This window comes from Mytilus californianus, unplaced genomic scaffold (assembly GCF_021869535.1).
Source record: "Mytilus californianus isolate M0D057914Y unplaced genomic scaffold, xbMytCali1.0.p SCAF_6, whole genome shotgun sequence".
In the NCBI taxonomy this organism is placed as follows: Eukaryota; Metazoa; Mollusca; class Bivalvia; order Mytilida; family Mytilidae; genus Mytilus; species Mytilus californianus.
The window spans coordinates 45,492,010-45,636,188 of record NW_026262712.1 but is presented as its reverse complement, the minus strand read 5'-3'; the positions used below and the strand labels follow the sequence as shown (position 1 = coordinate 45,636,188).

Sequence of the window (144,179 nt, the reverse complement as noted above, 5' to 3'; positions counted from 1 at the left end):
TCAATCAACTCAGGCATAGCGACCACACAACTTTCGGGATGATTTCTTTAATCTGGCAGTAACATGCATGTGCGCATAATCAAATAGTTGTTGTGTCGGCAGCAATCCTCTATGCAGAAAATTACGATACTGGATGCAAGCTCTATCGTAACATTACATCAATAATATGGGAATTTAAAAAAACTGAACAGTATATTTAAACATTATATCTTTTATGGCAATATTCTATACAAAGCACAAACATGTCGTCATTCACCTCAAAAGCTAACCAAACCTTTAAACAGACTTATTCACTAGGGATATAGTTACGATACTGTATTCAGGTCAGTAAAGATGGCATATTTTGGATATAAAATTGATTCACTCATAGGGTCGTTGCATCGGAAATAAACACATTTATTCTTAAACCAGTTGTTGGCATGATACGGGTTATGTTCATCTCATATATTTTATGATGGTATGATACTAAACCCCCTAACGGGAAGGATTGTGCTTGATTTTCATATGATTAAGACAATCTTTCAATCAGTTTAATTGAGGTCTGGAGCTGGCATGTCTGTAACTGCGAGTAGTCCTTTGTTAATTTATGTACCATTGTCATTTTGCTTAGTTTCTTCTGTTACCTATGATGACATCGGACTCGGACTTCTTTTTAACTGAATTTCACTGTGCGTATTGATGTGTGTTTGTTTATTCTATATTGGCTAGAGGTATAATGGGAGGGTTGAGATCTCACAAAACATGTTTAACTCCGCCGCATTTTTGCGCCTGTTCTAAGTCAGGAGCCTCTGGCCTTTATTAGTCTTGTATGTTTTTTAAATTTTAGTTCATTTATATGTTTTGGAGTTTAGTGTGATGTCCATTTGTACTGAACTAGTACATATTTTTGTTTAGGGGCCAGCTGAAGCCCGCCTCCGGTTGCGGGATTTTCTTGCTGTATTGAAGACCCATTGGTGGTCTTGGGCTGTTTTCTGCTCTTTGGTCGGGTTGTTGTCTCTTTGACACATTCCCCTTTTCCATTCTCAATTTTATTAGTAATATGGGAATTTTAAGATTGATCAATGTTTTAAAAAAACAATAAAAAGAAACCTATGGCAGTGTCAAAAATAAGACAAGTAAAAAAATAATCTTGATATATTTATACATGAGCTAAAACAAAGTATGAAAGATACGTTTGTTACTGTTAATGCGTATTTTAACAATCCATCTAAATGTATACTTTAAAGATATATAGATATATATATGCAAGTCTAAATTGAAAACAACGTTCAAACCTATGATTTCAAAACCGCAATTTTTATACGTGTGCATGCAAAACAAATTTCTTGGTAGAGGGGTCTAAATACAGCACAAACAACATTTTCTAAAGACCAAAAAAGTGAAAAAGTATATTTTAACAAAACGCATTTGATATTTATATATATATGAAACAGATATATTGCAATTTTATTTAGATAAACCTGTTTATCAAATATATACAACTTATGTATGCAAATACCGTATTTCTGTCCATAGTTTCAATATAGAGACAGGCAGATATTACAAAATGTAGATAGAGAAAATAGGTTATATACTATGTGCAATAACCCTATTATTGAAGATAACTACCATTTTTTTAGTTTTTAGACTGTTATAGATATAGTGATCTAAGAAAACAATATATTAAAAAAAATTATTGGCCAAAACCATCAACTTTTAAACTTATAGAGTTGTTTTCAGTCCATAACATGAAAGAAGTTAATAAGTCAGGTACATGCTTGTTCACAATTGTAATATGAATGAAAAAATCCGTAATATATAGTTGTATTCCTTATTTAGCATTTGGTTATAACCATTCTCCGTCATATATGCTTATGGTATAATGATTGTAACTAATATTGCACTGATGCATTGAATATTTAAAATTTAGAAATGGATATTTTATAAGCTAAATTGCTTTTGAATAAAGTATTATTATATAAAAGGAATAGTCAATACCTTGCATGCAATCTGATGTGTGTCAAAAATGCATGCAATTTATTATAGTACAGAACAACGGTACGTTATGACCACTACCTTCAAAGAATAAAAAAGAGGGATAAGGACAAAACAGAAATTGCAACAAACACAATGAAAACTAGAAAGGTAAGACAATAAGATTCCCACTAAAAACAGGGATAAACTCATGTGCTTCAGGAAGATAAGCAATTATTGTTTCTTGAAGGACACCGTCGTGTTGTCCACTGTCAGGTCAGTTAAGAACTCTCACATCAGAGAAGAGAACGGGATTTAGTTACGACCAGGAGCTAGGTAGGTTCTTGACGGAAGCTCTATCGTAACATTTTATCAGTAATATGGGAATTTAAAAATTGAACAGTATATTTAAACATTACATCAGTAATATGGGAATTTTAAGATTGATCAATATTTTTAAAAAGAATAAAAAGAAACATATGACAGTGTCAATAATAAGACAAGTAAAAAAATAAGACAACATCTTGGCCAAAAAAAAAAAAAAAAGAGACAAAGACAAACAATAAATTACAACAAACATTGACAACTAAAAAGGTCAGACAATAAGAATCCCACTAAAACCACGGGTAAACTCAGGTAGGTGATCCGGGAAGATAAGCAGTTCTAGATTCTTGAAAGACACCGTCGTGTTGTCCACTGTCAAATCAGGTAAGAAGTCTCACATCAGAGAAGAGAACGGGATATAGTTGAATAATATATTTAGACAGTAAATCAGTAATATGGGAATTTTAAAATTGAACAATATATAAACATTATATCATAATATGGGAATGTTAAAATAGAATAATAGGTACCAACATTGGTATTTACTGTAACAAAATTAAGAAATAATCCATGCAAGCCATATGATTGTTGGAAATTTTTATAGCAAGGACAGGCATTATATCGGTGTTTTTTTTTTTATCCAGTGTAAAATATACGAATCCCATGTTAGCTGCATTGGGCCTCGATTCTTCGAGTCTCAGGGCCAATACAGGTATTCACAATTATTTAACCGGGCCAATACAGAAATAGCCAGTAAATAACACTATAGTATTGATCACTTGAGGAGTATATACAAGGGGGGTAAATACCGGTAAATACCACAGGTAAATACCATATGCGGTTTTTGCCGCCAAACATTGCAATTTACAGTCCATAAATTGTCAAAAATATCATATATAGGGAACATATATCTAAAACTTCCTCTAATGATATCGTGACTATTGCTGATAAAAGACAACACCATCATGGGTCTCATGGCAATGGCATCAACCGCAATCAACGAAATATAGATCGTTCAAATTTTACACTTGATGATCTTTTATCTATATTTAAAAACAATCGGATACATCAATCATAATGCAAACTGGGTCAAATGCCAATTAGAAAAAAAGAGTGTGATACAATATCGTTTTTCAGTTTAAAATATGAGTGTACACGTATTACTACAGCTGTTTGTCACCATAGACTGTTCAATCGAATTGACAAACATGAAGATCATAAAAAGTATTTTCTCAAAATAACATACATTAATAGAGGTATTGATTTTTATTAATTTGTCTAGCAATTTTAATGACTTTACTGTTCAAAACTTTATACTACCATATTTTGATAGCATGGAGCCACCTATAAACCAGTAGAAGTTTAATTTTAAATTATACGTCACTAACATCAGACGTCAGTATAGAAATAATGCTCCTTCAACATGATACTGTGAAATATCGTTCAACATTCTGAAAGAAGCACTACAATATCGTCCACCGTCGAAAATAAATTGGAAAGAGTGTCGTCAGGTCAAAATGATGCTCTTTCATCGTATTGTAATAATTGGTGTAAACTGGAGAAATCTGAATATTGTTGATATTCGCATATCTCATTTCTAGGATTAAAAACAAAATTCAAGTCCTTGCAAAGCGTTTTGTGTTTGTACCTGCCACAAAAAAAAAACAGCCAACAATGTTTCAGTGGTGGTGTGACGTAAATACTACACAGATTCGAAGTCCTAAAGAATGCAATTATACATTTAACTACATGCAAAGCTGTAAGTTCCACAGAGAGCCAAATAGTAAATAATCATGTCACTACAATAGCTCAGATTAAGGCCTCCTCTCAACATTTGAAGGTCCCCACTATGTATTGGTTACCTAAACTACACAAAACACGTAAAATATCGTTTCATCTCGACCTCTAGTAAGTGTTCTACTGCTAATTTTTCAGTGCTTTTAACTATTTAACTACTATCAAAGAACTTATCATTAACTTTTGTAATAAAACATATGAAAACAGTTGAATAAACTATTTTTAGAGTTAAAAAAATCTTTGGATGTTTTAGATAAATTACGTGCTTTTGATAGTCCTTTTGATTCGGTTGACAGATTGATTTTTCCCTCTTTATACCACACTTCCACACAATCTTATCAAACAAAATTTTCCCTATTAAATGAAATGGTCGGTTGATAAATTTGATTGCATTTTTTTTTGCTGCAACTCATATAAAACCTTTTTCTCTTATGAGAAAGATTAATATGCTGGATATACTTACTAGGGATGCGATGAGACGATTAATGCTGTAAATTTTCTCTTTGACAACATTTATGTACGTTTCGATAATAAAGTTTATCGACAGGTTGTAGGTATTCCCATGGGTACCAAATATTCCCCTTTGATAGCAGACATGTTCCTGTATTGTTATGGATCACAGCTTATGTGAAGACAGTAAAGACCCGTCTTAATTCAATTTAATTGATGAATCCAACAACACTTACCGTTATCTTGATGATATTGTTTAGTTAAATAATCATGTTTCTCTATTATATACTGCCGAATTTTACCCAAAGGAACTTACTTTAAATAAATCAAATATCAACAGCAATAACTGTCCTTTCCTAGATTTAGATATTTCAGTTTTACACGAGAAAATCTACACAAAACTGTATAACAAAAGTGACGATTTTTCTTTCCCTATTGTTAATTTTCCTTTTTTGGACGGTGATGTTCCTTTGACACCGTCTTACGGTGTTTATATATCCCAATTCGTTCGCTATGCCCGTGTCTGTAGTGACGTTTTCGATTTCAATGAGCGTAATCTATGTATTACTGATAAATCATTAAGTCGGGGATTTCGTTATCACAAATAACTTAAAACATTTACTAAATTCGTCCATAGATACAAAGATTTGGTTTGAACGTTTGGCTGTACCTGTAGAAAACGTATTTCAAACGGAATAGTACATCCTAATTTCGACGTTGATTTGTTAACCGAGCTTGGCAATTTAGATACGATCTGGGTAAAGTAATCAATCCTTTAAATAAACTTATTCTAAAAGGTTACAATTTCAACACTGTAATTAGATCTTTGAATTTGCTTTATTGGTATAATTAATGATTTTGTAATCAATAAATCAAAACAATACTAAATATTATTGCTATACACATATAAACATTCACAATGCTACAATTTTTCGATACCTATTTTTTTGGCATTGCTCAAGGTCATGTTTTTTCTCTGACTTAACCCATTGGATGTTGGATGTGTACTGATTGATATTTTAGTCTTAGATACGTGATTCTTTTATTAGTTGTTATTGGCTTTGAACGAGCTGTCAGTAACTGTGAGTACTCTCAGATCTGTACTTTATGTCTTTTTTCGTTTTTTAGGGATATCTAAATGAACTTCCATGTCCGGTCTGTGTTTTTGTTAGATGTTTTTCTGCTTAGTATCGATCTGATGAGTTAAGCCATTTTCAACTGATTTTTAAAGTTTGTTATTATGCTGTACTGTTACACCACTGTCCCAGGTTAGGGAAGGGTTGGCGCCTTCAAATATGTTTAACACTGCCACATAACTTATATGTGCCTATCCCAAGTCAGGAGCCTGTAGCTCAGTGGTTGTCATTGGTTCATGTCTGTCATATTTTTTTTCATTAATTGTTTTGTTTTAAATTAGCTAGGCAGTTAGTTTTCTAAATTGAATTGTTTCATATTTTTCATGTCGGAGCCTTTTAAAGTCGACTTTACGGTATGAGTTTTTCTCACTTTTTGATGACGCCTATAATTGCTTACATCCACTTCATTTGAACTTTGGTGAATTATTGTCTCGTTGGCAGTCATACCACATCTCCTTATTTTTATATTGTATATAAAAATTTTCGGCGATGAAATATTTCATACAATTGTTCTTTAGCATCTTTACAAACAGGTATACGGAGGATAAAATACATTAAACCATTGTGGTGACGTCAGCCTATTCATTTACCGTGGATTCTTTTTCTAGAATCAACGCTTCCTAAATCTGCCGCTGAAATTGACTCACCAAACTATATTCAATTGTTTCCTTTGTGTGACTAATTTCATAAAGTTTGAATTGGCTAATCTACTGATTTCTGTTCACTAATGGAATTAATTTAAAAACTTACCTTTAATTTTTGTAATTTTTATATGCCTTCACTGGGAATCGAACCCTTCCTTGAAATATGTTATGTGTGACTGACATCAACACATCGACGAAACCTCTCGGCTACCAATGGGTTACACTATAGATGTCTATTTTATATATTTAAATGAACATCTGATATACATCGGTTCATCGGACACACAGGGCTTGTACCTTTATATAGACACAATAGGCAGTCGTAAAGTATGAGTTGGTAGCCGCGAGGTTAGCATGGTTAAAATCAATGAGTTAAAGATAGGGATTTGTAAGTTTAGGTTCGAATCCCTGTATTCTCTCTGTTGTTCCAATTCTGAAGTTATCCTGGTTTTATTCTAATTTTGCATGTTACAGTGGATATTTTTATAATAATAGCGAGTTTTACCGGGTTTGTTTTTATTATTATTGGCTATTTCACATGTTTGAAACAAAAATGATTACATTCTATTTGTCAATTTTTCTTTAATAAATATAGTATGAATTCATCTGTTTTACTACATAATTTTACAAAGGTTTGTTCGCAAATTCCTATGCGAGAAAATCGTGATGTGCCTAGAGTGCTAGAAAAATTTCGATAACATACATTATTATATATACTTTATATATGCTTTTTTGTCGGGTTGTTGTCTCTTTGACACGTTCCCCATTTCCATTTTCAATTTTATTAGAAATAATTTCGAATATGTCTTATTTTGTATAATCAGATAATATTCATATGCCTGGTAATATAAAGATCTTTAAAGGTAGAAGTGTTATATTGGTATTTTGTTAACCAATTAATTGTGATCTGAAATTTATCAATGCATCGTTGGACACGATAACATGGTTATTTAAACTCACTTACAATACCTTCTAATTAAGAAAAGGCTTTAATTTTGAAAAGAAATTAACACAATAGTTTAAGTTATAGATACAATGGATAAGCGTAGATTCATGAAAAACAAACCATTCGCCCTCCGGGTATGAGTCACAGGCAACATATTGGGTGCTGACGCAAAAGATTTGTCATAGCATTAAAGACAAAGAATAGTTAAATATACAGCTTGCTAATAGCATATCAAATGAAAGAAAAGAAAATGGAAATTCCATTTATCCCCTGTTTGATGGAATAAGCAAAATACACAGGTAAGATTTCAAATGAAAGTGTTGACAAAAATTGATTAACACTTACAACTAAATGTTCTGCAATATTCCTAAATTGATTCCAGCTTCAATCTTGCTTATGGCAAAAAACAAAAACGATCCTGCTACAACCTTAATTTTTGTTCGGTGTTCAGTATTCAACATTTACATTCAAATCTATTTGAAATCCAGAGTATTCAACTTATATATTAAGCATTTTCACAGCAGAATTATCTGTTAGGAGCACATTTTTTTTTTAAATGAAATGATATACGTGGCACACGAAACATTTTCGCTATAGAATGTCCTGTGCAGCACACAACGCTTTCCATTATAAAAATTGATCTTTGTTTTATTTTCTTCGATGATGTTCTGTTCGGCGTACAACACTATCTATTATAAAAATGATCATTGTTTAGCACTGCATTTTTGCAATAAAATGTTCTGTGCGCTGCACAACACTCTGTATAATAGAACAAGATTTTTTTTCAATTTCTGTTGGACTCATAACACATTCTATATTGTAGAAAATGATCTTTGTTTTGCATACCATTTTTTCAATAGAATGATCGTACTGTGCACAACACCTTCCATTACAAAATGATTTGTGCGTCTTTTTTAATTGAATATTCTGTGCAGCACAATAGAATTTTGTACACAATACTTTCCATATTAGGAAATGATCTCTGTTGGAAATAGCATTTGTGTTTTGTTTACGCATTGTTGTCAATATAATGGAATTTTATGCGACTTTCATACAAGTGAAAGGTTTAGCTAGCTATAAAACCAGATTTAATCCACAATTTTCTACATAAGGAAATGCCTGTCCCAAGTCAGAGATATGACAGTTGTTTTCCATTCGTTTGATGTGTTTGAGGTTTTGATTTTGCCATTCGATAAGGGACTTTTCTATTTGAATTTTCTTTGAAGTTCGCTATTTTTTTTTTATTTTACTTTTTTCATTAGCATGATCTGTGCGACACTCATCACTTTCCATAATGATTTTATCTCATTTGTTTTTTTATACTGGCTACGATTACGTTGAAAACGCAACATAACGAAATTTTAAAAAGTAGAATGTTCTATGCCACGCACAACCTTTCCCTAATTAAAGATAATCTTTGTGGTGCACAGCATTTTTTTAATAGAATGTTCTGAACTTTCACATTCGAATGATCTGTGCTGTGCAAATCAAATAAAAACCAAAAATAACAAAAACACTTGAAGAGTGTACACGCTAAAATGTCTCGCCTGTTCCATTTATCATTGAATTTATGTTGAGAGTCTGTAATATGAAGATTTAACTATAAGTATCACATAAACTAAACATTATCATATATATATATATATATATATATATAAATTCTATAAATATGAGTTCACGGTCAAATGAACCATGCCAGACAGACATGTACATCTTATAATAATTCCATACACCAAATATAGTGGTCCTATCGCTAATAGTACCCGAGAAACAGATCAAGCCACAAAATCTTAACACTGACAAAGAACATCGAAAATGAGGTCAATGTCATATGCGCTCTGCCAGACAGACATGTACACCTTACAATCATTACATATTTTAAATAAGTTGAACTATTGATAAACTGACAAAATTATGAAAACTTATCAATGACCAATGAACAATGAAAATAAGGTCACGGTCAGATGAAACCTGTACACCTAACAATCATTCCGTACACCAAATAAAGTGGCCTCATTGCTTATAGTATCTGAGAAATAGACCAAACCACAAAACCATAATATTGTCCAATGAACCATAAAATTGAGGTCAAGGTCAGATGAAACCTGTCAGTCGGACATGTACACCTTACAATTATCGCACACACAAAATATAGATGACCTAATGCTTATAGGTTCTGATATACGGACTTGACCACGTAACTTTAACATTAATCACTGATCTATGAAATTAGATCGAGGTCAGGTGAACCCTACTTGACGGACATGTAGACTTTGCAATGAACCCATATACCAAATAAAGTTATCCTATTACTCATAATAAGTGAATATTTCACTTGACAAAAAAACTGTAATTTTTTTAAGCAGTCACTGAACCATGAAAGTGAGGTCAAGAACAATGGACATATGACAGACGGAAACTTCGTAACATAAGGTATCTGTATACAAGGTATGGAGAATCCAGGTTTTCTTCATTCTGAAATATAAGGCTTTAAACAAATAGTTTACGCCGCCACCGCCAAAGCCGTCGCCGCCGGATAGTTATGCCTATGTCTCGTATTGTACGACTTTCGTCGCAGGCGAAACAAAAACTAATAACTTTTACAAACTCGAGTTTGTAAAAGTTATTAATTTTTGTTTCGCCTGCGACGAAAGTCGATAGATAAACATATGAAAAAATGAGACAACAATGATGGTACAGCAGGAACAGACTTGATGTATACTTTTTATTAAAAATGGCAAGCACATGTAATTATGAGAAATACCATAATTAAAAAAAATTCAATTTTAAATAATAACCTGTTTATCAAAGAAACAGAACAGTTGAAGGTAGAAAGAACAATAATAAATATTCTATAAAAAAACAACAAATCAAGTAGGCAGCACGTACTCACTATACGGAAGATCACAATGAAAACAATGATTACAGCTTAGCAAAACATTTTTAGGATATTAGGCTATAAGATGGTATGAGCATTAGTAAGAATGCATCAACATTCTTTGAAGATTCTACATCACTTAATTGTTTAAAGGGAATGTTTAAAATTAATCTCAATTACAGTCAACTGTCGAAGTTCCTGGCTAAATCCTTCAAACATTATGGATCAATTCAAAGAAAGATTTATAAAGACAAAATAATTAGAAAGAAAGCAATTAATTATTACACTACAGAACTATCTCGAACTACAGCAATATTATAATATTCTGAAACTAATTTCTGGATACATTACTCCTTTGGTGGAATAACTGTACTTTACAACTTTACAGTACTATTAAAGTACTATCAGAAGTTAAGAATTATGCTTATTGTAAAGCACTGACTAAAAGTAGTGACCTCCTTATTTCTAATCAAACTTCAAATATGAAGATTCTGAAAGAAATAAGAAACAAGTCCTCCCTTCCCCGAAAGTGATCTACCGAATTAGACTTATCACCGGGTTAGTACTTACATGAGCAACACGACGGGTGCCACATATGGAGCAGGATATGCTTACCGTTCCGGGGCACCTGAGATCACACCCAAATGTTGGTTGGGTTCGTGATGCTCAGTCTTTAGTTTTCTATGTTATGTTTTGTGTAACTGTTGTTTGTCTTTTTCTTTTTTAGCCATGGCGTTGTCATTTTATTTTCGACTTTGAAAGTCACTTTGATATCTTTCGCCTCTCTTTAACAACTTTGAAATATAATTTTAAACCATACATTTCTTTTCCAATTCATAGCAATAAAGACAACACACTTATAGTAGGAGCCGCAAAGAAGTTAACAATAAACTATTCCTTACCAGGTGGGTGTGTTGTCATGGTGATGGATATGGAGGGAAACTGCAAGCCCTGTATGAATTTGACAAAAATAATGAATCATTATTAATATATCCAATAATTATTACAACTACAAGCAATGGGAAAATTTTCATAATTGACAAGATTACAGAAGACTATATACCAAGAGTTATTGTCCAGGAGAAAGGAATTGTCAGTTACATTTATAGTGGCCACACTCACATTAATTCTCAGAATCATTCATTTGAACCCAGTAATATAGTGGTATCACGAAAGGATAATGTTAGTGTATCAGAGTGGACTAACAACACCTTACATATTGTGGTCGTCTTTTATACTACTGCAATTCAATGGATAGTAATGAGGTCATAATATGCCCCCCAAAAATGCTCTGGTCTGAAATTTACTTGATATTACTCGACTGTAGTCTGAATCATACTTAACAGTCTGAACTTGTACTCGACATTTACTCGACCAGTACTTAACCATTTTCCATACTCGACATAGTCTTAACCATTCTCGACCAAGTCTGAACCATGCTCGGCCTAGTCTGAACCATACTCGACCAAGTCTTAACCAACCTAGACCTATTTTTTGTATCTATCTATTGTATTTCATCAATTTAGGAACTGTTATATATATATATATAGTTATCAAAGGTACCAGGATTATGATTTAATACGCCAGACGCGCGTTTCATCTACATAAGACTCATCAGTGACGCTCAGATCAAAATAGTTATAAAGCCAAACAAGTACAAAGTTGAAGAGCATTGAGGACCCAAAATTCCAAAAAGTTGTGCCAAATACGGCTACGGTAATCTATTCCTCGGATAAGAAAATCCTTAGTTTTTCGAAATATTCAAAGTTTTGTAACAGGAAATTTATAAAAATGACCAAATAATTGATATTCATGTCAACACCGAAGTGCTGACTACTGGGCTGGTGATACCCTCGGGGACGAAACGTCCACCAGCAGTGGCATCGACCCAGTGGTGTAAATAGTTATCAAAGGTACCAGGATTATAATTTAATACGCCAGACGCGCGTTTCGTCTACATAAGACTCATCAGTGACGCTCAGATCAAAATAGTTATAAAGCCAAACAAGTACAAAGTTGAAGAGCATTGAGGACCCAAAATTCCAAAAAGTTGTGCCAAATACGGCTACGGTAATCTATTCCTCGGATAAGAAAATCCTTAGTTTTTCGAAATATTCAAAGTTTTGTAACAGGAAATTTATAAAAATGACCATATAATTGATATTCATGTCAAAACCGAAGTGCTGACTACTGGGCTGGTGATACCCTCGGGGACGAAACGTCCACCAGCAGTGGCATCGACCCAGTGGTATATATATACATATACAATGTATATCACATTTAAAATTGAAATAAAACAAGGTAATCAAATTTCTGTTTGAATTAAAAAAATATCATGTAATAAATTAAGTTTTCGTTAAATGTTTTTTTATATACATGATATCATGTTCACATTGCTTTATGTACATCAAAAATACTTGAACTTTCAACCATTATTCAAATATCTTAAATGTTATTCAAGTTTTTATTTATCAAAATATATATAAAATAGTAATAAATGTTAAAATTGACACCTTTGTTCTGTAAAACCAAGAATTTAATATAATAATAATAATAATATAACTTTCATAGCAATCCTTGATAACCTTTTAAGAAAGGAAATGCATTCTAAAGTTTTGGTAGAAATTTATTTTAATTAAATTCAAATACGTTTTGTCAAATTTAAAGACATGGCATACAAGAAGCACTTTAATAAGGTTTAATTACCTTAGAACAGGTGTGTTTTACAGGTAAAAATAAACCCCTATTTTTCTGAAACTCGTGTATTTCTTATTTAGTGAATTCAAAAGGCCTTGTTATTTTAGTTTTACGGGATGTTGTAATTTTCAATGGATGATATTTAAAATTTATTACTCTCTGGCCAGGTGTGATCTTTTTAATCAGTGTGCCCCGAGCAGGATGTATTACTTTATAATTTACCCCTCTTTAATTCTTTAAACCTGAGCAGTTTTTATTAAGAAATTTAGGAAAATCAAGTTTTGTTTAAAAAAAAACAACACCAAACAAAAAGAACCTTAATAAGGTTTTATTACCTGCAGTAAAGGTGTGGTTTTCAGGTAAAAGAAAGTCTTTTTATTTAGCAAAACTCAGACTTTAAAATGTAGATGATTTAACTATCTCGATTTTATAAATATAAGAGAATCATGTAAGGATGTAAAAATCTGTTTTTATATATATCTTTATTTTATTGTGGCTGTTGTCATGTCAGTTAAAAAAGTTATTTTAACAATCAAAATTATAAAAAGTAGAGGTTGTTTGGTCAAGTATGGTTCAGACTGGTCGAGTATTGTTCAGACCTTTGGTCGAGTACGGTTCAGACTGAAAAAATAGGTCAAGAGCTGGTCAAGTATTGGTCGAGTACAGGTCGAGAACGGGTTAAGACTGTTTCAGACTGGTCGAATAATAGTTGAGACTATTTTCAATAGCAAAGATAAGGGTCAAGTACAAATCAGTACAGTCGAGTATGGTTAAGACTGGGTCGAGTAATATGAAGAAAAATTCAGACCAATTCAGACTGTTCGAGTAAAAATCAGTACAGTCGAGTACAGATATAGGCCATTTCAGACTTTTACTTGTTTGTAGTGTGTATACACCTTTCCACTGACCTATCAATCATCAGTAGATTGACCAATCACATGTGGTAAATTTACCAAATGTGTAAACATTTGATAGCAGCACGTGTTGTCGGCCATAACCTCGGTCGAACATTCTTATATAAACAGTTAATTTGATCTAACATTTCTTAAAATTTTCACAATTAAATCGTTCAGAATTTTGTTTTTTGGAAAGCAATCATTGTAAGAGGGTAGGGGAAGGTCAAGTTGTCAACTTGAATAAAAAAAGATTTTTAATGAATGACAGTTATTAATAAATCAATTAAAAGGAAATATGATGGCAGTGCTAATTGTTTTAAAATATTGTTTACACGCTATTTTGTAAAATGAAAAAAAGATATATTCTAAAACACGAGATTTGAATTGGTGTACAAATTGAGTTGAAAACGAGATTTTTTTCATTTTAAAAAAGATTAATACTATAAAACATGCAAGTAAGTTTGTATAATTTCTGGAAATTACATTATATATCATATAGTAAAGATTCAGCAACAAAAATAATTGACACCTTTCCCATTTTAATTACTAAAAGTTATCTATAACTTATTCAAATGTTAAAATATTTGTACTTGGGAACAGTTTAAATTGAAAACTTCAGGATCTCATCTTTTGGATGGACAAATTTACAAAATAGTATTTCCATTTTTTTGTATAATATTTGTACAAGAACTATTCAATGTTCTTTGACAATCAAATTGTTTTAGAGGTAGTGTAAGTCTTCCCACCTTAAAATCAATCTGGACGACAAAATATACAACTTCATTGGAATGAGATGGAAATCAAAATTACTGATCTGAAAGTCTGCATGGAATGAAATGATGTAGTGAATTAAATATTTGTAGTCCTTTTGTGTACAAAATATATAAAAATGAAAGTATTTGTTTGTACTGCCATCATCGCTAGCATTTCGTTAAAAGACCGAGGGGAAACTCAAATAATAATAAAAAAGTATGTTTCAATAAATGCTTCATAAAAAGTAAGACAATGTTTAATTTTGATATGACTTTGGTCTACTTTGGGAATATTTGCTGATTGTACTTGACCTTTTTTCAAATTGTATGTATAAATTACAAAAAAGGAAAAGGAGTGAGAACTATTGGATACATTTTATTTTCTTAATTTGAAAAAAGAGTCAGTACGACGTGCAAAGATTTCTGTCAAGGACAAGAGTTGTATATAAATTTAAAAACAAAGACGAAGTACAATGGCCAAATATTCCTGCATGCAAATAAACAATTAATTTTCTTTATTCTTTATATTTTACTTAGTGATAGGAATTTTAATTATCATCAACATGATTAAGTTATCTATGGATATAAAAACAGAAAACCGGTTAAATGATATATGAATAGGCTAAAGTGGCAAAACAGGGAAGATAACATAATATTTATCGGGGGTTCCTATTTCTAAAAGTCCAAGGGAAATTCATTCAGGTCAGAAATAATAATCGTTTATTATTTTGAAATTTTAACAACCCCCTGTTTGTTTATGAATAAAGTTATAAAATAATTTCACAGAAATTGTACTTTCAGAAAAAGACAATCTGATGGACAACAACTTTGCTAATTAATTCAAGGTGACTGGACCGTGACCGATCGGATAGGGCCTCGAAATAGTCATCAAACTGATATGTTCTGATAGTAATGCAAATCTAAAGAAAATCTATCACAAGTAGTTCCTATCAAATTGATTTATGCAGAAAACATAACATTAAAAATTCATAATTAATTCGAAGTCACAATAAACTTACTTACGTACTCTATATATATAATTCTGCATCCCTTTAGTAAGAACAAACCACTTTTATCAGCAACATTATAATAATAACATTTGAAAAGTTGCTAATTTATTAGAAGTCGCTGGACCATGACCTACAGGGTAGGGCCTTGAAATGGTCGACAAACTGGGATGTACTGATAGTAATATGCAACTTTATAGACAATATCATTGTCTATCATAAGTAGTTCCTATCAAACTAACATAAGCAGAAAACTTTACATTGAAAATTGCTTATTTAATTCCAAGTCAATGGACCAGGGCCTCGAAATGGTCGTCAAACTGATATCTACTGATAGTAATGCAACTTTATAGAAAATATCATTGATCTGTCACAAGTAGTTCCTATCAAAACTGACTTTTGAAAGCAAATAACTTAACAATTGTTGACGCTGCCGAGGCCGGAAAAGCAACATCTATATCTCGAAAAATACGAGAGAAAAAAACGACTTTAAAGACACTAGTAGTCTCAACTTATATTCAATGATATATTCATACAATAAAAATCATAATTAGGTGTGATATAAATGCAATTTTTAATCTTAGATACTATTAGTGTCATGAAATGTTACATGCAAAGAAAAAGAATGAAAACAGAGAAAAATAGCCACTTACCAATCCTAGTTAGTAATAACTTGATAAATATAAATTCTACCATACCACCCCATTGATAATGACTTTTATCAACTCTAGATGGTTAAAATTTGAAAAATTAACTATCCTGAGTGGATAAATATTGTATTCAACATGATAAAGTGGAAGAATCTGTTTTTCTAATGATTTAATAGAAAACGCTGAGTGCAATACTATACATGGATATGGCGGAATATGACATGAGACAAAGAAGGAGGTATGATAAGGCCAACCTTGAATTTCGAAAATCAAAAAGTTTCAGAATCTATCAAATAACATCCATCAAATGTTAACAGGACATTAGTCTGTCAGATATCAATCTTCATATTTTTGAATTTGCCTTTCATATTTGCATTAAGGCATCAAACTTGTTGCTTTAAGCCAAAATTGCCAAAATAGACTAATTTTTGAACTTGTCATTATTTGAGCTGCGTCGGATAGAAATCGACCTTATGCAAATGAATATTAATACATCTATTGAAGCTATTTTTTGTTGAAAACATCTCTATGCAAAATCTTTAACTGTTTGAAAACTGATTTGATATAAGAACCCTACAAAACAGACCAACATTCATCTTTTATTTCGTATTTGATTATTCAAAAATCAATCAAAGTCTATACATGTATATATATACGTGCACTTTCATAAGGTCAATTTCTATCCGACGCAGCTCATTTCTTGATATGAGCCAAGGCCTTACCAAAAATAGATATTTTGCTACATGGTGTATCCTACAACGACGTGAATGTGGAATGATGGTGAGAAACACAAACAGACATAATTGGTAAACATGACAATAATTGAGATCCAGGAGCCAAAAGTGTGTTAACATAAATCACAGACATGCAACACAATTGACTTATACTAAAATATATCGAATTTATGTGAATCACACAATCATTGGGTGGATAAGCTGTCTGATGTGATTGTACATAAGTTCATTATATATTTACTTGATTTATTTATTTTTCATGAATGTATCTGAAACATTAACAAGATGTCTAACATTGGCGGATCATTTAAGAAGGTGTGCCCATTTATTATTGCACCATATGTCCATGAAAACTATAACGCTCCATCACTTGGTGAATTTAAGATTCTTGAGACCATAAATTCTACAGTAAGACCATCTGGAGTCTCATACTGAGTGGACTGTTGTCAAATTAAAGCTCTAGATTTAAACTGACGAAAAAAAATTCTATGAAACAGATTTATAAAGTTTTATTTTATGTTTGTCTTTGATGGCTTAATTAAACTTTAGTTGGTTTTGTGTTGTTAATAGTCACTATGCCTTTACTTAAGGTATGCATGCCTTACTTCATAATGCTTTACTGGAAATAGAAAATAATAAACATATTAAATTTTAACTCATACCAGTAGAAAATTTAGAGTCTATAGTTAAAAATAATCCTTGTATCAACAGATGGAACACACTATATTGGGTTTTTGTCTTGCCTTGACGGAGACAAAAAATGAGACTAAGGTATGCTGTTTCTGGCGGCGTTAAAAATTTGTTAAGATTGTGATTAAGTCAGTTTAAGGGGAACCACTTATGGTAACTCATTGATATTTGGTATGCAGTTGTATAAGCTCTGACACATCTCATGTCCATGGATATTAATTGGCCCCACCCCCTTATTCATGGTCTTACTACCTTGAAACTTTTGCATAGTTTACATGTTTAAGATTTTGATTATGTCACATTATGGGGAACCACTTATGATAAGTTGATTATATTTGGTATGCATTTGTGTAAGCATTGGCACATCTCATTTCCATGGAGATCATTTGGCAGAGTCCACCAGTCATGGTATAAAGACTTTGAAACTTTTGAATTGATTACATGTTAAAGTGATTTGTTCAATTCAATGATATGTTAGTGATATTTTGTTTGCAGTTGTATTAGCATTGGCATACAGAGTTTTCAAAATCTTTTTTTCCCTGCAGACATTGGATGATTGAAATATGTAATTGTTATCGACCGTAATTGATTACAATTTCTCATGTAATTAAATGTAATGCGAAATGGGCATTTTTTTCAATTACAAGTAATTGAAAATAATGAATTACATATCCAAATTTGACTGTAATTGACTATTACAACTCAATTACATTTGAAATTTTGGATCAGAGAGATTGAATCTTGTGTTTTCTCAAAAAATTATGAAAAGCCATGACCGTAGTAAATGTAGTTAGCTGACAAAGCAAAGCCTACACAGTAAACTTTCTGTAATAACCCAACCATGGGGGATTCTTTATTTTGTACTGAGTGAACAAAAAAGAAAAAAGAAGAAAAAAAAAGATTGTAGAAACAGTCATTCAAAATCATGCATTCGTTCATCTTATGTTTAAAAGAAACCAATAGTAAGTCACTGTCTTATACCTTAATTAGCTTGTTACCTGCATGTATATTCAGATAAATATTGTTTATACGTTGATTTAACTTAATCAACTTTAAAGGACATAGTCAATTAGTAAATATAATCTCTGGCTATTTGTTTTATTATAAACTATATAATGACTATTTTTTCAACAGTTATGTTTGCATGTTCAACAGGTGTTAAGCCAATTAGAAAGAAATAAATACTTGTAACTCCTGATAGAAATATACATACTTTGTAACACATATGAAGGTAATACTATATAAGAATCTACAAGTTAATAAATTCATAATGTATCTTTCCATTTTGTGTATAGTTAATATCTTAGATTTAAATTTGGAAAGAATTTTTTTAAATCAATAAATTGTGATTAAAACTAAAATATATTTTAAAAAAGTCAGGCTTTCTAAATCATTCCTTGTGATCAAAATAAAATATCGTTTCAAAATATTAGAATAAGGACTCTCTTTTTGTATTTTTTTCAATGAAATACATTAAAATATAAAATTTCAATAGGCTGAATAGGTAATTAAAAAACAATTTAATATTTTCAAAATATTGAATAAGGGTTTTTTTCATTTTCAAAGAAAACACATGGATGTTTACATCCTGCATTAATTCTGAGAAAAAAGAAAATCAACCAACTTTTAAAGAATGCTTGAAAAAAATGTAAAATATTCACCGTCTGATCCAAAACAGTTAGAAATGACAAATGCTCTGATAATGTTCATAACTGGGGATCTTTTACCTATTTCTATAGTGGAAAGTGAAGAGTTCAAAAATTTGATAAAAAATTACTTTCGAAAGTATTTGAAATAATTTATTACATTTGCCAAGTGATTGGAAAGTAATTAATAATATTGGTAATAAAAAGTCAAATGAAATGTGTAATTTAATTGAAGACTTTGTAATTGTAATTGAATGTAATTGATTACTTTCAAAAGTAATTGACCCCATGTCTGTTTCCCTGGTGGTCCTTGAAGAAAATCTGCTAGTCCTCACTTTTATTTTTATTGCAAAATTTTGGTGGTCAGGACCATAGGACCGCCACTTTTCGAGACCTCTGCGACATGAATTATATCTTCGTAATTATTTGGCCCTGTTCCTTCAGTCATGGTTCATTGAATTTGAGTATTTTGTTTAATTTTTATGTAACATTATTGCTATTTTTATTTCAACATTTGCATTTTACTATCAAATTATATACAGGAGAGACATATGTCTGTGTTAACAGTTTATTTTGTGTCATGTTGTTTTATTAATATATATACCTTTTTTATATCATTGTAATAATAGTAATTGCATTCTTGATTTTATACTAGGTTTTAGAAGTAATAGAGCCAAAAGCACTATTCAAGAACTGGAAATTCACAGGGCACAACAGAACTTACCAGAACACTTATTACATAAGAAATAAAAACAAAAACAAAACAGTGAAAATATGAAAATAACTCAAATTTTATACTTTGAATGCCCCCAAAAATCATATACAAATTACGAAATGTTCTAAACTTTGCACTAAATGTTTCTCTTCCTTTGATATCCTTAACGAGGGATGTTGTTTAAAAGAAGAACTCTCAATGGTTGATCAGTTATTGATTCAAACAAAAAGACCATGATAGAACAGCAGAATAAATCTTCACAATATTGAGGGACCATAACATGCTCAAATATCACAATGTCAACCACTTAAATGAGGTTGAGGGAGTGAAAAATTTGTTTGGGATATAAATTTATTGTTATGTGTACATTCATGTGCCACAATATTCATCTGATTTTTATCTGATTTTTTTTTAATTGAGCTAAGTAATGGTTAATTATATTTGCTTTATAGAACTGTACTGTTCTGGATCAACTGACCTAGACATCACTTTTTTCAATGATTGAATCATGTTTTTTTTTAATGAGCCAGTTTCTCAATTACTAGTTGTACATGTATGTTTATTAGTGTTATAAGTGTTTATGTTAGTCAGTGTCCTTGGCCTAATTTCCATAGTTCGTGTTTTTCTTGAACTCTTTTTTTATTAAAATTTATTACAGGGTCCTTGTATAATTTACAAATAAAGATTCAACCAATACCCTTTTTTGATAAAGAACGTTTAATGAAAGACCAAACAATTATTTCTGTCTGAAGTTATATGAGGCCCAACTAATCCTATATGTTTGTACCTCTACAAGGTACTTTAATACAGCAAATGGATCAGTTCTTTATCATTTTATGAATTGGCTGGTTCCAATTGTTAGGAGCCAGGTCAACATACAGTCTTCAACTATAGACAAATATCAATACCACATGATAAACTCTTAAGGTGGTACCCAACACCTTGACTAATATTAATTTGGCTCGTTTAATTTTCATAAAATTTTGACAAAATGTTAACTTTGACCCTTTGACAAAAATATAAAAATTTCAAAAAATTTGAACCAACCACTTTATCAGAAAAATTTCATTGGTTATATAGCAGTTTGACAAACACTAATTTTGATCATTGAGAAGCTTAATATTTCCTTAACAATACAACGTAATTAAAACGTTTAGCTGATTTTTACAGAGTTATCTCCCTGTAGTGTTAGGTACCACCTTAATCCCTTAGACATAACATTTTCAGAAAAACTAATTACACTGTAACATGTTCATATTCCTGTCACAAGTCAGGAACCTCTTCAGTCATGGTCTTTCGTTGTATTACGTTTTATTACCTATATGAAATGTGTTGATAGCAGATCTTTGATAGTCTCTGTGGATTTGTTCACTACATTTTAAGACTATTTTCATGTAACCGACTTTTGACTCTGCTGTATATAATTTTTCAACAGGATAACTACTCTGTTGTAGGATATTCTGATACTTGGTAAAGTAATAAATAAATAAAATCAAGCTTACAATCGTTGCAATTCGGGGAAACAATAAACTGTTTTCTGATGATTTTGTCATTTATAAAAAACATGAAACGGTTATTTTTTTTCCAAAATTGCAATGATTACAAGCTCGGTTTTACGTCTTTTGCTTGCTCTTACATGACAGAGTACCAGAATGTCCTATCACAGAGTAGGTACCATGTCAAAAACTTATATATGTTACAGTGAATTTGTATAATCAGGGATTATGTAGAATCCCTGATTTTTCAGGGATTATGTAGAATCACTAAAATCCACTGAACATTTTAATAATTATTCTACAAATTCCCTGAAATGATTTTAGGTATTATCAATAATTCAAGGATCCTTTGTTTGATTAAAATTAAATATAGACAAATTATCATTTGTTTTTTCTTATTCTTTGAAAGTTTAAGTGAACAGTAAGTCATGATTTAAATTGTTATAAAAAGGCTCCTGCCGTCTCTTATATTTCATACAGATTACACTCTTTACATTGTTATACATTAACATAGGATAGGGGCTGTAGGGCATGGATCTTGAAAAATAATAAATCTTAAATATCTGACTAAAAAATAAATTTTGTGAATAGCAAAAGTAATAAAATCTAGATATACAGAAATAAAAGTACTATTCATCATATGCACATTTCTGCGATTAGCGTCTCATTAGTATTTGTTTTGATCAGGTTTGGGACTTGATGTTAAACCTATTGTTAGCAAATAATTTAATTCACGTAGACAATTTCTTTTTGTTGATATGCAATCTACTTAATTTTAAGTCCATCTTAGTTTACCAAGATCATATGACAAAAAACTTTTGAGTGTAAATCCACAGTCCATGTTATACGTGGTCGAATAAATGGTGAAGAAGGTTATTGAACATCTGTTTTGTGTATTTTGTGTTCAAATGAACAAGAAATTCAAACTGAGAGAACTGACGCAACTAAATGTATAGAAAAACAGGCAGAAAGAATGATTGGCAGTATTTGTTATGATTTTAATCTATTTTAACATGATTTCCAAAACCAAAGTAGAATCAGGTGAGCGACACATGTACAGGCTCTTGAGAGCCTCTAGTTTTGGTACCTCAGATGTTTGTACTGGGAACTTTATTTCTCTTAGACGTGTAGTAAAATCTGATTCGATATGTGAAGGACAAGGTTTTTTAAAATGTGGATGTTGCGGTAAAAACAGATGTGAATCAAATAGATGTGCCTGTAGAAAACCAGGGCAAATGTGCAATAGTCGATGTCATCCAAATTTAGTTTGTAGAAATAGATGATTGTTTTTGAAATATTGTTCTTAACATTTTAATATATTGTGCTTAATATTTAAGTATATTGTTCCTAACATTTTAATATGGTGTGCATAACATTTTAATGTATTGAGGTTATCATTTTAATATATTGTGCTTAACATTTTACAATTTATGCTTATAATATTGTTTTAATATGATTATTTTAGAATGAATTATTTAACTTTTATTCATTTTCTATATAAATAAAACTAATTCATCATTTCAGTTATTATGTATAATCCCTGACATTTTTTCTAGTGATTATACATAATCCCTGTAAAAATTAGTGATTATATATAATACCTAAACTGACCAGTGATTCTACATGATCCCTGAAAATTTTAGGGATTCTACATAATCACTGATTATACAAATTCAGTGTAACATATATACCTGGAAGTCAAAAGCTGGTAATATGAATAGTCTATTGAAATGTCCAATCTTTGTAAAAATTGTTATTTTATGATAAATGAAAGGAAATATTGGGTATACACCAGTTTGAGAAGATATGGTTGATTTTAAAAGGAGAAATATCAGAACTTACCAATCAAATCAATCACTCTGACAATATGAAAATAAGAAGATGTTGTATGATTGCCAATGAGACAACTCTCCACCAGAGACCAAATGAAATAGAAGTTAACAACTATAGGTCACTGTACGGCCTTCAACAATGAGCAAAACCCATACCACATAGTATACTATTAAAGGACCAGAAATGACAAATGTAAGACGATTCAAGCGAGAAAACTATCAGCCTGATTTATGCCTGGGACAAGAGTCTCAGTATGCGTGACAAGGATTACTATTCACTGGCGGCAGCGGCGTAAACTTTTTTTATAAAGCTTTATATTTAAGAAGGTATAATACCTTAATTGATGCTTCATGCCTTGTGTTACAAAGTTTCCGTGTCATATGTCCATTGTCCTTAACATCATTTTCATGGTTCAGCGACTGCTTGAATAAAAAAATTATAGTATTTTGTCATGTGAATTTCACACTTAGTCTATTATAAGTAATAGGATAACTATATTTGGTATATGGGTTCCTTTCAACATCTACATGTCAGTCAGACAGAGTTCACCTGACCTCGACCTCATTTCATGGATTTCTCAAATACTATAAGCAGTAGGTGAATTATATGTGGTGTATGGAATGACTGTAAGGGGTACAGGACAGTCTGGCAGGTTTCGTTTGACATTGACCTCATTTTCATAGTTCATTGGTCAATGTTAAGTTTTTATGTTTTGGCCTGTTTTTCAAGTGCTATAAGTAATAGGTAAAACTTTATTTGGTATATGGAATGATGTAAGGTGCACATGTTTGTCTCATCTGACCTTGACGTCATTTTCATGGTTCATTGATCAATGTTAGTTTATGTGTTTTGGTGTGTTTTTCCAATACTAATAGCAATAGGTCATCTATATTTGGTGTACCCAATAATTGTAAGGTGTACATGTCTGTCTGACAGGATTTATCTGAACGTGACCTCATTTTCATGGATCTTTAAAAATGTTGAGTTAATGTGATTCTTGTAGTAAAACCTTTATCTTTAAGACTTTCAACATAAAATCAATGGTCAGTAAAGCAGGCGAGACATTTCAGCATGTATCTGTATGATCATAATTTTTTCAAAGTCTCCTTATCATTTCTGTAAGTTCTGCTTCAGATTGTCTTTAAGACATCAGCATAAGAGAAAATATTCTATAGTAACATTATACCAATTTTACCAGATGTGAATTTCGACAAACAAATGTCTTTTCATTGGTGCTTGAGGCTAAAAATATTTGAAAATCCAAAACTGGTTTTAAATTTGAAGAGCTGAGTTAACCCAAAAAGACAATAAACTGTTAACACAGAGATATGTCTTGCCTATTTGCTATTTTGATAATGCAAATGTTGAAATTAAAATAGCAATACTTTAACATGTAAGTTATGCAAATATTCAAAGTCAATGAACCATGACTGAACGTACAGGGCTAAACAATCTCCATGGAAATGAGATGTGCTAATGCTAATACAACTGCAAACCAAATACCATTGACTTTTCCCTTTAAACAAACCTAAACACAAACATTAACTTGTAAACTATGTAAAAGTTTCAAAGTCAAGGAACCATAATTAGGGGGTGGGGTTATATAATCTCCATGGAAATGAAACTTGCAAATGCCAATACATTTGCATACTGAATATCATTGACTTTACATTAGTGGTTCATCTTAAACTGACCTAATCACAAACTAATAAATGTAAACTAAGCAAAAGTTTCAAAGTCAATAGACCATGACTGAGGGGTAAGGACCAAATATTCTCCATGGAAATGAGATGTGCTAAGGCTTATACAACTGCATACCAATTATCATTGACCTACAACCAACAGTTCCCCTTAAACTGACCCAATCACAAAATAATACATGAAAACTAAGCAAAAGGTTCAAAGTCAATAGACCATGAATGAGGGGGCGGGGCCAAATAATCTCCATGGAAATGAGATATGCCAATGCTTATACAACTGCATACCAAATATCATTGACCTACCACTAGTGGTTGCCCATAAACTGACTTAATCACAAACTTATACATGTAAACTAAGCAAAGTTTCAAAGTCAATAGACCTTGACTGAGGGGGCGGGGCCAAATAATCTCTATGGTAATGAGATGTGCCAATGCTAATACAACTGCATACCAAATATCATTGACCTACCACTAGTGGTACACCATGAACTAGACCTAATCACAAACTAATACATTGTTGACGCCGACGCAGCCTCCGTTGCCGCCAGAAACAGCAAACCTATGTCTCGCTTTTTGACTCCGTCAAGGCGAGACAAAAAGTGTAGCCAAAGCTGGGCAAGAAATCAGAGCTCTAGTTACAACATTGAATGATTACATCAGATGCCAAGGGCTACTACCTTTTCAAGGTTTGTATAGAAAAGAAAAATGTTTTAATTTATTTATTACATTATTACAAAAAATATAAATAAACAATCAATTCTGAAAATAAATTAAAAACAAACAAAAATCATAGTCTTATTGCAAAAAATAAGAGTATCAAAAATATATGTCACAGTTTTTATAAAAAGACTGATTATCCAAACAAATCCTTGGAACATAAAATGCAACTTTTACTGGTTTATCTCCTTAGTTTCTATATGATGGTCTTGGTCCTTTTTTAACCAAAGACATAGCTGTTTGCTTTCATATAAAGTGCCCAATTCCAACTGGTTTATGCCTAATTTTTTTTTAATTTAAACATAATTAGGACACATGATTTAGACAAAATTGACCATTCAGTGTCAATATTTACATACAACTTTTAAACTGCCAATTCAAAACAAAGATTTTTTTCAAACTTTTTTAAGCTGGGTCATACATGAGTCTCGACATTTAATAATAACTGAATGGTTTTGTTTATATCACATAAAAGGAAAAAAGATTTTCTGTAAATAAAAAAATTGAAAACCTATCTGTACTATTCTAGAAGTCTGATTAAGGATATTTTTTTCTATTTGTCTGGCAAATATTACCAAATTTGGACCTGTTTTAATTGGCCATTAGGAGAAACAAAATATACAACAGTGAAAGATAATGAAATACTGTTAGAAGTTAATACTAGAATTTAACAAAGGGTTATCATCTTCCTGTTTCTAAAGGTCCAAGGGAAATTTATCCAAGTCAGCAATAATAATCCTTTATTATTTTGACATTTTAGTCTCTAAAGGATTCATCCCCTGAGTGTTTGTAAATAAAGAAATAAAATAGGAACTGTACTTGAACAATTGAAAAATAACACAAAATGATCTTCAATAAACATTATAAAATGCATAACAAAGCAGATCTAATTAATGAAAAATCTGCACTAACAAATAACCATAGAGGTAACAAAACTTCATTTTCCTTTCTGAGATTTTAAAGGATGGTCAAGTATCTGATTGTGCATACATGAATAGTAAAAATAACTTCACTGAATTCATAGGGTATCTAAAAGCCTATTGGCATGAAGTCTATTGGCATGAAGTGGCAAAAAACATAAATATTATGTTTATTGCTATTTTCTAAGGCAACGTCAATAACGTATAGCTTATGAAGTCATCTCTTTCTTTTTCTATATGACTGAGAAAAAAAAAACAATCTCACTTAACTAGCATGAGATGGAAGATTATCTTACAGAGAGATCACAGGACAATTTTAGTAAAGGGAGATAATTGGAATATATTTTTACATTTTGCAATAGATTCTGCAAGGAAATATGGGAGTATAAACTATCGCTCAACATAGATGCCTCAAAGTATCACAGTCAGGTATTTGTTAGAGATCATTTAGAAATTAGGATAATACAAACATAACACAACAAAATATTATAACAGTTTACAGATCAAGTAAACGGTAAAATTCCGCATGCTAAAAATGGTTATTGCAATGTGTTAAATACTTCATGTAAGGAAAAGATGAAGAAAAAAAATAAAAACATTTTTCCATATGAACCAATTTAGCTCTTGAAATAGTGTCATGGAATTAACATCTGCATAAGAATTAAACAATTCAAAATGTAAAATGTATACATGAATATTGCCTGCCAAATAAAATAACATTGCCACTTGTTTTATCATGCAAGTCTATAAATTAGTTATATACATCCATATTAAATAGAAATACATTTTTTAAACATACAATACTACTATTTAAACTGGAATACTATGGTAAAATGCTCTAACAACAACATCCATTTGCAATCAATGAATTTTTTGTTCTCTAAAATATACACTTCAAAATTTAAAGTGTACATACTTAACAAGCTTTTTTTCAAACAATCATACATTATTATCTTTCATTAGGCATTCAATTTACAATTACCAACTATTTATTAAATTTATTTACTTTTTCAAGGACATTATGCACTAATGTTTATAATGAGATCTTATTCTGGACTAATGGGGAAAATATAAACAATTCTCAGAAAATAATAGTAAATGCAATAAAAAAATATGTTTAAAGACACTAATTTGTAGTCATTACTTTTATTCACCCAGTTCACTGATATCTATAACATTTATACAATAAAAACAAAGATCATTAATATGGGGTGTGATATAAATGCAAGTGACTGTATAAAACTTAGATTATAAGTCTAATGAAATGTTACATGCAAAATGGTAAAACAAAGAAAAATAATTTAAACAAATATTTTACAAATAATAAAATAGCAACTTACAAATCACACTAAGTAATAACATGATAAATATAAATTCTACTACACCACCACATTGATAATGATACTTATCCATGCTTGATGGTTAAAATATAAATTCTACTACACCACCACATTGATAATGATACTTATCCATGCTTGATGGTTAAAATATAAATTCTACTACACCACCACATTGATAATGATACTTATCCATGCTTGATGGTTAAAATATATTTGTCATGAGTGAATAAATATTAAAGTCAACAAGGTTAAGTGGTAGAATCTGTTTCTCTAATGATTTAATTGAAAATATGGAGTGCAATGTTAAGAATTGATATGGCAGGTTATTACACAAGACAAAGGAGGGGGTTGATCAAGCCACTTTTTGGCCCCTTGAATAAAAAATAATAATTCTGATAAACATATCAATATAATTTAATTTTGGATGTAACACGTCTTCTGATTGGCTGAAAGTGTTTTGTCTATCAGCTCATAGACATAATTTTGTCATGTGACCGTGACGTCATCAACGTTTTTTTCAAAATTTACTCCTTAAAAATGGAATTTAGAATTAAATTATAAGGAATGACTGTAATATTTTTTCTGTCTTTTCGAAATAACCTAAAAAATGTGGTGCACACTTTTAAATAACCCGCTACGTGGGTTATTCAGTGTGCACCACATTTTTTGATGTTAATTCTTCATAGACAGAAAAAATATTACAGTCATTCCTTAAATAAATCCGTCAGATGTTTACAAGACTTAAGTCTGACAGATTTTATATATTTACATTATTGAATTCGCCAAAAATATTTGCATTAGGGCAGCAATTTTGTTGCTTTTTGCCCAAAAACTGCCGAAAAAGTCTCATTAGAGCTTGTTATTTTTTTTGGTTATGATCCTATTAAAATATGAATAATAATCAAAAAGAATGTTAATATTAAACTAGTGACCAAATAATAACACATTAATTCCTTCATATCTATTTAAGGAATGACTGAAATATTTAGAAGAAATAACATCAAAAATGTGGTTCATACTGAATAACCCGCCTAGCACCAAATGTCTGATGATATTACAAATAGACAAAAATATATTAGTCATTCCTTATAATTTAATTCTAAAATCCATTTTTAAGGAGTAAATCATGAAAAAAACGTTGATGAAGTCACGAACACATGACAAAATTATGTCTATGAGCTGATAGTCAAAAACCTTTCACCCAATCAGAAGACGTGTTACCTCCAAAATTAAATTATTAGCATTTATGTAAATTTCGAATTATGTAAATAAAATCTCATGTGATACAATTTATTACTTGTATACTTCTAATAAAGGAGTAGGTTCGATAAGGCCCAAATGAGGCCCCTATTTTTAGCTTAGATTTCAAATAAGGATTTATTGACCATTATCATAATAAATCGTACCTAAAACAAAAGCTAGATAGGGAATAGGTCTTTTTCAAAATTTACGAATCAACTAGTTTTTTCAGCACAATATTTCAGATTTTCAAGACATTCAATGAAAACAACAAGTCGATTTCCATTGTTTTTTTCTGACTGGAAACATAGAGCACATATGTCAACAAAAATGATATTTTAAAAATAAGTTAATATATTCAAGTACAACTCTGATTTGAATATTTTATGTGTCAATTGCTGTACTCTATGTATCCTAGACTGAATTTTGGTTAAAATCCAGCCAATGTTGTCAACTTTCAAAAAATCTCTACTTTTGGTCTACTTGGAATATACATTTCAATACTTTATGCATAAAGTTTGACCAAAAATAGTTCTATTTAACATTTTTATGTCTTTTCCTCAACTTGAAGTATTTTTTATTTTGTAAAAATGGACTTAATATTTGGATCCAAATAAGGCCCTTACAGACCATACTCCTTTGTGATCTTTTCATGTCAAACTTTTCATTTACTCTTTAGTTCATTTTATTGCCTTTGATCTCCTCCACTTTGGCTAGCATCTGTTGTTCTAATTTAAGTCTTCTTTCCTTCTTAGTGTAGGTCTGGTAATAAAAGTTTGTAAACAGTACGATATGGGATAAATCGTACACCACCAAGGCCCAATTGAATTTGTTTGGAAAGCCACAGCTCAGATTAATAGCATAGACTGTATGGAACATTATCCACCAGAATTGTACCTGAAATGTTTGATAATAAATACATTTTATTAAGGCAGCAATTTAAAATATCATTTAAAGCTGATATTGCGGATGAAAAAAATCAAATAAAAGAAAGAAAATTCGTTGGCTCTACATGTGAAACACAGGCCCCTAGCTTGTGATAATCTGTTCAGACAGGAAACTTGTTCTACAATAATGGGATTAAAGAGTTCAGACCAATAGCTCCAGAAATCTTATTTCAAAGATTTCTTTCACAAGAACAAGCAAATGAATTGAAAATCAGGTTATTCAATATTTTAAATAACTACTAAAAATCATTAAACAATTCTAATTTTATCTCCTGTTGTCGAGCCTGCGACTTTTGTCGCAGAAAGCTCGACATAGGGATAGTGATCCGGCGGCGGAGTTAGCTAACTTCTTAAAAGCTTTATATTTTAGAAGGTGGAAGACCTGGATGCTTCATACTTTGTATATAGATGCCTCATGTTACGAAGTTTCCGTCAGTCACATGTCCAATGTCCTTGACCTCATTTTCATGGTTCAGTGACTACTTGAAAAAAAAGTTCAGATTTTTTGGAATGTTAAATTCTCTCTTATTATAAGTGACAGGATAACTATATTTGGTATGTGCGTACCTTGCAAGGTCCTCATGTCCGTCAGATAGTTTTCACTTGACCTCGACCTCATTTCATGGATCAGTGAGCAAGGTTAAGTTTTCGTGGTCAAGACCATATCTGAGATACTATAAGCAATAGGTCTACTATATTTGGTGTATGTATTGATAGTAAGGGGTACATGTCAAACTGGCAGGTGTCATCTGACCTTGACCTCATTTTCATGGTTCAGTGGTCATAGTTTAGTTTTTGTGTTTTGGTCTGTTTTTCTAATACTGTTTGCAATAGGTCAACTGTATTTGGTGTATGGAAATATTGTACGATGTTCCTGTCTGTCTGGCAAGTTTTATTTGACCTTGACCTCATTTTCACAGTTCATTGCTCAGTGTTAAGTTTTTGTGTTTTGGTCTGTTTTTCTTAAACTATAAGCAATAGGTCAACTATATTTGTTGTATGGAAGAATTGTTAGCTGTACATGCCTGCCGTGCATGGTTCATCTGACCTTGACCTCATTTTCATGGTTCATTGGTCAATGTTTAGTTTTCTTGGTTAATGTTAAGTTTATGTGACAGTTGTAAGAAAGCTTTATATTTAGGACTATCAACATAATATCAATGATTAGTAAAGAAGGCGAGACATTTCAGCGTGTGCACTCTTGTTTTCTTTAATGTACAATATCATGTTTTATGCATAACTAGAATCAATGGTGGTTTTTTCTAAATTTAGATTTAATCAGTTAAATAAACATCTCAATAATAAATACTTAAAAATTAAGAAAGAGATGTCTCAATCTTATTTTTTGGTGACTGCAATGACGTACCAGTTGAAGTGTAGTCATGTATTTCTTCCACCAGAGATATTTCTGCATGTGTGGTCCTAGGGATGACAGGAAATAGTAACTGTACATCAGAATGTGGATAAAACTGTTGATACTGGCACACAGGTAAGCTAAAATAATCAAAATGGATGTGTAAGCATGCAGATGTTTAATAACAGTTTTATACACAGTCACACTGAGATATATGTTGAACACAAAAAATATTATTTTTTATATATTTGTCATGATGTCTTCCCCTAGTGAAATATCAATTAGTTAAAAAAATTCAAACACTCTTATCCTCAATTCTATTGTAATTCTGTGCACATCGTTTATGTGATAAAATTCAGGTTTTTTTTTTTTTTTAAACTTACGACAAAAATCGATTGTAAGTTACGATGAAATGTTCATGACTTTCAAGTATTTTTTCTTGTAAGTTTTTTTGTGAAATGAGTTGCAGTATTCTTCTATCTATTTTTCATAAAGTAGCAACTAGATTTCAGTGCATCTGTACCAAAATTGTAGACTATATACAGAAGCGAGTAATATCCTTTGTTTTTCTATTATTAGATATCATAAAACATATTCTTATTATTGGCATTTATTGCTAGACTCATCTAGTCCTATTATTGGCATTAATAAAAACATCTCGATAATTTCTGAACATTCAGTATTTGCATGAGGAAATTTCCAGTGATTACATATTTCTTTGATGCAGAAACCGCATAATATATATGTTGACTTTTAAATACTGTAAATTCAGAAATTATTGTATGGATTTATTATTGCTGTGTTTGAAGACTGAACAAAATTACGAGATTTGATAAGGCGATTTCAGAAAAAGCTTCTTACATATATATATATATGCATCATATGTGTTTTTTTTGCTGTGCATGTACCCCCCCCCCCCCCGGTACTGATTTTTTGTCATGGATGGATACCCAATATCCTTTGTTTTTCTATTAATGTATGGAACAGCTGTGGCAAATGTCTTCCTTGAAATAATTTACATCTGAGCTATCTTGTTCAATTATTCATGTATAACCTTCGACATACCTTCACCACCAGGTGCAAAGAAAACACCAATCCACCATATAGCTGGCATGGTAGAGTGATGATAAACATGGAGGAAGGTAACCTGTGTATTCTTCTTTCTCAATATGAAGAAAACCTACAATGGAATTGAATTTGGTCAAAGTGAAATTAAGAATAAAAATTTCAATAACCAAATTAATATTTGATACCGTTAATTCACAAACATTATTCAATCTTGGCATTGCACTGCAGTAAAATATACATCGTTGAAACTAAATTCATGTTAAGACTTTACAGTAACACCAACTATATCCAAAAGTTTAATTAATAAAGCACTTTACAAGCTTTTACTATCATTGCATGAGTAATTTAAGCATGATGAAAAATTTCGAAAATCAAAACAAAATGATGCAAAACAAGCATTTAGGGGGAGGGTTGGGTGCCCGCTAACATGTGTAACCCGCCACATTGTGTATGTGCCTGTCCCAAGTTGGGAGCCAGTAATTCAGTGGTTGTCGTTTGTTGCTGTATATCATATTTGTTTTTTTGTTCATTATTTTGTACATAAATCAAGCTGTTAGTTTTCTTGTTTGAATTGTTTTACATTTGTCATTTCAGGGCCTTTCAGAGCTGACTATGCGGTATGGGTTTTATTCATTGTTGAAGGCTGTACAGTGACCTATAGTTATTAATTTCTGTGTCATTTAGTCTCTTGTGGAGAGTTGTCTCATTGGCAATCATACCACATCTTATTTTTATATTTAGCCTTTGAAAGTCGAAACCCTATTTAATATTTTTCTGACTATAAAAACAATAATGAGTGCAACCAATTGATTAAACTTTAAAAGGTGAAATGATCCAGTAATTTTTTGGAGATATTTTCTAGATATCATAAAAATCAGAGTTAATATGAACAAATAATTCCTATCTTATTCTATCTTTATCAATAAATATACTCACAGTATCCATTAACTCAATGATCTTTGAGAAGTAAAACCACCATACTGCATTGGCCAACTAAAAGAAAGATTAAATATTGTGTCCAATAACTCTATCAATGTTTAAAGAACTATTTATAGAAAATGTTTATTTAGAAATGCAACTTTTAATCTAATAAATTTCATTGCACAGTCTCTGCAACCTTGATGATTCATAGATTTTGCTTGAGATTGTCTCCCCTTATTACTTTTTTTCAAAATTTTAAGAGGCATTTTTATAAATTCACATTAGGCAAAAAACATTACTTTTTCTATTAGCACTTCATTTTAGAAGTCATATCTATGTGAATGAAAAAAAAAAGGATAACTACATCACATTTATATGGAATCATGGATAGGATTACAGATATCTGGCCGAAAAATGAACTAGTGTAATATTATAAATTCTTAGGTTACTAGATGAAACATGTACAGTGGAAATTATAATTTGAAATCCAAGATTCTTAATACCATACTTAAATAAAACAACAGTTTTTTTTCCTTAGATGTTTATGCATAGGAAATAATCTGTAATATTTTTACATAAAGATCTGAAACAATTATAAGATGAAATGCATATAATATTGAATTTGTTTATTTCTATAGACGTAAAAAAAAAATGGACAGTAAGAATGTAGATAATTTTGTCAATTGACCTTACTAATGACTACAGTACTGTGAATAACTTACCCTGAGAGAGAGAGGATCATCAGACTTGTCAACAGGTGCACAAAATTTATCTACTTTGGGATTCGTCCATGCTGATACAAAAAACTGAAAATTAAAACACAAATATATATACAACCGGAATTCATCATTTCAATTTTTAATCCCTTGCACAAATTCAGTAAAGATTGGTTTGACCTTAAATTTACTGCCATGGTCATTATTTAAGAAAAAAATTAAAGTCTTAGATAAACTTAAGTGCAAATCATATCTTTAAGAACCTGTTGACATATAACCATTTTACTTTTTTGGCTAGTGCTCATAGGATTTTAAATACTGACTCAACAGGACCAATATCGTGTCTGTGTTACAGTGATGTCTTGGGGAATTTTGGTCTCTGGTGGATAGTTCTCATTGGTTCTACCACATCTCAGGTTATAAGACCGGCTCTTGTCTCTGACAATGTAGGTAAAAAAGTTCAAGTGTATACAAAATCAATCCCTGTTTTGAGAAGCAACTTCAGTTCACTGAAATAAATAGTGTTCAATTTAGAATTGATCTGACTTTTTCCATATTATAACCAAGTTATACTTGGTTTGTAAATATTCATACTCATCATTCAACTGTGAACAAAGATGAAAACAGTTGTATATTGTGAAGTTCAAAAGTCACTTTTCAATAGAACATATGTCTATCAACTTACCTCATAAAATATATAGGCATTCACCAATATTAAGCAAAAATTATAAACTTGTAGAATTCTTTTTAAATCATAAGCCTCTCGTTTTTTCATCCATCGAAGTCCTTTATGTACAAATGCCAGATAACCCATGATGATAAAAATGGTAGGTATGGGTGATGTCATCATGAACCAATCTTGGGTTCTTATGTCTGAAAAAAAAACAAACAATGATATATTAACTGATATGGTCAAACATTCTGACATTACATTTACAATTATAATATATTTTGAAAATACTGAATTTAAATTTTTAATGAAGTATTTATCAATTTTAAACTTCATGTATTGACCTACTGTCTCATTGATGAATGCTGTGGATTCATTTATTTTTCGTGGATTGTAGAAAACTTATATTTTCGTGGATATTTGATTTCATGGTTTTGCAAAAGTCTGCATACAAGCCTATAGAAAATTTATAATTTGCTGAAGATTCAAATTTGTGGCATGACCACGGAATGCATGAAAATTGGTATCCAACGAATAATAACTAATCCACAGTACAATGAATACACACTACTTATCATATTCATCTTCAATACCATGTGATTTAATGATTTATTATTATGTGTTGTAATATTTCCTCGTTTCAACTTTAAATTATAATGTGCTTCTATGAAATAAAATTTGAAATAAAATGTTTAAATATATTTTACACTTGTGTGTGCCATAAACAATAGAGCAGCAACCCTATTCTTTGTTTACCATTCTATTATGAAATGTAATCACTAGAAACATACAACGTTCATTTTCACTGAACTAGTACACATTTCTATTTAGGGGCCAGCTGAGGACCACCTCCGGGTGCGGGATTTTCTCGCTGAGTTAAAGACCCATTTGTGGCCTTCGGCTCTTATCTGCTCTTTGGCCTGGGTTGTTGTCTCTTTGACATATTCCCCATTTCCATTCTCAGTTTTAATTTCCTCGTTTTCCTTAAAATTGACCTCTCAATTATCCCTGTTAAAACACTAATATAAAAATGTGATATTTTTTCTCTAGTTTTTTTCTTGTATTAGTAAAATTGTATTACTGTGTGAAGTTCAATATAATTTCTGTGTGCTCATGTTATGCAGTTTTGGATTATTCTTGTCTTGTTCATTAATTGTACTGTAAGAATAAAACTCGCATACACACATACCTCCCATTTTAATCTTCCAAACTTCATCATAATCATCAATGAATGATGAGAGTCCCATATTCAGCACTGGTGATTGATCTAAAATTGAAAAATATAAATTATCTAAACAATATTTTTTACAATAACTAATTATAACTGAATAACAACAGTGAACTATAAAACTAGCTATACAACCAAACTCTTTTGATTCAAATTTCAACTGAAACTATTATTGACAGGTGATTACATGTATAACCAATAACACAATACTTGGTGTGAATTTTTTTCTTACCATATTTACAGTTACATGTATATGTAATTGATCAACTTATATTTTTTTCATTTATCATAGGCATTGATTCATATGGTTTTGCCATAATAACTTACATGTCACAGAATTTTTTTTATGCTTCATCATATTTATATATACCCACATTGACCTACCGGTACCAACTTAAGAAGCGCACTGTCTCCACCCGTATGAAATTATAAGGCGTATTACGCCTGGAAATAAGGCGTAAACCAGGCGTAAGTGGTAGTAACGTGTCTAGATCCAGGCGTAAGGGAGCAGGAAACGTAAATTTGTAGTCCTTACAGGCGTAGAAAAAAGTGGTAAACCTGGCATAAATTGAAATAAGCAAGGCGTAAATTTTCTTACGGGCGTAAAACTGTTGGTATGGCGTAAATCATAATACCCATAATGCTTTGTTTAAAGGATCATGGGAATTTTTTTCAAAATTTGGCTCTTTGGTTTTAGTTTGCAAGAGTTGGACTTATATGGCAGCTTCATATGTTCAGGGATAATTAGCTTGTTTTGTGCTTTTTGGAAGAATTTGAAATTGGAAATATGGAATCAAATTGATTAATAAAAATTGTGAAAAAATGGAAAGTAAAACATGGTAAATAATAATTATGTGAGTATATTACCTAAGTTATTAAGTTTTAAGTTCTAACAGTAATTTTCAAATCACAAAACCTTTATCCTTGGATAATAACATTAAAATCTTTTACATGAAGTTAAATTGCAGTATTATCATTTATATTTTAAAGGACATTAATTTATAAAAAACTTAGTTAATTAAAATGCTTAAGTTTTATTTCAAGAAAAATTAATTGTCATAATTCTTATTTAAACTTTAAACTTATTTGAGCCAGTGTCTGTCTAAAATGTATTTATTAATATATAAGCTTCTTCAATTGTTAATATTTCCAGTTTTATGTCAAACAATGAGAAATTAAAGCAACAGTACAGAAGTTTGTATTAAATACACAAAAGTACACAGCTTAGGGTAATACACTGATTTGAAATAAGTGTAGTATTATGTAAGGATATTACGCCTGGTTTATTTATTGACCAGGCGTACTCATTTGCATATTACGCCTGGTTTTCTCTGGACCAGGCGTACTCATTTAAATATTACGCCTAATTTTACGCCTGGTTTCCGCCTCAGTTACGCTTGGTTTCCGCCTGGTTTCCGCCTGGTTTCCGCCTGGACATGCATTCCTTAAACACTGCAATGACGCCCGGAAAAAGTATGATTTTGACGCCTGGTTTCCGTGTCATATACGGGCGTCACAGTTCGTACAGGAATTATTGCTTTGGAGTAAAAATTTCTATAGCATATATAACTTATATACATGCACTTATTAAAAAAAAGTGATTGAAATGAGTCAAAATTTTGACACAAAGTTTTTGAAGCAATAACATTAAAATCTATGAAAATTAAGAGTTTTTTTTATAAATTTTTATTTGCTATCGCTCAATAAACATATTTTTATAAACCAAAAAAAAAAAAAAATAAAGTTGTGTGTATCTTTTCAACACAAAACAAAGAAAAATGACTTTGATTTTCAGATTCCTCATCAAATTCTGTTCTAATGACCTGTTTGAAATTGTCTTATCTTAGACTTGATTTTTGAGATTAATTTCTTTTGTGGTAAAATTAAACTATTAAATCAAATCTACATATAACACGAAAATGTCTCTGTAAAATCAGCATTAATTTCAAGGTTATGCTTATAATAAATATACATGTATTAGATTTCTCAATATTTGTAGCAGAAACAAGAAATTGTGAAACTACTACCTACATACATGTATATATGGTACCATGTGGTGTGTTATTTGCATTGTTATAACATTAAAGGTACCAATTTTGCTGTACCATGATGTGCATTTTGACAATTAATATTTGAAATTCCAAAACTTATTAAAAAAATATAGAGCTTAATAAGCAATAACGACAAAAAGTATAGTTAAGTAAATTAACAGTAGGTGTTCAGTTCATACAAATTTTTATCTTTTATTGGCTGAAAAACAAATCATTTGATTCAGTCATACCTTTCATTTGTATATGAAACAACAACCCAAATGCATGCCATATGAATGCAAACCAAAGGTCGTGGAATGATATGATTTCTGCTGAAGGTTTGTGTTTAAATTTTCACTTTCAGATTCAAAATATGAATAAATATATTTATTTTGCTTTGAAATTCTGTAAATATTAGTATTGAATGCTGTGTTACACATGTGCCTAAATGAAAGCAAGTGACCATATGCATGCATCACAATTTGCATATGTAACCTATTAGGAAGCAATTTTTGCTAAAATCTGAATGGTTACTTGCTTTCATTTTGTATAAATTGAAAAAACACAGCATTCACTTTTGTAATAACAAATAAAGGTACACTAGTTCCAAATACAACTGGATTAAAAAAGATCATTCACTTATCCTGCAAGTGTGTCAGTGTCACATGGTAATTTTTCATGTTGGCTGATTTTTAGTTGTCTTGTGTGTCTGGTGCAATTGAAAAACACAAATGAGTGAAAAAGTGCACATGTCAATATTTCATGAGAAATATTAATATAGTTTTGGTAGTTTATAAAGACGACTTACAAATTCTTGCATTTTCCCGTACATTTTCAAAGTCACATTGCTTAAGATACTACATCTCAAAATAAGAGATAATTGTTCCATGACATTCTTTACACCGATTTACTTCAGGTCAACTGGCATAACTCATTCTTGAAAAAAACCTGGAAGGATCCCACTTAATGACTTATTAATTTGTTTTGTCACTTATCCCACTTATCATTGTAATAATAATGCAATTTCACGTGTCCCGCCTGACTTAGTTTCCCATTTTCACGCTTAATAATTTGACTTTCACGTGTCACAATATAAAAAATCATCCAATCCTGCGTCACGCTTAGACCCAAATGAGACTAACTAATAATTTTAATCTGCTCCTGATCTACATGATCTACCACAATTAAATTGTGAAAATACCGTATGTGACGATATATGAATATGTGTGAATATTTTTATTTTGTTTTGTTTTCAGTATGATAAACCAGTAATTTTTCTGACTATGACAATGAATATATTGGACTGTTTGATGAGTGCTTCATGCAATCATGCCATACATGAGGGTCGTAATGGGGGTACCTTCATGACGAATAATGGTAAAAATTCTTGCCAAATGACGTTAACAGTAATTTTTGGTACATGACGATGTAATGTACACTTTCTTTTAGACGATAAAAAATCGACTGATTTTGATGAATCACATTAAATTTTTTTCCAAAAATAACAGTAGCGATAATTATTTGAGACCTCTGACGAATCACGATAAGGATATTTTGGCGAATCACGGCAAAATTTTAACTAAATTGACGCTAACGGTAGCCGAAAATGACCGTTTGACGCCTAACAGTAAAGGGCATTCCTACCCTCATACGGTATCGGGTCCGTTCGCGCCCAATACACGTTCGCACCCTACACGTTCGCACCCCACACGTTCGCCCCCTAGGTCCGTTCGCACCCTACACGTTCGCACCCTTTTTTTAATTCAAAAACCTGATAAATTTTTAGATGTTTTGTAAAATATTTTTATTTTCATAAATAAAAATTCGGGAATTTTTAAATGAAATATTGTTTTAAATTGATTTGATGATTTATTATTAAATGTTAATTATGTATGATTACTGCTAATTGGTATTTATACACAGCCTAATATGATGTTATTGTTGAGTGTTTAAAAATCATGATTGTTGTCATGGTTGTTTTAACTTGCTTTAAATGTAAATACTGCATGTATTTAGCTTGGTATGAGTAAAACTTTGAAGATTTTAAATAAAAAACATGAAAGATAGCTTGGCTCCTTTGATCTCATGTGTGTCAGAATCTCACTTTATTCATAAACAATGAAAAAAAAATATTTATAGCAATACACTATCCAAAACATGATTACGAATTATTCAACACATAAAAAAAAAAAGTTGTCAGAATCCCATTTCCTTTTGAAACAATAAAAAATAAATATTTATAGCAATACACTAACCAAAACATGATTAAGATTTTATCAACACCTAAAAAAAACGTTGTCAGAATCTCACTTTATTTAGAAACAATGAAAAAAATTATTTATATATATATATAGATATAGAGATATAGATATATAGAGAGCAATACACTTACCTAAACATGATTAAAAATTATTCAACACAAAAATAAAATACTGGTCGTCAGAATCTCACTTTATTAAAAAACAATGAAAAAAAAATGTTTATAGCAATACATTTACCATGACACAAAAAAAACCTTGTCAGAATCTCACTTTATTTAGAAACAATGAAAAAATATATATTTATAGCAATACACTTACCAAAACTCGTTTTTAAATTATTAAACACAAAACCAATAAGAATTGGGCGCGAACGTGTAGGGTGCGAACGGACTTTGGGTGCGAACGTGTAGGGTGCGAAAGTGAAAGGGGGCGAACGTGCATGGGGGCGAACGTGATTGGGCGCGAACGGACCCGGATTCCCCTCATACATTACATGGCTTAGGCTTAGCAAAAGTGTGGAGACAAACAAACAATGCGTGTAGAAATACTTAATTATTTATGAATAATAAGTGTGAAGATTGTTCATAGCAATGTCTTTAGAATGCACAAAATTATATGAATGGCACATACCTTTCTTACCAGAAAGTGAATAAATCGGTTTCTTTAGCAACTGGTAAACTCTGCATAAGATTTATTCCGGAGATCCTCAACAAATCTAAATTTACTTTCATTGATATTGACCAATCAGAAACGTTGACTTTCGAGATCTTTTTGCGATAATTAAGCAAACCGTGATTTCATTGGCTAGCAGGTGCTTTCACCGGTATATTTGTTTCTAGTTGTTTATAGCAACACATGCTGTGGTCCATGCACGTTACCCGGTTTCCTGACATTTGTTTACAACATAGAAGGTACATTTTATATTATTTTACATATTTTTTAGATTCTATACTAATTCGTAAAGTATTTTTATAAGCTCTGACCATCCCCGTGGTAGACAACACCCGGAAAACTGGCGTCTGCACGTTTGATCATTTCAGTGACTTGTAATCATAATTAACGTTGCTCAGACGCATGATTGCTGATTAGGCAAATTGAATTTGCTTTATTATGTGTCAGTAATAAATATTTATAATTGACAGCAGATATAATGTTTTGTTTACTTAAGGGATGAACTTTGTACTGGTTTGGGTGCAAGGTGAAAAAGTAACCTATTTATAAGTCCCTTAACTTGTAAAACCTTCTGATCTGCAGGTATTGTTAAGATCACTGCATAAAGCTATCAAGGGTAACCCCAATTATGAATATGTGATGCCATCTTCTCTGATAGTTGTGAGTTTATTATAAAGAGATAAATGTTTGGCTAAACCTAATCCAAATAATTTTGATGCCTTGAACCAGGAAGAATAATATATACTGTGACAGTGCTTTTTGCACAGGGAAAATGCTTTGACTGTAAAAAATTTGGCTTTATACTGTCACTGACTGTGTTTTCGTAGAGCTTTATCTGTGTCGTCATGAAAGGTCCAAGATTTTTTTATGTTGTCCACTCCATTTATAATTGTTGATTTTACCATATTTCATTTGGAACTGTAGAATTGCATTATAAAGAGAACAACCATGCATTGTCTCAAAACCAAAAAAATACTTATATATATATAGATCTGTTGTAGAGTTGTCGCTGGTTCAGATGTACTTATATATATGTCTTTTGGAAAATGTTGTATGTGCTGTATTTAGACCCCTCTACAATCATAGGTTTGAACGTTGTTTTCAATTTAGACTTGTTTATATTTTTCGCTTGGGCTTGTATTATATTTGCCTTCAGGTTTATATGATTCGTTCATCCTATTTCGACTCTTCAAAATTCAAGAGTCTATCCTAAATTGAGGTAAATTATATGGCCTTCCAAATACCGTTTCGATTCCTAACATCACTGAAGAGACATTATTTGTTCGAAATCCGGATATATATGGTGTACTAGTTTTTGCACCTTTTGTTTGCGGTATATCATCTTTTCCGCAAGTTTATTGTTTTCTGTTTGGTATTAAATCAATAGTTAAGATCCATTTTGTTATATCTGGTGATCCGTTTTTTTGGCAATCGCCAATGGCAGTCAGCAGGGTTTATGAACATCCGTTGTTTTCGTCCTGCTAGTCAAATGCGTTTTGTTAAAATATACTTTTTCACTTTTTTGGTCTTTTGGAAAATGTTGTTTGTGCTGTATTTAGACCCTCTACTAAGAAATTTGTTTTGCATGCACACGTATAAATATTGTGGTTTTTAACCAACACAATCATCATAAGGTTTGAATGTTGTTTTCAATTTAGACTTGTTTATATATATATATATAATGTACATTATGTAAACATGTTGGTCTTGTCTGTCCTCTAACCACAAAAATATGGGCAAATTTTGCAATAGAAATGATAAGCGATGATCATCAATTTTCTTAAAGGACCATCAACATGATCAAAGCTATATGTAATTTTGTAAACTGTTGGCAATGGGAAGTTGGTCTGACATAGCCATGATGATGACTGACTTGAAAAATCCATATCAATGAGCATCAAGCTGGGGTAGACATGACACTAGGATATGTCTAATTATATATACAATGTATCATGTTGACCTACAGTGTTTGGAAATGTTTTACTTCCTATTAAGGTTCTGTTTGACCATATGTCTCATAAAACCATTTCAAGTGTTAAGAGGTATGATATTGGTCAGTGTGAAGACTAGTTAGGACTAGTATTACATTTTTGAAATTAGCAATATAATTAGAGGAATGATATTATGTCTGTCATTGGGCTAATCATTAATCATGGATAGCATCAAAGATTCATACAAAAAATTGTTGGATTTATTTTATCAGTGTGACATTGGTTTTTACTGGCTATACAACAATCTCCTAAAACACTTTGGATTAATATTCCCCCTGCCTTTCTATAAGATATTTTGTATCCAATCAGAATAAAATGTTATAATTTTTGCAACTTTATTAGACCTTTATATGTGTACTGGGAGAAAGGGACCATTTGGTAATTTTTAAATGTACATCATGTTAGGACAGGGTAAAGATTGATATATAGGTATATATGTACATGTATACCACACATACATTGATATTCAAACAGTCCCACATGATAGGAGTTATTTATTTATGACACTCAAGTGCCACTTTATCGATAATGACAGAATGAACTGAATTTATTTGTCAAGTGTTTTGGCTAAAAGAGTATGTTAAAATTTTCTTTTGTCACTCATAATCCAACAGGCTTATGCCAATTCTACACATTTAAAGAAACATATCACCAGCAGACTTCTGTGTTGGCATGATCGAATTATCATTGATTTGGTCATAATTATAAATTAACTCACAATTTACAAAACTTTGAATTTTTCTAAATGCTTTAAGATTTTCTATCCCAGGAATAGATTACCTTAGCTGTATTTAGAAAAACCTTTAGGAATTTTTCAACTTCATACATTATTTGGCCCTTTATGAATGTTATTGATTCGAGCATCACTGGTGAGTCTTTTGTAGACGATACACGTGTCTGGCATACAAAATTTTAGTCCTGGTATCTATATTGAGTTTATATACCGTACATGCTGTCATGCAGACTTAGACAATAACAAAAACACATCAATTTGTTGTCCCTTTGTTCCAAATTTTCTTTGTACAGTACAGGACAATGCTTTGTAGCATTATCAAGATATACATATTTTGTACCTGAAAAAATGATAATAGGTAAAGTTAATCAATAGTTTGTAATGGCTTGGGATTTTAATTTATACAAGGTTGAACAAGGACATTTTATCAGTTGTGGTTCAGTAACTGGCATGTTCTTGATATGGTATATTGATGTCAATTTTTTTTTAGTTTCTTTTATTTATTTTTTTAAATCTATACATGCTACATAGCTTTAAATTGATGAATAAACATTTTAAAAGGAGGTGTTGAGTATACATAAAAAAAAAATGTGAAGTTATGTTTTTACCGTGATGAACTACATGTACCTGTATACAATCATCCAATAATCTGTAAAATTACATAATTCAATTAATTAGATTAAAAGAAACAGGTAAGCAAATTTAAGTATATAAAAAAGATGAAATGTACAATCTTGCAAATTTTATTTAATTTTTAAACTATAGCTATTACATAATTAACAAGGTATTAAATTTCATTAATGAAAAGGTAAAGATCAGTATGGTCTACATATATAATGGTCTATTAGATAGTTAAAGGTCAATCCCTTCTGAGTTAAGAACCTCATTGTATTGGGATTTAAATAACCCAAACAAACTAATTGCTAAATCAAGACAATTCTAGCTGTTGCTACAACACATCAAAACAAGGTTTCGCTTGTGTCAACTCGTTCTACAGTCTTAAAACTGTGATTGATTTTTTATTTTTTTTAAAGTAATAAAAGATCAACTACATATATTGACTTAATTAACCTAGATGCACAGAACTGGAAAGACCTATATTTGAGTGAAGGTAATTTAAACTGAATTTATTTACTCATGCCATGGCAATCAATAAAGGGTAGTAATAAGTGGGAATCCATTCATATATATAATTTATTATTTTGATGTAGTATTAGTATACTATTTCAAAGAGCTGTCAGATTCTAGGGCAAGTAGAAAACTTTGCATTGTATTTATGAATGCATTTTTATATTGATTTTTCTTTATTTAAAAGCTGTATATTTCAACAAAAACTGTTTTGTGCATTGTGATGTGCTCAGTCAGATTGAATATAATGATTTACGGTTAAAATAAATGAACAATTGTGCTATGATAGTTGCATGTAAAGTAAGATAGATTGTTGTTTGCTTATGTTCAGAGGCAGATATTTCACATAGTACAGTTAGATATATTTTAATATTTGGCCTCTAGCTTCACTAGTGAGACATTAATTATATATTTATAGAAATTGGGTGATGTATATTTCTTGTTATTCAACTTTCTCAAGATTGAACTATTACTGGTGTTTTTTTTTATGGCAATGTATAAATGATTTGTTTTTATTTCAGAGGTTAAATAAAGAAACATGGATATAATAAAGGATAAATATTATGAAGTATCAGAATTTTATGACTGGGCTCTGTCAATATCAGGTAAGTTTTGATTTTAATGCAACAACATATGTTTTAGATTTTGTGCTGATACATGTACAAGTGACGGAAACTGAAACTCAGTCTGTAATTGACTGTTCATTCTACAATGATATCAGAGAACATTTTTTGTGTGTGAAATTTTAACATGTTTAATAAAGTATTCAATCTCATCTCATAATGAACATGATGAATAATTTATTTTCATAAATGCTTCTATCATTCATTCATAAATTAATTAAAATTGATTTGTACCAGATGGCTATTGAATATATATATAAACATAATTTGTTTCATATTTCTAAGCTGTTTTTAAATTTGAGTAATAAGAGAGAAAATTGTCTTCTAGCTAGAAAATTAAACCATAGCATTATTTTAAAATAAGGTCATAATTGACATAAACAGAGTGTAGTATTTCATTTTTTCTCTATTTCAGTATTTGCATAACGAAAATTGCAAATACCCTTTTATCTAAAATGTAAATTATATACATTGTCAAACACGTCAGTCATAGTATACATGTGTATATCATGTGAATCAAAGTTTAAACTCAACAATATGTGTAGTATTTTAATTGTACTTGGTTATTTACAAGGATACTACTGATAACGAGAGGAAATAGAATACCCAAAACTTATGTCTATGTCTTCCTCTTAACATTTTGTAATATTTAATTTATTTCCTGGCTTTACATACAAGGCCAAATAAACTAAACAAATTTTAGGTTCAAATTTTCCTTGTTTAAAATTTACTGTAAAGAAATGTTTGAATAGTTTTGTGTGAACTAAAGAAATTCTATAACTAGCTTCATAAAGTAAAAGGCTTTTAACTTTCATTTGACTTTGGACATACATAAAAAAAACTTTTTTGTATGGCCTTTTTATCTTTACACAAATTTAAGTTATGTTAAGCTAAATAAGACAGTGTGATTATTTGTGATTGTAATTTGATCAGTTTGAAAGCTGAAGCTAAAATTTAAGATTAATGTGATTAAAAAATAGGATATGTTTACACATATGACATGTATGAGACAGCAATCATACAACAAGAATAACCAACAGACAACTAACATACAGTTTTTAACTTTTAAAGAAGTAGCAGGAATCTTAGATTCCATGATCATTCAAGGCAGATTCCTACTATAATCTAGTAGGAATCCTACTACATATTTTGTACGGGATTAGACAGGATAGTTGACTATATACAATATGCTTAGTCTCAAAATTGTCTAATGTTTAAGTTTGTCTTCCATTGCATAGATGATTAAAAAAAATCCTCCAATATTAATGAATTGAATATTGGTATTTGAATTGCTCAATGATATACCCTGAAGGCTTGATAACATTTGAAAGTCAAACCAACAATAATATCGTGACAAATAAATTATTCATAAAAAATATCAGTAATTAGTCTAGCTTGCCTTACAATTATTTTTTTTTAAATTAAAAGATAAACAATAAAAAAGACACCAATTGTTTGTTTAGCCATTTGATTTGCCCAATATTTAAGCATGTATATTAAAGGTCGGCTGTAGATATTCATATTTATAATTGTCGTGCACATTGATATATCTGTATAAATGTATTCATATTCTGTTCCTTTGGTCCTTTGGTCCTTTGTTGTAGTTGACTCATATTCAATCACACCACATTTTTTAAATGTTACTATGTTTGTAATATTGTTTAATAAAATGATCATAGAAATTCAAATCTTGTAGATTTTTAAATTAATACTGCTCATTTTCTTAGCCACTATTTACAATATGCACATTAACCCGCCCCCTTCCCCCCAAAAAGGTAGGGTTTTATCTGCAGCTCTGATGGTTTTAGTCTATGTTAATTTGGATTTTTGAAGTTCTAATTAAGTTTTTGTAACAATAAATAACACTGAATTAATTTTTTTGTTTTCTTTCTATTGCAGATCCCAGAGTAAAAGACTGGTTCCTGATGCAAAGTATTGTTCCTACATTAGTAACAACAATAGCATACATAGTAATAGTTTTAGCTGGAATGAAATTTATGGAAAAACGAGAACCAGTCAAATTAGGAAATTATTTATTTTACTACAACATAGCTCTTGTGATATTAAATTTACATATATTTACTCAGGTAAGTCATTTCAAAAATATAGAGATGGTAATTGTGAGCTTAATAAATAAAAAAAGAATAACATAAATATCTCAAATCAATGTTGTAACCAATCAAAACTCATTTTTTTCATTTTTTTCTCATGGTAAACCAATTCAATAGCACTGAAGGTTGGTAGGAGGGTTTTCTTATCCCAAAATCACATGTACAATAACACTAACTTGTAAGTGTACAGTTCTGGTATAACAAAGTTTAGTTTTTTTCAATTCCTGACAAATAATTAGAGCTTAGGACCTAGCCTGCATATATATCTTAGCTAAGCAAGAGAAAGTTTAGAATGGTTTCTAAAAACTATTGTTTACTGTATTAAATGTTTTTGTTTCTTTTTAAAGATTATAACATACTTGTAATTGGGTTTTCTAATGACAAACTTTGCTAATAACTATAAGCATTTTTATGCCCCCCCTCAACGAAGGGGGCATTACAATTTACCCTTGTCCGTCCATACGTTCCTAAATTGGTTTCCATTCTCTAATTTTAGTTTGCCTCAAACCAAAAGTTATGAAAATTACACATAATGCTTATTTCCACAAAACTCAGATCAAGTTCGAGTTTGGGTGGTGTCACTTTTACCATTTTGGAGTTATGTCCCTTTATAAAGTTACTGTAAACCAACTTATTTTCGCGGATACTTTATTTCGCCTTTAACACTTTCTAGTCCACTTCGCGGCAATTTAATTTCGTGATTTTCTAATTTACTTGATGTAGTTTAATAAGGAAAGATCCAAGTTTTACATATTTGCGACGATTTTTGCGTTATTTTTCTACTCGCGAAAGTCGCAAAAATAAATCACTCGCGAAAATTAGTTGGTTTACAGTATATGCAAGCGGATGGCATCATCTGTGTCCCATGGACACATTCTCCATTTATTTGTATAATTGAATTGGCTCTAATGTTAAAGTTTTTTAATTTTACTTTTGACAGGTTTCTTATTACACAACAAAAGCAGGGTATAACTATTCATGTCAAAAAGTTGTTTACACAGACGATGAAAATGAATTACAAGTAAGTTTTTAAGCATTTAATTTAATATAAGAAAAAGTAGTACTGTAAATGACCAACTGAGTAAAAATTACACTGACTTTAGTCATAATAGTATATGTTTTTTTAATTATTTGTATTTACATACATACCCCCTCACAAATGAGCTTTATCAAGTGCTGTCTCCCCACCTATCACACAGTCTCCTTGTATTTACATGCATACCCCTCACAAATGTGCTTTATAAAGTGCTGTCTCGTCACCCTATCACAAAGTCTCCTTGAGTATCACTGATGTTTGTTTTTTCTGATGTGTCAATCATTTATTACGACAAAGAAAATATAAATGGAACATGTATTATGTTATATAGCACTCTAGAAATTGGAGCTATCCATTTACCTTGTCCATCTGTTTTTAAGTTTGTCCAACAAATATTTCTGTCACATTTTTCTCAGGAACCACTAAACAGAATTATTCCATATTTTGTCAGCAGTTTGACAGTGATGAGTTGTATCATGTGAGAACTTTTCGGATCTGATGTACACCTACTTCCTGTTAGTCAATACTTTGAAATTTTCAATATATGCTGTATGAACATAAAATTTGTAGTCGCTCTTAGTAAAAGGTTTTTGCTAGAAGTGCTAGATACTTTTGTTCACTGTTATAACTCTCCAAAAAAATTGGTACTGAACGAGTGCATAATGTTAAAAAAGTAATTATTATAACCATGAAATTTATAAGATGCATATGTAACATTGATATTTTAAACTAACATCATTTGATGTGTCTTTTTAACGTCTTTAGATTTAGGTAAACAACACAATAATTTTAGCACTAACTATGTTTTTGGTAACAGCCAAACCAGAAGTAAAATTTTAATGTCTATTTTTCATTTCAGATAGCCAAGGCATTATGGTGGTTTTATTTCTCAAAGTGTTTAGAAATGCTAGATACTATATTTTTTGTATTACGTAAGAAAAATAACCAAGTTAGTTTCTTACATGTATATCATCACGCTTCAATGTTTCCCCTATGGTGGATTGGAGTTAAATGGGTAGCTGGTGGACAATGTGAGTATTTCATGTGTTTTAAGATATTCATATATTTTTAGTTTTATAATAAAAAAAATATATACAATACCTCAATAGAAAATAATTTTATGATAGATAATAGCAAGTTTTGATAGGTGTTGGCGGCTTTCAGTCTACTGCAAATTTCTCACCCTGTAAAATCTTATTTTCATGCCCCCACCGCTAGATTTCTGTTATCTAACTTAAGTTTGCCTCAACCAAATGTTATGAAACTTATACACAATGCTTGTTACCACAAAACTCAGATCAAGTTTGAATTTGGGTGGGGTCACTTTTACAGTTTTCCAGTTATGTCCTTTTATAATGTTATATGCAAGGGGGCATCATCTGTTTCCCATAAACACATTCTCCATTTATTTATCTTTAACATTGAAATTGAAATTGTGCAAAATGATGGTTTAAAGTTGATAATATTTTATCTGCTTTTGTGGAAAGCCATGTCTAACACTCTAACACTATTCTATTTTACAACCTCATTAAAACACAAACGTTTGCAGAGAACCCTTCCATAAAATGCAATAAATATTTCATCGAAAGGTATTCATTGATTTAATTTCAAGACTTCCATCTTTCCATTAAAAGAACACCTTTTTCAAGTATTTCACTTTGTTTTTTTTTCAGCTTTCTTTGGTGCAATGATCAACTCTTTCATACATGTTGTTATGTATGGTTATTATGGATTATCTGCCCTTGGACCACACATGCAGAAATATTTATGGTGGAAAAGATATTTAACAATGATGCAATTGGTATGTATCTGAAAGTTGTGCTCTTTGTAACTGCTTTTCCCACTTACAGTAGAAACGGATTTTCGATGACAAAATATATATTTTTGTACTTATTAAAACGTTAAAATTCAAAAAGATTCACCTTAACTATTTTAAGAATAAAAACAAAAATCTTTTTTAGTGACATCATTTTACTTTGTGATGCCATATCATTTGCGGCTTTTGACACAATGAATTACACAATATGAATTTAAAGAATTGCAAACCGTTTATATATGTACTTTCAAGGTGCATGTATTTTTACTAAATATTACCGGAATTTTTTGTTTTCATGTTGCACAGAAATATACACAAAAGAGACTTTAGTACAGAAATATATATTCATAAAAAAACCTGTCCAACAGAGATTGTTTAAAACACTGTAGTTTGATTTATTCAAGTGATTTCATTAAAAATCAAATATAAAAACCTTTTGACCTAAATTATTGTTGTTATTGATAAAATCTTTATAAATAATGATTAACTTGTTAACTTTGCTTGTGGTTAGTGTATTTTTCATTAAAATCTGAATTCACATGGTCCTTTAACCATATTCAGATTCAGAAGAGAATGTAAAAGAATTAATTTGCTGGAATGATTTTAAAAGTAATTTAATTATACAGTTTTTCTCCTTGCCTTGCAAACTAATATTAGTAAGACAAAATGGTAACTGAAAGTCATGGTACAGTGTTTTGTAATGCTTAGCATAAATTATAGTTCTTATGAATAGTAAAACTGATTTATTCTTTTTGTTTTTTTATATGTGACAAAAAGAGACTGTTTTTGATTTGTTTAAACTATAAGAAAACTATCTTTAGACTTTTTTAGTTTACTCAGTTTCATAACCTTTTGGAAAACTTAACAAATCACTTGAAGTCCTTATGTTATATATTCTCTGACTTGTCTGAATTTAGCATCCATCTATAGAACTTTTTCTATTTGTGAAAACTTGGTATATGCAGAAATGTAATACTACCTTGTTAGACTTAAGAAGATTAAAATGTCTTTATTATCTTATAATCTTTGTACAGTTAGATTGATCGCCATCTTCCTTTACCAACAACTTTCACAAATACAATATAGCAAAAAATTGACATGATAACTTTTGTAGATGTTGCACTATGATCAAAATTAGTTTCATTCTTAGAACACTAGCAGACATTGGCTGTATATGGGCTAAAGTGATTATTAAAAGTTCAGATGAAGAATGAGAATTAAGACCTGTTTTAAAACTGACAATTTATTAGACTTTTCAGTTAGTTTTCATTTAGATTTAAATTTATAGCAGATTTTTAAGGTCAACTTACATTACTACAATAAAAGAAAATGCTGTTTAATTTTAAGTTCTCATTTCGAGAAATTTTTGATTCACATAGCTCTCTAAATTTGTTGAAGAGTGTAAAAAATTTTCCCTGTATATGAAAGTTTAATTATATTAATTTGTGAAGAAAGTCAATACACATAGATTGAACAGTTACTGTCAGTATACAATTATGATCACATACTTTGATTTCCAATTCTCATGTACTCTTACTCTACTTCCCAATCTTTTCACACATGATATACATTGAGACAGCACATTTAACAGTTTTCATTGGCTAACACATCATTTTGTGATATGAAATAAAAAGAAATTGCAAGATTGTATAGAACTTTTTTAATCAAAAAATATTTTATCATAGAAAAGCTTTTTAAATAATTAAACTTTGAAATTTTTTTAAAAAATTTGAAAACAGAATCTTTAATTTAATTAAACTAAAACTATTGAAGCTTTTACTTTCAACATGTTTTGCATATAGTTTCAAAATCAGTTGCACCTTCCTAAATTTTTATATTAAGCATGGCAATTCTATAATATTTTGCATGAAGCAGGAAAAAATGTTCAAATTGTAAGTGTACATTTTATTATATTTCTCTTTCTAGACCCAATTCTATGTAGGCATGATTTACACCCTTCAAAGTCTTTACTTCGATTGTGACTTCCCAAAATGGATGCAGTATGCAGGCTTTTGTTACGGTGCAACTATAATAGCACTGTTCCTCAACTTTTATATCCAGACCTATATAAAGAGGCCAGCAAGGTCAAAGGTAATAATATTATTTGTATTTATAATTGTTTTCTTTAATTTAGATCCAATTTGTGGTAGGAATTACACATGCTGCCCAGTCACTCTTCATGCAATGTGAATTTCCAATGTGGATGCAGTGGGCTCTAGTTTTCTATGCGTTCACCATTCTGTGCCTGTTTCTCAACTTTTATTTCCATGCATATATCAAATCAGTAAGAAGAAAGGTAAAGTTTTTGTTTGTTTTTGTCTTCGATCTTTTTCTTACAAGGGGTTAGAATTCCAGATTATATTTCCTTTAATTTTTGTATTTTATAAAAGTATTGAAACTAATAAATAGAATGGATATATATCGGAATCGGTATTGAAATAAATAGATGTTTAATACAAGGAAAGAAATGTTATATCAAACATTTGTCAAAGCTATATCAATTTTTTGTTTTTACTGAGAGTACAACAAAAAAAGTTCAACAAATAACAGTAATATTAACTATCATGATTATGATAAGAACACAACTTATAAGATATGCTGACGTAAAAAAAAATGTGAATACTAGATATCTATTCAGAGAAATAAATTAATCGCTTCAGAATCAATGCATTCTGGGTAATATTTTCATAGGGTATATGAAAAAGTGATTGGTTTACAGCATCCTATTAAAACAATGGAAATTCACCAATTACATTACATTATTTTCAATGAAAATAGAAATAACAGACAGTCCTTTATATTCTAAAAGGGCAATTTCAACATGTAAAAATATTTTGCTCATCTTGTTTAGTATTGTATCCTATCTCCAAATCAACATGATTCCTACATAATTATATACCAGAAGTGTTATTGCATGCGATCTGAATGAATTCTAAAACTTGATGGAAGTAAATTAGAATAAACACTAAAATGTTGTTTATTTTTTTATTTTCATCTTCACATTTCAATTTAATATTGTCTTAAACTTTTTTGTAAAAAAAAACCTTGTATTTTATTTTTAGGCTTCCAAGAAAGAATCAAATGGAACAGTTAAATCTTCAGAGGCCAATGGTCATATATCTAATGACAAACCAGCCACCAATGGACATGTTGAAACAAAGAAACATAAATAAGTGTATTTTGGAACAGTATTTATATGGCTAATTTGATCTTAACTCTGTTAGCTGCATGTTTTGTGTTCAATAGCATGACAATTGTGGTCAAATCTGGTAGTTGTTGAATCGGAAGGAAATTTGGCAATCATCTTTTATAAATATGAGCCAATAAGTCGAGACGTCAACTTTTATTTGTCTGCAGTATATAGTATACTTAAACAGAACCATAAGTTAGCAATAATGTAATTTTGAAAGGGTAAAATTTAGTCATATTTAATATAAACATGGCAATACTGTCGACCTGTATCATTGGAGTCAATACCTGATAGACATGGTCTAAATTGTTTACCAATAATATGACAAATGACAAATCCTCAGCAATTATATTTACTGTATATTAAAAGTTTCTCAATCATGTTTTCCAACCAAATGTTTGCCTGGTATTGACTTGAATGTTACAGGTTAGTCGTATGCGATAAAGTTTGGTAGAAATTCAATGAAAAAAAAGAGATAGAAAATATGTCTAATTGCAAATAAATTTTTATCAGATCTCAAGATTAAATTTATAGTATTGGTTGTCCAGTTAAAAGTGCATATAGAGGTTTAGGTACAATTGAGAAACAAATTGACAATAAATTCAAACATAGTCAAAATGTCTAACATTTTTACTGGTCACATTAGTCCTAAAATGTGGGGTCTCCTTTCACTGTATTTATATTAGAAATTGATTCAGTTTATATTTTATAACACAGACAGTTTGAATACAATTATAAATGGTCATAAAATCACTGTTTTTTTCACAACATGCCTAGCATGATTTTCTGCTTATAAAGATAAAATTCCATTTTTTTTCCTTAAGAAGTAAGATCTTCTGATTGATTACACCTTACTGAATATTTCTGTTATATTGTTTCAATGGGGTAAAGTTTGATGATGCTTTCTGACAAATATCTTTTGAAATATTTTATTATTTTGATTCATTTTTCCCATATCAGATATAAATCATCTTTGAGTCAGACAAGTTTTAAGATCTGTCATATAAAGTTTTAATCACTCTCTGCCAGTTTCAAAAAAGCAAAAGGCCGATAAAATTAGCCATCAATTTTTTTCTATCAACCAAATTAGGATTTTTATTAAGACGTATACTTTAGTTATGATCTATTACTAATGAGTCTCATTTTTTCAACTTTATATCATCAACCATTTTATTTTTGGGCATTAGGTCTTAAACTATCACTTCTTCAATTTTAAGCACTTGTACTTCAAGCAGGTCTTGAAATGAAATATTTTTATGAGAGCATTTACTTAGACATTAAATACATGTATCATACAGTAATTCATATGCATACCCATTTAGTGATTACACTCTGTTCGTAAAACAAAATGAAAGTATTTTTATGTTAGTGGTAAAAAACCAGTCATTTGAGGTTTCTTAGCTAGTCACTATACGTTTAAGGTGGTACCAAACACCTTGACTAAAATTAATTTGGCTCGTTTAATTTTCATAAAATTTTGACAAAAAATTTACTTTAACCCTTTGACAAAAATATAAAAAATTCAAAGAACTTGAACTACACACTTTACCAGAAAAATTTCGTTGGATGTATAGCAGTTTGACAAACACTGATGTTGATCATTGAGAAGCTTAATATTTCCTTAACAATAGAAAATGATTAAAACATTCAGCTGATTTTTACACTTATCTCCCTGTAGTGTTATGTACCACCTTAATGTTCTTTATTAAGTTTTACTCAGATCCTTTTATTAGTTGATGGACAAATTGGAACCAAAGACAATCTCTCATTATGTAAAATCATTTTTGTATTAAAGTCTTACAAAACCATATTCATTTCATTAAAATGACTTTACTAAAATTAATAGATAAACTTATGATGGGAGGATTAAGTTTTTCCAGCTGAATATAAGCATAAACAGAAAAACAAAGGATATGAGGTATCCACCCATGACACAAAATCAGTAAAGTTCATTATTTTAATTTCTTCATATTCATTCTTCAAACATTAATTAGATACAGTCCTTAAGGTATGTGTAAAATAAAGCTGATATTCTTATATAATTAAAAAAAACTGAAAGAATCTGATATTTTTGTTAACTTTATTTTAATTCTTTCTATGTTTTCTGTGTAATATATTTTTGAAAATAGTTTTTATTTACTGGTAATTTTCTTACTTAGGTCTGCAATATTTCTGTCTGTGAAAGCTGGGGTTATCTCCCATTAAAAATATGCATAATGTGTTTCTGTGTTTGTGTGCTCAGTCTTCCCATAGTCAAGGAAAGATGATAAAATGTACAAAAAGATGAAAAAAGTCGACTTTTTTTAGTTGCATAAACAACAATTATATGGAAATGCAATAAAATATTTTTATAAAAAAATTGTTTACTCCGATCATGAAATCCATATCTTGTTATTAGTATTTAATCATGTTTATCTTTTTCTTGTTTCTAAACTGTTTAACCATATATAGATTTTGTTAAATTAGTGTTTGTTCAAATTCTACTTGTTAATGAATTCCTTTTTGTTACTGCTGCTCAAGTTTGTTGGGTTTTTTGTTGTGTTTTTTTTTAAGAAGTAAATATCAGTGTACCTTTCTTCCAATGTAATCTTACCTAATACAAGAATTGATATCTAACCAGTACAACTGTTATGAAATGCCATTGTCTCAAAAACAGTATATTGTGGCAAGAGTATTGCCAATATAATCTCCCATAACCAAAGTTGCCTCCCTTACAAAATTTATAAACAGGGGAAGTAACTTGATCTTTTGCACAAAACAGTTTACTGCTAATTAAAATATAATGTGATATGTATTTTACAATTTGCCTTACTTCTACAGGCTTTAAATTTATTAATTATCTTTCCAGATGATGGATTGTGTGAAATTTTCTTTGTTAGGATACCATTAGCAGGCAGTCTGTCTAATCTTTTTAGTTACTTCCTCTGCTCAATTAATTACGATAGCATGAAAATTGTCTTTTGAACCGTTAATTTTATAACTTTTTCATCTGATAACTCTAAATAAAGGTCCAGATTTTTCAAAAAAATTGGGGATATCTATTTGTTAAGTTACTATTTCTTATCCTTCAGGGTAAAACACTGACATGTTATTTCTTCAGTAGATCTAACATGTACCCTTTTATAATCCAAAATTATTTACATATTCCCTGATTAAGTAACAGTTCTAAAAAATTTCAGAATGCAATTACTTTCATTCCAAAAATTTTGAATTGAAATCATATTTTATGATTCAGTCTGATTTACTCCCTTTTCAAACATTACAACCTTCGATACCAATGTTTGTTTTTCTGTAGCCATGTTTTTTTGTCTTCAGATCTTGACATTACTTTTTCTAAATCATTGATTTGACAGTGGAATAAGACAAGGGGGACATTAGGGGGTAGCGGATGAATCAAGAATGATCTTATAGTAAACTGTTTAACACCAGAAACCATGATAAAAGACAATGTGATTTTACAAATCTTGAATGTGTTTTTAAGATTTTACAATTCAACAAATGTTATTTAAGAATTTTTTTTATACAAAATGTCTTCACATTTGATATTTATTTTGTGCATATTTATATAAATAATATAAAATATTGAAAACATTGAAATTGTAGTTTATTTTTACTGTCAAGGTGGACAACTGTGGATGCATTTATTTTTGTCGGTACCAATTTTAGTGGATTGAGAAAAACTAGTACATGTATTTTCGAGAATATTTGATTTTGTGGTTTGCCAAAGTCTGCATACAATAGATATTTATGCTTCATTAAGCATTTAAATTTGGCGGTTACCTTTACCAAAGAAATCCAGGAAAAGTGGTACAAGTGGTCCTACAAACAATAATGATTCAACAGTATATCACAAGAGTGAACAAGGTCAAATTCAAGGTCAGAGTGACCTGAATTTGGTATATGACACCCTGTGGTATGATGTATCAGCATACAAGTTTGGTCAACCTAAGCTCTGTGGTACAAACATTATAAGCTGTACACAAATCAGTCAAGGTTACCTATAATAGGGGTCAGAGTGACCTGAATTTGGTAAATAACAGAACCCAAGCCCATGATGCAACTGCATATAAAGTTTGGTTACCGGTATCCTCAAGTTTTACAATACAAAAGATATGAGCCGGACATGAATTGGATAAGGATTTACTATCATAGGGGTCAAAGGTCAAGTTCAGAGTGATATGACTGGTGTATGACACACCCAAAGCCCATGATGCAACTGCATACCAAATTTGGTTAACCTAAGTTTTACAGTACAAAAGATATGAATTGGATAAGGGTTTACAATCATAGGGGTCAGAGTGACCTGACTTTAGTATGTGACATATCCCCATCTCATGATGCAACTGCATACCAAGTTTGGTTAACCTAAGTTTTATGGAACAAAAGTAATGCACCGGACACAAATTGGACAAGGTATTATTATCATAGGGGTCAAAGTCAAGGTCAGAGTGACCTAACTTGGTATATGACACACCCCAGCCCATGATGAAACTGCGTACCAAGTTTGGTAATCCTAAGTTTTACGTTACAAAAGTTATCCACCGAACAAGAATTAGACAAGGTTTTACTATCAGGGTTCAAAGTCAAGGTCAGAGTGACCAAACTTTGGTATACGACACACCCCAGCCCATGATACATTTGCCTACCAAGTTTGGTTAACGTAAGTTTTACGGAACAAAAGTAATGCACCGGACATGAAGCGGGTTTAAAGATTGAACATTGACCAATGAACCATAAAAATAAGGTCAGAGAACCCTGCCAGACAACATGTACATCACACAATCATTCCATAAACCTAATATAGTTGAGCTATTGCTTATAGTATCTGATAACAGACAAAATCAAGGAAACTTAACATTGACTAATGTCTCAACCATGAAAATGGGGTCAAGTTCAGAGGAAACCAGCCAGACAGGCATGTACACCTTCCAATCATTCCATTCCCCAAATATAGTTGACCTATTGCTTATAGTATCTGATAAAATGACACACGCGGAAATGTGTAGCCTACTATACTGACCATTGATTTTATGTTGATAGTCCTAAATATAAAGTTTAACTACAAGTATCACATTAACATATATGATCCAAGAAAATGAGGTCAAGGTCAGATAAACCAAGCCGGAAATACATGTACACCTTTAATAAAATCATTCCATACACAGAATATAGATGACCTATTGCTTATAGTATAAAAGAAACAGACCCAACCATGGAAATTTTTTATTGACCAATGAACAATGAAAATGAGGTCAAGGTCAGATGAACCCTGCCAGACAGACATGTACACCTTAAAATCATTCCATGCATCAAATATAGTTGACCTATTGCTTATACATGTAGTATCTAAGAAACAAAGTTAACCAGGAAAACTGAACATTGACCAATGAACCATGAAAATAGGGTGATGGTCAGATGATACCTGCCAGACAGACATATACACCTTACAATCATTCAATACACCAAATATAGTTGACCAATTGCTTAAAAACAGACCAAAACACAAAAAATTAACATTGAGCAATGAACCATGAAAATGAGGTCAAGGTCAAATAAAACCTGCCAGAATGACATGTACTTTGTAAAATATTTCCATACACTAAATAGAGTTGACCTATTGCATACAGTATTAGAAAAACAGACCAAAACACAAAAACTTAACATTTGAGCAATGAACCATGAAAATGAGGTCAATGTCAAATAAAACCTGCTAAACTGACATGTACATCGTAAAATAGTTCCATACACCAAATATAGTTGACCTATTGCAAACAGTATTAGAAAAACAGATCAAAACAAAAACTTAACTTTTACCACTGGACCATGAAAATGAGGTCAAAATTAGATGACACTTACCAGTTGGACATGTACACCTTACAATCATTACACACACCAAATATAGTAGACCTATTGGTTATAGTATCTGATGAGTTATGGACTTGACCATGAAAACTTGTTCACTGATCCATGAAATGAGGTTGAGGTCAAGTGAAAACTGTCTATCAGACATGAGGACCTTGCAAGGTAGGCACATACCAAATATAGTTATCCTATTACTCATAATAAGAGAGAAATTTACATTACAAAAAATTTTAACTTTTTTTTCAAGTAGTCACTGAACCATGAAAATGAGGTCAAGGACAATGGACATATGACAGTAGGAAACTTCATATCATAAGGCATCTATATACAAAGTTAGTATGAAGCATCCAGGTCTTCTACCTTCTGAAATATTAAGCTTTTAAAAAGTTAGTTAATGCCGCCGCCACCGGATCACTATCCTTATGTCGAGCTTTCTGCGACTGAACTCCCAGGCTCTACAAAAACCATGAAAACTTATTATTGACCAAAAAGCTATAAAAATGAGGTCGGTCTTTAATTTGATCAATCCTGACACCCCTCGGTGTTATACGACAAGAAAAACCTTAAAATATGCATTATCTATAACATAATGTTTCTATTTTTGTTTTGCTTTTTTTCTAAAAATGAATTGTTACTATTCATACATGTATATTTGGCCATTTCTGTTAAACTCTTTCTCTGCTGTCATTTTTAAGGATTTTAAAGTGTTTATTGTAAGATAACAGTTTCTTTTTTTGTTTGTTTTATACATGTTTATGGTTAGTATTGGGCTCTTACAACATGCTGATTTAAAACTTATCCTACATATTGAATCCTAAGAAACTTAGATTAAATGTTTTCCAGAGTTTTAATATGTGACCTGTGATGTTAATCCTTTAAAAATATGAATGTCAATCAGTTCAACATGCATATGACAATAGGGCAATTTCAATCCCTGCAAAAGTATTCTGAATTATCATTTATTTCTTAAATCAGGTTGTTAGTTTTCTCTCATAAATTGTGTTACATTTTGTTTTCCTTTTATATACCTAACCTTGTAAATCTTGCTGTTCTGGTGGGGTTTTGCTCAATGATGAGGGCCATATGTTGACCTGTGAGGGGTGATCGGAGGGGTCCTGATCCCGAAATCCCGGGCTTAAAAACATGAAATCCTGAGGTCCCGAATTTAAAGAAATCTAAATCCTGACATCCCGAAATTTGAAAAAAGAATTCCCGGATCATAAAGGATCAATCCCGAAATCCCAAGCTTTAAAACACCTGATCCCGGAGTCCCGATAAAGGTCCCACCCCCCCCCCCCCCCCCCCTCATCTGTTGTTGTTTACCTCCTTGTCCATACTGGTATTTAGTGGACAGTTTCGAGAGGGCACCATATGCAATCATACAATACTAGTATTTTCAAAGATGTGATGTGTGGATTACATTTTAGGAGGGAGACTTCTTTCCTTCTTTTTTTTAAATAAAAATTTCAAATTGTACCTTAAAAAGAAATTAGAAAATTTCATGAATTAATGCATAACCTTTAATTCAAGAATATTGCCACTTTCAAAATAGATTCAAATCATTTTGAATCTGTCTTATATTTCATAAGTTATTTTCAGAAAAGTGTACTTAAGTAAAATCCAACTTTTCATATTCCCTGTAAAATGCAAAAAAAAAAAAAAAAAAATTAAGCATGCATAACTAAAGACTCCAGGAAACTAATTTGAGGAATCACATTAAAGAGAACAAATAAGGCCTGAGAAAGAAATTATTTATTTTGGGTTGAATATCATTCCTGGATTAGAAGGAAAAGCTCCTATTGTTTCTGAATCTGCTGGTTTGAATCTTGGTAGTAAATCTGTACTATTTCTTGTAGAACCTGCAAAAGGTAACAAAGGGACTGTAAAATTCACTAAAAGAAATGGATTTCTATTCACGAAGAAAATGGATTATCAAGATAAAAGACAACCTATGATAATTTACTGTAAAATCATGATTTATCTCCCTTGTAACAATCTCTGTAGGTGTACTTGGTACATGTACCTGTACAGTCAAACCTTCTATAAAGGTAACCTCTATTTTGCAAAGACCTGTATTGTCAGGCCAATGTTCTTATTTCAGCTGCAGTAATCCTTATGCATTTAGAACCTCAGAGGTCACCCTTTTTTTAAGGTTATTTTTCTCTGGTCCCAAGGGTGACCTTTATATTCAGGTTTGACTGTATTTATTTTATGATTATGGTCAACCATAAGCTACTGTTGAGAAAAGTATAACTAATAATTTTAACAATTGTCTCCTGTCATGTTTCAGATAGAATTTAATACTAATTCTTTGTATATTTCAATCAATTCATGGAACATATATAATATCTTTAGTTTTTAGTATAATAATTCTATAAATTAATTGCTTGTTTTTATGTGATTTTTACTAACATCACATAATTTAATAAACAATCATTCATTCTAATCAACCTCTCTAATGTCATTTCAACAGATATTCTAATAAATGAAGAAAAATGTAGCAAAACTACTGCTAAGTCATTCATTTTATTGTTTGTTTCAATATCCACAAGATATACACTTTAATTCAAGGGTTTTCCATAACAAGTAAATACTGTGAATTCATTATTATTTGTTGGATACCAATTTTCGTGTATTTCGCGGTCAGAGAGGAAACACGAATTTAAATGTTCAACAAATTACTAATTTTCTATAGGAATGTATGCAGACTTTTGCAAACCACAAAATTTATTATATAAAATATCCACGAAAATGCAAAAGTTTTCTACAATCCACAGAAATTGTTACCCACGAAAATAAATGAATCCACAGTACTGATTATTTAATGTATTGATGCCAACTTAAAGCTGGCAATATTTGTGTATCATTAAACTGTGAAATGGAATGTTAACATAATCAGAATTTGAAAAATTATCTAAAATTGGTCTTTTTATATCTTAATTTACCTGAACAATTATTGTGTATCTTTTCTGCTAAAGCCAAGCCACTAACAGCAGCTCCCTGTATGCTGGGACTAACTAACCAGTCACCACATATCCCTATGTTATGTTGTCCATCAAACACACATTCATCCTTGTTCTGTAGAACATTCAGGGGAACAGCTGCACCCCATAACTGTACCCGTGTAAAACAAGGGGGAGGTAATTGCTTGTGCATCCGTGTGACTCTACCAAAAGCAGAGAGAAGAGTGTTTGTTATATCTTTAGCTTTTGCTGGTGGTATATGTTCTTGTGGAACTTTGTTGGCAGATGCAAAAGATTTGGTACTAAAAATTGTCCAACATTCAATGGATTTACTTAAAGTTGCCCTGGCATCCATTTTGGATGTGTTGTTTGCTATCCAGGAAATCTGATTGTCTTCAACATGAGCAGCAGCATATGGCAGTTTGAGTGAGGAAGGAAATGCAACAAGTAGTGCCCATATTGAACAAAGTTGCATTTTGTTATCTCTCATATTCAAAGTATCACTAAATCTAACTTGTAACAGTCGATGAATGTTTGGTACACCTGCATTTGACATTAAATTATCTGCACATTTCCCATTATGAGCAATCACCAAATAATTAAAGAAGCCATATTTGTCAACCTTCCATTTTCCAAGTGATGAATCCCATTCAACGTTTGCCACCCATGATGGTCCTTTTATTTGAACTAGACTTGCTAGACATTTTGGAATGGACACCATTCCGTCAGAGCCTATAAAAGCTTGAGTCAACTGGTCATCCTGAGTAAACTTCCCTTCTTTTAAGTGTCCAATTTTACCATTCCATATTTTCACAGCCCCTTGTTTATGAAGAAATGAGACAATTTTGGCAAATCGTTGATCTGAGACTGTAAAATACTGAGCAGAATGGTCAAATGTATGCAAGTTTCCATCTACATTGACTGTACGACTGGAACATCTTCCTCCAGGTCCGTGTTTACCTAGGTAGGATAAAAAAATACAAATTTTGTAACAATTTTAAAGTAAAATATAATAAAATATCTTACATGTCTTAGTATCTCATCCATTTTTATTCTCAAGGACATGAAGGAGTTTGGCAAATTTTCTATCATTTTTCAATATGCATTATTCATGTTATTCCACTGCATGTAAATATTGATAGATAAATTAATATTTGATTGGTGGAGAGCATCCAATGTGCCATTGGACAAAACTTCATATTCTCTTCTGAGCATCATATTCCCCTTAAAATATTGTGTCTTCCTTAATTTTGACTTTTAAGATTTAGTAAAATAGTACATGTTTAAGCAGAAGAATAAATTTTCATTTCTCTTGCGGGTGCCTTGCCATAGGAAGATATGAAAGTTTGTGTACCCATTAGAAGTTCTATTAATACATGAATTTTCTTATGGTGAACAATATAAATAAGAAGATGTGGTATGAGTGCCAATGATACAACCCTCCATCCAAGTCGCAATGTATAAAAAGTTAACAATTATAGGTCAAAGTACAGCCTTCAACACGGAGTCTTGGCTCACACCGAACAGCAAGCTATAAAGGGCTATAAATCTTCTTATTCCACTGTTTGTAAATAATGATAGCAAAATCAACTTTTGATTAGTTGAGACTCTCCCACGTGATGTTGAACAATACTTCATATTCCCCTCTGAGTATCATATTCTTTTCTGAACATTGAGACTTCCTTGTGCAACTAATCACGTGGTTAATATATATAACGTTTTGAACATTTTTTTAATAGCGTAGTAGTTATTTTCGTGTTCATAATTATTTTAGTCCTAAAAACAACAACAAAAAGAACAAATAATTAACTTTTGGTCGTTGCTGTTTATCATTGTGTATGTCATGTTTAGTTATAAATATAAACAAGCGGATAAGAAAAAAATGTATGTAAATTAATATTTTATGTTTAGGAAGTAAAAAAAGTATAGGCAGTGGAATAAAACATTCATTTCCCTTGGCTTAGGGAGATATGAAGATTTGTACACCCTCGAAAATTTTTACTTCCCTCTTGCGATGCCCTCTTGAAATATGAATTTTCTTGGGTGGATAAATCTTCATATCTCCCTCAGGCATGGGAAATAAATGCCTAATATCTCCCTAAGGCTAGGAAAATTAAATGTATAATATCAACTTCTTTTTAAAGAAAAATGAAGTTGTATCTTTAAAGTTCAATTTACTCCATTTTCATTTGGTATTCATTTCTTTGGGTATCAATATCTTATTTTAAACAGTATAGTTTAAAAAATCATTTAGGTGTTTTGTTTAGTATAAATTTCAAGAAAATCTCCATGGAAAATTTTTTTTCAAGTAAAAGAGGTCATTTTTTTAGTTTGAAGGAATTATTATATAGTTTTAAAATATAAACATTTGTAAATATCACACAGCAATCATGTTACATTTTTTTCAAGGGAGATAACCTTTTATTTTTAGACATTTTTAATATTAGTTTTTATTTAATTTCTATGAATAAAATTGAGAATGGAAATGGGGAATGTGTCAAAGAGAAAACAACCCGACCATAGAACAGACAACAGCAGAAGGTCACCAACAGGTCTTCAATGCAGCGAGAAATTCCCGCACCCGGAGGCGTCCTTCAGCTGGCCCCTAAACAAATATATATACTAGTTCAGTGATAATGAACGCCATACTAAACTCCAAATTGTACACAAGAAACTAAAATTAAAAATAATACAAGACTAACAAAGGCTAGAGGCTCCTGACTTGGGACAGGCGCAAAAATGCGGCGGGGTTAAACATGTTTATGAGATCTCAACCCTCCCCCTATACCTCTAGCCAATGTAGAAAAGTAAACGCATAACAATACGCACATTAAAATTCAGTTCAAGAGAAGTCCAAGTCTGATGTCAGAAGATGTAACCAAAGAAAATTTTATTTTATAAAAATACCTGTATCAAAAACTGTAACATTGTTCATATTAAGTTGCTTAAGTCTGGCAGCACAAACCAGACCAGAAATACCACCACCAATTATTGCTACAGATCTCTCCATGTTGACTTCAAATTGGTTTCTTTTGTTTTCTTCATTAATGCATATGTATATATATCCTTTATCAGCTGTCTTTAAACTGGAAAATACATTTCTGGTATATCAAAGTGTTTCTATTGTTTTAATTTTAAAAGCAGACTCAAAACTTTATCATTGAAAATATTTTAAAAGTCTAAAAGACTAATTCCTATGACTGTATCACAACTTGGACTAGGTCCCAGATGAAACTTCTCATTCATTGGCACTATCTAGTATCAGGGTATATTTGTGATGTGTAAAATGTTTATGACCTGGCCTCACTACCTCTTGCCTGACTTTTCAACAACTTCATAATATAAATAAGAAGATGTGGTATGAGTGCCAATGTGAGAACTCTCCATCCAAGTCAAAATGTATAAATAGTTAACAATTATAGGTCAAAGTACGGCCTTCAACAAGGAGCCTTGGCTCACATCGAACAGCAAGCTATAAAGGGCCCCAAAATGACTAGTGTAAAACAATTCAAACGGGAAAAACAGTGGCATAGCAAGGCAATTTAAAACTGATTATAAACCAAAAATTATAACCACAACTCCGTCCTCTTTTCCTCGAATTTGATCTTCCAAAATAGACTTATCATCGAATTTTTACTTACATGAGCAACACGACGGGTGCCACATGTGGAACAGGATATTCTTACCCTTCTGGAGCACCTGAGTTCACACCCAGTTTTAGGTGGTGTTTGTATTGCCTAGTCTTTAGTTTTCTATGTTGTCTTTTATGTACTGTTTGTCTTTTCGAAGTTTTTCCTCCTTTGAAATGGCATTTGTTTTCAACTGATGAGTATCTTTTACCTCTCTTTTAAAGTTTGATTTTGGTTTTTTTTTTCATGTTGATTTCATTGTCAGGGTGGAATTGGAATCTAATGGTCCATTGTTTTAGAGAAAAATGTCCAAACCAGTTACTTTAGAATATGTTTAAAAGGAGACGTGGGGTAAAACAATCAATCGACAAACAAATAAAAAATTTATAAAAATAGTAATAAAATGCTTCGCTGAGCGCAGCCTCATACGACCGCAGTGGTCGAACCCTGAACAGTTTGGGCAAATTTGGACACAATATTCAAGCTTGATACTATCTGAATTTGGACTGTGATCAAATTTTTGACATAATATAGGTTTCTGACACAAAATAAATGTGGTCAAAGATCTTACAAATCTAATGCGCAATACTGTGCAATCGAAGATTTCTTCTTGAAACTTTTCAAAAATTTGTTTTAATTTTTGAAAATTTTGCGGTCGTATATTGGTATCACGTCGTCGTCGTTTCGTCGTTGTTGTCCGAAGACACATTGGTTTCTGGACAAAATTTTTGCGGCCGTATAAAAAAGCAAGTTCTATTAATTTTTGAACTTTATATAATTTTCACACCTTTTTACGGGAACATTTTTTTGCACACTTTCAATAAGTGAACATCACTCTGGAAGCTTTATAATCAATGTCCACATCAATTTGAATGAAAACGTTCAGTTTCTGACAAAAAAATTTAATTTTATTTGCTGGCTAAAATCTAAAATCTCATTATATGATCTGCCACAAGAAAGAAGCTTAAGGTTCAAAAGGGATAATAAAAATATTTATCTAGTGTTACAGGATACATTAGTAAACCAAGACAAAGAGTTAATTTTTTCTTTTTTGATTATTTTCTGCAATTGAATCCTTTTTAGTTCATTAATCATTTAAGCATAATATACATAAGTCTATGTGCTTGATGTATTAATTTAATTGATTTGTACAAGATAATTGTAATTATTAAATGTAATTCTTTCAGACAGGCAAATGGTTAATATTTATTCTATTGGGAAAGGTTATTTGTAGGTTGATTATAACTTTTTAAATTGTCAATAAAATATTTTAAGCAAATTAATCAAATTCTAAATGCATGCAGCAAAGCTTAGAAGGAAGGCGTTAAGGCAAAAAAATAAAATAGCCTTTCAAGATGTCATAATTATTTGGACTAACCAAGGATTTCTTACTATACAAATCTTTGACCAAACCCATGGTCCATCATCGTGGCCGATTAAATTCGTTTTGTAAGTGTTATGTGTAAAATTGATTGATAATGGTCCAGCGACAGTTGCAGAGTAATATAAGCTGACTCCTTCGTCAGTCCTGTATGTGCTACTTGTATACTATAAATATGAGGTAGAATGGAAATCAACCATTAGAGTAAGTTTTTAAGCGGTTTGTTTTCATTACAACGATGTGTATCTGACGGAATGCTGTTTTGTCTTATCATATATTTATGATCAACCGTTTGGAGCACACATTCAGAACAATTTGACTACTGCACTAATAAAGTGGTCAAATTGTCCTAAATATAGAATATTATGTTGTTTTGATGTGATATTATTCTACAGAGTTGATGAAATTTCGACTCACCAGTTGCATAAGTATTGATCGAATTAAAAATGAAATTTATAAACAAAACGAAACAATATGTTTAGTGGATAAGAGTTGTAAAGGATAAGATGATCTTTATTTCAAACATGAAAGACTCGCATATATATATAAGAATAGGAATAAGAATAAGAGCTTTATTTGTCAATCTCAATGCCCATGAAAAGCAGAATAATTATAATACAAATTATGATATATATATAATACATATGATTAATATTGATTTTATTCATTACAATGATGAAAAAAAAAAAAAAAAAACATTTATCATAGTCTATAAAAGACTTGTAATCATTTATACCATGTCAATAAGCAGTGTCAGTGACCCAATTCTTTGGTACGTATGCACAACCCAGTCTTTTTTGTTATTATATACTTTATAATTTTAACATTGTTTAATATTTTTATAACATCTAATAAAAACATACTTTATAATGATTTTAAGGTATTTGACAACTAACTACAACCAGATAGGTCTCACAAAACATGTTTAACCCTCCGCATTTTTGTGACTGTCCCAAGTTTACTAAGGAGCCTGTGGCCTTTGTTAGTCATGTATGTTTTTGTCGAGCCTTCGACTTTAGTCGAAAAAGCGAGACATAGCGATCCTACATTCCGTCGGCGTCGTCGGCGGCGTCCACAAATATTCACTCTGTGGTTAAAGTTTTTGAAATTTTAATAACTTTCTTAAACTATCCTGGATTTCTACCAAACTTGGACAGAAGCTTGTTTATGATCATAAGATAGTATCCAGAAGTAAATTTTGTAAAAATAAAATTCCTTTTTTTCCGTATTTTACTTATAAATGGACTTAGTTTTTCTGCCGGGAAATATTACATTCACTCTGTGGTTAAAGTTTTTAAAATTTTAATAACTTTCTTAAACTATCCTGGGTTTGTACCAAACTTGGACAGAAGCTTGTTTATGATCATAAGATAGTATCTAGAAGTAAATTTTGTAAAAAAATAAATCCATTTTTTCCTTATTTTACTTTTAAATGGACTTAGATTTTCTGCCAGGAAACAACATATTTACTCTGTGGTTAAAGTTTTTAAAATTTTAATAACTTTCTTATACTATTTTGGATTTGTACCAAACTTGGACAGAAGCTTGCTTATGATCAAAAGCTAGTATCTAGAAGGAAATTTTGTAAAAAAATAAATCCATTTTTTCCGTATTTTACTTTTAAATGGACTTAGATTTTCTGCCAGGAAACAACATATTAACTCTGTGGTTAAAGTTTTTAAAATTTTAATAACTTTCTTATACTATTTTGGATTTGAACCAAACTTGGACAGAAGCTTGTTTATGATCAAATGCTAGTATCTAGAAGGAAATTTTGTTTTCTTCCAGTTAACATTACATTCAGTCTGCAGTTAAAGTTTTTAAACATTTATTAGATTCATAAACTCTCCTGTATTTTTACCAAAATTGGACAGAAGCTTCTTACAATCAGAAGATAGTATCAAGAGGAATATTTTTATTGATTTACTACCTCATTTTTGTTGAGCCTGCGATTAACAGAAAAGAAGGCGAGACACTGGGTTCCGCGGAACCCTTACAAATTTTTTAATTTTAGTTCATTTATATGTTTCTGAGGTAAGTGTGACATCCATTTTCACTGAACTAGTACACATTTTTGTTTAGGGGCCTGCTGAAGCCCGCCTCAGGGTGAGGATTTTCTCACTGTGTTGAAGACCCATTGGTGGCCTTGAGCTGTTTTCTGCTCTTTGGTCGGGTTGTTGTCTCTTTGACATGTTTGACATTTAGTCATTCTCTGTTTCCATTCTCAATTTTATGTCTGATTTGCAAACTATATCTTCGTAAAGTTTAGTATGCATATAGACAATAATAATATCAATAGAACTTGTATACATTTTTAACAAAACAAAGGATATATACTGCCCCTTTGAAACATGTAACATACATATATGTTTATATTTCAGTTTCTCAGTTATGGGATTTTTAAGTCAACAATAACAAATGTATATTATTTTTCTCTAATAACATAAAATTATACCCTTGACTGCTAATGAGAAGTGATTAAAGTGAAACCACAGCTGCATCATACATTAAATGTAAGGTCATTCAGATTGTCTGCAACCTGGGACTAACACATTTATCTATTAGTCCCAGCTAATTTTGTTCATCAAAACAATTAACCTAGTTGTACTCAACAACAACAACCACCTTCTCAATTTACAATGGTCAATAAAAAACTGAGTACATATCAGATAAAACTTACTTGAACATGTTGAAGGAATCTTAGTAATCTGTATGAATTTCATCCACATAAAGCTTTGTATGCAGATTGAAATTTTGGCCCACTGGCCAAAATCATCTTTTTTTATTTTTATGCCCCTCGCCATAGTGGAGGGGGCATTAAGTTTTACCCTTGTCCATCCGTACTTACATCCGTACGTCCCTAAATTGGTTTCCGTTCTCAAACTTCAGTTTACCTCAACCAAATGTTATGAAACTTTTACACAATGCTTATTACCATAAAACTCCAATCAAGATTGAATTTTGGTGGTGTTACTTTTACCTTTCTAGAGTAATGCCCCTTTACAAACAGAAAAATTGCTGAATTTTTCGTTTCTGTTCTCTTACTTAAGTTTGTATCAACCAAACGTTATGAATCTTTATACACAATGATTATTACCACAAAACACAGGTCAAGTTAGAATTTTGGTGGCATCATTTTTAGCGTTCTAGAGTTATCTCCCTTTACAAATGAATTTTTCGCTTTCGTTTTTCTAACTTAAGTTTGCCTAAATCAAATGTTATAAAACTTATACACAATGCTTATTATCACAAAGCTCAGATCAAGTTCGAATTTGGGTAGCTGCATCACTTTTACCGTTCTTAAGGTATGTCCCTTTATAACGTTATATGCATGCTGGGGCATCATCTGTGTCCCATGGGCACATTCCCCATTTATTTTAAACAAGCTTCCACTACTTTTGGTAATTCACAGTTATCTTTCTTTGATTATTTTCATGAATTAATTAATAAATGCTGGAATAACTTTTGTTTGCTTAATATATTCTGATGAAACTAGTTTCTTGTAATTATCATGTCATGTAAAGGAAATTATTGAACCAAATCATGCATATATACATAACTACCAAATCCTCTGTGCACTTTTTGCATGTGTCACAGTAGTCTCATCAAGTTATTATATTTTCGTTTATATTTGATTTCGTGTTTTTGACAAAGTATCTATACAAGACTAAAGAAAATGTGTACTTAGTTAAACATTTAAATTCATGGTTAATACTCATTCCCACGAAGTCCATGAAAAGTGGTATTTCATGAATAATTATACCCCACGCAAGTTTTGCTTTGGGTATAAACGTTTTTGACCTGTCTGTCTGTCTGTCCGTCAGTTTGTCATCGCAACTCCTCTGAAACCACATAACAGAATTTCATGAAACTTTATAGATAATAAGGACATACTATGTAGATGTGCATAACAACAGGAAATTAGGATTCAAATTTTTTTCTAGGAGTTATGTTCATTTGCACTTATGTGGGGATGTGGGGTATGTGAGCGTGCTCACAAAGGTTCTTTAATTATGTATAAGGTTCTTTAATTATGTATCTATGATACATGTAATAAATTCTGATCTACTGCTGTATAGCTTTCCAGTCTGAATAGCATAGCATGAAGAACAATTATTTATAACAGAGATCCTTTTTTAGCTCACCTGACCCAAAGGGTTAAGTGAGCTTTTCTCATCACTTGGCGTCCGTCGTCCGTCCTCGTCCGTGAACTTTTACAAAAATCTTCTCTGAAACTACTAGGCCAAATTAAAACAAACATGGCCTAAATCATCCTTAGGGTATCTTGTTTAAAAAATGAATCCGAAGACCCCGCCCACCAACCAAGATGGCCGCCATGGCTAAAAATGTAGATTTTACTTATATCTCTGAAATCAAAGCATATAAAGCAAATCTGACGTTAAATTGTTCATCAGGTCAAGATCTATCTGCCCTGAAATTTTCAGTCAAATCAGACAACCCATTGTTGGGTTGGTGCCCCTGAATTGGTAATTTTAAGGAAATTTTGCAGTTTTTGGTTATTATCTTGAATATTATCATTGATTATAATTATAATAGATAGAGATAAACTGTAAACAGCAAGAATCTTCAGTAAAGTAAGTTCTACAAACAAGTCACATCACCAAAATTGTCAGTTGACCTCTTACAGGGTTATTGCCCTTTAAAGTCATTTTTTTTTACACTGGGCCAAATTAAACCAAACGGCCTCAATCATTATTAGGGTATCTATTATGATTTTAACCGTATTTTATATGATTTCCAAAACCACAGTAGATACAGGTGAGCGACACAGGCTCTTGTGAGCCTCTAGTTATCTTAAAACATTTATAACCATGTTCAAGCCATCATTTATTCAATCCTGGCCAGATCAAACCAAAAGTATCAAATAGTTGTTTTCTGCTTCTTTGCAAAGCATGCAGCATTCAAAGGTTACCTGTGTATTTGTAATGACTAGTCATCTTGGATTCATGATGATTTATCTAGGTACTAGCAAATAGCTTCCAATGGATTATTTATACAAATGTTTAAAATTGAGAATGGAAATGGGGAATATGTCAAAGAGACAACAACCCAGCCAAAGAGCGGAAAACAGCTGAAGGCCACCAATGGGTCTTCAATACAGCAAGAAAATCCCGCACCTGGAGGCGGGCTTCAGCTGGCCCCTAAACAAAAATGTGTTCTAGTTCAGTGAAAACGGACGTCACACTAAACTCCAAAACATATAAATGAACTTAACTTAAAAAAAATACAAAACCGAAAAATGACCAGATGCTCCTAAAATTGTGACAGGCGCAAAAATGCTGCGGGGTTAAACATGTTTTGTGAGATCTCAACCCTACCCCTTATACCTCTAGCTAATGTAGAATAAACAAACACACAGCAATACGCAGTGTAAAACTCAGTATAAAAGAAGTCTGAGTCTGATGTCAGAATATGCATGGATATAAATATGTCTTCAACCTGAATTAATTACTGAACAGAAGCAGGTGAGGATCTGAGGAAGGGAAGGAGGGTGTTAATGTCCAAAATGGTAAAAAATGTCACTATACATTAGGCATGTTAGGAGTCCAAATGTTTTTTTATGATTTGAAGCAAAATAATTATATTTTTGTTATCCTATGATGCCCCCTGAATCCACAACTGAGTAGGCAATTCATTTGTCATATAACATCATTTTGTTACAGATAACATACTATGGTGAAATTTCTTTTCAACATGTTTCTGATTCAACAAAATTAATTTTGATTCAAGTTTAACCTTTCCTTAAAGGTACAGAGTGCATCTCGGTATCATAAATTTCGTCAGCATGATGCAATAATTATTGATCAGGTTTTGATTACCCATATTTCAATTTTATTCTTTATCCTCCATATTTGAATAACTTATCTCATTTTAGCCAATGAAATGGTGAAAATATCAAATGAAACTAAGATAGCTTTGCACAGTGATGTGAAGCAAAATGTCAATAAATAAATGTTACCCAACCTTATCAATTATTAAGTGTCCTAATTAGAAGAAATTGGATTTACACTCTCATTTACATATACCGCTTATATACCAATGTACTACAATCATTGACAATGTATTATTTAGAGTAAAATATATATAAATTGTGAAAATTTATAAGTATTACATTTCTAACACAGCTCAGGTTAAACATGTTAAAAGCGAGAAATATAATATATTATTAATCGAATAGTTTTAAGGATTTGTAATTTGTTAAAACTGGATCACATTTACATTTTTATTTACTCAGTAGTTTGCACACTAATACTGTTGTGTTCAGCTTTTTGTAGGTCAAAAACAGCATATTGCACATGTTGCACAGGGCATACAGCATGTTACTTAAAATACATTCTAGAAATCCCCAATTTTACATTGTTCATGCAATAGTTGTTGATTAATAATATAACAATGTTAGCCTGTGGTTGAGGTCAATACGATATGTTATATCAACTTAGAGAAGCATATCGACCTTGGACTTTGTCCTAAATCTATATGCTTCTCTTAGGTCAATATAACCTCGTATCGACCTCATACAAAGGCTATAATTGTATAATATTTTTTCTTTAGCTTATTGGTTCATAATTTATTAAAAAATTATTGTTTTCTGAAGTCCATTTATAATAGTATTACATTTCTTAAATATCACAAGGTCAAAAGTCACAGTGAAATAGAATATTTTAATTTCAGATTACTGGTGAATAATTAAGTGCTGTTTTCTGTATTTTGTTTATAATTTAATGTATAATGTATATCACAGAATATGGTGTCTAAAACCAGTTATTTGAATTGACCCTCTCTTTTTCTCATTTAAATCATATAGGCTTTCAGGATCAGTGGTTACAACATAAAATAGTACTATTGATAACTGTGTATGATTATGTCATTCTCTCCGTCACTATTTAAATATATTTACACACATTTCAGAAGTTTAAGTGGAGGGCAATTGTTAATTATTCAGGGACATGACTAACTATCCCCATCACATGGAGAGTTTAGGACAGCACATGGAAAAGAATACATTGCATGCATTTATTTCATCAGATTGATATGTGGAAATGGTTACCTGTATAACAATTTGCAATTAAATCAAGGTAATGTTTATTTTCGTTTTACAGGTTTTTCAGTTTTTTTGTGTGTATAATTTAAAAAAAAAAAGTTTGAAAACATTTTACCTTGTAAGTTAATTATTATGAATACTGTAAATTGAGAAATTATTGCGTGCATTTATTATTGCAAATTTTGATAAATGAAAAAAATGCGAGAATAATTATTGTGATTTTAGGAAAATCTATATACACATATGTATTTGATATAAGAATGCGAGTTCTTATTATTGTGATACTCAAGAAGTCACATTATTCGCATATATAAAAACCTCACAATAATTTCTGAATTTACAGTATAATATTGTAAATTTAATCTTACTTCATCCCTTTTCAAGTTCAAAGATCATTTATAACTAAAAATGGACTTTTCTGGCGCTCACAGTAAATTATATATTTGAGATATTTAATTTCTGTTATAAATTTAAACCTCTTATAGGGAAGAGATCTTTTAAAAACGTAAATATAGTTATAATATATTTGGCATAATATCTTCATATTCATAATCAGAACTTATCGAAAAACCATTTGCAAATTATCATCAAATATGTTGAAAATCTAATCTTTTTAAAGGATTAAATACTTAAAGCAACATGTGATGTTTTGTAAACAGAAGCTGTTTATATTTAAAGGATTTTTTAATTTAGAATAATCTAAAATAAAATTTCCATTATAGTTTTAATTAAATATATGTATTATAACCCTTTCCCTTCAGAGTTTTTAAGCATCTTTATGAGAAAGAAAGTCATGTTAACATTTAAACTGGAACATTTGCACCAAAGGCAATTTAAAGTTCATACATGCACAAACTTGGTCTTATATAAAAGACTGTGTTTCGACCTGGATTTGAGATTTTGTACAAGCCTAAGGATAATTATACTTTTGTTGTCTTTTTGAGTTCTCTCAAAAGCTTAAACATTCCAGTTGCTGATAAAAAAAAGAGAAATTATAAAATCATTGTTGAAAAATAGTGTAGGTATTTAAACAGTATCATTTTCACACTTATAAGCAAAGATCAAGATCTATTTGAAGTAGTTATAAAAAAAACAATTAATGGTTCATTAGAGCTAAAAAAGACACATCCCTAGCTTGAAAAGAAATATTGATGCCTGAACTCTGGGACAGTTATCCTCTTACAACCTGTACTATCATGACTATATTCTAAAAAGTTAATATATTTTTTTTGTTTTTTGTTCAATGACCCACACCAGTATATTTTTTAGGGAAAACATTTTTTGTCGTAATTTATTATTGTTACAAATTTGAAATAAAATCTTTGTTTTTCATAGTTCAAGGACCAGTCAAAACATTATTGGGTTTCATTTTAAAATGTTTACGAGCTTTGGACTATAGGATTACTTAATAATGTTTGTAGCACTATAATTTGACTCTTCACTTTAGTTGACGGTGATTGAACTTTGACAGAGACGTAACCTATATAAGGGCGGACATCTGTTTTAGCTTGCTATATTATATTGTTTGTAAAGAAAGAGCATACATATTAGCAAATGAGTTTTTAAACTTTATCCAAGGTTGTCTACTGAAAAACAGGAGACTATGAATATGAATTAGAAGTTATTTGAGAAAGTGTTATGTTAAGTTTATTTGACTTTTCGTCAGCAATTAAGTTGACATCAAACCCTAGATTGTTTAAACATTGTTTCTTAAAAGATTAGGATCAATTCGAATCATTGAGATTATTTTTGATGTTGTTTCCTTTTACTTATTGTCAGATTTAGAGTGACACTAGCAAAATTTTAAGAACATACATTTAGGAAATATTAGATATTTAACACTGAAAGAATATACTCTCAAATATAGGTAGGTGTGATAAATAGTTCATAGAGGACAAATAAAAAATGCTGATTGTCACAGTTTTAAAAGTGTCAATCACCTGTATTAAAGATACAATGAAAATAGTATGACCATGAAGAAAATACAACCTTATAAACAAGTTCTGTAAAAGTAGCTTTATTAAAAGTTCTCATATTTTTTATTATTTATCAAGTTCAAAATGTTTTAAGTACAACTTTGTCTCAACTGCCCATTTTTTGTTGATATGTATTGTGCAAATTATTATTGGAGCAGGATCTGCTAACCCTTCCTCAGCACCTGATATCACCCCCAGGTATATGGTGGAGTTCATGTCACTCAGTCTTTAGTCTCCTAAGTTGTGTTTTGTGTACTGTAGTTTTCTTCTTTTGTCATGTGGTTTTTCCTTTGGTATCTTTTAAAATTGGCTTCTTTTTAAAAAAAACAAAAACCCAGACCAGTTCAAATTGGTTATGCAATTGTAACAATTTTTAAGAACCAGTATCTGCAAGTTTGAAGTGAGCCTCTCCTAATTTTATACTATACTTATAGTGGTTATTTGAAAAAAAACATATATATGGAGTATGATATGGACACAGAAAAAGGTTGTGTCAATATAAAGGAAAAGAGAGGTGAAGGTTAACTATTCTTTATTCCAGATCAAGTATATATAGTTACATGTTCATAACAGGACTTTCGATCTCCCCCATCTCCCAAATAGAAAATTATCTTTTTTTAAAATCCTGGTATATAATGCCTGAGAAATGCATTTATCAAAATAAATATTAAACATGTTAAATGTCAACCATTAATTTTGAAAAGTTGAAAGTATGCTGGACTGTCAAATTTACTTATACTTACCAGTTAGAAATTCTTACTGTTTGTACATGTATTTTTGAAAAAAATTGTTCTTATAATTTAACATTTATAGAGTACCCTTCGCAGTTCACTTTTGATCAAATTGAATGTAAATATTAAATCCCATCACATGCACACTGTCACAAAGTGACAGTAAGAAATTAAGGAGATGTGGAATGATTACCAATGAGACAACATTTCTGTTAAAAACCATAGGACAAAGATGTGAATGATTACATGTGACCAAACAACCTTTGACAATGAGCAAACACATTTCTGGATAGTAAGATGATTTCACATTAATGTATAATAACATTTTCATAATTTTAAACTTCTTAGGAAGCAGCTGAATTTAATACTCAAAGTAAACCAAAGAAAACAGGTTTTTCCTCAACAAAAATTGTAATTTAATTACCATAGACATAATTGATATGTTAAGTTGACTTTATAAATACCATGTAAACATACATGTAATATGGACAACATTTACATTTAAGCTTCTGTTTGCACTTTTGATGGTTTTAACCAATGGACAGCGTTTACATAAAAGATACTTAAGCTGTGTTTGTTTAATGTCTGCTGTGCATTCTTGAGCCTATTTTGTGCTGCATGAAATTGTCAAGTTTAGGGTGTTAGGAATATTAGATAATTCTAATTATTATCTTAATGTTTGATTTTTGTCTGGAAACCTTAAGTAAGTGATTCAGATGAGCTGGTACAGATCTATTACAAGCAACAGCAAGTATCTTACAATTTTAGAACATGTTCTAAAAGATTTCAGTTTAGCTATTACAGTAAATTGAGTAAGAAGGCAATGTAATTATGTACATGTATTCTTATCAGGTATTTTCTGACCAGGTCATGAATGAGGGTTTGGATGGGAGGTTCCTTTATTTCTGTATTCTTTAATTTTTTAAGCCATTTTTCTCTATTCTTTATATCTTAGCACCCGTTATTCTCTATTTTTTATTTTTTTGGTCCATTTTTCTCTATTCTTTATATTTTTTGCCCATTATTCTCTATTCTCTGTTTTTGGTCCGCTTTTCTCTCTATTCTTTATATATTTTGCCAATTATTCTCTATTCTGTAAACTCCCATCCACACCCTCATGAATGATTCAAATTTTCATTTAGAAAGTTTTATTGTTCTTCTAAATGTTACATATTTGCATTGTAGGTCACATTTTGTTAAAAAAGACAAACAAATTAAAATGGTTGAAGAGAAATTAGATCTAACCAATATGGAGAATGATTTTGTCTCTTCATCAAAAAATGGTCAAGAAATGGAGCTGATATTTAACCATGTAAATGTGACCATCAACAAAAGGCAGATTCTGAAAGATGTATCTGGTATTGCTAAAGCTGGTTGTTTAACTGCTATAATGGGACCAAGTGGTAAGATTTAGTTTGTTTATTTTTGTAACATGTACAAAATGTTATGTAGAACTTATTATGGGGATCTTACAGGACAATAAAGGATGTATTTATATTTAATTTTCTTCTGACATCGGGCTTCTTTAAATATTGCCATGGGCCGTCATGGCCAAATAATTAAATCATATGATTGACTGGTGATGGGAATCAGAGCCTCAGAAAACCTTTTTTTTTAATTAAATCTTCTTGTTTCTACCACAAAATGGACAACATCTACTTAATTATGCCTATCATCATGATGTTTTGACTCTCAATAGATTTATCCACAAATAAAATGACCAAATATATACTCTGTTTAGTATTATAAAAGAAGGTCAGTAAAAACTTGTTTTCCCATATCATTCACAGTTTTCTTGTTCAAGAGATAAAACTATATTATTTACATTTGATAAACCAAAGTGTGACTGTTTTTATAGATTTTAGCCAAAAGATTCCATACTAGTTGCCAAAAGTATAACAAAATATACAGGGTATGCTTTGTTCTTTAACATTGTAGTCTGTTGGGGATAAAAATGCTGGTATTTTTTTTGGATTTGTTTTGTATCAAAATATAACATTTACACAAATTTATGGAGAACCTAATTACAGGACAATAAAGAAAGTGTTTTACGTTCAATTTACTCCTGACAGCATTCATCTTTAAATATTGCCATGGGGCATCATGACTGAATTATTAAATTATATAATCATAGAATAGGGAATCATTTTAATTTTATCTAAATATATATGATCTACCGCCATGTGAACAAAATGTACTAATGCCATTCATCATGGTGTTCTGACTCTCAATAGATTTATCTCAATAGAATGACAAAGTAAATTCTGTCTACTATTATAAGGTGGTATTGATTTTCCTCTAAAAATTGTGCAGAATTTATCTTTGTTTTAAATAAAGAAATACTTGGCATGAGTAAAGTTTTATCCTGTCCAGTACTATAGACAAAATTTCACATAATATTTCATTGCATATAAGAAAATAACCATCACTGGAAGTTAAACAATCAAATGTTCACCCCTTTTTTCCTGTGTACAAGCTTTAGTAACCATGTAACCTCAAGTTTTCAAAATATTCTATAGAAACACCAAATAAAAAAATAATGGAGCTTTAAACACCCAAGATATATGTTAATGACTCAGAATTTTTTTACTGCAATGAAATATAGGATTAATTTCCTGCAACTGTCAAATTCAAGGGAATATTTTTTCCAACCCTTTTTCGTATGCAACTGGATGTGACGTACTACGATTTGGTGGTATTACACCTATAAAAAGAAAGTCAGTTGTAAATTGTTTTCAACATTATTCACAGTTTTCTTGTTCAAGAGATTGTAAAACTATTAGTAAAAAGTGCTTGCCATTTACACTTGACAAACTTAAACCATCACCATTCGTTTAAATTTAGAAGATTCTAATCTGGTTGCCAAAAGTTCCAAAGAATATGTGCTTTGTTTTATGCATTGTAGTCTTGTGTTTTTAAAAATGCTGGTTTTTTCTATTTTTTGTTGTTTGTTTTTTTTTGTATCAAAATAAAACAGTTCAGAGATGTTTTAAATAATGAATTTTATAACGTTTAGTCAAGTGAAGTCAACTATAGAAAACAAACATCTATAAACAAATAAACAAATAAACAAACAAAAGTCTTTTGTTGGGTTCACAAAGTTCATTTGCAGTTTAAATAAATCAGTTCTTGTCACAAAACAAACCAATACATTCAAAATAAAACACCACTGCATTTGAATGCCTTGGTAATCAGAATTCACTGTTTTCAATTCCAGGAGGTGGGAAAACTACACTGTTAAATACACTAGCAGGAAGATTTCCATATACATCAGGGGAGATAACTCTGAATGGTTGTTCTGTCTCCAAATCAATGAGAAGAAAAGTGTGTTATGTGCTACAGCAGGATGTTTTCTTCCCAAATTTAACTCTAAGAGAAACTTTGTCAGTAAGTTTTAAAATATTGATACATTTACATACATCATTGTTTGATGTACTATGTCTTCAAAATTATACAATTATTAACCTTTGATGAGGTTGATACAATGATTTATCAACCCCAGAGATATGATATTCACTGAGGCCAACAGGCCGAGAGTGAATGTAATATCTCTGGGGAGGATAAATCATTGTATCAACTGAAATCAAAAGTCAACAATTGTTTTATTATATGACTCTTTTCATCCTTTTCCAATTTTCTAGTATTTGCTCAAGATACTTTTAAAATTCACAGCTCCCTGTTAATTGTCGAGCCTGCGACTTTTGTCGCAGAAAGCTCGGCATAGGGATAGTGATCCCGTGGTGGCGTTGGTGTTAACTAACTTCTTAAAAGCTTAATATTTCAGAAGGTAGAAGACCTGGATGCTTCATACTTTGTATATAGATGCCTTATGATATGAAGTTTCCGTCTGTCATATGTCCATTGTCCTTGACCTCATTTTCATGGTTCAGTGACTACTTGAAAAAAAAGTAAAGATTTTTTTTAATGTCAATTTCTCCCTTATTATGAGTAATAGGATAACTATATTTGGTATGAGCATACCTTGCAAGGTCCTCATGCCTGTCAGACAGTTTTCACTTGACCTAGACCTCATTTCATGGATCAGTGAACAAGGTTAAGTTTTCGTGGTCAAGTCCATATCTCAGATACTATAAACAATAAGTCCTATATTTGGTGTATGTAATGATTGTAAGGTGTACATGTCCAACTGGCAGATGTCATCTGACCTTGACCTCATTTTCATGGTTCAGTGCTAATAGTTTAGTTTCTGTGTTTTGGTCTGTTTTTCTAATACTGTCTGCCATAAGTCAACTATATTTGGTGTATGGAAATATTTTACGATGTACATGTCAGTCTAGCAGGTTTTATTTGACCTTGACCTCATTTTCACGGTTTATTGTTCAATGTTAAGTTTTTGTGGGTTGGACTGTTTTTCTTAAACTTTAAGCAATAGGTCAACTATATTTGGTGTATGGAATGATTGTAAGGTGTATATGTCTGTCTGGCAGGTATCATCTGACTTCTCATTTTCATGGTTCATTGGTCAATGTTCAGTTTTCCTGGTTAACTTTGTTTCTTAGATACTATAAGCAATAGAACAACTATATTTGATGCACGGAATGATTTTAAGGTGTACATGTCTGTCTGGAAGGGTTCATCTGACATTGACTTCATTTTCATGGTTCATTGGTCAATATAGAATTTCCATGGTTTGGTCTGTTTCTTTTATACTATAAGCAATAGGTCATCTATATTCTGTGTATGGAATGATTGTATTAAAGATGTACATGTATTTCCGGCTTGTTATCTGACCTTGACCTCATTTTCTTGGATCATAGATGTTAATGTGATACTTGTAGTAAAACTTTATATGTTGGACTATCAACATAAAATCGATGGTCAGTATAGTAGGGCGAGACATTTCAGCGTGAGCACTCTTGTACACTTAATATATCATCTGCTTTTGCAGCTGCTAGTTTTCATAAATTGAAATATTTAATAAATAAAATTGAGCAGAGAAACGGGAAATGTGTCCAAAGAGAGAAAAACAACCCAAGGCCACCAATCTCGCATCTGGAAGTGCGTTTCAGCTGGCCCCTAAACAAAAATGTGTAGTTCAGCAAAAATGGATGTCACACTGAATTCCCAAACATATTAATGAACCAAAATTAAAAAAACATACAAGAATAACATAGGCCAGAGGCAAACATGCTAAAAAAATACACCAAATACAAGAAGAGAAAAAATACACTGAAAATAAGAAGAAAAAGAAAAAAAAATGGGAATTTACATGATGTCAAAAACCTACGCCATTGATGTTACCTTGGCATATCTATATTTAGATACACAGACATTCCAAATCTTATGTTAGCCTCTCCTGATTTTTGCAGCGGTGAATATAAAGTTTTATCAAAGAGGATTTCCTATGCTTCTAGCCAATGAGAAAACAGAAAATTTATAGTCACTGTCATATAATATATTTCTTTAATCTTTAATCCAGTATACACCCTAGCTAAAATGCGTGCATAATATAATGGTTATAAAAAAGATCCAATAATATTTCACCTATACTTGGACAGCATTTAGTCACCAATATGTCAGAAAACTGATTAGAACTAACAAAAAGCAACAAATGTATTTTTGTAAAACTGGCTGTATAAAGCTATTTATAACACAAAATATAATAAATTGAATGCCAAAAGTGCAAAGAAATATCAATCAAATTAGATCTAAACCAAATAAAACTAGAGATTAAATTGTAAAAAATGTTAACCATTTAGAAAACGTATCTGATATGCATTGAATCCACTGTTTCTTGCTTCTCCCTTGACCAAAAATGTGATTTAATGGATTATGAATAAATAAATGATAAAACACTGAAATAAGAAGGACAAGTTTACCAATCCAATGTCAAAATATTCTAAATATCTTTTAAATATAGTTCCTTGTCCTAAAAATGCATGAAATAATTGCCACTGGACATTAAGCAAGCAACATTCTATATTAAATATATGATAAAAGTTATACAAACAGTACATAAAACATATTTTGTTATTAAATTTTTTATAGTTTACTGCAATGATCCGCCTGCCAGACAACATGCCAAAGATAGAGAAGGAAAGAAGAATGGAACAACTGATAGATGACCTTGACCTCAGAAAATGTTTAGACACAAGTATGTAATAGACAGTGTTTCTTCCCAAGGCTTTTTGCAGATTGGTATCATGGTAGTTGATGAATTTTACAACTTATTATAAATGTAGTGCAATAATTTTACAGAAATATGACTGTTTCAAGTTCCATGTTTTTAATTGAAATAACTTAGGAATTGAGGAGAAAACATTAACTCTCACCATGGAAATAAAATAATTTGATTGCCTTAATCTCACAAAAATTGTACTTAAGTGTGAACAAGTTTAAATTTTTTGTATATTGTTTATTTTGTTTGTGTGACAGTTATTGGAGATGTTTGGCTGAGAGGACTATCTGGTGGAGAGAAGAAAAGAGCTAACATTGCCTGTGAATTAATAACTGACCCTGTAATGATACTATTAGATGTAAGTATTGTAAATTCATAGATTTTTGGTATTTTGTCAGTTGTCTCTGTACCAACCCAGTGAAGTGAAAACGATAAAATAAATTCTTTTTATACCCCCACTCTAAAATGGGAGCTATATTGCAATCACCCTGTCCATCTGTCCTTTTGATCATATTTCCATTAGTCCTTCCATTCGTCTGTCCATTTGTTCAAGTAATATTTTTGTCACACTACCAAACAGATTGACTTCATATTTGGTTAGTAAGTTGACAGTGATGAGTTGTAACCTGTGTGCAAATTTTGGATCTGTCAAATACATAATTCCTGTTTTCTGATACTTTAAATTACTAGTGGGGGTATGCTTAGCACAACAATGCATGATTCTTGTTGGTAATAATTGTTTCAACCTCTTCTGGCATGGTTGTTATATCATAAACTTTAATCGCCTCAAAATGTATTTTGTTTGACTTCTGAAGTACAATCTCAGAAACAAAATGACAAGAAATATTCATGGAAATGAAATCATTATACATGTAATTCATATGTCTGTAGCATTTGCTATGCACAGACTACTCATGAACAGTTCAGATCAATCAATTTTGACTTCATGAGGCTACAAAATTGTTACAACAGAAGGCTTCATCACTTGTTTACTTCTTCTATTGTTAAAACACATTGAAAGTTGTCATTCCTTCCTTGACAAGATGTTTGTGTTTACATGTGTATATATATTCAGAATTATGCATATATGTAACACTCCCAAACATGTCCATCCCCCCAAACGTGTCTGATTCCCCCAAACGTGTCTATTTCCCCCAAACGTCTCCTTAAAAGTTGACATCGCCCAAACGTGTCCGATTTCATAACCCCCAAACGTGTCCGATAATTGTTATTCGCCAAAACGTGTCCACTTTAAAATGCCTGAACATCTCAGAACTTTAAGTGCTATTATGTTCTCAGTGACGTCATAACAATTACGGCAGACACAATTGAAGAAGTCGGGTTTAGGTTGGATCCTAAATAAGATAAAAGCAGCATTCAAAAGACATAAATCTAGAAGTATTTTGGGCACAATTACCAGAAATTAAAAAAGGAACAGAGCTGAGCTGAAAGAAGAAATTCAAAATTTATTAGCATTTGTTTGTTTAACGCCAGTTGATTATATTTAGCATAATTGCAAGATTGATTAGCAACATATAAAAAACTCTTGACTGTTGCTTGTTTAATGTCTAGTGGCAAAAATTTCATGCATATTTAGAGCGAACATAAAAATTAGTTTAGTACAGTTAAATTAATCGTTTACTAAATAAATTATTTTGTACTAATAAAACTGTGGTGATACCTTACTAAATTAATCATGTATAAGGATAGTGCACGGCCGCTTCCTGCATAGGTGTTTTCCAATTTTTTCAACATGCAGTTCTGCTTTTTTAAAAGCTCTTGAAATTATAAACTGGTGTTCAGGTTTTATATTATAAATTTTGGTTTTCGAGCATCACTTAAAGACTCACAAACAAGAGACATTACGTCCAGTGGCAAATATTTCATGCTTAATCAGGACAACACCATATTAACAATAAATACTATAGGTAAGTTCTATATAATGAGAGGCGGAAGAATATTTTCCGGGATTTTGGGATTGTACCTTTATTATTCCGGGAATTTGGGATTGGGCCTAAATGTGTACGGTTATTAGGAATATACACTAATCGGGAATCGGAATTAAATAATATTTTTTTGGGAAAGGGGAAAGACCGCTTTATTTTTCGAGACTTCAGTATGACACTTCATTCCCTTTATATAATAGAGGCCGTTTGAAATTAAAGTTCGGGAAATTCTAACTGCCACTAGATAATAAGGGTATATGTATTGGGACAAAAATGTTGCTTGCAACATACCACAGACGGCACCCTGAAAGAGTTGTTACGAGGATTTTAATGTGTAGAGAGAGGGCATTCTCCCTACAGAAGGTATCTGATTTAATATCCACATCATAACATGACATGGCTGCGTACTTTTACATCCCGCACAACCGAATGGAGGCCCCACTTCGGCACGGGTTATACTGTTAGTCTGATAAAGACTTAAAGGACTATATTTCAATTTGCAATGAAATAGTAAGAGGAGTATACGTCAATGAAAGAGCAATAACCAAATAATGGGGGACACGTTTGGGCTTTTTTATAATGTGGACACGATTGAGCTTTCAGAGAAAGGAAAAACTTAGGCTTCATATGGACACGTGGACAAGTTTGTGAGATTGTACACGTTTGGGCGGTTTTATTAAAATGGACACGCTTTAGCGCCCTTTTACAACTAAACATATTTTGGAGTTCGGTGACGTCATATGGACATGTTTGGGGGAATGGGACACGTTTGGGGGGATGGACACGTTTCTGAGTGTTACATATATAAGTGCAAGTCTTTATACAAGAACAAAGCTGGATATATATTTATTCAAGATAAAAGGCATGAATTTGACAGTCACAATAAATTAAAATGACATAGACATATAGCACTAGACATAGAATAATTACAGACACTAAAATGATTTACATGTTTACTGAAAATTATAATTTGAAAAATTAAATTATTGAAAATTGTTATGATATTTTGATAAAAGACTAGATTGTAATGATTGAAATTTATATAGACTAGATTAGCACTGCAGCCGAATACCTAAGGATGACCCACAAAAGTTATTGAAACTTATTTCCAGTGGGGTCCTTACAGCCTGTCTGTTTAATATTTGAAGATTTTTCTTAGTCTGAAACCAAGATAAATAAAATATTTTCTATATCTAGGAACCAACATCAGGTTTGGATTACAGTACAGCCTTTGGTTTGATACAAGGATTGAAGACATATGCCAAGGACCACAATAAAACTGTTGTCACAACCATACACCAGCCATCCAGTTTTATTTTCTATCAGTTTGACAATCTTTTACTGCTATCTGATGGAGAGGTAATCTGAAAAAATACATTGCTTTATGAACTACTGATATTGAAATATCATTCAATGAACTTATTATTTAGAGTTTTGCATGACAATTAGAAAATACATGTACTGTAAATTCAGAAATTTTTGCGATTTTTTTTAATTCAAAAATTGAAACTGGATGGGTTTTGCAAATGAAAAACTTCCATTTTAAATTTTAATAGCATAATTTGTATGCAGCGTTTTCTTCATCATAATAATTTAAATTATAGTTTAACAGTTGCTATTAAAATGATATGCAAGCAAACATTTCTGAATTTACAGTTGTAAATGTAAAAGTACTTTTATTAATGGAGTTCCAATTTTCATTCTGTGATCCAACCTATCAAGATCTTGAATGCAAAGCATGTATAGTATGCATGATTTTGTAATTAATGCTTCATTTTATAGCTCAAATAAGGATCCCATTCACTTTTTGTGATAGTTGTATAGTGTACTAACAAATTTTTTTGATGTTCGCCGTAGTTTTTGAAATGTTTATTACTGTATATTGGGAAATTTTCGTGTGGGTCTAATTTTTGTTATCTATGCTGTAGGAGTTTTACTTCATGAATATTCAATTTAGTGCAAAACATTGAATCACAAACAAAAAACTCAGTGAAGATTTACCTTTTTAATCTAAGGCTTTAAACATAAACAAAACTTGACACAAAAATAGCCTGATGTACAGTATAATTAATTACTTCAACCAGGGCTATTCTAGAAAAATAAAATTGGAGTTACTTTTCCTGTAAACCTACCACGCATAAATGTATAGATCTACGGAATTTTGTCATTGAGAATGTTCATTTTAATCCCAACTACCGAAAAATGATAAAATATTGACTGCTTGTCAATCAGAATATTCAATTGTTCCCTGGAATAGAACTTAGTAGTTCTTGCATATATAGATGGATGGATTTGAAAAATTTTAGCCATGTATGTTCTGTTTGTGTACACTCGTGTATTTATTTCTAGCAATTTATGTTCTTTTTATGTATACACATGTGTATTTAGTTCTAACAATTTATGTTCTGCTTGTGTACACATGTGTATTTAGTTCTAACAATTTATGTTCTGTTTGTGTACACATGTGTATTTAGTTCTAACAATTTATGTTCAGTTTTATGTGTAGTGTGTAACTGTGTATTTTCAGTTTCATGCTTACCTATATTTAGTTTGCTTCATCACTGTGTATTTTTCAGTTTGTACCTGTACTAACATATTCATGTATAACTGCATTTTGTATGTGTCCTTGACACCTGCATGCTGTAAATAGAAGGTAAATTACTATATTCATTATGTATAACTGCATTTTGTGTGTGTCCTTGACACCTGCATGCTGTAAATAGAAGGTAAATTACTAATATATTCATTATGTATAACTGCGTTTTTTGTATGTGTCCTTGACACCTGCATGCTGTAAATAGAAGGTAAATTACTATATTCATTATGTATAACTGCATTTTGTGTGTGTCCTTGACACCTGCATGCTGTAAATAGAAGGTAAATTACTAATATATTCATTATGTATAACTGCGTTTTGTATGTGTCCTTGACACCTGCATGCTGTAAATAGAAGGTAAATTACTATATTCATTATGTATAACTGCATTTTGTTTGTGTCCTTGACACCTGCATGCTGTAAATAGAAGGTAAATTACTAACATATTCATTATGTATAAGTGCATTTTGTTTGTGTCATTGACACCTGCATGCTGTAAATTGAAGGTAAATTACTAACATATTCATTATATATAACTGCATTTTGTTTGTGTCCTTGACACCTGCATTCTGTAAATAGAAGGTAAATTACTAACATATTCATTATGTATAACTGCATTTTGTTTGTGTCCTTGACACCTGCATGCTGTAAATTGAAGGTAAATTACTAACATATTCATTATGTATATGTATAACTGCATTTTGTTTGTGTCATTGACACCTGCATGCTGTAAATAGAAGGTAAATTACTAACATATTCATTATGTATAACTGCATTTTGTGTGTGTCATTGACACCTGCATGCTGTAAATAGAAGGTAAATTACTAACATATTCATTATGTATAACTGCATTTTGTTTGTGTCCTTGACACCTGCATGTTGTAAATAGAAGGTAAATTACTAATATGTATTCATTATGTATAACTGCATTTTGTGTGTGTCATTGACACCTGCATGCTGTAAATAGAAGGTAAATTACTAACATATTCATTATGTATAACTGCATTTTGTGTTTGTCATTGACACCTGCATGCTGTAAATAGAAGGTAAATTACTAACATATTCATTATGTATAACTGCATTTTGTGTGTGTCATTGACACCTGCATGCTGTAAATAGAAGGTAAATTACTAACATATTCATTATGTATAACTGCATTTTGTTTGTGTCCTTGACACCTGCATGCTGTAAATAGAAGGTAAATTACTAACATATTCATTATGTATAACTGCATTTTGTATGTGTCCTTGACACCTGCACGCTGTAAATAGAAGGTAAATAACTAACATATTCATTATGTATAACTGCATTTTGTTTGTGTCCTTGACACCTGCATGCTATATATATAGAAGGTAAAGTCCAATTTAACATAAATAGTTCAAATGTTCAGGTCATGGCTGAAAGATCGGAGCAAGACTTGATTATTCAGATGGTATTTTAATAATGACTAACAAAATACAATTTGTATCGCCGTAGCAACGTTACGTAATATGTTAATGTCCCGAAGGTTTGTGTGGTACTTTCCCGGAGTAATCGCAGATATTACATTGGCCATAAGTATTTGTCACTTACAATTTTTTGCTGTATTTTTCATATAAAACTATGTTTTTTTTCAAAAATTATTGAAGGGGGATTTCTGGTGGGATTTGATCAACAAAGAACTAATAGGAGCAGAATTGTCAATGGTTTATTTGTTATTTGGTCATATTTTTGTTGTAAAGCGTTCTCATTTTCTGATGATATTATAGTGTTATTAACTGGCTGTTTCTGTATTGGCCCTGTTATAGATTCGAGGTTAGCTGTATTGGACCAGAGACTCGAAGAGTCTAGGGCCAATACAGCTGATCGAGAATCTATAACAGGGCCAATACAGAAACAGCCAGTTCATAACACTTTTATTAAATGATTTTAATTCTTTTAATTAGAATAAACTAAGAAACTTACCGTGAAGAAGATACAAAATTTCATATCTGAACTTGTCTTTTCATATTCACGTCCATGGATTTTTTGTTAACATTGTCAGATGTAATTTCTGATTTCTCGTCCTTGTACTTAATATTATGCTATTACAATTCATTTTATCTAGCAAATATAAAGTAGCTGGGAAGAATAAATCAGACAGTTTAACTATTCTTACTCTTGGATCGTCTGCGTTCTGATGATTGATCAACAGAAATGAAACAGTGTCAATAATCGAAAGTCGTACTTGAAAAGGCTGTGAAATATTTCCGTTTTAAGACTTCAAGACGTTACAAAACACTGAACATCATTTAAACTGTTTAGTTTATGATTTTAAGGTAGAAAAATATAATACAAATGTTTTTTATGCATAACGATACGTCCAAAGTTAAATAAGGCGTAAGAAAATTGAAACCGGAAGTGAACGTCCCGTATTAGCCCATGGGCCAATACTGCTTTTTTTCCGTATTGGCCCTGTCCAAAAGCAATATTAACTCTTGATTTATATCGACAGGGCAACGTCATCAGTATTGCACATGCTGATTTATCCGTATTAGGGCTGATTTGCTCATATCATTTAATAAATACAAGTATTATTTTTTGTCCTAAAATTTGCTATATATAATATTTCCACCAAATTAAATTATAACCTGTTATATTTTACCTGTTCACATTAGGGGAAAACAAAAATTAACTGAAGATAAAATTATGACCAAGTTTAACATTAAACTTCAGTCAATTCTATGTCTTTCAACATATGGTTTGTTAGTATTATATATTCAAGTAAGTCTTACAAATGACAATATCTTGCAATTTTTAGTTTATATACTAATACCGTAAAATCAGAAATTATTGCGTGCATTTATTATTGCGAATTTTGAAAAATGAACAAAAATGCAAGATTAATTATTGCGATTTGAGGAAAAGCATATACTGTATATGTATTTGATATAAGAATGCAAGTTCTTATTATTGCGATACTCAAGAAGCCGCATTATTCGCATTAATAAAAACCTCGCAAATAATTTCTGAATTTACTACTAATACCTTGACATTAAGGTATTTATTAAGTAAAACCAAGCTATTAATACTAATTAAAATATAATAGGGGGTTTCTGAGATAGTTTCAATTTCAATACGGAGTTTAAAAAAAAATCATGTACAGTAATATTTTTCTAGACATCTACCGATTAGCTAACGAAGGATGTCAGCAGATTGCACTTTAAATAATAACTTTCCTGAAAAATCTGTGGTATGTTTACATTACCCATAGAATGATATTTCATGCAGATGACATGTTGTTGATCCCCAACATGCCTTACAGTCTGACGTACCTGTAATCACTTGACTAGTGTTTGTATTCTGAAATCTGATCTGTAGAAACAGACTTTCTCACGGCTTCATATGCTAACTTATGTATCAAGTGATCTTTCAGACTCAAACCATCTACTTAACATACACTTATTCAAGACATCATGTTGTCATTTCACATTAAAAATATTCCTTTAAAAGTATTAATAGAAGGATACCTAAACAGCAGTTTTTTTTGTTTTTTTTTAATTTTCAGGTTGCTTATTTTGGGAAGACAGCAGAAGTCATAGATTTCTTCAGCAATGCAGGATTCCCTATGGAGCCTCATTATAATCCAGCAGATTTCATTTGTAAGTTGAACATAAGAAAGTATTGCATTCAACTCAAAAATAGATATGGGGGGATGATTTGGATTAAACAATTTTCCAGAATGGCAACTAAAGATGGGTGGGCCTTTATAATTTGTAACCTTTCTGGCTTTTTCCTAGACTATGCATGTAAAAGTTTATAGCCAGAAATGCTTCATTCCTTAATATTTATAAAGCATTGCATATCAATTCAAATTTATGGTAAAATTTTATGAGATTCTTGTTATTTTAGTAGAGAAATTGAAAGAAGATGATAATACAAGACAACAGATTGTTAATGCTGCATACAAGCTAAGGTAAAAACTGCTACATTTATAGATACACTGGAGGAAGAAGGCAGTAGTTTTGATTTATTGATGTTAAAAACTGCCTACAAACATGACTTAGTGAATGGTATATACTATTCGTAATGAATTGATAGTATTTGTTAAATCCATTTTATCTGTCAGTTCACGTTGTCCTTCAATGGCACAAAATGTACGTAAGACATATAGGGCTGCTTATCTGACAGCAGTGGTTGCAGTGGTGTTAGCTATTTGTATATAGCTTCATATTTTAGAAGGAGGAAGAAAAGCTGTATAATGCATATCTGTTATATACTGTAAAAGCAGAAATTTTCGTGGAGGATTTAATTTCGTTTATTTCGTGGAAAGAATATATCCACGAAATTAAAACCCCCACGAAAATTAAATATGCATATGATAGCACTTCCATTTACTGGAAACCACGAAATTAAATCCCCATGAAATCTTATATAGAGACAAAACCACGAAATTTTAACCCCACGAAAATTAATGTTTCTACAGTAGGTGCCTTTGTAACAGTGGTTTTATTCTGCCAGAGTACTTTATCCGGAGGATGAAAATTCCTAGTGTTTTTTATCCACCAACTAAAATTCACTAGGTTTTTAATGCAGGTCCAGTGTAAAATATCCACCACTCATCATAAGATTTGAAAGAGGGTTTTTTGAAAGGGATATATATAAAAAAAAATGGGGCTTGGTATTTTTGGGGGGTATTTGAATTAACTAAAACTTGCATACTTGATTTATGTAAAAAATGGACAAAGTAAACTAGTATTTTTCATCTAAGGAATGTTCACACTAGTGTTTTTGAACCAGGAATGATTACACTAGTGCTTTTGTACTGGGAATGAATACACTAGTGATTTTGAACCAGGAATGGTAACACTAGTGATTTTGTACCAGGAATGATTGCACTAGTAATTTTGAACTGGGATTGATTACTCTTGTGTTTTAAATCCATACATTGATGAAGTGTTTTAGTACTCATTTTGAACACATGATAACACAATAATGCTTTATTAACTAATATGTTGACCTATTTGAAGATCTTGTCTAGCTGATAATGTGGTTTCTAATTCTAAATACTATATCATAAAACGCTAGATTGATTCAGATGAATTAAACTGGTTCCTTGAAAATTATTCTAATTTTAACCCATTAATTTATGTAAACAATAAACTGGTCTAATATAAACAAAACAACGATATCAAGATCGACGCTTTCACACTATTTACATCCAATATTCTCTAGTGAAAAACAGTTACCTGGAATAAATACATGGTGGAATGAAATTAGGCTTGCACCTTATGGTCTGAGATTTCTTTCAGGCATAATGTTATGTCCATTGCCTTTGGCCTCATCAACTTGAATTGCTTTGCTTGCATGAAAATTAATTATTTATTGCTGTGCCTCACAAAAAAATGTGCAAGTGGGGTCCTTGGTGAAATATCAGTTTTCTAGTTGACTTATATTAAAATATGCTTTATGAACAAGTTCCGTTCTCAGATATTTTAAAAGTGTTTTGTAATTGTAACATATGACTACCTATATAAGGATTCATTCAGGGAAATGTAGCAGTTTCATTCAAGTAAGAAGTTACTAATGAATTACATTTCATACATCATGTCCATCATTGACATGTTTGAATTTTTATAGCCATATTTCAGTTCTAAAGATACAGTGGCCTACAATCATATGTTTTGATGAAAAATGCTTGTATGTAAAAATAACAGCCTGCCATCTGAAGTATGTTACTCTGATCTACAATTCACTTTCCACTAACCTTTTATTAAGTTTAAAGACTCACATCAATTCTCAGATAGTAAGTGTCTACAGGCATGGCATTTGGTGTGGTGAAATACCCTAGTGATTCTGATGGTTTCCAACCTAAGTAGTTACTCTAGTGAGTCTGATGATGTCTCACAAAAGAAGGTCACACTGACCTACATTTTGCTGACTTTGGTTCAATATTAAATCTAAGTTTATTTTTCATATTCCGTTGTTGATAATCAGGTTTTTACAGCCATCTGTTGTTAATGGCAACTAATTTTGTCAATTTCAGTTGTTACATTCTGCATTCATGCTTATACTGAACATGGCAAACTTTGTGGGTTATAATTTTCTTTTGTTTTTTTTTTTCTCTCTCCAGAAAAACAGATTCCTGGCCAGAAGAACTGAAAACTTCTAGAATTGTCCCAGGGAATATGACTGATGAACAGAAAAAGTATCAAAAAGTGAAACAGAAAAATGACAGTGAATCCTATGGTATGATTTTTTTTCCAGCTTAAAATGAATGGATGATGCTTATAAATTAAAAATAGTTCAATATTGTAAAACTGTATATTTTATTTTGCCTGTATCTATGATAACATTTGGTAACATTGTGTTTGCCTTATTATGCAAGTTATACATCATGTATATAAGATATTTTGGAATTTACAATCAAATATTTTTCACTTAATTGAAAATTTATAAAACTAACATTTTAACAAATATTAACACTGACTAATGTCCCGACATTGTAAAGGAACATTAACATATAGCAGAGGGATATCTGTTTCCTGATTGTTCAGTCTACACTTTATTTATCTCTGACAGTCAGAGAAGAATGTACACTGATATTTAAGTAAAAAAAGCCTGAACTGTATAATATTGGTAATAAAGATTGCAAAAACGTACATGTTTTAAACTATAAGTAAAACAAAAAATACTGCTCACAGTTAATTATTTAATGAAATTTTCATTTGCTTGCAAAGAAACCATACCTTTTTACAATAATCTTTTAAGCTGTACTTCAAAATCAACATATAGTAACTATAATTATTTAGTATCACCTTTTTGAATGAAAAAGTCAGAATATTTAAATATTTGCATTTAGTTTTTTTTCTTACAAAATGAAACAATTGACAGCTGAATTTTTCTCAACAAATATGTTTTTGCTAAAAGCAATATACTGTAGAAATTCTTAACATATTATCTCAGACTTTTATCATTCTTTTCAGAATCAGACAGTGTTCACATAAGTTTAATGGAGATTCCTGAATCTGATCAAGTTGAGCCAAATTTTAATGATCCAAAATGGCCGACTGGATTTATTACACAGTACGCACAGCTGACCATTAGAACATTTAGACAATCAAAAGCTCTTATATTCAACAAGTTCAAGATTATAGAGACTGTAGTGATGACTGTATTGTTAAGTTTGATATGGTTTCAGTTACCAAGGATAGAGGAAACACTTCGTGACAGGATGGGTGTGGTAGGTTCATAAATGATATTTGTACAAAAAGGTTGTATGACTATAAAAATCAGAGTTCATTTAGGAAAAGTTTTCTAAATGTATTAGTAATTTAGTATCAAATTTATATTTAATGCTTCTAAAAATGTTATAGATCTTTCATGATAAAATTCAGAAGTTAATTTGTATATTGTTGTATCAGAATATTATTTTAAAGGTGAGACATATCTCTGTATCAACCATTTATGAAATTGTTTGATTTATTTGTAGATATTTTACCTTGGGATGACCTTTGGATTCACACCATTGTTTGATACCATCACTTCTTGTAAGTCAAGCTATATATACATATTGATGTAAAAATTTGTCATAGAACAAAGACAAAAGTGATTTAACTGCCTAAAATGATACATTGGATCAAACTACAAATAATTACACTATTATGACTGTGGCTAGAATGCTTATGATTTTTATGGACAATTCTATAATCTAATAAAAGGATAGGACAGGATAAAAAACGTTAGAATTAATGCATCTAAAACTGTTTTTGTCTCGCCTTGACGGAGTCAAAAAGCGAGACATAGGTATGCTGTTTCCGGCGGCGGCGGCGGCGTCAACATTGTATTAGTTTGTGATTAGGTCTAGTTTAAGGTGAACTACAAGTGGTAGGTCAATGATATTTGGTATGCAGTTGTATTAGCATTGCCACATCTCATTTCCATGGAGATTATTTGACTCTGCCCCCTTAGTCATGGTCTATTGACTTTGAAAATTTTGCTTAGTTTACATGTATTAGTTTGTGATTAGGTCAGTTCAAGGGGGACCATTAGTGGTAGGCCAATGTTAATTGGTATTCAGTTGTATAAGCAAAAGCACATCTCATTTCCATGGAGAATATTAGGCCCCGCCTCCTCAGTCGTGGTCTATTGACTTTGAAACTCTTGCTTAGTTTACATGTATTAGTTTGTGATTAGATCAGTTTAAGATGAACTGCTAATGTAAAGTCAATGATATTTGGTATGCAAATTATTGGCATGTGGAAGTATCGTTTCCATGGAGATTATATAGCCGCACCCCCTCATCATGGTTCATTGACTTTGAAACTTTTACATAGTTTACAAGTTAATGTTTGTGTTTAGGATTGTTTAAAGGGAACGACTTATAACAGGTCAATGGTATTTGGTATGCATTAGCATTGGCACATCTCATTTCCATGGAGATTGTTTAGCCCTGTACCTTCAGTCATGGTTCATTGACTTTGAATATTTGCATTACTTGCATGTTAAAGTATTGCTATTTTAATTTCCACATTTGCACAATCAAAATTACAAAAAGGTGAAACATATCTCTGTGACAACAGTTTATTATATTTGCTATCATTACACATCTGTTCAATGGCTAAAATTATTTTATAAAATGAAAAGGGTTTTGATAAGAGTACAAGTAAATACTGAGAGTTCAAAGTCCTAGGGAATCTAAAAACTATCCAAGTAAACAAACAAATTTAGGGAAATGCAATTACAGACGACTATTCAAAAAACTAAACATGAATCAAAGGAGATATTTGTCATCTATCAAAGAGAAAGTAACCCAACAACAACACAAAAAAAAGACATTTAGAGGTCAAATACTTTTTTTTGAAAATAGACCTGTGCCAAGAAAAATGCCAAACCGTGAATTGCTCACGAGAGTCTAAAGAGTTGTAAACTACCACAAACTGGAGATTGTCTGTCTTATAATTTACTGAATTATTAAAGCACACTTATGTTATTACTTTACCCAATGTTGTTGGTTCATCAGTATTTCTTAAATACAATTTAACTTTTCAATCTTTTTTTATAGTTCCTTCAGAAAGAATGGTTATTAACAAGGAAAGATCAGCTGGATGGTACAGATTGTCAGCCTATTACCTTGCCAAAATGACCAGTGAAATTCCATTGATACTCATACAGCCAATATTGTTCATTACTGTTGTGTATTGGTGTGTAGGACTTAATGGTGTAGCTGCTTTCTTTGCCACTATAGGGACTTTGATCATTCATGCTATTGCTGGCCAGGTAAAAAGTTACAGCAGTAGGTCAAGGTCAAAGACTGGAAATTGAAGTTCACTGAAGCAAAATAAAAAGGGAAAGACTAATGATTGCTTGAAATGGTGTCAGTCCATAAAAGGCTATATTGTGACAAAAGCCCCCACAAAAAAAGACAACATTTTGATATGAAAATGATAGTTCAGAAAAAATCAGATTGCATGTCAGGTGTATGTATGTCAGCATCTCAGATGTGTACCGTAATTGTTTTAATTTTTGCATTGTACTATTTTCCAAGATACATACAAATTTATAGAAACAATACACTATTGAAAAGACAATCAATGTATCAATCCATGTTTGGTGTACTTCAGTTCTGGCAATTACTTCCTGTTTGAAGATACTTTGATCTTTTTTAAACCCACTAAGCATGGAATTTTTCATCAATGTATAATAATGAGGGGAATATACTTTGCACAACATCGTTTGCAACTATATAAATTCTGATATCAATTACACCAGTTTCATCATGACTGTTTTAAAATGTAATTTACAATAGAGAAAAACAATTTGTATTTCTTAAATCATGAGTCATCGGTATTAAGTTTGAGAATCAAAGTTATTTTTTGGTAAAAGACATCTATGATATTCATATCCTTAAGAAGCCACATAATGAAATATTTTGTAAATTAGTCTTGATCAGACAATAGCTCTTCAAAAAGGTGAAAATCCCTTATATTTGTCAGTAAACTTAAACATGTGGTTCGTTTTATGTATTAATATTGAACATTTCTTTTTCCATAGAGTATAGGTTTATTCCTTGGAATAGTTTGCATGGATATAAGAAAAGGAATGAGTTTAGCTACTGTATGCATCATGGGAATTATGTTATTAGGTAATTATATAATATATATAATGAAATATAATTATTGTGATTTGAGGTCAGTTCACCTAAATATCAGAAAATAGGTTGGTTACTATGGATTTTTAAGCTTAAATGTGCATATTTTGTGTGAAAATCATCAAATGTAGTTTTTTTAAAGGCAGTGCTTTAATGCCTTTCTAGTTGCCGTGTTAATCTTTCTTTCCGCGATATCCAACTTATCTACGTGGGGGGTAATTAGGCTCCAAGTAGATCCGGAAAATGTTGATTCTCTCCTCTTCTTATTGTGATATAAAATGTTTTTTGTTTCATTTCATTTACATTGGGAAATAGAGAAACGATCATTGTGTTTTGTTAGTTTTAAAAACTTTTGATATATTTGTATTTTGCATTATAAGCAGTCAACCGATTGACAAACTAGAATTATTTGAATTCCGTGTGGAAAGAGGTCGGGTTAATTTTGAGTGTTATCTGCAATTTAGATGTTTATAAATCATTTCAGTCGTTGATATAATAATTAAAGGTCGACTGAACATGAATTATATTATACAATTTAAAGCGCATTTCTGTTTACGCACGTGAACCCGTCTAACGTTATTGTTATTTTCGCAGTTATATAAGGTAGCAAATTATCGTTTCTGAATAGGTGGCGCCGTGGTAGCCGATCCTGTTCTTCAACTTCCGGTTTATGCACTGTGCAACTATTACAGTTGCATTTTTAATTAACGATGCCAAGTACTTGTTGTTGTGTACCTGGATGTAATTTAAGAGGAGGACACGCATTTCCAAATGACTTAAAAAGAAGGAAAAGTTGGATCAACGCCATGGCCCATACGCAGATTGGACGAGAACACGATGAAATCGTGGAGTCCATCTCAATCAGCTGTTGTTTGCAAGGCACATTTTACTGAAAAAGACTACGTGCAGGAAACTATTCATGGTAAAACTCTATTTTCTTTTTAAAATATATAGTTATATATGTAATCGCCATGCGAAATAACCAAAGTCTGTTTACAACCACAATTATCGTTTTAGAATAAAAGGGGGTGGTTAATTCAAGACGTCATAATTTTTTGGATTACGATTCAATGTGATCTGTTTGAGATTTTTTGGTGCTTGCTACAATTATAATGATTTCTTACAAGAGGTATATCATACTGAGAATTATTTTAGCAGTAATTATGCTAATGTAGTAATGACAGGAATGCATAAGCTATGCCTCATAGACTTTCTTGAAAAATGTCAATGACAATGTTAACAGGAACAAAACAATGACATGCTCTCATCTATATTATAGTTATTTAGGTACAAACAATGTATGTTTGTTGCATACGTCTCTCATTGTTTGTCCTTTGGATTTACATAACATACATTTTGATGTACATTGAATCAGGCTAACATATTTTTATCCAGATTGTAATGAATAAATCTAGTTAATATTTTGCCAGGTAGTATAAAGTATGCATTGCTAATGAAAGTTCATTTAATTATCAAAAAACTAATGTTTTATAACCTTTTTCAGGGTGCAAACCCACCATACAGAGACTTAAGTCTACTGCCATTCCCAGCCTATTTTCCTGGACCAAACAAGAGACTGAATCGTCCGCAAAAAGAAAAATCAGGGCAGTTTCCTGTGAAAACAAAAGAACTAAACTTGATGAATATTGTAGTAGAAATCTAGAGGAAAGTTTTGATTGTAAAGTTGGTTTTCCTGAAGAAGTCATCCATACTGCAGACATGATTTATGACTGTCCACCACCAACTGCCGAGCTAATGTTGAGCTTCACAGATGGAATTACGCAAACACCATCAATGCCTATATTTTCAGCAGAGAATTTTGAAATGAAGACACGTGATACAGCCATGCATTTATATACCGGTTTAGAGTTGTAACTTGTATACTAAATTTTTATTTGTTTTGACCACACTTGGTCCAGCAGCACATTCTTTGAGATACATATATTTTCAAATTGATAGGGTGTCATTTGAAAATCAGTTTTTTTATGACTTTGATGAAATTGAGGCATTATACAACCAACTTTGAACTGTCTAGATTCTAGATTGAAACTAGTGTTAAGAATATTGTGTAAACATGGATTGTTTTTATGTCTAAACAGTGGCGTGAGGCTAACACTTGGCCATTTAGTGGTTTAGTCAGGTATTTTTCGCCATCCAACTTCAAATTAAAGTTTCCTACAACTTGGATTATTATTGACAGCACAGAATATCCCGTGATAAAACCTAAAGCTCCTAGAGCTCAGGCAACCTTTTCATCATATAAAAACAGAAACACTGAAAATACTTGTATGTTCGACTCCTGGTGGTTTAGTCAACTATGTCTCTAATGCATATGTTGGTTGTACCAGTGACTGTGAAATAGTTGAAAGATGTAGAATAGTTCAATTATGTGATCCAGGTGACAGTGTGATGGCAGACAAAGGTTTAAATGTGTATGATTTGTTTGCTCACTTTTTTCAAAAAAAGAAACAGAATTAGTTCCAAAACTCTTATACGGGATAGAAAAGTCTCCAATTAACATGTGCACATAGAGCTAATTATTGGACTTGGCAAAACATACAAAATTCTAATAAATCCTATGAATGGAACTGAAACAAAACTTTCATCTGAAATAACATTTAGTTGTTTTATGTTGTGTAATTTTAGAACTTGTATTGTGCCAAAGGATGCATAAATAAAAGTGACGCAATGAAGTTTGTTCTGATATATATATAAATATTATTTACAATTACATGCACATGTAAATTGTAATGCATATAAAAATAAGGAGATGTGGTATGATATTCAGTGAGTTTATCGAACCAAAGTGCATAAGAAATGGGTAAAGCAGTTACAGGTGTTACTGTCACCGTGCAATCTCCAACAATTAGAAAAACTTGTACCGTGTAAAAAATTTCAGAGATCTTACAACTAAGTTTTGTTGTCTCACCTTGACTTTGGTGAATTGTTTATATCTGTTGATGTAAATATAAAAAAGAAGATGTGGTATGATTGCCAATGAGACAACTCTCCACAAGAGACCAAATGACACAGAAATTAACAGCTATAGGTCACAGTACGGCCTTCAACAATGAGCAAAGCACATACCGCACAGTGAGCTATAAAAGGCACTGAAATGACAATGTAAAACAATTCAAACAAGAAAACTAACGGCCTAATTTATGTACAAAAAATGAACGAATAACAAATATGCAACACATAAACAAACGACAACCACTGAATTACAGGCTCCTGACTTGGGACAGGCACATACATGTACATACAGAATGTGGCGGGGTTGAACATGTTAGCGGGATCCCAACCCACCCCCTAACCTGGGACAGTGGTGTAACAGTACAATATAAGAATGAACTATAAAAATCAGTTGAAAGAGGCTTAACTCATCAGATGGATAAATACAAATACAAGTGGACGAGGCCGGGTAGTTGTACATCCAAACAACAAAAAGACACTAAGTACAGATCTGAGAGTACTCGCATTTACTGACAGCTAGTTCAAAGCCACTAACAACTGATAAAAAAATCTTGCATCTAAGACTAAATTATCAATCCGTAAGCTCCCTTTAGAATTTTATAAATTTTAGATTTTACATTTCTGAGTTATGGGGTTTTATTCATTAAAAAAGCGGGGATTTTCCAGTTTTTGGACAACAACTCAAAAATGCTTTAAGCAGTTCGCATGAAACTTTGGTGAATTATTTATAGCTATTGATGTAATCTCCCTATTGATTTTCATAAATTTCAAATATGACATTGAGAAGAAATTGAACTTTATTTGTTTATAGTCTGGCAACAGATTTATTAAGTATTGAGCAACAGCACAGTGTATTACACAACAGCAAGAAATCTTTCATATAATCGATTTCAAGTTCTGTGACTACATTTATTCAGAAACTATAATATGTCAAATATTTAATTACAATCCAAATTCAGACCTGTATCAAGCTTGAATATTGTGTCCATTTTTGCCCCAACTGTTCAGGGTTGGACCTCTGTGGTTGTATCCAGCTGCGCTCAGCGAATCAGTTTATTTCTTAATTAAGAACTCCTTTTTGTCGAGCCTGCGACTTTTGTCGCAGAAAGCTCGACATAGGGATAGTGATCCGGCGGCGGCGTTGGCTGACTTCTTAAAAGCTTTATATTTTAGAAGGTGGAAGGTCTGGATGCTTCATACTTTGTATATGGATGTCTCATGTTACGAAGTTTCCGTCAATCACATGTCCAATGTCCTTGACCTCATTTTCATGGTTCAGTGACTACTTGAAAAAAAAGTTAATATTTTTTGTAATGTTAAATTCTCTCTTATTATAAGTAATAGGATAACTATATTTGGTATGTGCGTATCTTGCAAGGTCCTCATGCCCGTCAGACAGTTTTCACTTGACCTCGACCTCATTTCATGGATCAGTGAACAAGGTTAAGTTTTGGTGGTCAAGTCCATATCTCAGATACTATAAGCAATAGGTCTAGTATATTCGGTGTATGGAAGGACTGTAAGGTGTACATGTCCAACTGGCAGGTGTCATCTGACCTTGACCTCATTTTCATGGTTCAGTGGTTATAGTTAAGTTTTTGTGTTTTGGTCTGTTTTTCTTATACTGTATGCAATAGGTCTACTATATTTGGTGTATGGAATGATTGTAAGATGTACATGTCTAGCTGGCAGGTGTCATCTGACCTTGACCTCATTTTCATGGTTCAGTGGTCAAAGTTAAGTTTTTGAGTTTTTGGTCTTTTTTTCTAATACTATATGCAATAGTTCAACTGTATTTGGTATATGGAAATATTTTATGATCTATTTGTCAGTCACACAGGTTTTTTTTTTTAACTTGACCTCATTTTCAAGGTCAGTTGCTCAGTTTTAAGTTTTTGTGTTTTGGTCTGTTTTTCTTAAACTATAAGCAATAGTTCAACTATATTTGTTGTATGGAAGAATTGTTAGCTGTACATGCCTGCCTAGCATGGTTCATCTGACCTTGACCTCGTTTTCTTGGTTCATTGGTCAATGCTTAGTTTACTTGGTTAATGTTAAGTTTATGTGACAGTTGTAATAAAGCTTTATATTTAGGACTATCAACATAATATCAATGATTAGTAAAGAAGGCGAGACATTTCAGCATGTGCACTCTTGTTTCATTCATAAATTACTTTATACTTGGAAATATAATTTTGCTTGGAGTTATAGTTCCTAAAAAAAGTATTGTCATTGAAAGAGTTAACATGTTGCAATGTACATTTATTCTACATAGTTCTATGGTACCAAATCAAAAGTTTATATAAAAGAAAGAAGTCAAAGGTTTCCCATCATGGTTTAGTTACATACATTTTTTTTTTGTACCTGAGGTTGTTGAATATAGATCATTATATAAATAAGGAGATGTGTTATGATTTCCAATGAAACAACTATCATCCATACATTGTACTTACCAGTCACAAACCACATTTGCAAAGTTGAATAAAATACAGTTGATAACATTTACTTATTACTAAAAAGAAAATGCCAAACTATTTTAAACAGTATTTGACTATAAACATAGATAAAAAAGGTACAAACTGGACATAATGCACTAGTTCATAAACAAGTGAGAACAATCGCCTTCATATAGTGCTCAGAATATGACATTCATAAAACTTGTTCAATATCATTAGAGAACTCTAAATCTTAAATACTGAAAGCCACCTCTGATAAGTACAATGTACTATGCAAGATAATGATATAACTGGACTAAAAATACACACAACCTGTAATTAACTGCCTTTACAGCGCTTTCGCGCTTTGATTATAATCATGATAATAGGATGTACTGCTGTTAGCAACATCTTTTTATATTAACCAGTTATGTACTTTATATTTGAAAATAGACTTTTAAAGCTAAATACTTGGTCCTTGGTGGAAAAGGGGGGGGGGGGGGGGCACTTACTATATAATGAATGGTAGGGATGGGCCACTGGAATTGGAAACTTTTTCGAGCTTCTTGAAATATGATAATAATAATAATAATGATAATAATAATAATAAATTCTTTATTTAAAGAGGGTAAACACAGTTAGTTATAATTACTAATCTTCCCTGAGGCCCTCATATACAATACAAGAATAAAAAAATAATAATAAGAGAAAAAAAGCAAACATACAACATATTAACACAGTCAGTTCACAATCATATAGTCATGATAGTTCAGTGTACATGTATCATTAGAACATATAAAACAGTTACAGAGTGCATGTAGTAAATAGATATTATATACAAATCAAAATCATACATTCTAAAAAAGTAATAGTTGCAATCATTTCAATACTGAATATTGGGACTGCCTCAAGTATCGTTTTATAATTTGTTTAAAACAAAAAGTGTTTTGCACTTTACGCATTTCATATGGTAGTCCGTTCCATAAAACTGATACAGAATAAGCAAAAGATTTTTTAAACAGTTCAGTTTTTGGCTTAGGAACTATCAAATTACCTTGAGTAACACCCCTTAAAGCATAAGATCGGGAAATCAAGATGACAATATATGACAAGGTTGCTGCTGATTGAATCATAAATATCTGAAACACAACTAATCAGATGTCCATTTTTTATACGCCTGTTTACGGGACGTATTATGGTATACCATTGTCCATCTGTCCGTCCGTCGTTCGTCAACATGTCGGACAATAACTCAAAAAGGCTTTAACCAATTTGAATGAAACTTTGGTGAATTGTTGATATCTATTGATGTGAGCTCCCTTTCAATTTTTATAAAGTTTTGATTTTACATTTCCCAGTTATGGGGTTTTATTCATTAAAAAAGGGGGATTTTCCAGTTTTCTGACAATAACTCAAAAATTCTTTGAGCAGTTTTCATGAAACTATGGTGAATTGTTTTTATCTATTAAAATAACCTCCCTTTAGTTTTTTTATAAAATTTCTGATATGACATTGAGAAGTTATTGTACTTTATTCTTTGAAAAAGTGACGGGCGTATCATGCGCTCATGGCGCAGCTGTTTATTACTCATATGCGATAAAATCTGTTGTAAGTTGTAAATTTGTCAGATATTTGTCAGATCTATTTATCTCTCCATGAAATAGCATAAGTATGATAGATATAGGTAGCTTTGTTTTTCAAAATATATGAAGAAAGTGTCAAATTGCAATAAAGTTACAACTTCAAGGTGTTTTATGGAAGTTTTGTTATTAATGTTTAAATGAAAACTGAAGGTACATGTATATATTCCTTCTTTGAAAAAACAGAGATATTTTATACTCAAGTGACTTAGTGGGTGGTATAGTGCAATTGATTGTCCGTATATTTATTATGTGAATAAATATTTTTTTTAAGACTGACTTAGGTTTACAAAGTTTTATTTGAGAACTACCCCAATTGATTTTTGGGGTAAGATCAAAGGTCACACTGAGATCAAGGGTTGTTATGTTCAAATTTTTATCTTTGATCAAAAGGATACATCTATTCGAAACTTGTTATACATAACCCTCAGGATGAAAAATAAAAGATGCTGTTTACTGACAAGTTTCAAGAGTAATTTCCAGTATTTTTACCAATTATTAAAAAAATTTCAATGTATGAATCTGTTCCTATGAATTCTTTGTTATATTGCTCTTCCTGGATTAAATCATTTACTTTTTTTATTTTTCAGGAGGATTTTATACTCGTAGCTTGCCACCATGGTTGAGTTGGATAAAATATATATCATTCCTGAATTATACATTTAATTGTTTATTATATCTGGAATTCCATAATAGTGCACCATTCTTGTAAGTACATGTATTATATTGTAGAGGTTGACTATAAATTGATCGTTTAACAATGTCAAATATTTCTTTACACAACAATGAACTTGCTAGCAAACAAATATTCAGCTAGCAAAAAGATATATCTTACCAGCAGATACTGAAACGTTGATGTTCTTTCATCAGCTTACAATACATTATACACCCTTTTTAAGTCTTTGCCCAAAAAACATTCTGTGTCTTTTTTGCATATTGTACCAGAGTATTCCACAGAGATCTTTTGCTATGTTTATATATTCAAGGAATTTTATTGCAGAAGCATTTGAAAAATAAGTCCAGTTTCAACTAAAAAAAAATTGTCTACCATGTACACAGCAACTGAGTTTGAACTTTTGAACTTTAGACTTAAGGTGGTTTTTGGGTGGCTGTATAATTTGATCGGTCAGTAATCTGTTAACTGCCTACTAGCTTTTAACTGTCTCTTAATGTCATGCTTACAACTTATAGACGGTTTCTCAGACAAAATTTGTTTTGTTTGACCCTCAGATGAACCTGTTATCATGAGCCTATTGCTTTTGGGGAACACTTAGGTCTTTGGGATAGCTAAATAGCTGTTGTCCTCCAAAACTGTGTAAAATATGAATAAAAAGAGATGTTGATAATACATCAAGCAACCTGAAAACACAAAGCAAAAGACATGTAGAGGTCAACATATGGTATTTAACAATAGACAAGTATCTATTCAATATGTGAGGCTCTGAACTGCTTTGAGTCTAGAAATGTTCTGAGTAAAGTTAACAAAGTCTTTTAAAGATGAACACTTATTTCCATAAATGGCAATAAACTCTTTAGATAAAAATAAGAAGATGCGGTATGATGCCAATCAGACAATTCTCCACCCGAGTCCAAATGATGTAGAAGGCCCTGAAATGACAAATATAAAATAATTGTAAACTAGAAAACTTACGGTCTGATTCAGATACGAAGGAATAAATTAAAAACAAATAGGATATACAGCAACAAACGACAACCACTGAATTACATGCTCCTGACTTGGGACAGGTACAACTACATACAGAATGTGGCAGAGTAAAACATTTTGCAGGCACCAAACCCTCCCCTAACCTGGAACAGTGTCATGACAGCACAACAAAGGAACAAACTGCACGAATCAGTCGAAAAGGGCTCAACTCATCATATAGATACAAAGCACAAAAACCAACTTACAAAAACACTAAGAACACAAAGTACAAATCTAAGATACACAAAAGACCATTGACAGTATAACTGTTTATTGATACTAGTACCAGATTTTTTACTTGTTTATTTTATTTTATCAGGTGTGCTGCCTCAGCCAATAATATATCTGGATCCCACTTTACCACATGCTTACAGTCCAATACAACGATGATTCCATCAGAGGATATACTAAAATACTACAACATTGATTGGGAGTACTGGCAATACTTAATGCCTCTGTTTATATATATTGTTGTGTTTAGGATTGCAGGGTACTTAGTACTTAGATTTATACAGAAACCACATTGACACTTGAATCATTGTTATAATGCAACATTCCATTTATCATAGAAGTTATTTACTCAATAAGCTTTTATTTTTGTGTTCAGAGCTTCTAATACTCAAGATATCAACTACATTTATTTATTTTTTTTAATGAATGTGTTAAGGTAGCACTACAGTCTAACAATGATTTTTTGAAGATATTTTTTTTATCACATAATTTTGAATTAAGTATTATTCTGCACAGTTTGTAAAAATCCCAAAGTCATTATCATATCACAACAGGGAGTAAATTAATAATGAACTTATGTAAATAAAAGCACATGGTAATTAATCTAAATATATAGGCATTTGGGAGGGGCTAATATGTCAATCATCTGTTGATACCAGTGTCCAGCTGTTAGTCCCCGACCACAAGATAAATATTGTGGTCTTATCTCATTGTATTGCAACAAAAGTAGTTTTTAAACAGAGAAAAAGAAAAAGATATGAAAAGGAAAGGAAAAAATCTACAGGGAAGAAATCTACCAAAAATGAAAAAAAAATATGGAAAAGAGTGTGAAAGTATCTTTGAAAGCCCCTGACTGCCTGTATAAATTTCTTCTATTTGGTCTTCTACATTTAAATACAGTTTTAGGCATTTTAACCAATTTTAAGTTTATGTGAAATTTTTCTTTCAATTCCATAAAACTCAAAAATCATGTGGGATTGTCTTTTTTTAAAGAAGGGGATGGTCTTGGATCTTTTTATGAACATGTCTTTTGATGCACAATATTAATGTTCTAGTCAATTTCAGTAATAGTATATTTCTTTTTAAAATCAAATGAAAATTTTTCTTTATAGTGAGAATAATGATGTTAAATATTGATTATATGCAGCTGGTCAATCCTGTTATTCTCTTATCTTAGACTGTCTGGACATAGGCGGAGCTTTGTCTATATTTAATTACTACATCACAGATGTTGGTCAAATCTGTGACGTCAAACTCCCGCCAAATGCCAAGATGTGTTGCACAGTGCCACACATAATGCAAAATTTACAGCATCAGAGCATCAAAGACACAAATATATGGTTCTATTGATAAAGTAATGGTGTCAGAACACTCCTGGGGTGTTCCTAGTGGGATTTTTGTATTTATGTTGCATTTATAGGGGTTCTGTTTTTAGGTCATTTCTCAGAACAATTTTTCATGAGATTTGTTAGGAAAAAATGAAAATATAAACTTTATGGGTACCCCCTTTGGTTTGACTTTGATATATGTGATTAAAGGGAGTATTTTCTACAATACTGTGTCCCAGTTTTTGGATAATTTGTTTCTAAATAAATTTATAGGTCTCCAAAGATGAAAGGTGATATGAGGTTTGGCACCTAGCAGTTAAATCAATATATCTTCTTACTGGGGGCATATATCAAAAATCTGAGACACGGTTTTGTAGCTTGTATATGGTTGATTAAAGGGATAAACATGTTTAACCCCGCCGCATTTTTGCCCCTGTCCCAAGTCAGGAGCCTCTAGCCTTTGTCAGTCTTGTATTATTTTTAATTTTAGTTTCTTGTGTACAATTTGGAGTTTAGTATGGCGTTGGTGACCTTCTGCTGTTGTCTGTTCTATGGTCGGGTTGTTGTCTCTTTGACACATTCCCCATTTCCATTCTCAATTTTATGAAAACAAATTTTTACTACCATTTGACCTGAATGTGCCATTTTCATCCAAGTTGGAAGACCACTTTTTTGGCAATTAATGAGCTATATTTTGAGATTTATCATACCAAAAATAAATTTATCTGTAGATTAAGAAAGAGTAATATTTCAGCTTTAAAATGAGTTTTAAAAGATTTAAAAAATCCATTGAGTAGTTTTGGAGAAATTAATCTTTAAAGACTGTTGGTTGAAGTCAGAAAATTCTGACTGTAGTGCTACCTTAATGGGACAAATTCATGTATCAATATCATATGTTAAGATTGTGGTAATTAGTCCATAATTCCATCTGAAAAGGCAAAATTTATTTTAAGAAAAGAACCACATTTCTTAATAACATTCTGTTCTTGGTATCCATTATGACCACAATCAAGATTACTTTCCATTTTTATTTCCAATAATGACCAGACCTAACAGTACTTCTTGATAGACTGACAGTAACACAGTTCTTTTTGATACACAGGCAGTGTTATCATTCCTTGACAAATACCGTAGGTTTTTAGACCACTGTACTTTGTACTTGACCTTATACATAAATTCCTTGTGATTATCTTTTTATTTTTTCAGATATGAAACATAGGTGTGACTCTATTGGTATCACCATCTTACACAATTCATTGTAGACTGCTACAGTTATTAGATAAGTTATGATCAGCTATGTTTCGTGAAATACCTTGATACTTGTTATTTATTGGTTGCCCTAGTACATGAATATATATAAAATCTTAGACCAATTAAAGTCAACATCAAATGACTTGACATATCTGGACCATGTGTTGTTTGCTGCTGTTTGTCTTTGTTTTATTCCAGATTTTGTTGTTGTATTTCTTTGTTTTTATTCTTAATTTATTTTCATTAGTGTTTTTCATTGTTTTTATTCCTATTTTTTGGTGTTGTTTTTCTTTGTTTTTTTTCCTATTGTTTGTTGATGTTTTTCTTTTTCTCCCATGTTTTTTGTTTTTGTTGCTGTTTGTCTTTGTTTTATTCCAATTTTTTGGAGGAGTTTTATGTTTGTGCTAGGTGTAGTCTGATGTGCTATTAAATATTATTGGTGAATACTTTTATCTTTTTTATTTATTATATTACTTTTTACTTTGATCAATTCTTTGGCTTTTGAATTGGGTATGTAGATGACGATTAACCTATGAAAACTTTGATATTTGAAATGCCAATATATTATCTGAATTTCATTTTATTGAAAATTATGAGACTCTGCTTGGTACTCGAGTTGAACTGAATTTAATGTAATGACATTGTTCAATGACCAACTTTCTTATAAGATTACTTCAAGAAGTACTTGGTGATATCTATTATTATGTGTTTTCAATAAATAACAGTTCATCGAATTCATTTTTTAGTTTAGCTGCAAAGCAGTTGAAGCATATTTCTGTGTAAAAGGCGTTTTTTATATTTTTGTATTCAATGTAAAAATATTATAAATGTCATGCTGCCCATCAAGGGCCCTTAATTGGAACAATAGATTTTCTTATTCTTATTCTTATTCTTCTTATTCATTAAAACTCAGTTGTGCCTTATTGTAATAGTATGTAATTTATTGTAATAGGAAAGCTTATGATTAATCTCATTATTTATTTGTTTTTATTTCTATTCAAGTCTGCAATGTATTTAATACTCAGATGTGATCAAAAGTTAGTCTGAATTGTGGTTCAGATTTGAACTTGATGCTGAACCTAGATCTTTATTTAATGTCAGTCAAATATTTATAAAATTACAACTTACAACTACTGTAAATGCCTTATGTCACAAAGGGTGCAATACAATTATTGAATTGGTCTACCATAACTCTGTGATTATAATTTTAAAAGTAATCACTTGAAAGTTACTTATGTTGTCCAAAGTTATAAGCATGCACTGCTTCAAGAGATTATGATATCATCCATTTTTGTTGCTGAATTTGTTTCTTTGTTTTTTACTTTGATTTACCTATAAACATGTTTTCAACCATTGAGATTATTTATTTGTCTTTTGTGTTTTACAAGAATTGAAAACTAAATCCAAATGATAAATTATGTCATTTTTAACTGTATGTGAAGAATTATAAAATATCTTAACATTTTTTCCAACAAAACTTGACAAAAAGTCCATAAAGCAATATCTAATATTGTCTTACATATTTTGGAGCCATAGTTTCTTTACATTTTTTAACCCCTGCCACTGCCACTTAGTGGCAGGGGCATATAGTGCTACCTGTGTTCGTCCTTAAGTCCTTCTGAACTCAAACTTGTCCAGACATTTTTTTTATTATGCCTGCAGACATTGATCTAAGTTTGGTACATTAGTGTAAAATGATTACTTGCACATTTTAGTTTGTTTTTCGTTCAGATTTACCAAATTTTAGCAGAAAAAAGATGTAAAAATGTTCATGAACATTTTACATGCCTAGATTTTATTTTAATAAATCCAGATCTTGAGAAGATGTTTGGTACATTAGTATCAAATGATGAATTACAGATTGAATTTGTGTTTTGTTCTGGTTGACTGACTTTTGGCAGACTTACAGCTGAATTTTTGTGATAAGGCTGCAAGCAGGGGCATAAGTGTTTTACCTGTACATCTAACTGTTATTCTGCATCATAGTCATAGCATATTTTTTTTTATTCTAATGTTGAAATGTTTTTAAAAGTTACTATTTTAGCTTTAAAAAATGCAGACAGTTGTTGTTAGCTCATCATAACCAAGTTATAAGATTTTACTGCTGCAGTGCTTTTGTTTACATTGTTGTTTGTATTTTTTAATTATTTTAGAATTATTTTTAGATTCTTGTAACAAAATACTACAGTTATAATTAACAAGGATTACATATTGCATAACAATTTAATACTCAGTTTTATTGGGTAGGTTTTATCTATGTTTTAGATGTTTGTTTTAATTTATTGCTTGAGTTGACTTGTTTTTTGTTGTTTGTTTTGATGTTTATTTAGCACTGTTGAAATCTGATAGTGTCAGTTTAAGTTAGTTGCTAAACAAATAGATAAAATATAAAGGGTTTATAACATTGACAAAATATATGTGCTTTTAACAGTAATGATATCAGCATTTAATGCTATATACTAATCAATTGTTTCTCTATGTAATGATGATATATAAAGTTCTTTTATTGTACTTATTCAAGCGGCTTTCTCCTTTTAAAATTTCTATTGGCCATATTTCTTTACGACATGCATCTTAAATTCATTTCTTCAAACTAATTTACTGTTGAAATTTTTTTGCCCATTGCTATCGAAAGGTTCTCAGATTAAAGCTAGTGCAGTGTGAGGCAAATATTCTTACCATTCATTGTAACAATTTACTTTGGGTTATATGAAAAGTTTGAAAAAGATCAAGTACCTAGGGACCTAGGGATCAGGGCACAAGTATGAAAAAAGGTTTTCCTTTGATACCAACTTGATACTAATTTATGTTGAAATATTTTAAAACAGAAAAGCTAGATTAACAAGCACATTTGAAAAGTTTAAATTTAATTTCTCATTCTCAAACACATGGCTACTACTTTTATATCATTTAAAATATTTTATGATTTTTGCCTTGTCGCTGACAAAAGTTGCAGAATGCCAGACATAGGGATTGCTTTTCCAGCGACGACAGCATCAACAATTGTTAAATTTTCTGCTTAAGTTAGTTTAATAGGAACTACTTGTGATAGATCATTGATATTTTATACAAAGTTGCATTACTATTAGTACATATCAGAGTAACCACTATTTTGAAGCCCTGCCACCTAGGTTATGGTTCACCGACTTTCAATTAATTATCAATTTTCAATGTTAAGTTTTCTGCTTAAGTTAGTTTGATAGGATCTACTTGTAATAGATCAATGATATTTTGTATAAAGTTGCATAACTATCAGTACATATCAGTTTGACGTCTATTTCGAGGCCCTGCCCCCTAGGTATTGGTTCAGCGACTTTCAATTAATAAGCAATTTTTAATGTTAAGTTTTCTGCTTAAGTCAATTTGATAAGAACTTCTTAAAAATAGACAACGATATTTTCTATAAAGTTACATTACTGTCTTTACATCTCAGTTTGTCGACCATTTACAGGCCCTGCCCACTAGATCATGGTCCAGCGACTTTGAATTAATAAGCAATAATGCTGTCCATCAGATTGTCTTTTTCTAAATTTTATGCAGACAGGTGAGACATATCTCTGTGTCAACAGTTTATAAAAACTATTTTACTGAATTTTAATTTCAAATTCATCGTCAAAATGTTTTCTGTTTAAATTAATGACATCACAACACAATATAATCATCAGCTCATCACCAGGTCCAATACTGTGGGTACCAATTTTCGTGGATTGAGGAAAAATTGTTTTGTGTGGATTCTTGGTTTTCAGGGTTTTGTTAAATTCTACATACAAGCCTAATAAACATTAATGTACATGTACTTGTTTAACACTTCAATTTCTGGTTTACCTATACAAATAAAATCCATGAAAATTGGTACTTCACGATTGATATAGACAATAATAGTGTCTTGACTTGACATATCAACGATATAAGGATGAGAACTTAGAAACGGGGAAATGCGAGGCTCTGCCGAGCTTTTTCTCAGTTGCGGGCTGAATCCTTATATCGCTGATATGTCAAGTCAATACACTATTATTGTCTTTATACTGCAATCTAGAAAAACACATTTTCAATTGTTGTTTATTGTGTTATTGTAATATTTTTGATTTAAATATTGGAAAAAATCCCCCTTTAAATCAAGATGTGCCTTTTCCATTTTAATACTGTACATAATAAAAACACCGATATGTGATATTATTGATCTTGTCATTTTCTTCTATACATTTTGTAGTTTTATTCAGGTAGCATATTTTTTAAACAGTGAACACTAATTTAGGCTTATTTTTACAAGTGCTTTTCAATTGATACAAATTGTATGCTTTCACGAAAAAATATTTTTAAATCATGATTTTACTCAGTTCATCTAATTTGCTTGAAATGCTGCTTATATAATAATTAAAGTGAACTTTTTTAACACAGAATTAAGAGGAACAAAATATATGTGTTTATTGTTTATTTCAAAAGAGTGACGACTATGAAATCTAAACTGAGATATCTACACATTTGTCACCTTGTGCAATGTTTGAAATAGAATTAAGTGCAATTTTGAAAGCAGAAATGGCGATGCCTTATTTATGCAAAAAGTATATAATTTTCTTGATGTATTGAATGAATTGGAATTCTATAAGATTAATGTTATCTATTTTATATATTTAGTTTGGAGTATTTATGTTTTCATGTACCAGCAAAAAGATGTTGTATACATTTTAATAAAAATTCTCAAAATGATTTTGATTATTGCAGTATTTCTAGATGTCTTGTCCTTTTAGTTTTTGTCAAATTTAGTTGTTGTTTTCTAGAAAACGTGATGTTGTTTAAGATTGATTTGATTTAAAGACTTGGAGAAAAAGGAGGCATATGTGTTACAAACAAAGAGGAAATATTGAAAATCCATAGAAGACAGATAGGAGAAAGGAAGACAAAAAACAGCACATAATAACAAAAACATTATCACACACAAACAAGAGATATCACTGAAAATTTTGACAATAGCTCTGAAGAAATTCTACCTTTGTCAGTTTTCCTCAAGCTTGAATCCCTTTCAAATTTTTCTTGAAAAAAGTTTTATGACTGACTATGGACACAGTTCCAAGAAAAAGGTAACTGAACAACGGTGGTCTTAACTGAACAGAGTCAAACTGACTTAATCACAACCTTTAACAGATTGTTGACACGGCAAGAAATAGCACATTCTGGCTTCAATGACTGTTGTAGGAAAAAGAAAACTAGACGCTTAGATGAGCCTGTATGGCTTAGCTGGATAATGCAGTTATTTAAGACTAGTTCGGATGAAATAAATAAATATTTGATAATGACCAGACTTTTTTTTTTTAATCTACAGTTAATAGTGGAGTGGCATCTACCATAAAATTTAATTTTGATTGCACTCGCCTAACAAATGGATATATTTTATATCATTCGAAAGCTTAGCATCTGTACTTTCTGTTTTTCCAGGTTGTAACAAAATATTTAGGAGATAGATTTGAAATATTTAAAACATATTTCTTGAAGACCATACCTCTTTCCAGAAATTCCAGTAAAAATGATGAAACTGAGTGAAAATTAAAATAATTCTTTGTTACTTAACAGATAATCACCTAAAACCAATTTTTATTTTCATTTTGGGTAGATTTTTTAAGATTTGCAATTTTTCTATAAATATTCTGCAACTAAAGTCTTGATTTTTGTTTAATTTGGAATTATTGTATCCTGTTCTATAAGGTTCATATTATATTTTGAAAATGATTATCCTAAGAGAACCAGAAAATTGTATTTTGTTTAATTCTAGCAGATTTTGCAATGTTCATTCTTGACCTTTGACCTTGATAAATTGCACTAGAGGAATACTTTTGAAATGATATATAATAAAGAGGTGTGTTAGGTCAGTGCATTAAAGTCCTTAACTATTAGTCTTTTTTGAAAATTGTCACTCCCCAACAACTTAAGGTAAAACAGACATTTCGTTGAAAATATAATGATGAAAATTGAAATAGAGTAAATCTTTGCATTGCCCACTTAACAATGTTAAGAATAATTATTTAAGTTCAACTGCATTAATTTTTGGCATTATGGATCTAATGTATTCTTATTTTGAAAAGTTTAATAAAACATTGAAGAAAATTACCTCCCTTTGACATTTTCTATGGAAAAATATTTAAGTTTTACTTGAATTCTTCAAACAAAATAGCTATAACTTTTCCAACTGAAATCAAAAAGTTTCTTATGTTACAGTCTGTATGAATTAATTACCAGTAATATCAAAATACTGTCAGATTTCAGTGTTTGATTACAAGTACAAGACATGAAAGTCAATATTTGGAATGTGCATACGGTGCATCAACTGTACCTCTGTAAATTGTAATTTGTATCAAAGTCTGTACCACCTCTAAGGTGCTGACGTCAAGTGTTAGAGGGTGTGGGTGTCATTCCCCATACCAATGACTTTGAAATTGATATCTTCTGCTTCTCTAGAGCGTATGGTATAAGAAGAAAGAGCAGATAGGTAGGTTTGGAGTCATTATAATGTGCCCAAGTAGGGTAATATACTTGAGGTAATATGACTTTCTGAGGACTGCTATTCATATATGAGGCCCCTCATGGGGATGTCCAAGTAATCACATAATCATATAATTTTTTTGCCAATATAATCACATAATCATTAATTATTTTTTTAAACAAGATAATCAAATAATCAAAAATACAGTTCTAGATTATCAAATAATCAAATAATAATGAAATATTTTGTCTGGTAATCAAATAATCACTATAAAAACGGCCAAAAATCACATAATCAAAAACCCCATGAAGAGGCTCATATATCTTATACATGAGATTGTCCAAATATGCATGTAGTACTTGCTGGATGTTAAGCTTTAATCAATCAATATCAAAATTAAAGTGCATCCAACTAAAAGTTTAAAAGGGTTAAATTTGTTTTAAATCATTTGTCTAGTATGCAGATTTCAATTCTGTTTGAAGAATTTTATTTAAATTCAAAAACGACAAATAAAATAACTTTTATATTGTAAAAAATTCACTTATAAATGATTATATGAAACCTTTCAAGTTTGATTCAATCTATCTTAGCATTTATAAAGATTGATTGATTGTTGTTTGCTTAATGTCCAGTTGCAAATATTATAAACATATTCATGATGAGAACAAAAATCTGACAGAATGATCATTGAATAAGAAGAAATTACATGTTTTTATAGCACAATAAAAGGAAAAATAATTGACTTATAGCAACAGTCAGCAGGAAATATGACAATAACTAATTTAGAAATTTAATACACATTCAATTTTTTTTTATAGTTTACAATAACTGATGCTATTACTTTGAAGATGTCAACATGTAACTAGATATTGTGATTTAAGTTCAGTAATTATCAAATGAACAATGGTCTAAGTCTAGGTATGTTGATAACAAACTTACTAACATGTCAATAATAATCTTGATTCAATAGATCGACAGAATGCAACATGTGAGTTCAGTTCCATTGACTTTTACTCAGTTCCTAAATTATTCAGTCAGTGAAGATTAACACATTGCTCATAAAGAAAACTACTCACTTGTAAACAATACTTATCAGAAAGACTGGACTATTATAGAACATACCACTCATTCGTGTATACCTATTTTAGAATGGACTAAACTTTAATGGGATGAACCATTACAAACAAAGCTTACCCAATTTCAAATGGACAAACCTTACAATAGATTAATTAATTCCCTTTATATGACCTAGGCTTAATGTATACAAAATTATTTGTTTGTTTATTGTCTAAGTGAAAATTACGAGCAAAGATAAATTTGTATAATCTAAACAATAAACTACAACTCATTAAGCTGGTTGTTTCATACTTGACCCAAAACCTTCAGTAATATTGGTTACTGTTCATTGTTATGTCAAAAACAACATGTCAAAAACAATAAATGGGGAATGTGTCCATGGGACACAAATGATGCCCCCGCTTGTCTATCATATAAAGTTATAAAGGGACATAACTGAAAAACGGTAAAAGTATCGCTACCCAAATTTGTACTTGTTCTGAGTTTTGTGGTAATAACAAATGTGTATAAGTTTCATAACATTTGGTTGAGGCAGACTTAAGTTAGAGAATGGAAACGAAAAATTCAGCAATTTTTCAATTTGTAAAGAGGCATAACTTTAGAACAATAAGAGTGACACCCTTCAAAAACAAATTTGATCTGTATTTTGTAGTAATAAGCATTGTGTATAAGTTTCATAACATTTGGTTGTGGCTAACTTAAGTTAGAGAATGGAAACAAAAAATTCAGCAATTTTTCCATTTGTAAAGGGGCATAACTCTAGAACAATAAAAGTGACATCCCCAATATTCAAACTTGATCTGTATTTTGTGATAATAAGCATTCTGTATAAGTTTCATAACACTTGGTTGAGGCCAACTTAAGTTAGAGAACAGAAACAAAAAATTCAGCAATTTTTCCATTTGTAAAGGGGCATAACTCTGGGTTAAAGTGACACCACCAAAATTCAATCTTGATCTGTATTTTGTGGTAATAAGCGTTGTGTATAAGTTTCATAACATTTGGTTGAGGCAGTCTAAAGTTTAGAAAACGGAAACCAACTTTGGGACGTAGGTACGGACGTACAGACGGACAAGGGTAAAACATAATGCCCCCTCAGCTACGGCAGGGGCATAACAAAAACAAAAAAATAACTACATAGAAATTTAGATTTAGTAACGCAAACGCATAAAACACTAGGGATGATCTCAGGTGCTTAAGAACAGTAGGCAGATCATGCACTGAATGTTGCACCTATCTTGTTGCATATGGCATAATATAATATCCCAATGGAGTTATTTTTTTTGTTATAAGATAGGCTGTTAGTTTTCTCGTTTGAATTGTTTCTCATTTCTCACGTCAGGGCCTTTTATAGCAGACTATACAGAATAAGTTTTTTTCTCATTGTTAAAGGCTGTATGGTGGCCTGTAATTGCCTATATCCACTTTATTTGTACTCTAGTGAATAGTTGTCTCATTGCCAATGATACAACATTTCCATATTTTTACAATGGGGGTAAAATTATGTATGACTGTATCTTAAGTTGAGAACATGCACCATATTGTCTTTTATCAGCAAATGGAAACAGAAAAGTTATACATATTTGATTTAATACCATGGAATTTGGAAGGCTGCACCATGATTAAATCAAATCTATTTCATCCTAAATACTACCCTTAACTAGGTTACCACAGATAAAGATTCATGGTAATAGTAAATGAGAGCCAATGGCTGAATGATTTTTGTTTGCTCAACATCTTGTGGCAAATATTTCATCCATATCCATGACAAAAAAATGTAAGCAAATTGATAATGTGGATTTATGATAAACAATTTCAAATTTTTTATACAAATTGTACTTTTATCCATTTGGACTGATGGATGTTTGATGTGAAGCTGGTAATCTTTAATGATGATGACGAATGGCTGCTTAACGTCCAGTGGCAAATTAATACGCATATTCAGGACAAGAACATGTTAAGGTTATATGAATATTTAACCTGCTTTGTACTAGACCAACACACTGAGCCGGATTTTAAACGTGCTTGTTCACAAGGTAACAGTCCAAAGGAAGACATGTCACCTTACACGGACACATTATTCTGACTCTGAGCCAACCAGCCTTTGTTCTTACTCCTAAATGCTGTGTGCTTAGCAAAGAAGCAGCAAATACCAATTTTAAAGTCTTTGGTTTGACCTGGCTGGGGTTCGAACCTACGACCCCATGCACACAAGGTGAACACCGTAATCTTATAATCATATCCAGTATGAACACAAGTTGATATGATATGATATGACATTAAACACAACTTTGTATTTTATGAAGGACATAAACTTTAGCCCTATTTTAACATCAGATATCAAAACATAACCACGGGAACACAGGTCACCAAACCAAGACTAATTAACTTGATTCTGAGGCAACAAATTATTATGACTTGTAGGCACTTCATATGGTCACTATCAGTATCAGGGAAAGTACACACCATTAAACTCTTATATAAAAATTTAATTAAATAAAAAACAATGATGATTCTTCAATTTTCAAAACAACTTTTTAGACTGTTCTCTCTGTTGTAAAGTTTTTATCACAGCTGTTTATTCCCAACTTTTATCTGCCGCATTAAAACCACATGGTGTGAGGCTACCCATCAATAAATGTCTTGTGTCCACTACTGAATACTGGTTATGTCTTTTTGTTTCTGTCTGAAAAAATGAACACATTTTAATTTTATTTTCTTCCAAAATCATTCCAATGAAAAATAATTTGTTCATTTACATGTTGCTCTCAATTTTGATTTATACCAGTACACAGAAAGTTGGGCGTAATTCCGGAACTAGAGACTCTAAAGAGCATGTGTCACTCACCTGCATCGTCAACAATGGCCTCAGTAAACTCTTAATAGAGCACCTGTCCTAAGTCAAGAACCTGTTGTTCAGTGGTTGTCGTTTGTTGATGTGGTTCAAAAAAGTGTTACTCGTTTTTTAGACTGTTGGTTTTCCTGTTTGAATGGTTTTACACTAGTCATTTTTGGGTCCCTTTATAGCTTGCTGTAGGTGTGAGCCAATGCTCTGTGTTAAAGGCCGTAATTTGACCTATAATTGTTTACTTTTACAAATTGTGACTTGAATGGAGAGTTGTCACATTGGCACTCATACCACATCTTTTTATATCTATTAACTGTCAATTTCAGTCATGTCAATACTTTTGTAGATCTTATCCTGCTGATCATTTTTCCTTTTTACAGTTTCTATTTATCTACTATAATTTTCAGAATTGTAAGCAAATATGCAATCCAATTAGAATAAAATGCTCCGCTGGGGTGCAGCTTGATACGACCGCAGAGGTCGAACCCTGAACAGTTTGGGCAAGTATGGACACAACATTCAAGCTTGATACAGCTCTGAATTTGGATTGTGATTAAATATTTGACACAGCATAGGTTTCTGACACAGAATGAATGTTGTCTAAGAACTTAACAAATTTTAATTTACCTATTCAAACCATATCATTATTATTTGCTTTTATATATAAATCAGAAATAACCATTGAATTTAAAATGGAAAATTTTAAAGAAAAAAAAAGGAAAAAAAAATCCCCCCCCCAAATTTTTTGAACCCCCTTATGATTCATCACCCCAAAACTCAATAACAGCCTTCCCTTTGTGGTATGGTACCTTGCAGTACAATTTCAGAGAGATCCATACACTTGAACACAAGTTATTGTCTGGAAACTAGAAAAATGCTTGTTTTTTGGCCCCTTTTTGGCCATAAATTCCTAAACGTTTAGGGCAATTACCCCAAAACTCAAACCCAGCTTTCCCTTTGTGATATGGAACCTTGTAGTACAATTTCATAAAGATCCATACACTTACACACAAGTTATTGTCCTGAAACTAGAAAAATGCTTGTTTTTTCCCCTTTTTGGCCCCTAATTCCTAAAATTTTGAGGCAATTACCCCCAAAATCAATTCCAGCCTTCCCTTAGTGGTATGGTACCTTGCAGTACAATTTCAGAGAGATCCATACACTTGAACATAAGTTATTGTCTGGAAACTGGAAAAATGCTTATTTTTGGCCCCTTTTTCCTAAAAGTTTTGGGCAATTACCCCAAAACTCAATTCCAGCTTTCCCTTTGTGATATGGAACCTTGTAGTACAATTTCAGAAAGATTCATACACTTACACACAAGTTATTGTCATGAAACTAGAAAAATGCTTGTTTTTTGCCCCTTTTTTGGCCCCTAATTCCTAAAATTTTGAGGCAATTACCCCCAAAATCAATCCCAGCATTCCCTTTGTGATATGGAACCTTGTGGTACAATGTCAGAGAGATCCTTACACTAACACACAAGTTATGTCTGGAAGTTACAAAAATGCTTATTTTTTGCCCCTTTTTGGCCCCTAATTCCTAAACTGTTGGTACCATAACCCCCAAAATCAATCCCAACCTTCCTTTTGTGGTATTGAACCTTATGGTAAAATTTCATAGAGATCCATTCACTTACCTAATTAAATGGGCATTTAAAAAGTCAGAATGTGAATATATATGTTCAAACTCTTTTAGGTCATTTTTTAGTAGCAATAAACAAAAAAACTATGTCAATTGGACATGCTTTGATACTATATATGCCCTTGAATATTTACTAGATAACATTTTTGTTCGCTTTGGAGATTCCGTATATCGTCAGGTTATCGGAATTCCAATGGGGACTAACTGTGCACCACTTATTGCGGACCTTTTTTTGTATTGCTATGAGTTACAATTTACGACAAAAATCAGCAAAGACCCATCGAAACAACATCTGATACACAAATTTAATAATACTTTTAGATATTTGGATGATATTTTGGCTCTCAATAATGACGACTTCAGTATGTATACTAAATCAATTTATCCTGTTGAACTAACTTTAAATAAAGCTAATACTAACAATGACCACTGCCCTTTCCTCGATCTTGATATCTATATCATTAATGGAAAGCTTAATACTAAAATATATGATAAAAGAGATGATTTTTCATTTCCTATCGTTAATTATCCATTTTTAGATGGTGACGTTCCCTTGTCACCATCTTACGGTGTTTATATATCTCAACTTGTACGATTCGCTCGTGTATGTAACAATGTTTTAGATTTTAACGAGAGAAATTTATGTATTACTGAAAAATTATTACACCAGGGTTTTCGATATCACAAACTAGTCAAAACATTTACTAAATTTTATCATCGGTATAAGGACATCATTCGTAAATATAGCTCAACATGCAGACTTCTTATACGTTCAGGTATTTCACATCCAATTTTTTATGGAAATATTCTTTATAAAGCACAAAAATACTGTTGTCAGGTCATTAAAGATTGCATATTTTGGCGTTAATATTGATTCACTTATAGGGTCTTTGCATCGGCACTAAACACATTTATTTAAAAACCAGTTGTTGGCATGACACGGGTTATGTTCTTCTCATATATGTTATGATGGTATGATACTAAACCCCTAACGGGAAGGATTGTGCCTGATATTCATATGATGAAGACATAATCTTTCAATCAGTTTAATTGAAGTCTGGAGCTGGCATGTCAGTTAACTGCTAGTAGTCTGTTGTTATTTATGTATTATTGTCATTTTGTTTATTTTCTTTGGTTACATCTTCTGACATCAGACTCGGACTTCTCTTGAACTGAATTTTAATGTGCGTATTGTTATGCGTTTACTTTTCTACATTGGCTAGAGGTATAGGGGGAGGGTTGAGATCTCATAAACATGTTTAACCCCGCCGCATTTTTGCGCCTGTCCCAAGTCAGGAGCCTCTAGCCTTTGTTAGTCTTGTATTATTTTTAATTTTAGTTTCTTGTGTACAATTTGGAGTTTAGTATGGCGTTCATTATCACCGAACTAGTATATATATTTGTTTAGGGGCCAGCTGAAGGACGCCTCCGGGTGCGGGAATTTCTCGCTGCATTGAAGACCTGTTGGTGACCTTCTGCTGTTGTCTGTTCTATGGTCGGGTTGTTGTCTCTTTGACACATTCCCCATTTCCATTCTCAATTTTATTTTAATTTTACTTAAACTAAAGTTAGAGTGCGAACTCCAATGTGTCTTCAGACGACGACGACAACAACGTCATACCAATATACGACCACAAAATTTTAATGCGGTCGTATAAAAAATTGTTGTTTGAGGGCATTAAATCCTATGAAGGATGCAAAGTGATGGCAAAAAATCATACTGGCTCGCTGGGTCAGGTGAGCTAAAAATGGACTTTTGTAGTAAATATTAATGGTATTATACTTGTTGTGATGCAAAAAATGATAATAATAGGATAGTATATTTAAGCATATTAATTTCGAGTTTTCAGTATGTGTAGTTCCTATATAATTTCCCAGTGGTACTGTTACCTGTAGTATGAACAGTAAGGCTACATACATGTACAAATAATTCAAAAGTATCAATTTATTTTTTATACCTCTTATTTTTTTTTCACAAATAATCATACTCCACTGCTTACCATATAATCTGTCCATATGTCTATTCCACTTATGTATACATTTAGCAGATTCCTTTGCCGAAACATAAGTTGATGCTCCAGCCCCAGCTAATACTGTCACCATCACATGTTTCATTGGTCCATAAGGTAACACTGAAGATAGAAGTTTTTGGCCAAGATGTACACCACCACATGCTGAAAAACATTATTAATGATAATTAGTAAAGGTAAGGGAAATTCTAATTGGTAAATTTATTTTGTTTATAAATAACCAATCAAACATAGTAATTTGGGCAACATCAAATTTATGTTGAAAGTCAAAATTATAGTTCAAAATCAAAACATAATTAGTGCATGGTCACTTTTTTTTCCATCTCTGTTTTGTGAACAATTTTACATACATGTAATTTTTTTTTTTTTGGCTTCACTGCTCTGCTCAGGAAAGACCAAATTTCTCACATTCATGAAAGATAATCGGATCTTTCATATAACATTAAACAACCTAATAAGAATAAAGAGGTGGTTCATATATCAACGAGACTGCACACAATGATAAAAAAAAAATCCTCAAAGACATCTAGAGGTTAACGTAAGTCTTTCAACAATGCAGTCTCCTAAAACAATTTACAGGTATTTATCTTTCAGGAAACTGGTTATAAACATGACAAAAGGTCTCAATATTTTGCAATATTTGCAAAAAAATATATTTCTTACAATAGAAAGAAAGCATCCAAATTTGACTAATTTGTAATGGTCTATGTACTATATACAGTATTGGTTGAAGGCCTGCATTATTTTCATCTTGTTCTTTGGTTGTAGATGAATAGTTTTTTACTGGTATTAAACTATGCAGCAGCTTATTTAATACAATGTTTTGAGTAATATTTTAAAACTTACAGTGTCACATATTACGTTTTTTCAACTAATTGTTCCACTAATTTTCCCAGAAAATGATTGTAAACTACCCCCTATATCATCTATATTACTTACCTGCACCCAATACTAATACTGACTGCCATATAGCTTCCATAAAACAAGCATCTTTCTGTTTTCTATACTGAAAAATAAACGATCTAATTACTTAGTATTTAGATGCTCAAAAATAAACATGATCTAACAAGTAAAACTGTGAGCTACTGTTCACTGATGATACCCCCGCCGTAATATTTCGGTAAACAGGAAGTTGTCTCTGAAAAAGCATCACACAGTAAAGCTGACTTATATAAACCTTGAAACCAAATTTCAGAAATCCTTGTCAAGTAGTTCCAGTGAGAAAAATGTGACGAAATTTTTCAACTTGGCTATCATGTGTAAAATAATACAAGTGTTCCGTAAACAGGAAGTTGTTGAATGATGAATCTATAAAAACGCATCACACGGTGTAACTTACTTATATAAACCCTGGAACCAAATTTCAGAAATCCTTGTCAAGTAGTTCCTGAGAAAAATGTGACAAAAATATTCATGGGACGGATGGATGGTCTGACGGACTGACGGACTGACGGATAGACTGACGGAAGGACAGACAGAGGTAAAACAGTATACCCCCCTTTTTTAAAGCGGGGGTATAATTACTTAGTATTTAGATGCTCAAAAATAAACATGATCTAATTATTTAGTATTTAGATGCTCAAAAATAAAACATGATCTAAATACTTAGTATTTAGATGCTCGCAGTGGTTGTCATCCTGCTTCAACATTGTCTTTTTTTTCCCCTGATTAGTCATCATCAAATTTCAGAATGAGGAACAGCAGAAGAGTGATACCCCTTAGAAAAAAAAATCTTGTATTCCAAGAAATAATGGCTCATTTTAAACAAAACAGATTCCATAATAATTCCAATAATGGTTTCAATCATAATGTAATTTTTATAGATCTTGAATTAGTAATCAGTTTTACTGTTTTCAGTTGCTGTCTATCATTTCTATCTAAAATAGTTTTCAAGATAATTGGCAAAATACTTAAATTCAATGGTAAAAAAATCTTCTTTTAACAGCAATAACTTCTACATGTATACGGAGTAAATAGATGGTTTCAGACATATTTGCATTTTTGTACATGTTGTCTCTGAGGATGTTGTTGATAATTTTTGCTGTTTAGGTGTAATACCACTAAATCATAGTATGTAATATCTGGTTCATACAGACATGACAGAAGGGCAGAAAAAAATATTCTCTTGAATTTGACAGTTCTGGGAAGTTTAAACCCTGCATTTTATTGTAAAACACTGCATTTCATTGTCAGTCAGGGGCATTACTTAAACAAGTAATTTTTTTTAGTTACTTACATAGGTAATTTTTGTTTTTAAAAATTATAAAATTACTTAATAGAGTTATTTTAAATCTCAAAGAAGCATGGACTAAATGTAGTTTTCATGAATTTTTACATCATTTTATATCATAAAATGATGAATTTATTAGATTTTAGAGGAGTATAGAGATAAAGGGTTACTTTAAAAATAATGACAAAAATATTACTTGAATAAGTTATTTTATACATCTTTGAAAGAATTCGTAATAACACTTATTTAAGGAACAAATGTAAGTGTTTTTGGTTACAAATTATAAATAACTTCAAGTCTTAATTAATTCACAAGTTTCTATCTATTTATATCTGTCTATCTTCAAGATTTTTGAGGAAAATGATATTTCAATAGTCCCAAGAGACCAATCTTTGACCCAAAAGCGTCGATATGAAAGATAAGTGCATCAGAAAGGCAATTAGTGTTTCAGAAAGATTAGATTTTATATGTCATGGGAAAAATAACCAGATGACCGTGAAAATTTGTTAAAGCTAGTAAAATCTGTATAGTTGGACACCTATAAAAATAATATTTAGAAAAGTTACTTATATAAGTAATATCTAAAATAGCCTCGTTTTCAACATTACTTGTATAGGTAATTTTAAATGTTACTTGTTTAAGTAATGCCCCTGACTGATTGTAGAACAAAATTTCTGAGCCATAAATATATATCTTGAGTGTTTCAAAGCACCATTCTTTATCTTTTTGGTGTTTCTATAAAACATTTTGGAAACTTGAGGTTACATGGTTATGAAAGTTTGTAAACAGGGCAAAAAGGAGTGAAGATTTGATTGGCTAATTTCCAGTGATGGTTATTACATGTATTATCTTATATGCAATGAAATGTTATGTGAAACTTTGTATGTAGTACTGGACAGGATAAAACTTGCCTAGTGTTTCTTTATTTGAAACAAAGATAAATTCTGTACAATTTTTTGAAATGTGCAAATTTTAACAAAGACTAATAGAGGAAAATCAATGTTGGTATTACTCCTTCCTTTACATTAACATATAAAGTAAAAACAGTATCATTTAAGGATAATTAACTAAGTCTGATAACTTTGGTTTCCATGGAAAATACATAGATTTTGACATGGCTGATTTTTTTCTCTCTCTGTTATATATATTAAAAAATTACAAAATGTACAAGTTTGCATTTTATCATCTAGATCATTATGTTCTCTTTTTTAGCAATTGTGGTCATGTTGGTTGGTTAAAAGATGATTGTGACCATGTTTGGTTAGTTGGTTAGAACACTGACTTGTAAGACAGAGGTCCCAGGTTCGAGTCTCGGAACAGACAATGTGATTTTCATATTAAGAATCATGCCCTTCGGCTACAGACAATTAAGAGTCTAACGCTCAGCTCAGCTCAGTGAAAAATATCGACAAATATCATAATGCCTACTCATGTTAAAATGAGCATAGAGCATGACATGAAGAAATTATTTCTTAAATATAGATAGCACAGATTGATATGAAAAAACATGAATCTCAACGAGTTAACATAAATTGCCTAAGAAAAAGTTGTGTGACGAATTAATACTGTTTAGGACTGTATATTGAGTACAAGACATCGGCCAACACATTATTATATTCACATCAAAACTATCCTTATTTATTGACAAAAATGCCACACCCTGTGTCCCCAGCCAATCAATACAGTCACTACAAAAATCCAACACCTTGTGACCCCAGCCAATCAATACAGTCACTACAAAAATCCCACACCCTGTGTCCCAAGCCAATCAATAGTCACTACGAAAATCCCACACCTTGTGTCCCCAGCCAATCAATACAGTCACTACAAAAATCCCACACCCTGTGTCCCCAGCCAATCAATACAGTCACTACAAAAATCCCATACCCTGTGTCCCCACCCCAATACAGTCACTACAAAAATCCCACACCCTGTGTCCCCAGCCAATCAATAATCACTACAAAAATCCCACACCCTGTGTCCCCAGCCAATCAATACAGTCACTACAAAAATCCCACACCCTGTGTCCCCAGCCAATCAATACAGTCACTACAAAAATCCCACACCTTGTGTACCCAGCCAATCAATACAGTTACTACTAAAATCCCACACCTTGTGTCCCCACCCAATCAATAGTCACTACAAAAATCCCACACCTTGTATCCCCAGCCAATCAATACAGTCACTACAAAAATCCCACACCCTGTGTCCCCAGCCAATCAATACAATCACTACAAAAATTCCACACCCTGTGTCCCCAGCCAATCAATAGTCACTACAAAAATCCCACAGCTTGTGTCCCCAGCCAATCTATACAGTCACTACAAGAATCCCACACCCTTTGTCCCCATCCAATCAATACAGTCACTACAAAAATCCCACACCCTGTGTCCCCAGCCAATCAATACAGTCACTACAAAAATCCCACACCCTGTGTCCCCAGCCAATCAATACAGTCACTACAAAAATCCCACACCCTGTGTCCCCCGCCAATCAATACAGTCACTACAAAAATCCCAAACTCTGTGTCCCCATCCAATCAATAATCACTACAAAAATCCCACACCCTGTGTCCACAGCCAATCAATACAGTCACTACAAAAATACCACACTCTGTGTCCCCAGCCAATCAATACAATCACTACAAAAATCCCACACCTTGTGTCCCCAGCCAATCAATACAGTCACTACAAAAATCCCACACCCTGTGTCCCCAGCTAATCAATAGTCACTACAATAATCCCACACCTTATTCCCCAGCCAATCAATACAGTCACTACAAAAATCCAACACCCTGTGTCCCAAGCCAATCATTAGTCACTACGAAAATCCCACACCCTGTGTCCCCAGCCAATCAATACAGTCACTACAAAAATCCCACACCCTTTGTCCCAAGCCAATCAATAACGTCACTACAAAAATCCCTAACTCTGTGTCCCCAGCCACTCTGTCCCCAGCCAATCAATACAGTCACTACAAAAATCCCACACCCTGTGTCCCCAGCCAATCAATACAGTCACTACAAAAATCCCACACCCTGTGTCCCCAGCCAATCAATAGTCACTACAAAAATCCCACACCTTGTGTCCCCAGCCAATCAATACAGTCACTACAAAAATTCCACACCTTGTGTCCCCAGCCAATCAATACAGTCACTACAAAAATCCCACACTCTTTTTCCCAAGCCAATCAATACAGTCTCTACAAAAATCTCACACTTTGTGTCCCTAGCCAATCATAACAGTCACTACAAAAATCCCACACCCTGTGTCCCCAGCCAATCAATACAGTCACTACAAAAATCCCACACCCTGTGTCCCCAGCCAATCAATACAGTCACTACAAAAATCCAACACCCTGTGTCCCTAGCCAATCAATACAGTCACTACAAAAATCCCACACCCTGTGTCCCCAGCCAATCAATATAGTCACTACAAAAATCCCACACCCTGTGTCCCTAGCCAATCAATACAGTCACTACAAAAATCCCACACCCTGTGTCCCCAGCCAATCAATACAGTCACTACAAAAATCCCACACCCTGTGTACCCAGCCAATCAATAGTCACTACAAAAATCCCACACCTTGTGTCCCCAGCCAATCAATACAGTCACTACAAAAATTCCACACCTTGTGTCCCCAGCCAATCAATACAGTCACTACAAAAATCCCACACTCTTTTTCCCAAGCCAATCAATACAGTCTCTACAGAAATCTCACACTCTGTGTCCCTAGCCAATCAATACAGTCACTACAAAAATCCCACACCCTGTGTCCCCAGCCAATCAATACAGTCACTACAAAAATCCCACACCCTGTGTCCCCAGCCAATCAATACAGTCACTACAAAAATCCCACACCCTGTGTCCCTAGCCAATCAATACAGTCACTACAAAAATCCCACACCCTGTGTCCCCAGCCAATCAATATAGTCACTACAAAAATCCCACACCCTGTGTCCCTAGCCAATGAATACAGTCACTACAAAAATCCCACACTGTGTCCCCAGCCAATCAATACAGTCACTACTAAAATCCCACACCCTGTGTCCCTAGCCAATCAATACAGTCACTACAAAAATCCCACGCCCTGTGTCTCAAGCCAATCAATAGAGTCACTACAAAAATTCTTATGGTTATGCTTTCCCTAAAATAAGTTATACATATATTGGTTAAAACAAGTATAAAATATGGACAAAAAGGATAGACCTATTTAAGTACAGCTTCTAGTGTGCGCTCGACTTAAATGACTCAGGATGAGTTTTTTTTTGGATTATAAAGGTTGTAGACACATCATGGTCAAATTTTATAACTAAACTATCTGTAATAAAGTCTGTGGATTTTCTGCAAAAATCTTGGCTTAATTTGCAACAAAATCTCCATTTTCTATTAAATGCTATAAAACAATAAATAATATTGCTTTAAGCAACTTTTCCTTATTGTAGAATATATGGTATATGTACACAATGGCATGTCACTTTTATTATGTATTTTTGTTGTTTTGATATTATAGCACTGTGAAAATTTCATAACTCACAGGTCTACATACTGTTCATAAAAAACCCATGAAGACAAGTACAAGTAAAAATTTTGAAAAGAAAATCTTACAACATGTCTGAAATCTGGGATCAGTTAGTTCAAATTTACTTGGATTTATGATATAATTATCTCACAATTTTAAAAAGTCAAATCATTAAAACATAATTGTAAGTAAATATTTTTCTTTATTTTTGTAATTATATCTACTACAAACCATAACTATTTTGACCACAGTGGATAAGATAATTAAATCGTCTGCTACAAATTCCTCAAGCATGTGCATTTGTTTTGTTTACATTTATCATAAATCTGCTGTTTATATACATCTTGTACCTCCTACATCACCTTATCAGTCAAATCTTAATTGCGCATGTCTTCCCGATCAGCCTGATCGGATGTTGCTGGTTTAACAGACAAAAAAAGCTGCAATGGCTTTTCAATGTGTGGGTTCGTGGTCTAGTGGACCAATGGCTACTGTGCTGAAGGTCTCAGGTTCGATTCTGACTTGGGCACTGGAAATTTCAGCACATCACAAGGGTGATTTTCACCCTCCCACACTCTTCTCTGGTACCCAGACCGGAGTTTAAACTAGAATGTGTACTTTGGGGGCCTCGGTTGGTCAAAATTACCCCCTATTTTGACCTGGAGATCAATCTTCTGATATCTCTCCGGTTTGTCTGTTCCCGCCGAGTGTCCCGGTGGTTCTCTCCGAGTACTTCAGCTTCCTCCACCATAATAACAGACTTTCCAGTGTCCTAGCACTCCCTTTGTGTTTGGGTGGGGGATTGTCCTTTTAAATACTGTTGTAAATACATTAGTGACACATCTCCATTAACCCTGATAGGGTGTGTACACAGATTCCACTGTACCCTCGCAGTTCTCGAGGGGTTCTCCGAATAAGGGAGGAATCTGCCAGTACATACATACATACATACATGGACCTTGCAAATTATTAAGTTGCATTGACACTGACAGTCCTTGACATCTCTGGCTGTGCATTTGAAAATCAACGAATCCAACATACACATAACCGTTGAGATAATTTTTAGGGCAAATCAATTTAGTCTTTTTATAACAGAACACATTGTTCCCCGGTTACCCTACTCTCCCCCTTTTTGTTTAAACAGGTTGTTTAACATTGCTTATGACAAATTTTCGTGACATAAATCTTACTAACTTCTGCAAGTTTGGCTCTTTTTGCTGCATCTAATACTGTCATCTCTATTATGTATGTCTGTAAAGTTTACATTATTTTTCTACCAAGTGACAATTTTTATGTAAAGTTTGCTCAATTACTGTTAGGTTAAATCAAAAGGTGTTCCGATGTTGTGTTATCTCCCCTTGATTTCCCGCGTAAATTCATATTAAATTGGCCTCATTACACTCAATGCCTCTTACCATAATTATATCCTACATTTCTCATATTATCAGATCTTATCACTGTATTACTTTGTGTATTATGTATTGCGTATTTCACCAATAATTTGTTTTATAATAATCATTGTATTATGATGTTTATGTGTTGTCTCATACCAATCATACCACATTTTCTTATTTTTATATATACTGTTTCACTGATTCTAAAAAAGATTGCAATTAATAATTTTGGTACCACGAACTATTGTATTATATCTTGCCCGACAAGGGCCCATGATTGGTAATGGTATAATAAAATAATGTCTAATGTCTAATGTCTATATTAACAGATTTTGTTACACACTTCTTTAAGAAGCTGTAGTTTCGCAACACTATGTTGGGCAGTGTGTCGAGGAAATACAAACATTGCATATGAAAGAAATAGACTTTAGATGTTTTGGGTCGGGAAGATTGAATAAACATTTTCACTGAAACTTCGTATAAAAATGTTAATCCTTGTTACAATGGTAAAGATGCAGGGAATAGTAAAAATGGTCAATATATTTATTATGTTTCAGATCAACCACATTTTAGTTAATTAAATCTTACTTACACAATACTGAATTCATTAGGTGATGCTTTTAATTGTAGTTGTTTAAGAAATTATTTTGTTCTAGGATCTTGTGTATAAAAGAAATAGAATGACTGGCATATAAGACGAAGTCTGCAGTTTTTTGTGTTTTTTTTTTTATGGCAAAATAGATAAAATTGAGAATGGAAACAGGGAATATGTCAAAGAAACAACAACCCGACCAAAGGACGGAAAACAGCCCAAGGCCACGAATCCCGGGTCTTCAACACACCGAGAACTTGAATTCCGCACCCGGAGGCGGGCTTCACTGCTGGCCCCTAAACTAAAATGTTTACTAGATCAGAGATATTGGACGTCATACTAATCTCCCGTCCGAAACATATAAATGAACCAAAATTTAAAAAAAACATACTAGACTAACAAAAGCCAGAGGTTCCTGACTTCGGACAATCGCAAAAATGCTTCAAGTGTAAGATCTCAACCCTCCCCATATACCTATAGCCAATGTAGAATAAACAAACACATGTAGCAATACGTGTTTATTTTTTTATGCAAAAGTAAAATCCATTCTAGTTTTAAAATAAAACCATGAATAGGTCTGTGCATGTGGAATGTGATATTTTCCCATGATGAACCTTTAAATTTAGAAAAAACAAATATCGCTTCTATTGATTCATAGTAGTACGTTTGCATGTTTTTATGAGATATTTCAGAAACATCAAGAAAATTTGTGTAACTTTTCAAGCTGTCCTGTCTCGTCACAGTCAGGATTCTCCTTCGTTAAAATTATCTCCCCATATACGCCAGCTCATTTTTACAATCTTAAAAATGGAAGCCATGCATTGTAGGGATGACGCACTGCCAATTTAGCTCGATCTTGAAAATCGATAAATGTATCCACATAGAACCATTTTGATCCTTATATGCCAGTTGTATTTTAAAAGAAAAATGTATCTACTACATGTAGCTATTGAGCATCACTTAATGTACTTTTTTGTATCTATTCAACCTAAAACGATTGTCTTATTGGTTGTCAGGGGGTAATTTTCGATAGTTCAAAAATATTTAAAAAAAATTCTTATTAGATATTTCGGGCAGACTAAAAACATTTCAGAGGTTGAAGACTAATAAACCTAGATAACAAACACAAAAATTTAAGTTTTTTAAGTTATGCATTTTTAAGATCCACTTGTAAAGTCTGTCGTAAATTACTTTTATTAAAAAATTGTTATTCGAACACACCTACTCTGTGTTTATGACTCATTAGAAAGGTAGGTTTCATCTGGCCTTGAATTTATTTTCATGGAACAGTGTTCAAGGTTGAAGTGACATGATTAGGTCTGTTTTTAAAGTTCTATAAGCAATTGGTCAACTGTATGTGGTGTATGTATTATTGTAAGACGAACATGCCAGTCTGGCAGGTTTCATCTGATCTTGGCCTCATTTTCATGTATATATATATAAAAAAAGAAGATGTGGTATGGTTGCCAATGAGAAAACTCTCCACAAGAGACCAAATGACACAGAAATTAACAACTATAGGTCACCGTACGGCCTTCAACAATGAGCAAAACCTATACCGCATAGTCAGCTATAAATAGCCCCGAAATGACAAATGTAAAACAATTCAAACGAGAAAACTAACGGCCTAATTTATGTACAAAATAATTAACGAAAAGATAATATGTAACACAGCAACAAACGACAACCACTGAATTACAGGCTCCTGACTTGGGACAGGCGCATACAGAATGTGGCGGGGTTAAACTAGTGTGTATTAACTAGTGGTTCATTGGTCAATGTTAAGTTTTTGTGTTTTGGTATTTTTTTCAATTACAATATGTTATAGGTCAGCTATATTTGGTGTATTGCATAATTGTAAGGTGTACATGACTGTCTGACAGGATTTATCTTACCTTGTCCTCATTGTCATCGATCTTTAAAAATGTTAAGTGGATGTGAAACTTCATCATACTTGTAGTAAATCCTTTATTTTTGAGACTTTCAACATAAAATCAATGGTCATTGACGTTTCAGCATGTGCACGCTTGTTTCATTTTAAATAAATTGGTTTGACACCATTCAAAATTAATATAAAATCAACAATGAGTTTCAAAAAAATCTTTCTTGATCAATGGTCGGTGCCTTAGAAAATTATATCAGCATTGGCACAAGTCTTTTTTGTTGGGTCACCTCGGTCATAGATCATTGGCTTTGAAACTTTGGCACATTTCACATGTTTTAAAGTTGCTATTAAAATTTCAAAATTTGCATTAATGTTTACTCAGTATTTAAAAAAAATTTAAAGCCAGATTTAAGATAAACGATTATCTAAAATTGTTTACTGCAAATACATAACAACTATTTCGACAGGACGAAAAAATCATTTTTACTGTCTACAGCCTAACATTTCCAACTTATATATATATTGAGAGTCTGTCCTCGATAACCCCTATAGAAGGGTGCCCAGTCTACGGATTTGATCGATTTAATTGAGTTAACGGAATAACACACGGCTGTATTTTATATCATTGGAAAGAGGAGAACAAGCCTCATCGAAATATTGATGTCGTCGCGTTGTCTACAGTGGTCACAATTCTCTTAAATTTAAGTCAAAGGTCAAAGTTGAAATTTCAAGGAAAAAGTAGAGTCACGTTTAGACAGCTGGCCGCCCCTACATATATGCGTTTATAGCAAAATAAATTCGAACAATTCAAAGTATTGTAACTATAATTACTATATTCAGGACTAATTTGATGTTTCTGCTGCCAAATATGGTTCGAGATTGACTTTGTATTTATAGGGTGCACATTTTCAACTTTCATTCAGTTGTTTGAATAAATAAATAAATAAATAACTACCCTTTTCCCATCTCGACTGCGCTATAATCGAAAACGTAATGTAAACGTAGAACGCACTGAAGTATTGCAATCAAACAAGTCTCATAATTATAAGTTTGCTAAAACGGACACGGGACCAATCTAGCTTATTTGTTATCTTAGTGATTCATAAGGTAAGCTGGTAAGAGTTGTCAGTTCTTTTTTTCAACACATTTTTCAAATTTATGACTTAACAAATAATTTGGAAATAACACTTTTTCATTGCTCGGAGGATCCTTGAATTTATCCTATTGACAAGCACCATCGTAATGTATCAGTTGGCATGCACATTCACGCATTTTTTGAACCGATAGTATCATCAGCGATATGCATTCAACCTAAAGTAAATCGTGTAAAAATGTAACCGATCCGTCTATTTCAATCCAAGATCAAAAGTATCACATTAGACCAAGGATTTTTGTTTATAGTTTTCATCATTGTTTGGTAAGACACTATAGTAAACCGACCATGAAATATTTTCGGGTGAATTTATCTTTTCCAGCTTTCCCATATGACAGGGAGATGATATTGTACAAACAACTGCGATATAACATCAATAGAAAAGTGTATAACTCTATAAAAAAAACTTTTTCCAGAGTTCTGAATCATGTGTGAAGTTAAACAGGAAACTTACCGACTGGTTCTGTTGCGAAACAAGGGGGCAATGTATCTCCGTTATTGTTTTCGATATTTGTTAATGACCTGGTGGATGGAGGTAAACGATATGAATCTTGGAATTGGATTAAAAGACAGTAATCTCTCTATATTGCTTTAGGCTGACGATATTGCACTTTTGGCAAAAAATGAAATGTATTTACAACAAATGTTAAACAAACTTCAGGACTGGTGCAAACGATGGATAGTTTTGATAAACACAAATAAATCGAAATGCTTCCATTTTAGAAAATCTAGAACTAAATCTACAGACTTCGAATTCAGCATTGGTCAAAAACAAACTTGAAACTGTAAATGAATGCAAGTATTTAGGAGTCGTATATACTTATAATGGAAACTTCTCAATGCACACTGAAGTATTATCAAAGGGATCTGGACGAGCATTGGGGAAAATAATATCAAATATTCACCAGTATAAAGAGTTTGGAGTTAAATCGTACGAAGAACTGTTTTATGCCTGTGTAGTGCCTATATTAGAATATGGATCAGGAGTTTGTGGATGCCGTAAGTTCCAAGCTTTGGAGAATATTCAAAATAGGGCGATACGTTATTTTTTAGGGGTACATCGCTTTGCACCCTTATTGGCGATGTATGGCGTTATCGGATGTCTACCTTGTCACTACGGGTATTACATTAATATGGTCCGACTTTAGAATAAACTCATATCGTTCGATGATGAGCGGATAACTAAACTAGCTTTCGACTATAATTATGAGTGATGCCGAAACAATTGGTGCTTTGATTTTAAAGACATTCTTAATTAACTACAGATTTAGTCAGTCATTTCGAATGTAAGGAAATCAGTTAGTCGTTATTTGATTCACGGTTACATAACTACTACCTTTCTATGTGGAAAAGGAACATTATTAACGTTTCTAAGCTCAGAACGTACGATAAACTGAAAACAATGGTTGAACAAGAATCATACGTTAAACTGAATCTCAGCAAATCTCAGCGGTCGTGCCTAGCACAACTACGGTGTGGGATTCTACCGCTAAGAATAGAGACGGGAAGGTACATTTGTGAACAACGAGAGGAACGCATTTGTAGATTTTGTAGCGAAAACAGCATTGAAGACGAATTATATTTTGTTCTTGACTGTTCGTTTTATACTGAACTTAGAAGTAAACATTTCGAAGATATTATATCAGAAATCAACTACATGCAAATGAGTAATGACAAAAACGTTACCACTTGTTAATCAATTTTCCACGATATCTGGTGGACGCCATAAAGAAACGACGTCCAGTTGTATTAGGATAAGTTTAATTTATCATCTAAAACTTTAATTTATTGATGAATATATATCCTAATGTAATCATTATATTTTCTGGTTAGATAGGTGGATTATTGAGACTTATTATCAAATCCATGACACAAATCAGATATGAACTTTAATATTTAGGTGACTTATAGACCCATTGCGTCGGGTGTATATGAATATATTATATTAAATTATGTTAATTGATACATTACTGTAATTACACAAGTCACTATAATAAATAATCTACTAACTTACTTTTATGACAATTTCTCTTATCGTGGTTTAATTGAATCTGCTTTATCAATCAAAATATTATTAGCAATAACATGCATCCAAACCCTATTCCTAGACTTAGCCAATATGATTTATTCACATCTTTCACTCTTCTCCTTGCGCTAACAGAGCAAAGTACGAGATCGGATTTTAATCAGATTGGTCTGGTACGCATAATGGTTAAATTAGTGTGTTTTCAAACGGAAAGTCAACAAAACTGATGCAATGCGATTCGGTAGCATATTTAAAGCATTGTTTAAATGCCACCAGACATTTTGGATGTCTTGAACATAATCAAAATTTTTTATTGGAAACAATCCTAGAAGTTGTAAAATGCATAAATATTCCGTAAAATGATATTGATTTTAACAAATTTCCAAGCGGCAAGTCATATCTCAGTGCTAATCATGTAATTCAGGGTTCTCAAGTTCATGCTTCCTTTTCTATTTGGAAATGTTTTAACATTTAGCTTAGAAGTTTTTGCCCCAACAGTGGCAACCGATATGTTACTCATTATACATGGAAAAAGTCGGTTCCTTGTTTCGGCGACATGTCGATCATGCAGAAACAAGGAAAAGAGGAGAAGACCATGACAAATGAAAAAATCATCGGTGACCTAGATAATCCGAATAAAATCATTGGTGTCCATAAAAAGTATAAAGAGATTTATTTAATCATGCAAAATCAACTACTTCAGTAGCTTTCAAAGAAACAACACGCCATTAAATCATCAGTTCGGAAATAATCTACAAAATAGAGAATCAACTTGGAGAACATGCAGGTGCTGCTAGGATGTCGTCCCATAAATATTGAATGAATTGAAGAAAATGTTAGTTCATATAAATTCGTCTTGAAAAGGACCCTGCATACTGTGTGAAGTCAGACCATAGGGAATATATAAACAAGTCGTCAAAAAGAGGGAGCGCAGTTGGTTCACATAGCAATATCGTTTGTTGATCAACACGTTCTCAATACACACAAAAGACGCAGTTAGCAGAAAACATCAAGCCCACTAGTGATGCAAGCTGCAGAAAAACCATTTTCCATTGTACTAGATGTTTTTGAAGCTATAAATATCCCTTCCTGAAATTGGTATCTACCTATGCTTTTAATTTTATCGACAAAAATCGGACAAATCAGTTTAATCTCTTCTTTGTACTTAGGAGGAACTCTGGTTTTAAGGGCCAAAGTTGTTTAAATGAGGGAGGACTTCGATTATATATATTATGAGATCTTTTGATTTGTTCAGAACCCACATCTGATTTACACAGCGCTTGGGTAGTAGGTTGATTTCATGCAGTTACGCTAACGACCATTTGTTTGTCTTTGTTTATGTATTGCAAAAATCATAGAATAAAAAAAATCAAAATCAAAAACAATAAGTAAATGTTTTCTTAAATATTATAAATACAATAGAATACAAAGTTCCTGATGTCAGGCAAGATTTTGTAAAGCTTATAGTTTTTTTACGACTAAGTTACCCTAATGAATTTTAATCTTCAGAATCTGTAGCACCTTTACAGCAATTTATGCCATCAGGACAACTCTCGATGTCGATTTCATCTGCTTTATTTTCATAGCAAAAGAGTATTATATCAAAATGCATTTCCCCGTATAAAAGATAGGAAATATCAGTGCAAAATGTTTAGAAAACGAATGGACAAAAGATGGAGAAACACGACTAGAATGTTCATAGACATGGTTATCACAGGAATTTACGTTTAGAGTACTATGTTCATAATTTATAATCATACATTTTATATCTTCTTCATTCGTTTGTATATCATCTTTTATACTCGACGATGACACGAGTCTCTCTGCAATACCAGGCATAACAACGGTAATAATTAATGGTATTTGAGTTGCAAAGAAGCCAGCATTTCCACCTTTACTAATACTATCAAACGTAACTTACAGAAATAACCCAGTAAAGAATAGTTTTAGGAATAAAATCAAAAGTTGTATTCGGAATGGCATGAACTGATGTGCTACCCGTTCAAACAATTCAACAGGTATAGATACTTTCTTTTTGTTTGCAAGTGAAAACGATTGTCTAGAACAATTATAATCTTCTAAATCATCAGTATTCGAGTTGCCAGTTGTCTCGGACCTTTTTTCTTCCACATTTCGTTTAAGCTTTAATAATTTCTTGAGTAGGTATTTGTAATTCGAATTAAAAGTCACCGTGTATTTTAAAATTTAAACTAAAGCAGCAAGGGATATTGCCCAAAACTGATACGACGTTTCAGATGTTGAAAACAGAGGTCCAGCAACAAAAATAGAGTACACAATTAGTTTAAATACAAACTGAGTAGCAAATAATAAATATGTTCTGAATGCAAACATGAAATAGGAAATCAAAATAACATACTGCAACACAAAAATAAAGATATGCATGCACAAAGAACATATTGAACAGTCGTGTCTGCAATGGACCATATATCTAAAAGGACAAAATAGAAAACAATCAACTATGAAGTGAATCATTGGAAACAAAAGAGAACAAATATAAAGTATCACATTCAACGGAAAAGTTAACGCAAAGAACAGTGGACAAATCAATATTTGAACTAAAGTTGAACATTTCCGAAGAAAAAACGGCATCGAAAACGTTTGAATCCACAATTCCTTTTTAAAAAAGAAAGATATTCTGGCCAGAAATTTCATTGCAAATTGACTGTATCCTGTATATTTAATAGAACTGTCTTTTTGTTGAACTATTGTATCAAAAATAAATATCCCAATCGGATTGAGAGAAACAAATTTGTTTTCTGACCGTCCATAATACGACATGTATACCAACAATACTGGTAATATAATCACAAATGAACCTGTAAAAGGTAAAATGCTTAATACTTTGTATTTTAATTTATTGTTCATTAAGGTTTCAAGTGATAAATAATAAGGATGATAAATATCTGTATATTTATCAAAATCAGCAATTGCTCTTCTAAGATACAACTCTTGTAAAAGAAATACTCCCAAGAGAACAAAATAAAATACCGATAAAACTTTAGCCTCAGGTTCCAAAATACGACTATCTTTTCTCAAAATGTCTATCCATTCAAAGAATGATTTGCCTTTGGATTCATTATCGCCGTTAAAACTGTCTACTGTGTTAGTATTTTTGTTTAAATGTAAGAAAAGTCTGGCAAAACTATAGGGGCTATCACCTTTATAGTAGTGCATGGAATGGTCTGCGGAGATGTATTGTCTTTTAGGAAGAAAGAGGTAAAATAGAGGCAAGTTAGTACAAAGTAGAAAAATGAATACAATGATTACAATATTAACTGTTCCCTTATTAACAATATCTGCACATTCTATGTCTAAACAGAATGTAATAAAACACTCAAAGTCATACCCTAGCCAGGATCCCAGGATAAAATATATCACATATTTCCAATATTGCCCTTCGAAATATATGTGACAAAATTTCCAGTCAGTAGTGTTTTTATCTAAAATCTGATTGAAAAGCGATTGGTAAAGCGATTGGACGCATATAGAATAGTTTGCAGTGTTATGTTCTGGTATATGTGCATCGACAGATACGCTAATTGTTCTTTCTGCTGACTTAGTTAACTGAAGGGTTATCCTGTCTAGATCTACAGGGTATGATAGTATGTCAGTTTTAGGTTTGGGAACCCATATCCATCTTAAAATCCCGTTTTCGTGTTTGTTTTCATAAGTGGTGTTTTGCAAAAACTCTTTGTCGACTACTTCTATGTTAAAGAAAACTAAATCTGCTTTTTCAACAAGTACAAACTGGTCAAACATTTGTTTCACGGATTCCGGCTTCAAAATATCTAACTCACACGTATTGTTTTTAGTAAAGCTGACAGTGAACTTTGCTGCTGTGTTTAGTAATTTCGATCTAGCAACAATGAAAAGGGTAAAAATGATAATGCACTCCTTCCATAAGTTTGTAGCACTCAGCTTGAATTTCAACTCTAAAAAAAATGAATACAATTTTACTTTCGCTTCCATTTACTTTAAATGCTTATTAATATGGCACATCTTCACCTCAGCGGTAATTCTAGGGACAATAATAATTATATTAGTATGTCTTTTACATGTATGTTTAATTGCCAAAACCAGCACATTTTACTGGTAATGCTCACACTCCTATGTAGATATTGTTTATGATAGATACATGAAGCAAAGGCAATTGATCAACAACACAGATTATTAAGTGTGCATAAAATTGACATAATCTCTATGAAGATGCACAAAAAAATCAAAGGCATCAAGTAAGAGATGCAATTGACGTTATTCTGTTTTTAAATCCCTGTGGTACAGCAATTGAGTCGTGGTTTGGTTTGCGACTAATTCGTTGCCTCCGCATTTATGGAGTACTCGTAATAGATTTGGATACCAAAAATTTAGGCAACAATTCAGGGATATGGTAGATTTAACGACCTGTGGTTTCTGTGCAAGGATACAGTTATCGAGACAAAGCCGACAGAGGAAGGGTTGACAAACTTATTACTGTCTAAAAAAATGACTCCTGACTGTGTTCAAATGTTAACTCCAAAAATACAAAATACAAGTCAATCAATCAGTATAGATTCAGAAAACTGGAAACAAAAATATTTTAAGATTTTACTTCAGATAATAATTTCTTAATCGTAAAAAGCTTCTCTCCAAGTGTCGTAAAATTTCATGAAGGTTTTGACAAAGTTCTTGGTGACTTAAAAACTTGATGAAATGTAAGATATCTATGTCCCGCTCTTGCGACGTTTGTCGTAGGCGCGAACAAAAATAAAATAACTTGCCACAAAGTGACATCTTGTAGAATTTTTAATTGCCGGATTTAAAAATATATGCAAACCTTCTTTACTCATTTTATCAGAAGATTCGGTGTCCTTTTTTATACACTAATTAATTAGTTAACGACTGAATGACTAATGTTTTAGAAAAGTGCGATCTAAACTGAAAAATTAATCGTCTTACCCATTTTGACTACAGTATAGTCTCACTTTTCCTAAGTAAGTCGAAAAGTTTGAAATGGTTACAAAAAGGCCCACAACTCATATATATTTATTCATCTTTATAAATCTTAAATATTTTTTTAAAATCTAGATAAGATGTATGACCGGCTAAATCAGTACACGTTTGTTAGATATATAATAAAAATAATCACAAAGTATCAAGTACAAAGTATTAATTCTGAAGTGTTGATACAAAAATAAGATGTAATATGATTGTAAATAAGACAACTATCTACCAAATGACTTTGATATATCAGCTTCTATAGGTCACCATACGGCCTTTAAAAATGAGCAAACCCCATACCCATAAATATAGTAAGCTATTCGGGGTATAAATGTTAATAAACATATAAAAGGATCCGAAATGACAAATTATATAACAAATCAAACAAAAAACAACGAACTGATTTATGTACACAAAAGTAAACGAAAAATAAATATGATAAATTACAGATGCTTGGTGTTATCCTTGAGGATTTACAGTAAAAAGTGAAGTTACAAAAATACCGAATTCCAAATACAATTCAAAACGGAAAGTCCTTTTCAAAATGGCAAATTCAAAAGCTCAAACACATCAAACGAATGGAAAACAACTGTCATGTTCCTGACTTGGTACAGGCATTTCCTTATATAGAAAATGGAGGATTAAACCTGGTGTTATAACTAGCTAAACCTCTCACTTGTATGACAGTATTATATTAGCCATGTCCCTCTTCTCTTTATATGATACTCGTGGATAAGAGCAACAAAACGTAAAAGAAGAAGGAACAAATAGGAATGGTTGTGGTCCATGTCTCAAACAAATGTGATTGAAGTTATAAGGGCAAGGATGGGAAGCGCAATTAGCTAAAACGAGTATCCTTTGTCATGGCTTGTCAATCGGGAAAAAAATTGGCAGTTTTTGTCCCGCTTGACGGAGTCAAATAGCGAGACATAGGTATGCTGTTTCCGGCGTCGGCGGCGTCGGCGGCGACGTCGGCGGCGGCGTCAACAATGTATTAGTTTGTGATTAGGTCTAGTTTATGGTGAACCACTAGTGGTAAGTTAAAGATATTTGGTATGCAGTTGTATTAGTATTGGCACATCTCATTACCATGGAAATTATTTGGCCCCGGCCCCTCAGTTATGGTCTATTGACTTTGAAATTTTTGCTTAGGTTTCATGTATTAATTTGTGATTAGGTCAGTTAATGGGGAACCACTAGTGGTAAGTTAATGATAATTGGTATGCAGTTGTATAAGCATTCGCATATCTCATTTCCATGGCGATTATTTGGCCCCGCCTCCTCAGTCATGGTCTATTGACATTGAAACTTTTGCTTAGTTTTCATGTATTAGTTTGTGATTTGGTCGGTTTATGGGGAACCTCTAGTGGAAGGTCAATGATATTTGGTATGCAGTTGTATTAGCATTGGTACATCTCATTACAATGGAGATTATTTGACCCCGCCCCCTCAGTTATGGTTTATTGAATTTGAAATTTTGCTTAGTTTACATGTATTAGTTTGTGTTTTGGTTTGTTTAAAGGGAACTACTTATGATAAGTCAATGGTATTTGGTATGCAGTTGTATTAGCAGTAGCACATCTCATTTCCATGGATACTGTTTGGCCATGTACCTTCAGTCATGATTCATTGACTTTGAATATTTGCAAAACTTACATGTAAAAGTGTTGCTATTTTAATTTCAACATTTGCAT

The 144,179-nt window shown here is 31.6% G+C and overlaps 6 protein-coding genes across 10 annotated transcripts; 3 read left to right on the top strand and 3 right to left on the bottom strand.

Moving 5' to 3' along the window:
- Positions 1-29,490: 29,490 nt before the first annotated feature.
- Positions 29,491-41,118, bottom strand: LOC127706441 (elongation of very long chain fatty acids protein 4-like). Of its 2 annotated transcripts, none has more exons than XM_052211077.1 (8): positions 40,986-41,118; positions 36,026-36,103; positions 34,852-35,039; positions 34,173-34,256; positions 33,466-33,522; positions 32,527-32,641; positions 31,474-31,601; positions 29,491-30,057 (listed from the first exon to the last, which is right to left on the bottom strand). In XM_052211077.1, exons 2-8 carry the CDS (start codon positions 36,081-36,083, stop codon positions 29,836-29,838), a joined length of 852 nt encoding a protein of 283 aa, XP_052067037.1. In that variant the 5' UTR covers positions 36,084-36,103; positions 40,986-41,118; the 3' UTR covers positions 29,491-29,835. The 2 variants fall into 2 exon arrangements, with proteins under 2 accessions (XP_052067037.1, XP_052067038.1); XM_052211078.1 differs by having other exon boundaries at positions 40,995-41,082.
- Positions 41,119-41,161: 43 nt separating this feature from the next.
- On the top strand, positions 41,162-57,252 carry LOC127706440 (elongation of very long chain fatty acids protein 4-like). Of its 3 annotated transcripts, none has more exons than XM_052211075.1 (8): positions 41,162-41,266; positions 45,401-45,484; positions 47,402-47,589; positions 48,554-48,634; positions 49,509-49,680; positions 50,323-50,450; positions 52,600-52,761; positions 53,528-57,252. In XM_052211075.1, the coding sequence occupies exons 2-8, from the start codon at positions 45,418-45,420 to the stop codon at positions 53,636-53,638; spliced, it is 909 nt and encodes a 302-aa protein (XP_052067035.1). In that variant the 5' UTR covers positions 41,162-41,266; positions 45,401-45,417; the 3' UTR covers positions 53,639-57,252. The 3 variants fall into 3 exon arrangements, with proteins under 3 accessions (XP_052067035.1, XP_052067033.1, XP_052067034.1); XM_052211073.1 differs by lacking the exon at positions 52,600-52,761 and adding an exon at positions 52,392-52,556; XM_052211074.1 differs by lacking the exons at positions 41,162-41,266; positions 52,600-52,761 and adding exons at positions 44,818-44,862; positions 52,392-52,556.
- A 4,001-nt stretch (positions 57,253-61,253) lies between these two features.
- Positions 61,254-67,918, bottom strand: LOC127706435 (renalase-like). Of its 2 annotated transcripts, none has more exons than XM_052211069.1 (4): positions 67,908-67,918; positions 65,388-65,566; positions 62,463-63,440; positions 61,254-61,376 (listed from the first exon to the last, which is right to left on the bottom strand). In XM_052211069.1, exons 2-4 carry the CDS (start codon positions 65,488-65,490, stop codon positions 61,270-61,272), a joined length of 1,188 nt encoding a protein of 395 aa, XP_052067029.1. In that variant the 5' UTR covers positions 65,491-65,566; positions 67,908-67,918; the 3' UTR covers positions 61,254-61,269. The 2 variants fall into 2 exon arrangements, with proteins under 2 accessions (XP_052067029.1, XP_052067028.1); XM_052211068.1 differs by lacking the exon at positions 67,908-67,918 and adding an exon at positions 67,488-67,604.
- Positions 67,595-114,319, top strand: LOC127706428 (uncharacterized). The gene is made up of 16 exons (XM_052211058.1): positions 67,595-67,694; positions 74,421-74,587; positions 78,446-78,663; positions 80,478-80,647; positions 83,270-83,375; positions 83,657-83,757; positions 86,543-86,704; positions 91,468-91,561; positions 91,812-91,875; positions 94,033-94,148; positions 94,886-95,142; positions 95,392-95,449; positions 96,964-97,178; positions 97,953-98,043; positions 105,688-105,805; positions 107,122-114,319. The coding sequence occupies exons 3-16, from the start codon at positions 78,480-78,482 to the stop codon at positions 107,327-107,329; spliced, it is 1,944 nt and encodes a 647-aa protein (XP_052067018.1). The 5' UTR covers positions 67,595-67,694; positions 74,421-74,587; positions 78,446-78,479; the 3' UTR covers positions 107,330-114,319.
- LOC127706446 (uncharacterized) lies at positions 98,609-100,742 on the top strand. The gene is made up of 2 exons (XM_052211084.1): positions 98,609-98,971; positions 99,554-100,742. Exons 1-2 carry the CDS (start codon positions 98,887-98,889, stop codon positions 99,922-99,924), a joined length of 456 nt encoding a protein of 151 aa, XP_052067044.1. The 5' UTR covers positions 98,609-98,886; the 3' UTR covers positions 99,925-100,742.
- A 5,313-nt stretch (positions 114,320-119,632) lies between the features above and the next one.
- LOC127706449 (uncharacterized) lies at positions 119,633-131,769 on the bottom strand. The gene is made up of 4 exons (XM_052211086.1): positions 131,632-131,769; positions 124,626-124,692; positions 123,657-123,830; positions 119,633-119,850 (listed from the first exon to the last, which is right to left on the bottom strand). The coding sequence occupies exons 1-4, from the start codon at positions 131,671-131,673 to the stop codon at positions 119,831-119,833; spliced, it is 303 nt and encodes a 100-aa protein (XP_052067046.1). The 5' UTR covers positions 131,674-131,769; the 3' UTR covers positions 119,633-119,830.
- Positions 131,770-144,179: the final 12,410 nt, after the last annotated feature.

Bases quoted from the DNA above. Each gene is read 5' to 3' on its own strand.
- LOC127706441 (XM_052211077.1), bottom strand. From the start codon at position 36,083: ATGGGACTCTCATCATTCATTGATGATTATGATGAAGTTTGGAAGATT. The intron at 35,040-36,025 runs GTATGTGTGTAT...TTTTTTTTTCAG, and splicing joins TTGGAAGATTAAAATGGGAG to ACATAAGAACCCAAGATTGG. The intron at 31,602-32,526 runs GTATGTCGAAGG...TGATTATTTTAG, and splicing joins CTTTGCACCTGGTGGTGAAG to CTTACCTGTGTGCCAGTATC.
- LOC127706440 (XM_052211073.1), top strand. From the start codon at position 45,418: ATGGATATAATAAAGGATAAATATTATGAAGTATCAGAATTTTATGAC. The intron at 45,485-47,401 runs GTAAGTTTTGAT...TTTCTATTGCAG, and splicing joins CTGGGCTCTGTCAATATCAG to ATCCCAGAGTAAAAGACTGG. The intron at 48,635-49,508 runs GTAAGTTTTTAA...TTTTCATTTCAG, and splicing joins ACGATGAAAATGAATTACAA to ATAGCCAAGGCATTATGGTG.
- LOC127706435 (XM_052211069.1), bottom strand. From the start codon at position 65,490: ATGGAGAGATCTGTAGCAATAATTGGTGGTGGTATTTCTGGTCTGGTT. The intron at 63,441-65,387 runs GTATTTTTATAA...TATCCTACCTAG, and splicing joins TGTTACAGTTTTTGATACAG to GTAAACACGGACCTGGAGGA. The intron at 61,377-62,462 runs GTAAATTAAGAT...TACCTTTTGCAG, and splicing joins GATACACAATAATTGTTCAG to GTTCTACAAGAAATAGTACA.
- LOC127706428 (XM_052211058.1), top strand. From the start codon at position 78,480: ATGGTTGAAGAGAAATTAGATCTAACCAATATGGAGAATGATTTTGTC. The intron at 78,664-80,477 runs GTAAGATTTAGT...TTTCAATTCCAG, and splicing joins TGCTATAATGGGACCAAGTG to GAGGTGGGAAAACTACACTG. The intron at 105,806-107,121 runs GTAAGTACATGT...TTATTTTATCAG, and splicing joins CATAATAGTGCACCATTCTT to GTGTGCTGCCTCAGCCAATA.
- LOC127706446 (XM_052211084.1), top strand. From the start codon at position 98,887: ATGAAATCGTGGAGTCCATCTCAATCAGCTGTTGTTTGCAAGGCACAT. The intron at 98,972-99,553 runs GTAAAACTCTAT...AACCTTTTTCAG, and splicing joins CGTGCAGGAAACTATTCATG to GGTGCAAACCCACCATACAG.
- LOC127706449 (XM_052211086.1), bottom strand. From the start codon at position 131,673: ATGACAGTATTAGATGCAGCAAAAAGAGCCAAACTTGCAGAA. The intron at 124,693-131,631 runs GTTAGTAAGATT...TTTATTTTTCAG, and splicing joins AAAGAGCCAAACTTGCAGAA to TATAGAAAACAGAAAGATGC. The intron at 119,851-123,656 runs GTAAGCAGTGGA...TCATTTTTTCAG, and splicing joins ACATATGGACAGATTATATG to ACAGAAACAAAAAGACATAA.